The sequence below is a fragment of the Papio anubis genome, chromosome 14 (assembly GCF_008728515.1).
Source record: "Papio anubis isolate 15944 chromosome 14, Panubis1.0, whole genome shotgun sequence".
Taxonomy (NCBI): Eukaryota; Metazoa; Chordata; class Mammalia; order Primates; family Cercopithecidae; genus Papio; species Papio anubis.
The window spans coordinates 73,568,562-73,709,424 of record NC_044989.1 but is presented as its reverse complement, the minus strand read 5'-3'; the positions used below and the strand labels follow the sequence as shown (position 1 = coordinate 73,709,424).

The 140,863-nt window shown below is 47.5% G+C and overlaps 6 protein-coding genes across 9 annotated transcripts; 3 read left to right on the top strand and 3 right to left on the bottom strand.

Annotated features, from left to right (window-relative positions):
- Nucleotides 1-44,280: 44,280 nt before the first annotated feature.
- On the top strand, nt 44,281-50,137 carry EGR4 (early growth response 4). Of its 2 annotated transcripts, none has more exons than XM_003908817.5 (2): nt 44,281-44,884; nt 45,285-50,137. In XM_003908817.5, the coding sequence occupies exons 1-2, from the start codon at nt 44,440-44,442 to the stop codon at nt 46,607-46,609; spliced, it is 1,770 nt and encodes a 589-aa protein (XP_003908866.1). In that variant the 5' UTR covers nt 44,281-44,439; the 3' UTR covers nt 46,610-50,137. The 2 variants fall into 2 exon arrangements, with proteins under 2 accessions (XP_003908866.1, XP_009182692.3); XM_009184428.3 differs by having other exon boundaries at nt 44,505-44,884; nt 45,288-50,137.
- Nucleotides 50,138-53,650: 3,513 nt separating this feature from the next.
- Nucleotides 53,651-84,096, top strand: FBXO41 (F-box protein 41). Its single transcript, XM_031655271.1, has 14 exons — nt 53,651-53,839; nt 56,832-57,006; nt 68,818-69,860; nt 72,242-72,467; nt 72,956-73,029; nt 73,281-73,639; nt 74,401-74,642; nt 74,866-74,981; nt 75,097-75,249; nt 75,589-75,684; nt 78,040-78,158; nt 78,351-78,509; nt 79,503-79,618; nt 79,732-84,096. The coding sequence occupies exons 3-14, from the start codon at nt 68,956-68,958 to the stop codon at nt 79,792-79,794; spliced, it is 2,628 nt and encodes an 875-aa protein (XP_031511131.1). The 5' UTR covers nt 53,651-53,839; nt 56,832-57,006; nt 68,818-68,955; the 3' UTR covers nt 79,795-84,096.
- A 1,668-nt stretch (nt 84,097-85,764) lies between these two features.
- CCT7 (chaperonin containing TCP1 subunit 7) lies at nt 85,765-104,103 on the bottom strand. Of its 2 annotated transcripts, none has more exons than XM_003908812.3 (12): nt 103,960-104,103; nt 98,229-98,382; nt 97,488-97,594; nt 95,457-95,582; nt 94,577-94,629; nt 93,913-94,084; nt 90,764-90,928; nt 89,517-89,705; nt 88,789-88,886; nt 88,310-88,442; nt 87,334-87,540; nt 85,765-86,135 (listed from the first exon to the last, which is right to left on the bottom strand). In XM_003908812.3, the coding sequence occupies exons 1-12, from the start codon at nt 103,963-103,965 to the stop codon at nt 85,914-85,916; spliced, it is 1,632 nt and encodes a 543-aa protein (XP_003908861.1). In that variant the 5' UTR covers nt 103,966-104,103; the 3' UTR covers nt 85,765-85,913. The 2 variants fall into 2 exon arrangements, with proteins under 2 accessions (XP_003908861.1, XP_009182691.1); XM_009184427.4 differs by lacking the exon at nt 103,960-104,103 and adding an exon at nt 98,626-98,782.
- Nucleotides 104,104-105,058: 955 nt separating this feature from the next.
- Nucleotides 105,059-110,007, top strand: PRADC1 (protease associated domain containing 1). Its single transcript, XM_003908816.5, has 5 exons — nt 105,059-105,239; nt 107,814-107,914; nt 108,447-108,556; nt 109,051-109,218; nt 109,442-110,007. Exons 1-5 carry the CDS (start codon nt 105,074-105,076, stop codon nt 109,560-109,562), a joined length of 666 nt encoding a protein of 221 aa, XP_003908865.3. The 5' UTR covers nt 105,059-105,073; the 3' UTR covers nt 109,563-110,007.
- A 774-nt stretch (nt 110,008-110,781) lies between these two features.
- SMYD5 (SMYD family member 5) lies at nt 110,782-124,638 on the bottom strand. Of its 2 annotated transcripts, none has more exons than XM_003908811.4 (13): nt 124,504-124,638; nt 119,298-119,406; nt 118,085-118,224; nt 117,515-117,636; nt 117,058-117,127; nt 116,360-116,464; nt 115,459-115,521; nt 115,161-115,231; nt 114,733-114,839; nt 114,262-114,318; nt 113,311-113,405; nt 112,311-112,381; nt 110,782-112,215 (listed from the first exon to the last, which is right to left on the bottom strand). In XM_003908811.4, exons 1-13 carry the CDS (start codon nt 124,597-124,599, stop codon nt 112,065-112,067), a joined length of 1,257 nt encoding a protein of 418 aa, XP_003908860.1. In that variant the 5' UTR covers nt 124,600-124,638; the 3' UTR covers nt 110,782-112,064. The 2 variants fall into 2 exon arrangements, with proteins under 2 accessions (XP_003908860.1, XP_009182690.1); XM_009184426.3 differs by having other exon boundaries at nt 113,311-113,440; nt 124,504-124,637.
- Nucleotides 124,639-126,348: 1,710 nt separating this feature from the next.
- Nucleotides 126,349-136,931, bottom strand: NOTO (notochord homeobox). Its single transcript, XM_003908810.4, has 3 exons — nt 136,147-136,931; nt 130,276-130,490; nt 126,349-128,107 (listed from the first exon to the last, which is right to left on the bottom strand). Exons 1-3 carry the CDS (start codon nt 136,526-136,528, stop codon nt 127,949-127,951), a joined length of 756 nt encoding a protein of 251 aa, XP_003908859.1. The 5' UTR covers nt 136,529-136,931; the 3' UTR covers nt 126,349-127,948.
- Between the last annotated feature and the right edge of the window lie 3,932 nt (nt 136,932-140,863).

Below are 140,863 nucleotides of genomic sequence, written 5' to 3'. Positions count from 1 at the left end.
GATTTTTAGTAGAGATGGGGTTTCACCGTGTTAGCCAGGATGGTCTCGATCTCCTGACCTCGTGATCCGCCCACCTCAGCCTCCCAAAGTGCTGGGATTACAGGCGTGAGCCACCGCACCCGGCCCCCTTTTGGTTTTACTGATTATCTTCATCTTGTTCCAGACACTTTGGTGACCGAGGCAAACTCTCTCTGGGATGGGTGCTTCAAAGAAATGGATCTGTACTTTTCTTTGGGGAAAGGTTTATGGGGATTCTGTGGGTCTTCCCAGCTAACCTTTGTGAGAGAAAGGAATCTGGATGCAAGCCTTACCGTCAGGCAGTTGCTTTTCTCCTATCACACCATGCAACTTCCTACTTCCCACACATCAGCCCTGTAGTGTGCTGGCACTGAAAATGTTCAGAACCATTATCATGGTTGTATAGGCACCTCTCATTGGGTCCTTAGGACAATTCAGGAGAAAGTGCCTGGAGGAAAATTAGAGCTCTAATTATGGCTTGGCCTGCTGGGATAATGTTTGCAAGCATACTTTTCCATGAATAAATCAGAGGCACGCCATGGAAAGCAGATATTTCTGTTCTTGCCTCTTTGAAAGTAGCCTTTCTGTCAGTAAATTATCTGTCCCAAGAGATCCTCTTTGAGTTCAGTAAAACTGTATCATGAGGAATTGTGTTTTTTTTTTTAATTTGAAATTTACTCGGCTTAGGTTAGGAGAACATAAAAATGAGGTTATGTTACTAATTGTAATCATGCTAATGAAATTTGCATTGCTTCAGCAAGCATAGGTACAGCAGATACAGCCACTGGAAACACAAAATTTTTCTCCCCAAAATCTGCTCTGCCTTCCACTGAACAGCCACTCCCCTTCTTTTAAGTTGTGAGACCTCTACACTCTGGATTCACTTGCACCATTACTTCTTTGAAAACGATGACTTATTTTTATAAAAATTAATTCATGTTCCTTATTTTAAAATCCAAGTGATATATAAAAACAACAAATCACCTCAAATTGCATATATTTGGTGGACATTATTCTAGATACATTTCTCTGCATATGTGCAATTTTTAAATAACAGTTTTATTGAGATATAACTCATAGGCCATACAATTCACTCTTTCAAAATGTACAATTCAGTCATTTTCAGTGTTTTTACAGAACTATGCAATTTTCACTACTGTCGTTTAGATTATTTTCATCACCCCAAAAAGAAACCTGACACCCATTATCAGTCATTCTCCATTCTCCCCTGTCTGCAGGCCCTTGTAACCACAATCTACTGTCTCTATGGATTTGCCTATTCTAGTCATTTCACATAAATGGAATAATCCAATATGTGATCTTTCATGACTGACTTCTTTCACATAGCATAATGTTTTCAAGATTCACCCTTGTTATATCATGTATCAATACTTAATTCCTTTGTATTGCCAAGCAATATTCCAATGTATGGATATTCCACATTTTGCTTAGTTGATGAACATTTGGGCCATGTCCACTTTTTGGTTATCATGAATAGTGCTGCTGTGAATATTCATGTACTTGTTTTTGTGTGGACATACGTTTTCATGTTTCTTGGGTAGATATCTACAAGTGCCATTGGCGGGTCAAATGGAATTCTATGTTTAACTTTTTATTTAATTGTGGTAAAATATACATAACATAAAATTAGCCACTCTAACCAATTTTAAGTGTACAGTTCAGTGGCATCAAGTACATTCACACTGTTGTGCAAACATCACCAGCATCCATCTCCAGAACTTTTTTCTACTTGCAAAACTGAAACTCTGTACTCATTAAATAGTAACTTCCTATTTTATCTGCCCCACCAACCCCAGGCAACCACCATTCTACTTTCTGTCTCTGTTAATTTAACTATGTTTAACTTTTTAAGATACTTCCAAACTGTCTCCCAAAGTGGCTGTATCATTTTGCAATCCCACCAGCAATGTATGAGGGTTTTCCTTTTTCCACATCTTCACCAATGCTTTTCATTGTCTGTCTTTTTAATTTTAGCTCTTCTAGTGGGTGTGAAGTGGTGTCTAATTGTGGCTCTCATTTGCATTTCTCTGGTGGCTAATGATATTGAGCATATTTTTTTAAGATAGGGTCTCACTATGTTGCCCAGGCTGATCGCAAACTCCTGGCTCAAGCAATCTTCCCACCATGGCCTTCCAAAGTGTGGGGATTACAGGTGTGAGCCATAGTGTCCAGCTGATATTGAACATCTTTGTATGTGCTTATTGGCCATTGGTACATCTTCTTTAGTGAAATGTCCATTCAAATCTTTTATTTAAATACAAGTAAATTGGGTTATTTGTATTTTCATTATTAAGTGGTAATCATTATTTATATATTCTAAGTACAATTCTCAGATATATGATTTGTAAATTTTTTTTTTTCCATTCTGTGGGTTGTCTTTTTACTTTCTTGGTGGTGTCCTTTGAAGCACACAAGTTTTTAACTTTTATGAAGTTCAATTTGTCTGCTTTTCTTTGGTTGGTTGTAGTTTTGGTGTCACATCTAATAAACCATTTCCTTAAAAGAGATTATGTATTATGACCAAGAAGGATTTGTCCCAGGAAAACAAGGTTGGCTTAACATCCAAAAATCAACATTATACAGTATATCATGAGAATAAAGGGCAAAACCCCATGATCATCTCAATAGATGCAGAAAAAGCATTTGATAAAATCCAATGTAATTTCATGATAGAAACACTCAACAAACTATGAATAGAAGGACACTTCTTTAACCTCATAAAGGATATCTATGAAAAATCCATGGCTAATGGTCAAAGACGGGATGCTTTCCCTGTAAGATTTGGAACAAGACAAGGATGTCCACTCTTATCACTTATCTTCAACATTGTACTGGAGGTTCTGTCAGGTAATTAGGTAATTACAAACAGTAGTTAGGTATACAATGAAAGAAGAGGCATCCAAATTGGACAGGAAGAAGTAAGGTTATGTATTCACACGTGACATAATTTTGTATACAGAAAATACTAGGTAATCCACTAAAAAAAAAATCACTAAAACTAGTAAGTTCAGCAAAGTTATAGAACACAACATCAATACATACAAATCAATTGCATTTCTGTACATTTGCAATGAATAATAAAAAAGATTTTAAGAAAACAATTTCATTTATAATAACTTCAAAAAGAGTAAGATCCTTAGGAATAGATTTAACAAAAGAAGTACAAACTTATACTCTGAAAACATTGTTGAAAGAAATTGAAGATCTAAATAAATAGAAAGACATCCATGTTCATGGATGGGAAGACTTAATATGATTAAGATGGGAATATTCCCCGAATTTATCTATCTATTCAATGAAATCCCTATCAAAATCTCAGCTGGCTTCCTTATAGGAATTGACAAACTTACTAAAATTTATATGAAAATTTAATGTAGCTCTTACATTTAGGCCTATAATCCATTTCAAGTTGATTTCTGTATCTATTGTGAAGCAGGGGTCCAATATCATTCTTTGCATGTAGACATACAGTTTTCCCAGCACCATTTCCTGGAAAGACCATTCTTTCTCCCATTGAATTATCTTGGTAGCCTTGTTGAAAGCAAGTGGCTATAAATATATAAGATTTCATTTCCAGACTCTCAATTCAATTCCACTAATCTATAAATGTTAATTGGCTAACTTTTTTTTTTTTTTTAAGACAAAGTCTTTCTCTGTTGCCCAGGCTGGAGTGCAAGCATGCTCACTGTAACCTCAAACTCCAGGGCTCAAGCAATCCTTCTGCCTCAGCCTTCCAAGTAGCTGGGACTATAGGTGTGTGCCACCACACCCGGCTAATTTTTAAAATTTTTTTTAGAGACTGTGCCTTGCTGTGTTGCCCAGGCTAGTCTCAAACTCCTGGCCTTAAGTGTTCCCCCTGCTGTGATCCCAGCACAAATTGGCTAACATTTAATGTAATTTTTTTTTCAAGTTTTTTTTTTTTTTTTTAGACAGGGTCTCACTTTGTCACCCAGGCTGGAGTGCAATGACGCAATCATGGCTCACTGCAGCCTTGACTTCCTGGGATCAAGTGATCCTCCCACCTCAGCCCCCTGGAGTAGCTGGGGTCCTCTTGCCTCAGTACCCCAGAGTAGCTGGGACTACAGGTATGCACCACCATGCCCAGCTAATTTTTGTACTTTTTGTAGAGACAGGGTTTTGCTACGTTGCCTATGCTGGTCTAGAACTCCTAAGCTCAAGCGATCCACCAGCCTTAGCCTCCCAGAGTGCTGGGATTACAGGTGTGAGTCACTGTACCAGGCCTAATGTAATTATTGATATGGTTTGATTTCGCTTATTATTTTATTATTTGTTCTATGTTGTTCCTTCTGCTTTTTGTCCTTCTGTTTCCCTTTTACTGCCTTTTGCCTTCATCCCTGAAGAATATTTTTGCTGAATATCAAATTCTGGGTTGCCAAGCATAGTGATTCATGCCTGTAATCCAGCATTTTGGGAAGCCAAGGCAAAACTTGAGGCCAAAAGTTTGAGACCAGCCTGAGCAACATAGCAAGACCTTGTCTCTACAAAAAGTAAAAATAAAAATTAGCTGGACATGGTGGCATGTGCCTATAGTCCCAGCTACTCAGGAGGCTGGGGCTAGAGGATTGCTTGAGCCAGGGAGGTCAAGGCTGCAATGAGCTATAATCATGCCACTGCATTCCAGCCTGGGCAACAAAGTAAGAAACCCTGTCTCAAAAAAAAAAAAAAAAATCTGGGTTGATGATTCCATTAAGTTCATGCCTCCATAATTTCTAGTGAAAAACCTGTAAACATTCAAATCATTGTTCCTCTGTGTGTAAAGTGTTGCTTTTCCAGTCGGTTTCAAATATTTTCTTTAGTTTTTATTTTTGAATACTTTTATTATGAAGTGTCTAAGTGTGGTTTTCTCTAAGTTTATCTTGTCTAGGGTTTGCTAGGCTTCTTGAATTTGTAAATTTGTGTCTTTCATCAAACTTGGGACATTTTTGGCCATTATTTCTTCAAATGTCTTTTACTGCAACAATCTCTTTTTCTTCTCCTTTTGGGACTCCAACTACACATATATCTTTTTATATTTTTTCACAGATCCCCAAGGCTCTGTTTATTTTATTTTATTTTATTTTATTTTATTTTATTTTATTTTATTTTATTTTGAGACAGAGTCTCGCACTGTCACCCAGGTTGGAGTGTGCCTGCTAACCAGCTCATCAAAGCCTGTTCCTGTTCATCGCCATTCTCCTGCCTCAGCTCCTGCAGGCTGACCATGTTTTTGTATTTTAGAGACAGGGTTTCACTGTGTTAACCAGGAGGTTCACCCCTGACTTGGTGATCCGCCTGCCTCGGCCTCCCAAAGTGCTGGGATTACAGGCATGAGCCACCGCGCCTGGCCTATTTTTTAAACTATGTTTTGATTGGTTCTTCTAATTAGATAATTCCATTAATCTATCTTCAACTTCACTTATTCTTTCCTCTGTCTTGTCTCTCCTACTATTGAGCCCATCCAGTGGTTTTATTGTTTGTTTCAGAGATTGTATTTTTCAGCTCTGAAATTTTTATTTGATTCTTTTTATAGTTTCTATTTCTTTGCTAACAATACCTCTCTTTTCATTCATTTCAAGTTTGTTTTTCCTTGCCTCATGGAGCATAGTTATAAAAGCTGTTTTAAAATTTCTATCTGATAATTCCACCATCTAGGTTATCTTCAGGTTGGCATTTGTTGATTATGTTTTCCCTAGAAAATTATTCATATCTCCTATTTTCTCTTTATGTTGAGTTATTTTGTATTGTATCTTGAAAATTATGAATTTTGTATTGGATAGACTGGATCATGTTATTCTCTGGAGAATGTTTATGTTTTTGTTTTAGCAGGCAATCAACATTATTAAGCTTAGAATATAATTTCTATCTTGCCTTCTGTGGTAGTTCAGTTTAGTTCTCTAAACTAAACTGCTTCATGCTGCTTCTATGCTCCTTCATGTCTATCTTGTTCATTTACACTTACAGGTTATTCTGAAAGTTGTACAGGTGGTTCAAATCCTGCCTGAGTCCTCTAAGCCTTTGTCACCTTTGTTTTCGTGTATCCTGCACATATGCTCTTCAGCAGTTAGACACTCTGATATTTAATCACATAGTTCAAATATTTGTATTTGTCCAACCATCCATAGCTCAGGGCTTATGCTGAGACTGGTATGGGCTCCTATGCCAAATTAGTGGATCCCCTTCTATGGTTCTCTCATCTGTCCCCTACTCTTAGGCTGCAGGAGCTCATTTTCCTGGTTTACTTAGCCATAAACAATAGGTTTCTGTTTGAACTTTAGCCACAGATGTCTTTGCACTGCTCTACAACCACAGCTCAGCCTTGAGGCAAGGCCACAAGAGAAGAGGAGAAACAAAAGGAAGTTCACCTCCACATTGGTTGTTTGTTCAATTTTTGACTCCCCTCCATGATCTACCTGCCCCTCTGCCAACTTTTCAGAGTCCTTTGGTAGTGGTTTTTTTTGTATTTTGTCTTGCAATTTTAGTTTTAATTGGCAAGAGAGATGGGCTGTAGAGGTTTACACCACCATGCTGGAACTCAAGTTCTGTTATAATGTTTTAAACATTGAATACTGATCTAAAACTCATGTTTATTCAGTTTGTATTCTAACATGACCACTTATTGGCTATGAGCCCATGGGCAGATTATTTGATTTATCTGAATCTTAGTTTCTCCATCTGTTAAGTGGGATTATACTGCGTGCTCTAGAAACTGTTCTGAAAATTAATTGGAATAACACGTGTATAGCACCTGGCTTGTGGTAGTTGCTCTGTATATGTGAGATATGTTTCCCTATCCTAGGATAGCAAATAGATTTCAATACTCAAGTCAAATCTGTTTTTAAAAGAGTCCTTAGGAACAATTTTATTTGCTATTGATGAATAATTTCAAGGTCTTTAATAGGGGCCATTTTAGTCATTGGGCACAACAAAAGTAAGTACAATACATAAAAGTACAATTTAAGATTGGTGTTAAGCCTTTATGAAATTTTAAAATCTGAACATTTTTGTTTCTTATTGTTCATAGGGCTATGTATATTTGGGCAATATTTCCTTGATTGCAATGTAATATGAGGAGCCAAATCAATTATATCAATTGATCATGTAGTTAAAATGAGATACAAATCATAGGCAATAAATACTTTTGCAAAAATGGCTATACCAAAAAAATTACCAAAAGATGAAATACAACATTATAATATTGTTTAAACTGTAATTATCAGACTAAAATTGCTAAATGAGCAGCTAATTAAACATCAGTGCACTCAGAGAGAAATGAGTACAAGTAGTTGAAAACACAGTACAACTGGTATGTAACATCCTGGACCTCAAATGCAAAGTTAATCATTTCCATCAGTTCCTGGCCATTATCATGCTTGTTCTGGGCAAGGCACTTCTTGAGTTTATTTATTTTTTTAACCCTATTCCCCAAAGCCTGTTTTCCCACCCATACCACCACCCTGCCTGTGTACACACAGGCAATAATTCTAATGAGTTTTAACTGTATCCTTTAATTTATATATATCTCACAAAACACAACCACACCTATTCACTTATGTATTGGCTACAACTGCTTTTGTGCTACAACTGCATAGTTCAGTAGTTAAGGCAGACACTCACAAAACCAAAAATATTTACTATCTGGTCCTTTACAAAAAAATACCCTGTATAATATTGATTCTGTAGAATTAATTGAGGTTTCCTTTGTTACCTAGTATATAGTAAATGTTTGTAAATATTACATGTTAACTAAAAAAAAGCATGTATTCTCTATTTAGTGTAGAATTCAATATATATTTAGCACCTAGGTATTTTTTATTTTCTGAGACAGGGTCTTGCTCTGTCACCCATGCTGAAGTACAGTGGCTCATTGCAGCCTCAATCTCCCACCTCAGCCTTCTAAAGTGCTGGATTTCAGGTGTGAGCCACTGTACCCAGCCTGGATATTATTAATAATATTATTCAGATTTTATATATCTCTGCTTATTTTTTATTTGCTGATCTATCAATTTGTAGTTAAAATCTCTATCATTGATAATTGATTCCCCTCTGAGTACAGTCAGTTGTGATTTAATATATCTTGAGGCTATGTTTTTATTGTATATATGTTCTTAATGACTATATGTTCTTGTTCTGTGGTTCCTTTTCTTAGTATATAACAATGCTTTTGTCTCTTATTATGATTTTTGTTAAGGATCTATTTCATCAGATAGAAAGATGGTATCCAACTTTCTTTTTGTCCATATCTTTTTCTACTCTTTTTTTTTTTTTTTTTTTTTTGAGATGGAGTTTTGCTCTTGTTACCCAGGCTGGAGTGCAATGGCATGATCTCGGCTCACCGCAACCTCTGCCTCCTGGGTTCAAGTGATTCTCCTGCCTCAGCCTCCCGAGTAGCTGGGATTACAGGCATGCACCACCACGCCCGGCTAATTTTGTACTTTTAGTAGAGATGGGGTTTCTCCATGTTGGTCAGGCTGGTTTTGGACTTCTGACCTCAGATGATCCACCCACCTTGGCCTCCCAAAGAGCTGGGATTACAGGTGTGAGCCACTGCACCCGGCCTCTTTTTCTATTCTTTTCTTAGAGAAAGAGTCTCACTCTGTCACCCAGGCTGGAGTGCAGTGGCTCACTGCAGCCTCAACTCCCACCTTAGCCTCCCAAAGTGCTGAGATTACAGGCATGAGCCACTGCACCTGGCCTAATTTTCAACCTATCATTTTACTTTGCTTTCAGTACATTTCATGTAGATGACATATTGTTGGATCTTGTGTTTGGGTTTTTTTCCATCTTATTCAATGGTGTCTAGATTTTCGTTGATCACTTTTACTCATTTATATTTATTAACATTTCTGGGACTTGTTTTATATTATGTATGTATTGTACTTTATCTTTTTTCCTTTTCTGTTTTCCACTGGATAGACAAAATTGAATGCTTTTGCTTTTCGTTAGGTGATTGCCCTTAAGTCCTATATTTATGTTCATTTACTACTATGAATTTATTTAATTTATCAACATATTACTCTTCAAGCAAAACAATAATTTTAACATATTTTTATGTCTACCATGACCATGAGCATTTTGATATTGTGCAGAAAATCAATTCCAGATTGTTATAGGTATACTTTCTCTCTTTTTTATTTTTGGTTATTAAATTTTTAAACAATAGGGGCCAGGTGCGGTGGCTCACGCCTGTAATCCCAGCACTTTGGGAGGCCGAGACGAGGTCAGGAAATCGAGACCATCCTGGCTAATGCAGTGAAACCCCGTCTCTACTAAAAATACAAGAAAATAGCCAGGCGTGGTGGCGGGTGCCTGTAGTCCTAGCTACTTGGGAGGCTGAGGCGGGAGAATGGCATGAACCCAGGAGGCGGAGTTTGCAGTGAGCTGAGATTGCGCCATTGCATTCCAGCCTGGGCAACAGAGCAACACTCCATCTCAAAGAAAAAAAAAGAAAAGAAAAGTTTTTAAACAATAATAACATTTGCTAAGTCACATAAATGCCCTCACATTTCCTAATATCTTGCAGCATCCTCTTGGTTTATCTTCCTATTTGAATATTTCCCCTAGAGCATTTCCAAAGTGTTTTTTTTTTTTAATGTAGTAACTTTCCAAGGCCTTTGTGCCTGAGGATATGTTTATTAAAGTCTTACATTTAGGCTATACCTTTTACATAAAAAATTTCTGGACTTGAAATTATTTTTCTTTCATGTTCTAAAATTATCACTCAATTGACTTCTTGGATCCACTTTTTCCGTGGGAAAAGCAACGTCAATATGGTTCTTGTGCCTTTTGTAGGTAATCTGCTCTGGAGGTTCCTTGTCTTTGATGTTTTCTAGATTTTAGAATTCTCTCTTTGTCTTTGTTGTTCTTAACTTTCACCATAAAATGTCTAAATGTGATTTTGTTCTTACCTATCCAGCTTGACATATAATGAGACTTTTCAATTCTGGGAACTTTATCATCATTATCTCTTCAAACATTACTTTCCCATAATTTTATTCTTCTCTTATCTGGGGACTCCTGCTATCTCAATGTGAACATTTCAACTTCTGTTATTCACATCTCTTAGCTTGTATTTTATGTTACATTTTCTGTTACCTTCTAGGGGAATTTCTTAATCTCATCTTCTGATTGTTCTTTGGGTAAATACATCCTGCTATCTCATCTATTATTTCAACAATTATGGTTCTTATACCTAATACTTTCATTTCATTCTTTTTTTTTACTTTTTTCTTTATTTATATTATTAAAAAACTTTTATTTTTCTCAGCCTTTCTCTCCTCATCTATTCTCCGTCTTCCTTTGAGAATATGAACTTTATTGTCATTAAAAATAATGACTTCACTGCAACTTAAAAAGTTCTGTTAAGACAGTGAAGAAAGAATAACATAATCCTTAAGCAAAATAGGTATGATCTTTTATTCCAAGTCAAGCTGTCATTCAAGTACACAGACAACAGATAAACAACTTTGAACCTAAAATAATTCTGAGAATTCCAATGATTTGAATGGAGGAATCCATTAGAGGATAAACTTAGGCCTACCAAGAAGTGACTGGAAAAATTGCAACTAAAGAACTGGCAGAGAGCACTAAATTTATATTACTGGAGACTAAAACAAAACTCATTGTATTAGTTTATTTTCATGCTGCTGATAAAGACATATCCAAAACTGGGAACAAAAAGAGGTTTAATTGGACTTACAATTCCACATGGCTGGGTAGGCCTCAGAATCATGGTGGGAGGCCAAAAGCACTTCTTACATGGTGGTGGCAAGAGAAAATGAGGAAGAGGCAAAAGTGGAAACCCCTGCTAAACCCATCAGATCTCGTGAGACTTATTCACTATCACGAGAATAGCATGGGGGAAAGACTAGCCCCCATGATTCAGTTACTTCCCCCTGAGCCCCTCCCATAAAATGTGGGAAATCTGGGAGATACAATTCAAGTTGAGATTTAAGTGGGGACACAGCCAAACCATATCACTCATGCAGTGACTATGATGTAAGAACAGATTATGGATGACCTAAAACTGATATAACTGCCAAAAATTCAGATGGAAAGAGAGAACAAAAGTAACATAAAGTACAAACATATTGTGGTATAAATGTGTTTCTTCATCTTTAATAGTTTGGGCTACAAAGCTGTCAAATCAAATGGGAGAAGGAAGTATATTTAACAATATGAAGTTAAATTCTAAGCAAATAAGACTATCAATTAATATTAGGTGGTGGGTAAGGGAGAGTAGAGAAAAGGAGAAGGGAGTAGAAATATTCCAATGTCACCATTGCTCATAGTTGGAAATTAATAGCCTCTCTCTAAAGAAATAGAGGATTGAGATAGTTACATAAAATTACAAAGCTAAAAGCCAAAATAAAAAATGGAAATCTTCTATCATCTCACCCTAGTTAGAATGGCTATTGTCAAAAAGACAGAAAACACATAAACAAAAACAAATTTAGGAAAGAGGCAGAGAAAAGGGACTCATACACTATTGGTGGGAATGTAAATCAGTTCAACCATTATGGAAAACACTATGAAGGTTCCCCAAAAAATTAAAAATAGAACTATCATGTGATCCAGCAATACCACTACTAGGTATATATCCAAAGGAAATGAAGTCAGTATGTTGAAGAGGTATCTGCACTCCCATGTTTATTGCAGCAACATTCATAATAGCCACAGTATGGAATCAACCTAAGTGTCTATCAACTGATGAATGTATAAAGAAAATGTGGTACATATAATCAGTGGAATATTACTGAGCCATAAAAAGGAATGAAATCTTGTCATTCACAGCAATATGAATGAGCCTGGAGGACATTATGTTAAGTGAAATAAATCAGGCACAGAAAGATAAATGCCATATGTTCTCACTCATATGTGAAAGCTAAAAAAGTTGTTCTCATAGAAGCAGAGAGTAGAATAGTGGGTACTAGAACCTGGGAAGAACTGGGGGAATGGACAAAAGGAAAGCTTGGGTAATGGATACAAAATTACAGCTACATAGGAGAAATACTTCTAGTGTTCTATAGCAGTGTGGGGTAACTACATTAAATAAACACTTACTGTATTTTTTTCCAATAGCTAGAAGAGAAAATTTTGAATGTTATCAACACAAAGAAATGATGAAAGTTGGAGGTGATGGGTGTTAATACTAATTACTCTGATTTGATCATTACACATTGTATACATGTATTAAAATATCACACTGTACCCCATAAATATGTATAATTATTATGTGTTGATTTAAAAATAGAAATCTTCCAAATTATTGGAATAAACACATACTCAAAACAAAGCAAACAACCAGGGAAATTTGATTAAAATAGGTGTTTATATTAATGACAATATCTTGCTAAGAATATTGTATTATAGCTTTGTAAAACATCACTACCAGGGAAAACTGAGTTCATAGGATCTCTGTATTATTTCTTACAAGTGCATGTGAATCTACAATTATCTCAATAAAAATTGCAATGAAAAAGAGACAACAGGCTGGGCATGGTGACTCATGCCTGTAATTCCAGCATTTTGGGAGGCCGAGGCAGGTAGGTGAATCACCTGAGGCCAGGAGTTCAAGACCAACCTGGCCAACATGGTGAAACCCCATCTCTATTAAAAATATAAAAATTAGGCCGGGCGCGGTGGCTCACGCCTGTAATCCCAGCACTTTGGGAGGCCGAGACGGGCGGATCACGAGGTCAGGAGATCGAGACCATCCTGGCTAACACGGTGAAACCCCGTCTCTACTAAAAAATACAAAAAACTAGCTGGGCGAGGTGGCGGGCGCCTATAGTCCCAGCTACTCGGGAGGCTGAGGCAGGAGAATGGCGTGAACCCGGGAGGCGGAGCTTGCAGTGAGCTGAGATCCGGCCACTGCACTCCAGCCTGGGTGACAGAGGGAGACTCCGTTTAAAAAAAAAAAAAAATATATATATATATAAATTAGCCAGGTGTGGTGGCGCGTACCTGTAATCCCAGTTACTCGGGAGGCTGAGGCAAGAGAATCACTTGAAATCAGAAATCAGGAGGTGGAGGTTGTAGTGAGCCAAGATTGCGCCACTGCACTTCAGCCTGGGCGACAGAGTGAGATTTTGGGAAGCCAAGGTAGGAGGATCACTTGAGGCTAGGAGTCTGAGACCAGCCTGGGAAACATAGCAACACTCTGTCTCTACTAAAACTTAAAAATTAGGCTGGCATGGTGGCACAGATCTGTAGTCCCACCCATAGGAGACTGAGGTGGCAGGATTCTTGAGTCCAGGAGTTTGAGACTGCAGTGAGCTATGATTGTGACACTGCACCCCAGTCTGGGCCATAAAGTGAGACCCTGTCTCTGAAAAAGAAAAAAAAAAAAAAAAGACAGACAGAGAGAGAGAGAGAGAATAAAACAATATATTACTGAAACAGAGCCAAACAAGTAATATTAATTAATGTAAATGAGCAAGATTTTTATTAAGTAAAAATCTGTTTGTATTAAGGCAAAAAAATCTTCAGATTGGCTCACAAAGCAAACAAAGCAAAATCCAACTATATGCTGTATTCTAGAGACACACCTAAAACAAATGATCATTCTAATACTTCCTCCTATGTTCTGTCTTTTTGTACATGTTATTTTATTTTCCATTGTCAAGGTTTATAACATATACATTTCATTTTGTAACCTTGTTTCGTCAGTATTTATTGCTAGCTCTATGTTTAAATTGGCACTGCAAATAACCCTTACAAATATCATTTCTAGTTCTTATTTTGATTCTCTTCTTGATTCTCTATTATTAGCATATTTTTTCAAGAAAAGTTTATATAACAATAGCAACAACAACAATAGCAGTACAAAACATTTTAACATTGGTTCAGCTCTTGCTATGTGCCGAGAACTCTGCCCAGGCACTTCAAGTCATCTCATTTAGCTCTCAAAATAATCCTATTTTGTCTTGAACTGTTATTATTTCTATTTTATAGTTCCTTGTTCCTTAAATACAGTAATTTTGCTTTCTTCTAGCTTCTACATCTAAAATGTATATCCCTTTCCCACCCTAGAACTAAATTCTTTTTTCTAATCTACAGAGGAGACAAGACCACCATTAAATTCTACCCTCAAGAATATATGAAGTATGCTAAGATTTCATAATTAAAAAAAGAATGTACAAGGTTATTATACTAAGAACAATGACTTTATTTGAAGTTAGCAAACAAAAGATGCCACCACCCTTAGAGTGAAGTGAAGGGTTAAAAATGATAGTAACATTTTGTTCTGCCACACTTGGAACTCCCACAAAATGAGCCATAAAACTTTGACTTCAGAAACCCTTATTTACTGAACAGTGAAAAGAGAAATTGGGGAGGAATGTTAGGGCTGGGAGCAAGGTGTTTTCTTACATAATAAGTAGGATGTAAGTGTAGCCACAGGAAGAATTATACCATGACTTTAAAGTACTCAAGGCCATGTGAGAAATGAACAAAAAGGATTAATTTATCTGAAATTATAATTCTGAAAAAATTCTGAATAAATATTGTTTTTAAAATTATTGGTTGTTGGAATCATCCCCAAATCCTGGAGGTTATATATTTCCCCAATTGTGGTAGTGACAGAGAAAAAAAAAGACAAAATTCATTTGTGTGGATTACCATATTCATAATCAATTGCATATTCCTGTACTGCTTCTAGAGTATTTGAAGAATGAATAATTACTTTCCCCTTTTTCCTTCCTTTAAAATACAAGTTATGGTAAATTTCTTCCTCTTACTTGTTCTCACTTTTCACTATTGTAAGTGGGTTTGTAGGTGGTAGTTAAATTTATAATTGATTCCATAGGTTGAAGAAAATGAAATTATGATAGACTAGATGAGAAATGGGCATCGCCTGGAAATTGCAATCTCCAAGATCAACTGATGGATCTGAAAATGAAAATAGTAAAGCGTGGTGGTTAAGACCAATGAATTCGGGAGATACATGGCTTCAAATTCTATCTGCCACGTTACCTGTGTGCCCTTGTGAGGCTCAAATGAGGTGATGCGCATAAAGTACTTAGAACAATATCTGGTATGCAATGTGTGCTCAAGAAAAATATATTAGTGGTCCCATGTTTTCATTTCAAAGTGCTGAACATGCCTTTGTATTGACTCCCAGGGAGCTGTTCATGTTATCCCATAAATAGAGCAAGTTTTTGCAGCAGACATTTAAGTGTGTTATGATTCTGCCTCCAATATCCAAGAGTGTCCTTGAAACATTAATTTTCTTAATGACAAGGCACAAGGTGAAGCAACTTGCCTTTCATCTTGGATGGAATATCCCAACATTCCCCAGATCTCTGCGTATTCCATCCATCCAAGAACTTCTCTCAAGTGGAAAACTTCTGCATTTTCACAGGATAGATACCTTTGCTCCCTTTACACAGGTTTTAACAGAGCACCCAATGTACTTATGGCTTTTATTTCTCCAGAACCCTTAGTATGATGCCATCATTCTTGCAAAGAAGCATGCTGTCCTTTAAGATGAAGATGGGGTCAGGGATGCTACAGAGTTCCAGAGCCCCGTTTGGTCCTAGGGTCTCCCAGGCTCTGCTCCTGACTCATCACTCACCTGACTCATCAGCCTCTGGCTTAGTTTTTCTGTTTGTGAAATTGAGCAAGATTCGTATGTGGAAGGGGGACAAGAAAAAGGATGGCAAAAGACCCGAGATGCATGGAAACTCACAACCAAATAGGCTATCTGGTGGTGGGTGGCAGAGGGATAAATGCCTTGGCTGTCAGCTGCAGCACAAATAGGGTCCGTGGTGTACTTAAAAACGGGCATTCTCAGCAGATTGAGTCTGTTTTCATTCTGTTTTTAAAAGTGGCAGTGAGGGTGGGGGTGGTAAGGAACAACCAAATAGATGAAAAAGGAAAAAGAAACCATTTTATTCCCTTTTTTATGCAGCTTCTGGAACCCACTCAAGTGGCAAGACATCCTATTTCAAGGAAGAGAAATGCTATTTATTAGCCTCTATGTCAACATCCCAGACATTTCATGTAATGACAGGAGAGGCTGATCAACATTTACGGAGAAACATTTAAGAACTTTCGTAAATTTGTGTTTCCTATGCAGAGCACTGACAATCCAGAGATGTAATGACGATAATGAAATCTGGGTTTAGGAATTCCTTTGAAACCATTCCAGGCTTGTCAGAGCCTTTGAAAAGCATATGGCTGAAGGCAGCAACGATAATAAAAACCCAAGGAGGCACAGCTCAATCACTCTGCTGCTTTTTCTCCCCCTCGCTGCCTTTGCTATCCGTCCATTATATGCTCTCCGGGCACTGGCAGGACGTCTGTAAATGCCAACGTGAGGCATTTCTGGTGCATTATTCTAGAAGGCAACATTATTGTTTTTTTCTCCTTTAAAAAAGATTTTGGCAAGATACCTGAGACTCTGCAATGGGCCGCCAAATCTCAGTAGGATTCCAGATGGTTGAGATTCCGGCTCCTGATGCCCTGATGTCTCCCCTCCCTCCTCTCTTAGATATTTTCATTTGTGTTCTCCTCAGAGATAAATATTTTTATGTCAACGAGCCTCAATAGTGGTCACTATTTAACACTTCCAGATTAACGTGGAGGTGAACAAGCTTGCTCATATATCCTTGTGAACTTCAGCCTTCATGTCACCCCTTTCCACACTCCTCTCGCCCCTTTCAGCCTCCTCCTCCCCTCCCTCCCCTGCTGAGGTGTCCTGTGCAGACCTGACCTACTAATGCTCCCTCTTTCTTTGCCCCATTTAATGCGCTGCTCCCTAATAGGTCCTCAAGCATTCACAGAGCGAGATGTGAGCTTCTCTGTGATCCCCCTGACCTCTGCCACCTGGGTAACTGCCCTTCTCTGGATTCCTGTGGCACTCAATGTTGTCCTCGACCGTAGGAATATCACGCAGTGGTTATACACAGAGACTTTAGGCAGAACTCTTGCCGCAACTCCCAACCCTGCCTCTTGCTAGCTGTGTGACCTTGAGCAAGCTATTTAGCCTCTCTAAACTTAAGTGCCCTCATCTGAAAACTGGGAATACTAAAGTTACCATATAGGATTATTGTGAGGATTGAACAAGATGAAGCCTGTAGTGTGCTGGGTGTAATACCTGTACCTAGTAAGGGTTCCCTGAACACTTAGCTATTGTCACTGTTATCAGAGCACTTCATTTCAACTGTTAGGTGGCTGTCTGCTGTTCTGGATGGTACGTCTATGTTGTCTCTGATTCTCAATTTCTAGCATAGCAGGTATCAATATATCCTCACAGAGTATTTGCATGTTTACGTGGGGAGGTTGGGAGGACTGTGCCCAAAATAAAGGGGTCACTTTAAAAAGAGAAAGTTCTGTTATGTGTAAGGCAGGGACCTTTCTCCCACTTTCCTTGTATGCCCATCTTTGCCTCTTGGGGAATGAACACCACATTACCAGTCCTCTCTGAGCTTGGAGGAGATGCTCAAAGCCAAGACTGTGTTTCCTGAGCAGTGTTTTACTGGTGGGCAGAGCGATTATATTTTATGAGAGGTGAGAGTTTAGGCTTCACTCCCTTTCACTCTCTGCCTCCATGCAGTGAGCAGAGCAGGCATGGCCATCCTTCTAGTCAACCTCCACTGTCCTAGCTTCTCTGCTTGGATCTGTGGGAGGAAGGGGAGTGGGTAGGCTCTGTAGACTCAACTAGCCTCTCAGAAGAAAGGGCATAGGAAGAATTTTCTAGGCTTTCACACCTAAGTCTTGTGCTCCAACTCAGAGAAACCCTGCTTCTGGCAGGGAGCATCTACTTGTACACTATTAATAAAGTGATGCTGTGTTTCCCACTTTCATGTAGAGCTGAGGGAACCCTGAAGTGGAGAAGGAACAAGTGCTGCAATTCAGATACCAATATTCCACCCCAATTGAAATACAGGATGTGGCTGGGCACCAATGGCTCACGCTTGTAATCCCAGCACTTCGGGAGGCCAAGGCGGGAGGATCACTTGAGCCTAAGAGCTCAAGACCAGCCTGGCCAACATGGTGAAACCCCGTCTCTACAAAAAATTCAAAAATTAGCCAGGCGTGGTGGCGCATGCCTGTGGTCCCAGCTACTCGGGTGGCTGAGGTGGAAGAATCGCTTGATCCCGGGAGGCGGAGGTTGCAGTGAGCCAAGATCGCACCACTGCACTCCAGCCTCGGCAACAGAACGAGACTCTATCTCAAAAGACAAAAAGAATAGAAAATAAATAGAGACTATGAGGGATAGACTGTGCCTCGGCCATGCCAGGGACTATGGAAAGGATGGCAACTCTGCAGACACTCTCGAGACATTCCGAGAGGGTGTGTGAGATGGGCCACAGCAGAGGAATCTTTCTTCTTACTCTCTCCCCTTCTTTTCAGATTAAATCATTTGTGATGACCACATATGGCTTCCAGAGTTTAAAAAAATCAGGCTTCGGCCGGGCGCGGTGGCTCACGCCTGTAATCCCAGCACTTTGGGAGGCCGAGACGGGCGGATCACGAGGTCAGGAGATCGAGACCAGCCTGGCTAACATGGTGAAACCCCGTCTCTACTAAAAAATACAAAAAACTAGCTGGGCGAGGTGGTGGGTGCCCGTAGTCCCAGCTACTCTGGAGGCTGAGGCAGGAGAATGGCGTGAAGCCGGGAGGCGGAGCTTGCAGTGAGCTGAGATCTGGCCACTGCACTCCAGCCTGGGCGACAGAGCGAGACTCTGTTTCAAAACAAAAACAAAAACAAAAACAAAAACAAAAAACAGGCTTCTCTGATTGAAGGAAACAGGCATTAAGCCTGGCTTGGTGGCAGTGAAGAAAAGTCAGGTCAGGGCAACCACCTCTTCCTCCCTTCTCCTTTGAGCCTGAATTCAAGTATCCTTTGTTTCCCATTCTGTTCCCCACACTGAGCCACACAATCTTTTTCCAATACCCCCTCAATGTTATGAGTAAATATCCTTTGGCTGGAATTAAGGTGACCTAGATTCTTGCCCAGCTCTGCCCCTAAGTCAGCAGCCTTGGGACCTTGGGTTCTTCTCTAAGAGCCAATTTCCCATCTGGCAAATGGCTATAAATGGCTCTTAAAAGACTGTCAGCCGGGCACAGTGGCTCATGCTTGTGATTCCAGCACTTTGAAAGGACGAGGTGGGCGGATCACTTGAGGTCAGGAGTTCGAGACCAGCCTGGTCAACATGGTGAAACCCTCTCTCTACTAAAAAAAAAAATACAAAAATTAGCTCGGTGTGGTGGCATGTGCCTGTAGTCCCAGCTACTCAGGAGGCTGAAGCATGAGAAGCATTTGGACCTGGGAGGCAGAGGTTGCAGTGAGCCAAGATCGTGCCTTTGCACTGCAGCCTAGGCGACAGAGTGAGACTCTTTCAAAACAAAACAAAAAGAGAGAGAGAGAGAGACTGTCAAGTTCTGGCCAGATAATACACATAAAAGCTCTCTCCAAAGTACACAGTGCTGTAAACAATGTCCCAAAGGTTTGAAAAAGTCTTGAAACACTCAGCATCCCATAGTCCAACCCCAAAGAGTCAAGAGGAGAACAGAGCTAAGGAGTCAAAGACAATAAACACATTCTAATCTCAAGCAATAAGACTCGAATCTAGAAAGGGGACCAGGAAAAGCAGATTTAGCAACCAACTACCTCATGCTGTGACCCCTAGTAAGTCATAAACCTACAATTCCACAATTCAGAGTAAGAAGAAATCTTAGTTTATACATCTCCTGCCCCCTCACTGAACCTTGAAATGCAGAACTCAAGGCTGAGGAGGTCTAGTAATCTCTCCTGGTCCTCAGTCCAGTGCTGTCAACACTACACACACCTCTCTAGAAAATAAGCCTTCAATTCTCAGCTTCTGTGATGTGATAAAACTGTGACTTGGAGAAACTAAGTGAATGTCCCAGGGTTAGAGATCTTAGTGGCTGCGGACCCAGAGGAGAAGCCTGATCTCCTCCCGCCTGGTCCAGAGTTAATGTTCCTGGTTGTCACTGCAACAATGGGAAAATCCAAATTTCAGTCCCCACATACCCAGCTGAGCGCATGCCCATAAGGTGTTCAGGCTTGACAGGGGCTCTTTTGCTAAAAACCATGACTTCTGAATGAGAGAACAGACTCAGCAGTTTGCCAAGGAGGTCATGGAGTTCAAGCTATGAACTTTCGGGGACACTAACAGCAAGTTTGGGGCTATATGAACAGAGCAGGTGGTTTGTTTGTTTGTTTGTTTGTTTTTTGAGATGGAATCTTGCTCTGTCACCAGACTGGAGTACAGTGGCACGACCTCCCCTCACTGCAACCTCCGACTCCCTGGTTCAAGCGATTCTTCTGCCTCAGCCTCCCAAGTAGCTGGGATTATAGGCACACACCACCAGGCCCAGCTAATTTTTTTGCTATTTTTAGTAGAGACAGGGTTTCACCATGTTGTTCAGGGGTCTCAATCTCCTGACCTCGTGATCCACCCACCTCAGCCTCCCAAAGTGCTGGGATTACACGTGTGAGCCAACACGCCCGACCCAGCCCTCTACATATCCAGGCCTACACCCTACATTTCCACATCCTTCTTAATTAGAAGACAACAAAGTAAGAAGAGGATTGCTGAGCTCCAGTGGCCATTTAGCATGGCACAGGCTTAGAAGCCATGGGTATTTCTCTTTCTAATCTTTGGGACGTTGCAGATTCTATTCAACAGCTGTCTACTGAGTGCTGATATTGTATCAACAGTTGGAGGCTCAGGAAAAAAGGAATCTGTGGAACAGCCCTCAGATAGGACATCAGACAGACTGGTTGGGGAAGTGAGACTCAAACCATGAGAGGATGAACTAACAATCCAAGACAGTGTGAGTTTGTAGGCTAAAATTGTGAAGCAGACCATATGTTCTATGGAAACTAAAGGAGAAAGGGAAGCAATGAAGGCTGGAATGGTCCTGGGAAGCTATAGCAGACAGACAGGAAGTAGAGAGATGAAGATTATATCTTTAAAGTTGAAAATTAACAAACAATTCAGCTCCCCTAAGTAATCAAAGCTGCAGTAGGAGACAGCCTCAAAGGAGGAGACAGATCAGCCTCAAACTCCTGGGCTCAAACGATCCTCCCTCCCCAGCCTCCCAAGTACCTAGAACCACAGGCATGAGCCACCTCACTCGGCTAATTTTTTTTTTTTTTAATTTTGTTGAGATGGGATCTCTCTATGTTGCCCAGGAGGAAACAGATCACTATCACTGCTTACTAAGAACTAGGTTGTACGGCCTGGCAGACAGATGTTCTCATGCCCATATTACAGCAAGGCATGTAGAGAGGTTGGCAGCTTCCCAAAGACTCATTACAACGAAAAGGGCAGAGCCACGACCGAAGCTCACGTAGTGCGACTGACTCCCACTTCACGTCTATTTCGCTCTCTCTCTGCATGAGGTGCAACTCTCCAGCCTTCTGGGAGAATATCCGCTGTATCGGGCACAGAACATCTGGGACATGCACCATATATCTGGGATGCCCAGGGCCAGGGTTCGGCTTGAAGGGCATGGGCTCTAGAGCAAGGACAATACTGAGAGTCTTGCCTACTGCATACACAGACTAATCAAGTAGGTAAAATGCAATCTGAAAACACATACGCATGAAATAGAATAGCATTTTGAGCTACTTAGATACGAAGTGACCATCCCAGGAAACACAATGCATATATTCACTCAAAGCAAGGTAAATAATCATATAAATCATATAATGCTCATATGGCAGACACTGTTGGTTGGATAACCCAGCAACCAATCCCAGTCTGTTCCTGTTTTGTCTTTTACACTGTAGAGGTGAGAAGCCTAGTACTCACTTTCCCAGCCTTCGTTGCAGACAAAAGTGACTAAATAACTTAATTCCAACCAAAGAGACATAAGGAAAGTCTACGGGGAGGGGATGGGTGGAGGTGAGAAAGCTGCTGCTTTCCTGATAATAGGGTTAAGTGTGAAAGAAGGTTGTGCTGGGACCACCCTTTCCTCTCTTCATCCTGCCTTGATTGAGGATGTAATGTCTGGAATTGTGGCAGCTATTTTTGAAATAACAAGTATGAGAGAAACCGGGCACGGTGGCTCATCCCGTAACCCGAGCACTTTGGGAGGCTGAGCTGGGCAGATCGCTTGAACCCAGGAGTTCAAGACCAGCCTGGGCAACATAGAGAGATCCCATCTTAACAAAATTAAAAAAAAAAAATTAGCCGAGTGAGGTGGCTCATGCCTGTGGTCCTAGGTACTTGGGAGGCTGGGGAGGGAGGATTGTTTGAGCCCAGGAGTTTGAGGCTGTAGTGAGCTGTGATCATGTCACTGCTCTCCAGCCTGGGTGACAGAGTAAGACCCTGTCTCAAAAAAGAAAAAACGACCCCAGCAGACACTCAGAAGGAACTGACTGGAAGAGAGAGATGGAGACTGCGAGACCGTTTCCTTGGCTTTGGCCTCACCAGAGTGCCGGATTATTCCAGTTGTCCAGAAACCATTAAAGTCCATAAAGTTTTGAACTTACAATCAGCCAGAAGATATTCTAGCATAAGGTTAACTTGGGGACTATGCACTTGCCATTTCTTTGAGGAGAATCCATCTACATATAGCCCTTTAATTTCTTTTTTAAAAAATGTTATTTTATTTCAGATTCACTTCCCTTTCAGCCCGTCCTTAGCCCAGGTTTCCTAGCAGAAAGCACAGGAGGGAAAGCTTCTGTGCTGGTGCTTTTCTGAGAGGGACAAGCCCCAGGGCAGCAAGAGGGAGGGAAGTGAGATGTGAGGGAGGCAAGGAGGGGAAGCAAACCCAAGCTGGTATACAACCAAGTTGGCCACAGCTTCACAAGCAAGCATTGCTGTTACTCAGCCACACAAGATATCTGCCAGGTAGGACTCAACTGCTTCAGAACAATCCCTTGGGGGAAAGAGAATAAAAAGATGGGATCTAGAAATCTGTGTTTTAACAAGGCCTTTGGGTGATTCTATTCACATTCAAGTTTGAAAACAAGGCCAGGCCCAGTGGCTCAAGCCTTTAATCCCAGTACTTTGGAAGGCCGAAGCAGGAGGATCGCTTGAGCCTGGAGGATGTTGAGGCTGCAGTGAGCTATGATTGTGCCACTACACTCCCACCTGGGTGGCAGAGTGAGACACTATCTCAGAAAGAAAAGAAAAAAAAGAAAAGAGAAGAGAAAGAAAAGAAGAAGGAAGGAAGGAAGGAGAGAGAAAGAGAGAAAGAAGGAAGGAAGGAAGGAAGGAAGGAAGGAAGGAAGGAAGGAAGGAAGGAAGGGAGGAAGGGAGGAAGGGAGGAAGGGAGAAGGGAGGAAGGAGGAAGGGAGAAGGGAGGAAGGAGGGAAGGGAGAAGGAGGAAGGGGAGGAAGGGAGGAAGGGAGGAAGGAAGGAAGGAGCACTGCTTTATGGAGACAGTCACTCATCTATGGACAAAACATCCATAAGCTACAGTCACATTAAGAGCTAAACACTATGTAGACAGCTGAAAACCTGTCACCTGGATCACAGAATTAAAAGCCAACTGCAGAAAAATTCCTTCTTTTTCAACCACAACTAGAGTACAAACCTCCAAACCACACACCTGGCCCCACCAAAAAATTTTCCATATGAATATTTTTTCCTCTTCATCCCACTCTTAGGTTTTTACTTCTTAGTGTTTCTGGCCAATGTACCAAATGTTGAAGTTTCTGAAACTGCAAACTCCCAACTTCTAAGTTGAAGCCCACTCAAGGGGCAAGGCCCCTCCCCATATAAATCTAATGTCATGAGGGAGAACACTGAAGGGCACATGTCCCTGCTGCTGGCAGCTGTCTCCCAAGAAGAAAAGAAGTCAGAGCTGAGACAGGCACACCGAGCTCACCCTCCCTAACTTTACTGAACAGAGAAGAAACTTCATTTTCCTTCTAGAAAGGATAGGAATTTCAGTAATGGGTATCCCCGCTCATGGAGGAAAAAAGCAGAAATGGAGAAAAAGAATCCTCCCCAAAATGAAGGATGGTGGAGAAGAAAACTAAAAGGAGGCTGGGCACGGTGGCTCACGCCTGTAATCCCAGCACTTTGGGAGGCCAAGGCGGGTGGATCACGAGGTCACAAGATTGAGACCAGCCTGACCAACATGGTGAAACCCCATCTCTACTAAAAATACAAAAATTAGCTGGGTGTGGCAGCAGACACCTGTAATCCCAGCTACTTGGGAGGCTGAGGCAGGAGAACTGCTTGAACCTGGGAAGTGGAGGTTGCAGTGAGCCGAGATCACACCATTGCACTCTAGCCTGGTGACAGAGCAAGACTCCGTCTCAAAAAAAAAAAAAAAGAAAAAGAAAAGAAAACTAAAAGGAGCCTGCATCTTTGGTGGCATCCTATAGCTGCCACACCAGCCCTGAGGCTTCTGCTTCCAGACTTCTTGACACATAAGCATTTGTTATGGGTGGAATCGTACACCCCAGGAAAAGGCAGGTTGAAGTCCTAACTCACAGTGCCTCAGAATGGGACTTTATTTGGGTCTTTCACAGAGGTAATCAAGTTACAAAGAGGTCATGATGTTAAGGAAGCAGGAGCCCAGGAGAGCCACAGTGATATCATTTTAAAATCAACTCCATCTTAAACCTAGCAAGGCACATTCCTTGCCAGTCACAACCCATGATGCTAAGATGTTTACAGCTGAGGAAGCAGCTTGGTAATGCCTGCAAGGACAAACTCCTACAACAACAGAAAGTCCAGATGTCCCAACACCCAAAACAACATACCCTTTCAAGATAATAATAGTTACGTTTTGATGTACTCACACACACAAAAATGTCAAGGATCGTTTCTTGAAATCAATAGGATGATACATTTTGTCATGCTATCTGCTCACCCTCACGTAGTCATGGTTTAGTTTAGTCTTTATGTAGACAAGACCTCTATATAAGAAAAATAACTTAAAGACAGTGCATTCCTCTGCTTGCTTTGTGAGGACACCATAGTCTGTAACACAGTCACTTCTAATAAGCTTGCTTCTTTTACTGTGCTCTGTGACTCATCTTGAATTCCTTCCTGCCCAAGATCCAAGAACCCTCTCTTGGGGTCTGGATCAAGACCACTTTTTCTGGTAACAATTAGAGTGGGTCCCGATCCAACATGACTGTTGTCTTTATAAAAAGGGAAAATTTGGACCCAAGGACAGACGGACACATGCATAGATGGAAGATGTTGTGAAGAGACACAGGGAGAAGACAGCCATCTACAAGCCAAGGATGCCTGAGGCTACTAGAAGCTGCAAGAGAGACCTGAACAGATCCTCACCAAGTACCTGCAGAAGGAGCACAGCCCTGCCGACACCTAGATTTCAAAGGTCCGGCCTCTAGAACTGTGAGACAATAAGTTTCTGTTGTTTGAGCCATCCAGTTTGTGATACTTTGTTATGGCATTCCCAGGAAACTAATACAGCTTGGATCTATATACATATCTGTTCCAGTTATTTATTGCTGTATAACAAATTACACCCGAAATGTAGCAGCTTAAAACAATAAACATTTATTATCTCACACAGGATCTGAGCTCAGTATCTGTGAGCCAGGAATTCAGGAGCAGCTTCAGTGGATATTTCTGCCTCTCATGAAAGTCTCAGGAGGAGTAAAGTCAAGATGTTGCTGAAACATCCAGATAAACCTGGCTGGGGCCAGAGGATCCAGGTCTAAGTTGACTCACTCCTGTGGCTGGTGCTGGATGACAGTGAGAAGCTCCAGTTCCTCTCCACAGGAGCCTCTCCAGAGGGCTGCTTGAGTATGCTCATGACATGGCAGCTGCATTCCCCTAGAATGAGTGACCCAGGCAGAAGCTGGAATACCTTTCATAACCTAGGCTCAGAAGTCACACATCACCATTTCTACAATGTCCTGTCATCACACAGGTTAGTCCAATCACTACGGGAGGGGCATGAACATCAGGAGGTCAGATAATTGGGAGCCATTCAATGATTCTATGTCATTGAAGTGAATAAAATATCATTTTAATGTTCTTGTTCATAATTTACCTCTCTAGACATGGAAACTGGACATTCTTTTTTTGTTTTTGTTTTTGTTTTTGAGACGGCGTCTCATTCTGTCACTCAGGCTGGAGTGTAATGGTACAATCATAGCTCATTGCAGCCTTGACCTCCTAGGCTGAAGCCGTCCTCTGCCCCGGCCTCCAGAGTGGCTGGGAGAGTGCGGGAGGATGGAGGATAGCAAGAGGATAGAAATGTAAATTTGGTCCCTAAATCCCAAATACCAAATGGTGGGGCATCAAGGGCTGGGCAGCAGGATATGGCTAGAAAAGTGAACAAAGCAAGTCAAAGTAAATAAAAAGCAATCCTGTTGCACCCACTGAAAGTGCAGAACTCATCTCTATGAAAGGCAATTCAAGCAGGAAAATCAATATAAGGATTTATAGAAATTTAAAGATTAGCAAAACCAAAAATTAATAAAGGAAACATGAAATTTGATGAGCGTGTCAGTTAAGATTTTCTCGGTTCCAGGTCAGGCGCAGTGGCTCACGACTGTAATCCCAGCACTTTGGGAGGCCGAGGCGGGCGGATCACAAGGTCAGGAGATCGAGACCATCCTGGCTAACACGGTGAAACCCCATCATAGAGCTGGGCGTGGTGGTGGGTGCCTTTACTCCCTGGAGGACATTATGTCAGGTGAAATAAGCCAGGCACAGAAAGACAAATACTGCATAATCTCACTTACATGTGGAATCTAAAACAGTAAAATGTATAGAAGCAGACAGTAGTTGCCAGGGTGGTTGCTGGGGTGAGGAGGAAATAAGAAGATGTTGGTCAAAGTATCCAAAGTTTCAGTTACACAGAATGAATAAGTTCTGGAGACCTAATACACAGCATGGTGACTATAGTTAGTAATATTGTATTAGATTCTTGAAATTTGCTAAGAGGAAATCATAAGGTCTTAAGTGTTCTAACCATAAGAAAAAAAAAAAGAAAATGTTAACTATGTGAGGTGCTGGTATGTTAATTAGTTGATCATGATGATTATTTCAGTGTATATGTATATCAAAACATCAAGTTGTATACCTTAAATATATACAATTTTTATTTGCCAGTTTTATAACAATAAAGATGAAAAAATAAATTATTAGCATATCTCCCCAATTTAGTATTTGTGTTTATGTACAAATTATATATCAGCACTAGTTTTCCAATATTTCAAAACATACATAAATTTTTGAGGGATAAGGTTTTAAAGAATTTTTTTTTTTGAGACGGAGTCTCGCTCTGTCGCCCAGGTTGGAGTGCAGTGGCCGGATCTCAGCTCACTGCAAGCTCCGCCTCCCAGGTTTATGCCATTCTCCTGCCTCAGCCTCCCGAGTAGCTGGGACTACAGGCGCCCGCCACCTTGCCCGGCTAGGTTTTTGTATTTTTTAGTAGAGACGGGGTTTCACCGGGTTAGCCAGGATGGTCTCGATCTGCTGACCTCGTGATCCGCCCATCTCGGCCTCCCAAAGTGCTGGGATTACAGGCTTGAGCCACCGCGCCCGGCCAGGTTTTAAAGAATTATTATATAACAACATCTTAGTAGGAGAAAAGTGATAGAATAAGCTTCATTATTTTTGAAACGTTTAGATATTGACCTGGGAATTCTACAATCGTTAGGCAAATGCTAGCAAATTAATAAGGTTTTCTAGTGTTAATGTTATTTTTGCTTACAAATGTGATTTCTAATTTGTTTAAAAGTTTTGAAAAGCATATTTGTAAATAATCAAAGGAAATGTTCAAGTATTCATTTGGCAGAATTGTAATGTTTAATTAAAATTTGTGTCATGAAATGTATCATATAGAAGAGTACACAAAGATAATCAGTTTAAAAGAAAAAAAGAAAGATTGCTTTCATTTGGTTCAAGCAAAAAATAATTATAAAAAGGTAAAGGGTGTTTAATGGATAGTGAATAACTGTAGGGCCAGGAATAATCTGTACCCTGCTGGCAAGTCACCTGGATAAATGTGCATCGCATCTAATGTATGTCAAGCCCTGGGTGCAGAAAAGATACAAAGATGAATAAGAGCTGATGCCTGCCTGCAAGGAGCTTGGTGTCAAGTAGGGGAGATAGGTGTCTATACAAATAGCTAATTTATACAAAAACACAGAATTTGACCAAAGCTTAACAACAATAACCAAAAAAAGATACTGAGAGCACAGTAACAAGGGGAAGGACAAGTCTACTTGAGAATTTGAGTCAAATTGAGCAAGGTCTGGAGAAAAAGCCAGGAAGAGCCTCACTGGAGAAGGCTGTGAACAAGGGCTTAGAGAAAAGAGACTTGAAGCCTTAAGAAGGGTGGGTGAGAAGTAGTAGGGACAAGGGGCATGAGGAAGAGCAGTGTCTAAATCTGGGTCTTGCTCCTAGACTTTCCAGAAGGCCCAAGAGCCCCTAAGATGAGGTTAATGTGGCCAAAGTGATAGGAAGGTTGGGCACAGATGCTGGGTCAGGTAGGAGCTCTTGAGGGAAATCTGGAGGGCAGCCTCAGCCCTAGACTCACCACCTGGGGAGCTGTCTCTGGAGGACCAGGTCTGCTGTGGGATAGGTGGCTTCCTGCCTGGATAGCCAAGTCAGGGGCTGGATTAGGAGACTGATAGGAAGGCAATCTGGCTGACGTGAGAAAGTAGAAGAAAGAGAGTAAAGTGGTTAGGGGTACAGTACTGGAACCCAACCTCTGAGTGTATGTCCCAGATCTCCACCTTCTATCTTCTTAATCCTGATTCAAAACTTAAACTCTCTGTTCCTCAGATTCCTCATTCATAAAATATGGACAATAAAATCACCTACCTCATAGAGCTGCAGTGAGCAGCAGGAAAGGAGCTGACAAATAGAAACTGCTAGCACAGGGTTAGCACTCATCAGTGTTATCTGGGAGTATTCTCTAGGCATTTGACCAGAGGGTCCTTCCATTTCTCTATCCCCACTAATTTTTTCAAAAATCCATTTCATTGTCATCAAGGGCCAATTCATTCAGCTGGTCAAAATGTGGACTACTGAGGCCAGTGGGTTGAGGCTCAGTCTCCCTATGGACCCATTAATGCTTCTTGGTTCCACATCAAAGATGGAGCCTGCTTCCAGCACAGTCCCCAGCCTGGGGGGCCAGCCATATTTTGAGATGGTCATGGGAGGGCCTATGGGAAAGCAGGGGTGGGCCAAGGACCCCTCCCCCATTGAACAGTGTGGACCCCACCACTCTCATCCTTTAATTTTCTAAAATAAGGAGAGAGGCGAAATAGTTTCAATCACAGGCTTCAATTTCTCTTTTTCTCACTCCTACTTCCCATATCCTCCAGCCCCTCCCACAAAGCTAACACCCCAAAGAAGCGTCTTGGCATTCCTGCTGCTCTGGAGAAAGGCTCAACCTCTGATAACCAAGGGACATAAAGCTCTAAAAGGCAGTAGAACCACCAGGGAGCCCAGGAGCTCCGAGGCAAAGGTGCTGGCAGCAGGCACCCAGCAGCCTATATATGGAGCTGCCAGGAAAGCAACTTGTTTCCAGGGTGAGCCAGCACAGCCTTTCAGGAAACTCGGAACCTAGCAACTCAGAACCTAGCAACGTAATTGAAGCCTGCCACGCTCACCTCTCAGCCCTCCACCTCCAGCCCAGTTCCTGCTCTGCGCGGAGCTGCTTTGGAGAACTTGCTGCTGGCGCCCAACAGCTGGGTAAATTCTGCTTACAGTGGTTCCCAAAGAGGCCTGGAGGACATCTGGGTCTTCCATGGTGGTGGGGGTTTTGGCCTCAACAACAAGGCTCTGGTGGTAGAAATGATAGCAACCCAGTGAAAAGAGATGGACAAAAGAGTCAAAGGAGTCAGTGCAAAAGCACTGTCCAGGAAAGCGAATCAACCCAGATTGTCCCCTTGGGAAATATGGCATGTGCTTGGGGTGACAGCTGATTCTCCTCTTAATCACTGTCATGAAAACAAAATAACCATAAGAGCAAAGGCAGATTAGACAAGGGAAATTAAGGAACCCAAATACTGACAGGATGCATTTTTGAAGATATAGCTGACTCCTGGGTCCTCGTGACAACCTTCCCACACCAATTCTCAGACCACCTTCTACCTGAACCTGCACGGTGGCAAAATGGCCTCCACAAGAAGCAACCCAATGGGGCTCTGTTCTCTCCTTGCCAAGACCAGGATGATAACGCAGTTGTGATGGCCACAGGACTAGGAAAGACCATGGATACAGGCAGCAAAGTCTAAGGAGATTTTCTTAGATGGAAGTCTGAAACTAGCATGGAGAAGAAATGGTTAAGGAGAGAGAGAGAAAGAGAGCGAGCGAGAGAGAGCAGAGATGGGACCTCCAAAGGCAGGATGTAGCAAGGTTACCAGCAGCAGCCCTGTAAGGTAAGTCCGGTTCCACAGGGCCTTTCAAGAAGGATTCCTCATGTCTAGGGCTAGAAATGACTTCTAACTGACTTCTGGTCATTTTTCCTTATTTTAACAAAGATCTATTTAACTTAATAGGCTTTTGTCTCAATGCTATTTGAACATACTTTGTTGACTCAATAAGGGCTGTTTTAACCATTCTTCTTATACTATCCTTACCCCATTTCATTGCTTCTCTTCCTAATTTTCAGGCTTCCAGTTCTACCTTCTTTCTATTATTTTCCCTTACCTTTCCATCCTATGTATTAAACTTTATTCTTTTTAAAACTATTCACTTCTATGTTTTAGCCTTTTTATTTAAGAAAAATTTAACCTTAAAAAATCTTCCTTCACTTATATTTTCTTGTATATTCCTTTAAAATGTTTAGATATTTACAGATTTAATGCTTGTATTAAATTAAATACTTGTATATTCCTTTAAAATATTATCTTGAGGCCAGGCGCGGTGGCTCATGCCTGTAATCCCAGCACTTTGGGAGGCTGAGGCGGGCGGATCACAAGGTCAGGAGATCAAGACCATCCCAGCTAACACGGTGAAACCCCGTCTCTACTAAAAATACAAAAAAATAGCCGGGCGTGGTGGCAGGTGCCTGTAGTCCCAGCTACTCGGGAGGCTGAGGCAGGAGAACGGCATGAACCCGAGGGGCGGAGCTTGCAGTGAGCCGAGACTGCGCCACTGCACTCCAGCCTGGGCGAAAGAGTGAGACTCTGTCTCAAAAAAAATAAATAAATAAAAATAAAATAAAATATTATTTCAATATTTACAGATTTAGTATTTTCTACTGTATTTAGTGTTAGTTCAACCTTTTATGCTTAAATTGTTGAGGGCTTTAAATCCTTGTTATTAACTGTATCAGTCATGATTCAGAGCAGGCATGTGGCAGATACTTCCTAAAAATGGCTGCAATATTTCCATCCCACATGCTCTTCCAGAATTTTGTCACTCCTCCATCAACAGGTGGAGTCTAAGTCCTCTCCCTTGAACCTAGATGAGTCTATATAACTGCTTTGACTACTAGAGTATGGCAGAAGGGATGCTATGGAACTTCTGAAGCTAAGTAATAAAGGTGATCCCTCTCCCTCTCTCTTTTGGTCTTTCTCTCTGTCTCAAAAATCTCTCCCTTGGAACCCAGCAACTCTGTTGTGAGGAAGCCCAGGTCACCTGGAAAAGTCCGTGTGGACAGGAACCCAGGAAACTCAGCTGACAGCCAGCACCAGCTGGCCCACTTGTATGCATGGACCCTCTTGGAAGTAGATCCTTCAGCCTTCAGTAGAACCCCTCCAACTCATTCGATGTGGTACAAAGATGAACCTTCCCTGCCAAGCCCTGCCCAAATTGCAGGTTTGTGGGCAAAATAAATTATTGTTGTTGTTTTAAGCTACTAAATTCTGGATGGTTTGTTAGATAGCAATAAGATAACTGAAACTAGGAAACAGAAACTATAGGTTTTAAAAAGGAAGAGGTTTACTAGAAGATATCAAATACTTACAAATTATTTGAAAGGGCTGGAATGAATCTCAGAACATAAAATTACTAAACTCAAAAATATGCTATAGTACAGGGACCAGGAAGTCCCTGCTGGCCAACACACCCACTTTTCAACACCTAAAAAGCCAGGGAGTGGGCACTGGAGCACTGCTCATGTCCCTTGATATGGCTCGACAGCACAAAAACCACCCAAAGAGACAGGGAAATGACCCTGCCCCGTGCCCACCTTCTAAGTCTCACACAAGGCATATGTTTGGTATTACTTAATTTGCATTCAAATTCTAGCTGTAAAGGAATCTGAGAACTGTAGTTTTCAGCTTTCCAGCCTCTGCAGTACAAGGAGGCCCTCAGAAGCAAGGAGAAATAGAGATTAAGCAAATCAGTCCCAAATATCCACGTCTACCTTCTGCCCAATTTGATTATACCAACTACCATATTTTCTTTTTTTTTTTTTTTTTTTTTTTTGAGACGGAGTCTCGCTCTGTCGCCCAGGATGGAGTGCAGTGGCCGGATCTCAGCTCACTGCAAGCTCCGCCTCCCGGGTTCACGCCATTCTCCTGCCTCAGCCTCCCGAGTAGCTGGGACTACAGGCGCCCGCCACCTCGCCCGGCTAGTTTTTTGTATTTTTTTTAGTAGAGATGGGGTTTCACCGTGTTAGCCAGGATGGTCTCGATCTCCTGACCTCGTGATCCACCCGTCTCGGCCTCCCAAAGTGCTGGGATTACAGGCTTGAGCCACCGCGCCCGGCATCAACTACCATATTTTCAAACTGTTTTTATTTCATTTCCCCTTTTCCATATTTATTACTTGATTTTTCATGATTTTTTTTTATACTGGCTAGCAGAATTAGTGGGTGTAATGATGATAGCACTGAGGAGATCACTCTACAAGCAAGGAAGTTTAAAACCTCTGTCTCCAGATGCACCCATGGCACTCATCTGGTCTCGCCTAATAGATACTCAGTCCTTGAGGTTGGCTCCTCAGTTGTGCCTAGCATACTCTCTTCCCTCAGTCTCACTCTACAAAGGTTACCAGGTTATTAGCGTGAAATGTATCCATCCACCTCATTTTCTACAAATTAACATTTTTATACTCACTATCGAATTTAATAGATTAAAAATATATACTGTTCTGCAATTCATTTTTTTATGTTACAATATATCAAAACAACTTTCTAACAGTATATATGGATCTATCTTATTTCAAACAGCTACAGTTTTTTTAATCACATGAATTACTATAATTATTTAATTAATCCCCTCTTGATGGATACATAGCCATTCTTTTCCAATATGGCTTCTGAGTTTTAGTTCATTCTTGCAAAGACCTTCATCCCAAGATTATAAAAATTACCTGATACATTTTTTGGTTATTTTATAGTTTGAGGTTTATTATTGTATTTTTATATATCTGGAATTTACTTTTGAGTGTTGTGTAAAATATATATTCTACTTTTTCCTCCAGAGGTCTGCCCAGTTCTCTTAATACTATTTATTCAATAATCAAATGTTTGAGTTACTGTGAACAGGTACTTTTATCATATTCTAAATTCCATATCCATGTGGGTTGGTTTCTCAGCTCTGTTCCACCGGTTCATTTGGGTATCCCTTGCACTAGCACTACATTATGTTAATAGGTTTTGATATTTGATAGAGCTTTAGACATCATTTTCAAAATTCTCTTATTTTTTCCTATTCTTCCGAACATGTTTTAGAACTAATTTGTCAAATTGCACCCCGTTCCACAAAAAAAAACACAGATGTTATTGGCCTCTTTACAGAAATTGCATGAAACTTACAGATTGATTTGGGGAACTGACTGTGGCAGCTATGGAGGTGTAGCCACTTGAGTCTCCCTTCAACAAAGGATTTGCCATTCAGCTGCAAGCAGTGCAGCTATCCATGAGCCTACAGCTGTTAGCACCTTTCAGGTTCACCTCAGTTTTCAGGCCAAGACCATGCTCTTTCCAACTAGGCCCCTCACCAATGACTGAGAGCAAAGAGGGCATAGGGACTGGCCTCTTCTTCCCAGTGCAGGATTCTTCTAATGGGTATTTGTTCTGGAACTCGCCACTAGGTTGGCTGAGACCGTCAGATGCTCATTGCAGTATGAGGCTCTTCTATCCAATCTTGCCTTTATCTCTCACATGTGTTACTCCCAAATAAACTCCCTGTAGCCTTCCCTCTCAATGTCTGCTTCACAGAGAACCCATCAACACCGACAATGACATATTCATAATATTGAGTCTTCCCATCCGATAAGACATATCTCCCCACTTAGTCTATTGTTCAATGCCCTTCAGAAAAAATTTCATCATTTTCTTCATATTCATCTTTCACATTCTTAAGTTTATGACTAGTAATTTCTCAATTTTTTAAAGTTTTTTTTTTGCTGAAGTAAATGACATCTTTAAAGTGTGATAAAATATATCAATCACACTTTAAATCGATATATTTTAAAGGTATGTAGTAGGTCATAAGGGTTTATAACTGTTATATCATTGCCTCGTCATTCATTTATAAGTTGTCTTCCTTTTGACCTCCTAAAAACACACATAGAATTAAGCAACAACAATCTACTTCCATCAGTAAGGAAATGCATAAACAAATTGGTATATTTAAACAATGGAAAGTTAGTGACTGAGAAAAAAGGATTGATACATACAAAACATATATTGATACTGATGCATGAAAAAAATGGAGTGGATAAATCTTACAGAGATTATGTTGAGCAAAAGAAGCCAGACACAAAACAGTACATACTGAATTATTCCATGTATATGAAGTTCAAGAGTAGGCAAAACTAATCTATAGTGATATAACTGAGAAATATGGTTACCCGAAAGAGGGGGTATCTACTGACTGGAAAAAGGTACAAGGGAACTTTTTGGAGGATGTAAATGTTCTATATATTGATTTATGTTAAAAAATCATCAAATGGTAGATACACTTAAGATTTGCTCATTTTACTGTATGTAAATTAAAGCTCCACAAATAAAACATAGTGGGTCAGAGGAAGACTCTCCTACTGATTCTCCACCTAAATAAATGACCACTGGCCAGGCACGGTGGCTCATGCCTGCAATTTCAGCACTTTGGGAGGCTGAAACAGGATAATTGCTTGAGCCCAGGAGTTCAAGACCAGCCTGGGCAACATAGTGAGACCCCACCTCTAAAAAAAAAGAAATTTAAATTAGTGGGGTGTGGTGGTGCGTGCCTGTGGTCCCAGCTACTTGGGAGGCTGAGGTGGGAGGATTGCCTAAGCTGGGGAAAGTTGAGTTGAGCCATGATCGTGCCACTGCACTCCAGTCTGGGCAACACAGCATGAGAGCCTGTCTTGAAAAAAAAAAAAAAAAAAAGACGACTAACCCATGGTCAAAACCGAACCCAAGAGTCAACCTTGACTCCTTTCTCTCTCTTCTGCCCCATGGGTAGCTATTCACCCTTGTGTGTGTGTTATAAAAGAGCTCCTAAATGGCTGCTGACTGAAAGCTTCTCCTTTCCTATTGCCACCCACTGTTCAGGTCTGAGGGCCCACTGTCAGGTGACTTGCCACAATGGCCTCCTAACCGATCCACCCTCCAGGTCACCTTCCACGCTGTATTAGAGCGTGGAAGGTGGTCTTAGAACGCTGGTCGTTCTAAGATAAAAATCGCATTGCCTATACAGCTTAAATCTCTTCAATAGCATTGTATTACCCTAGGGATAAAGTCCAAATGCCCACGCATGGAAGCTTGTGATCAGATAGGTGGGGGGGGGGGGGGGGGGGGGGGGGAGGAAGCAAGTCCAAATGCCTAAACCTACTTAAAACGTCTTCCGGGATCCTAAGCTCACCAATTTCTCCAGCCTGACCCTGCTTGCCCTTTCCCTCCTTACGCTCCAGCCGTCATGGGCTTCCGCCAGTTCCCTGAATCCTTTTCTCCTCCCTTGTCTTTTTTCTCTCACTTTCTGACTGTCCCTTTTGCCTAGAACATTCTCCCCACTCAACCTTTCCCTTTTTCTGGCTAACTTTTACTTAACCTTCTAGTCTCCATTCAAATGTCACCTCCTTGGGGAAGCCTTCCCTGAATATCTTGATGAGCTAACGACCTCCTGCTTCATTCTATGATCTCAAACCATCCGGTCCTTCTCCCACTGGCACATGCATCACACCTTTCTGTAATACGTAGTTGAATTGGCTGATGTATTAAGTCCTCAACAAATATTTAGATGAATGAATGATGAATGAATGAGAGCAAGGATTGGAAGAAAACAACTAGTCATGAAATTCATGTCATAGTGACCAATGCCACCCCCATATGCATAGATGCCCAGAAAACACAGGGCATACATTTGGGGTACGAAGAATTACTCACCATTTCTCAACTGGACATATTGTTTCTAACATCACTGTTTTTTTTTTTTTTTTTTTAAGCAAGTGCCTGTGCTTCAACCACCACTTAATTTGTTAATTCTGACTCTTAATCCTGAGACTGTAGGTAGAGAAGATAACATACTCCCATTTCACAGGTGAGAATACACAAGCACAGAAAGTATTTGTAATTTGTTCAAGGTCACAGAACAAGCGAGTGGCAGAACTGGGTCACAATCAGTTCCTCTGACTCCCTGGCTTGAGGTTTTACTCTATTGTCAGATTCTCTATGTCTCCTGCAGGCCATGTATCCTTACCAAATGTAGGGATCACTGGTTTGGCCTTTGTGAGAGCAGGTGCTTAGAAATCCTGTTGAACTTTCTTCCTTCGCTACCTACCCTGTACCAGAAACCCGCTGCACAACATTGATAAAACCAGTTCTGTTCTAGGCCCCCACTTGCTGCTGCCTGGAGAGGTGACCCCCAGGGCATCCCCCCTTCATGCCTTGACTGAATAAAACTCCCTGCTGAAGTCTTCACATGGCACACCACATGAACATGTGGAACCCACTGGTTGCCAAGCCAAATGTGGCTCCAGATTATTCTAGGAAACAAATAAATTGTTTTGCTCTGGATTGAAGGAATTGCTAATTAGGGATTTTTATTTTGAGCAGTGTTCCTTGGAGCTGGCAGACAGATGGAGTAGGCGAATTGCTCCAGGGGCATTGTTAAGCAGAGGGAACTGTTTCTGCCCCTGGTTATGAGAACCTGCCAGAGCTCATTGCTGCCCAGCTCTTGCCCTCAAGGACAAGGGAGGCTTCCTGGCTCACAGTGATTTCCTCTTTTCTGGGACTGGCCCTCAAAGCACAAGCACAAGACCCTAGTGGTGTTGTCAATTGTATATTACCCTGCCTGCTAGCCATATAATTGTCCTAGAGAGAAGAGCAGAGGTCTTTTCTAGGATTCCCTACCTGGAACTGGGAATGAAAATTCATTTATCACAGCACCTGACGTGTAGAACACACAATCTGCCAATGGCCAGGTTTTCAGTTATCAGTGAGGGAAAAAAAAAAAAGGAGCTGGGAGCATTCTGAGAACTCTTAGCCTCTGATACCCAGCTTCTGACACCCAGTGTGTCCCTGATGCCCTTATAGGTTGGTTGTTTGACACTTTTTTGGATTCCCCATTCCCTTGGATATGCTGATAAGTTTCTTCTTTCCTCCCCTCTTCCTTCCTTCCTTTCCTTCCTTCCTTCCTTCCTTTTCTTCCTTCCCTTCCCTTCCTTCCTTCCTTCCCTTCCTTCCCTTCCCTTCCTTCCTTTCCTTCCTACCCTTCCTTCCCTTCCTTCCTTCCTTCCTTCCTTTTCTTTCTTTCTTCCTTTCTCTCTCTCTCTCTCTCTTTCTTTCTTTCATCGTTCTTCAATAAGCTAATTGAGGTTGCATTTCTGTGATTTGCAACCAGAAGCCCAGCCTGATGATGATGGACAGGATTCAAGGACACACAGAGGACCCAGGCTATGGCTCAATGGACCTAGCTGTGGATAAATTGCCTGGGCATTTCGGAGTTATATTGTCCAATCTCAGTACAGTGACCAGTCTACCTCAAAGAGGTTTAAAGAAAACTATGGCAAGATGGGAGAGGAGAGACAGTGAAAAGACAGTGAGATGAGCTCAGATAAGTGAAAACAGGAGGCCAGAGAGAGAAACATGCCAGACAGATAGGTTAAAAAGGCTCGTTTCTGATTCCAGTTCTATTCTAGAGCTATAGGTCTCTCAGTCTGCTCACTAAGCCTCCTTTTTATCTTCTTAACACATGAATTGAAAATTAGTGCTCTGAACACCATTATTTAATCAAATAAAAATATTCAGCAAGATCCAAGTCCATTATTGCCCACAAAGGGAGAACGAGGCTTAGATCCAAACGACTGATGGGAGGCCAATTCCAAATCACAGGGCAGTAGCAGTGTGAAGTCATTGTAACCGTCCGCCTACCTCTGACCCTCCTAGAACCCACCCTAGTCACACCTCTTCTGTGATCATCTACCCCTCAGCTCTGTCCAGTGTTGCCAAAGGAGGACTGTAGAATGCAAGACAAGAGAAAGAATAACCTCCCTCTCTCCTGTAGGAGAACAGTTTAGAAGCCAAGCCACCTTGGAAGAATCCACTTTTCCTAATGGCATGCAGCCACCTTGTTCTCCTCGCCACCTCTCTCCATGATCCAAGATAGAAAGAACAGGCCAGGTGTGCCGGCTCACACCTGTAATCCCAGCACTTTGGGAGTTCATGGTGGGAGAATCACCTGAGCCCAGGAGTTAGAAACCAGCCTGGGCAAGAGAGCAAGACCCCATCTCTACAAAAAAATGAATAAATAAAAATAGAAAGAATTCAAAATAGAAAGAACAAAAGTAAGGAGGGTACAGAAGCCCCCACACCCAGTGTCCCCACCAGTCCTCCCAGTCTATGCCAGAGCAGAGCAGCCTCACTTTCAGTGCCCACTACAGGGATGTAAGGAGCATAAGGAAGGTTTTTCCACTCAAAAAGTCTTTGGATGAGGAGGCCAAGGTGGGCGGATCACTCAGGTCAGGAGTTTAAGACCAGCCTGACCAACATGGAGAAACCCCGTCTCTACTAAAAATACAAAATTAGCAGGGCATGGTGGTGCATACCTGTAATCCCAGCTATTTGGGAGGCTGAGGCAGAAGAATCGCTTGAATCCGGGAGGTGGAGGTTGCAGTGAGCTAAGATCGCGCCATTGCACTCCAGCCTGGGCAACAAAAGTGAAATTGTGTCTCAAAAAAAAAAAAAAAAGTATTTGGGTGAGGTATTAAGCCTATATATCATGGAAAAGGAAATACTAAGGCCCCATGAAAAGATTCTCATCCTTACTGATAATTTTTACAACAAAAATTAAAATATCACTGGGATGCCTCTTTCTGTTTACCAGTTGGTCCTCATATACTGCTAGTTGGCCCAGAGATTAGAACAATCTTTTTAGAGAAATATTTAACAATATATATAATTTTAAGTGTTTGTACCTTTGTCCTAAAAAAAATTCACTTTCTTTAAGGACTATACTACTCTTCCCTGTATCATTCCAATTTTAGTATATGTGCTGCTGAAGTGAGCATGAAATTTCACTTTTTGTAACCTAGCCTATGGCTATAGTATGAGTTCAAATCCCTTGCATCATCACTAACCTGGTAAGCTTGGACAAATTTCTTAGTGTTCCATGCTCAATTTCTCCATCTGTAAAATAGAAATAATAATGACACTAATCAGGTTGTGGTGAGGATTAAATGATAAGTAGATGTAAAGCTCTCAATACCTGTCAGATAGTGCCTATAGTAAATAACACACAATTGTTAGCTAGAATACTGTAATATTATTACCCTATCAATGTACCACATATACATAAAAGGCTATATATAGCCAGATTCTTTATAACAGTCAAAGACAGGAAACAAGGTAAAAAATTATATTCATCTACACAATGAAATACTGTGGTGAAATTGTTACCAACACTATAGATCAACACTATAGATGGGTATCATTATGGAAAAAATAAAAAAAAACAAGGTACAGTGTTAAGTTAGTTACAAGACTATGTATAGTATGAAAATGATGTAAATAAGAATGATGATAATGTGATTGTTGACTAAATGGATGTTGACTAAATGGATGTTGCATGAATATGCATGAAAAAAATCTATAGGAATTGACCTAAAACGTGTTCGTGTGTGTGTGTACAGGATAGTGAAAGATACCCTGTTCTTTGCATTCTAATTTTTAACATTTGTCTTTTTTCAATAAGCCTGTTACTTTCATGGGCACTAAAAATAATAGCCATACTCATAATCATAATAATGACCCAAAACACAAACAAATGATGGGCCATGAGCAGGGAAGAGAAAAGAGACAGAGAAGGACCCTGACAGTCGGCCTCTTGCCTCAGGGGCAGATGATCACACTACTTCTGCCCTACTGGCTGTGGAAGCCCGGGGGCACTGCTGAGGTCTTGGAAATGGAGTTGGGCACTGCAGACGCTGCGACTGGATGCAGCCTTCATTTCTGCTGTGGCTTCATTGGCCATGTTTTTTGTTAATCTGATGGCTGACCCTGCCTCTGTCCCTGCTTTTAAATAAATCCTTTAGGAAGAGAAAAAAAGAGGGAGTGGAGGGAGGGGGTAGGAGAGAAGAAGAGAGGAGAGGTAAGGAAGAGAGAAGAAAGGAGAAGCAGAGAGGAAAGAGGAGTGAGAGATGCAGTGCCCCTGCATCTCCATGGCCCCAGGAAGTGGGACATGCAACTGTTCCTCAGCTCTCATTGTCAGGAGTCGCCATGGAGACCGAGTGCTGGCCTCTTCATGATTAATACTCCCAGGCAGCTGTCTTCTTGGAGTTTTTTAAAATATATACACTATTATTTGAACACAATGATATTTAGAGCAGAAAGATCAAGGTAGGGTGTGGAGGAGGGAGCAGTAGCATAACCAGAACTATGACAGGGGCTGAGCCCTCCCCAGAAGAGAGAGCAGGGAGGCTGCCTCTACCCTCCCTCTGCCCCTCCCCACCTCCTTCCCTGGATTCAAAGCTTCCAGTCTCATGCACTGCGGCACCAGCATCTGAAGGGCCAACCCAGCACCTGGCACTGGGCTGTGCTCAATGAATATTTGATGAATGAATTTCTTCATTCATTAATTCATTCAGCAAATGTTTGTTCAGTGCTTGCCTAGAAGGTGAATTCTCCTTTGCACCTTTTCCCATGGAAATAGAAAATTCGCTCTCACTTTCCCCAAGAGCACACATACAAACACACACACAGAGACACACACACACACACACACATACCCCAGCAACTTACACAGCAGCTCCAAAGAACCTTATATGTGCTACTCCTCAGTACTAGTTGTGACCCACTGTTTTCCTATCCATGGCCATCACTCCAGGGAGTTCTTGCAGGAATGGGCACCAGCCAGCTTGAGTTTGCACATCACATCCTATTTGAAAGCTACAGGGAGATCCTCCATCTAAAGCCATCTAACAGTGAATCCTTTTGTAAAATTAATCATCTTCTCCTAAATTGTCTTGTAGAGTAAGATAGCCTGGACCTGACTCTCAGCCCTGCCACTGAATAGAAGTGTGGTGTCGATCAAGTCATTTGATGTTTTTGAGTCTGCTTCCTCATCTGTGAAATTGGTCTCCAATTCCTTACTCCATAGAACTTTTGTGAAGATTGAATGATAAAATATTTGTAAGGTGCTCAATGTATGTGATTTCCCTTTTTTCCCTTGTGTACATTTGTGGTTTTATATTTGAAGTGTGATTAAAATGGAGCTCATAAATCTAAGCTCCTCTCTCTTCCTTCCCTTCCCAAAGACCTTTTGGGCCCAGAATCTCTTTGTAAGCTGTTAAAATGTAGGGAGAAGAAGGGACGAGCTGGGAAGAACTACAAAATGCTCAGCCCCCTTTATATTCCCTCCCAGTCCTCAAGGAGCCAAATGCAGATGCAAATTGCCCTCCAGAGGCAGCCATCCTCTGTGCCTGTGAGTGTGTGTATGTGTGTCCACTGGAGGTGAGTAGCATAGACATGGGGGTGTGAGCCATCCCACACCCAGAGCACAAGCTGTCTCTTCCCTATCTCCTTTCCTAATCACTCCTACCCACCCCCGAGCCCTGCCCCCAGGTCTGGCCTCTAACACAAGAAACGTAGGGTGACTTGGACCCTTGTCCTAACACAGACCTAGTCCAACAGCCCTTGGCAGAGAGCAGCAATGGCTTGGCAACTCACCAAGAGAGTAGGGGAATTATCTGTGACTAAGAAGGAGGAGGAATGCTGTGGCAGAGGGAAGAACAGCAGAAGGGATGGGCAACCTGGGGCCGACCAATCTGGCCCGACGGGGTGACCTGGGGAGACCTGGACACCAGCCCAGCCAAACTCCTCCCCTCCTCCTCCCTCTGAGGCAGTAGGATGCCAGAGTGGATTTGAGACATGTGTGCCCTACGTGTCTGGTGTGGGCTCACCTGGCCTTGGCAATGCATTTGGATTAGAATCAAACCCTGGATCTGAAATAGAGTATAAGGAAAATCATGCTTGGTGTGTCCAATCTTTACAGACATCTGCTGGGTTTCTGTATTTGCTACATGCTCATGTATGTGTTACTAACACAGAACCATAGGTGTAGTCATTTAGTAAGGCACACTGCAAGTGCATGACCCTGTGAGAACCTTTGTATGATTTGTGGACTCGAGGAGAAGATGCATACAAGTGTGTCAGCATATGTTTTGCAGGTGATTGTGTGAAAGGACCTATTCTGTGAAAACACTTATAGGGTCATTGTGGGATGAGGAGTGGGTACCTAGTGCTGGAGATGGGGCTCAGGGTCCCAGCAGACATAAAACCAAAGTCTACCTTCTGGTCTGTGATAGGCACTTAAGAAATGAATACTGAATGAATGAACATTGAGAAACTGAATGAATGGATGTTTGGATAATGGACATAGGGTGAAAGGACTGAGAATGTGGCGGGGTTTGGGCATTCTTGGGCTCTCTCTCCTTGAAAAGGAGGGCACGGGGTGGAAGAGAGGCTGGGAACTATACAGACCATAATGCTGAGTCCACCACCCCCAAAGGGCTTTGTTTCTATTTCAAAGAAAGTAGAGAAGGAAGGGGGAGCCTTAGACCTGCCTGCCTTACCCTGCAGCACAGAGTCTCAGGAATTGATGCTCTTCATAAAGAACATGCTATTCCATGTATTTATTTAATCCTTCCCCCCATGTATTTATTTGGTTTCAGAAAGGAGTTAAGTGAGTTATAATACAAAATAAAATAAACATTGTAAAAAGAATGAAAGAATGAGACAGAGGGAAAACCACAGCAGAAGAGAAATGAGACTAGAAGAGTAGGCAAGCTTCTTTGCTGGAGTTGGCTCTGATGCTTCTGCAGCCAAGATTCACAGCCTCCTTAAGGCTAGGATTTTTGTTCTCAAAAGAAGCCCAACTATTTCAAGTACTGATTCCAGGGAGATATTTCCCGTGGATTCCCTATGTGTTGCTGGGAACAACATCCTTAGAGTGAAAGTCATTTGTATGAAGGCAGAAAAAATGGTCTGCAGAAGCATCTCATACCCTGTGGGTGAGGGAGGAGTGAGCAGGAATTGGCCCTACTTTTCTGGAAGATAATTTGCCAGTTGTCTATCAAAATTTTATATATACTTTGGCATATAATTACACCCGTTAGAATTTATCTCACAGACACATTCACATTTCTATAGTCAAAGATGTTGACTTCAACAACATTGGTATAAGTAAAAGGTTGGAAACTGCCTACATGCTCACAGATAGGAGACAAATCGACTAACTCAAAGTCCTCCCTTACAATGGAGTACTATACAGCCTTGAAAAAGAATGACAAGATCTTTATGTTAGGACATGGCACAATCTCTTAAGTTATTTCAAGTGAAAAAAATAATAGTATTGCAGAACAATGTGTATGCTTGGATATACATAAAATTATTCTGAAAGAATACACAAGAAACTTAAATGTGGCTACCCCAGGAGTTAGTAATAAACGTGGGTGGAAAAAAGAGGGACTTTTACTTTTCAATTTAGAATACACCCTGTTGTGCTAGTTGACTTTCCTCCTACTATTGACAAGAATTACAGTCCTTTTTAATTGAAATAAGTTATTTTTCCTAGCACAAATTTAAAAAAAATTAAAATGGAAAAACACAGGCGTGAGCAAAATAAATGAATGGCAATAATCTCCATGCTTTACTGAGTGCGCCTGGACGTTGAAGTGCTCTCAGTTTCTCTCCATAGGAAATGCACAGGTGAGAAACTGACGTTAAAGGGGATTCAATGTCAAGCTGGTAAGTGGCACAGGGCAGATTCAAACCCAACACTGTGGAACCCCAAGTCCAAGGTCCTCCCCTGCTGCCCCTCGGTCTCTGCCTCTAGGCGGGAAGCACATCTACTGAACTGTCGGCGGGGTGAGGCGCAGCGCCCCAGACCGGCACATCCGCGGCCCCGGCGCACACAGGCTCCATGCTTGGGGAGCGCGCGCGCACGCAGCGGCGCTAGCCTGGCGGCGGCGGCGACAACAACAACGTCACAGCTCGAGCTTTCCTTTTCGGGAGTCCCCGGCACACATCCTGTGTCCATGTTTGGGCATTTACGTCACGGCGGCAGGGCCGGGGCCTCCCAAAATGGCAGTGGCCCGGGGAGTCGGAAGCCCGGAGCCAGCGCCGCCGCAGCTATATAAGTGGGGGGGCTGTGGGTTGGGGGAGCCCGGCTGCGCTTTGGAGAGGCGAGGAGCCGCCGCCCGAGGCCGGTGCGGGCGAGTGAGGGCGCCGCGGCTCCCCGACTCCTTTCACAGAGGTGAGTGCCCGAAGCCAGGAGCCCGGGCGCCTAGGTCTGCGCGCTGTGGGGAACCCCTACCGCCAGCCTCCCCGCCACCCGCGCGCCCCCAAGCCCAGCGGGAGAGGCCCCGGGCGCCCCACAGCCGGCGCCGCGCCATGCTCCACCTTAGCGAGTTTTCCGAACCCGACGCGCTCCTGGTCAAGTCCACTGAAGGCTGTTGCGCCGAACCCAGCGCTGAATTGCCCCGGCTGCCCGCCAGGGACGCTCCCGCGGCCACCGGCTACCCTGGAGGTAAGGAGAGCGAGCAGGGGTGCTCAGACGACTACAGCGCAGCGCGGGGGCGCACCACACCTGAGAACCGGGAGGGACTGGGACACTGGAGCTGTGAGAATAGGGGCGATGGGAAGCTTAGGAGTCCTGGGGTGCGCACCCCCATTCCCACCCACAATGGGCCGCCAGCGCCTCCGCAGGAACCTGTGCGGTTATCGGAGCGCCCTTTTGCCTGTGCACGTGTGTTTTGCGTGTGCATGTTTCTATGTGCTCCTTGGGACATAGGCGGGCCCCTGCTGAATCAGAACGTGCAAAAGGCACTTTGTGTATATCTGTGGGCACCAAGAGTTTCGTGGGTAGGGGCTGTGGACTCAGGTGCACCCTTTGATGTGCCCAGAGCTGATTCCTGCTCCCTCCTCAGCAGGCGACTTCTTGAGCTGGGCTTTGAACAGCTGCAGCGCAAGTGGGGACTTAGCCGACTCCTGCTTCCTGGAGGGGCCTGCGCCCACACCCCCTCCCGGCCTCAGCTACAGCGGTAGCTTCTTCATTCAGGCAGTGCCTGAACACCCGCACGACCCGGAGGCACTCTTCAACCTCATGTCGGGCATCTTAGGCCTGGCACCGTTCCCCGGTCCAGAGGCAGCAGCGTCCAGATCCCCGCTGGATGCCTCTTTTCCCGCGGGGCCCGATGCCTTGCTGCCGGGTCCGCCGGACCTTTACTCCCCAGATCTGGGCGCTGTCCCCTTCCCAGAGGCGTTCTGGGAGGCCTCGCCTTGCGCGGGCGCCCCCTCGCAGTGCCTGTATGAGCCTCAGCTCTCCCCGCCCGACGTCAAGCCCGGCCTCCGGGCGCCTCCCGCCTCGCCAGCGCTGGACGCTGCCTCTGCCTTTAAGGGTCCCTACGCGCCCTGGGAGCTGCTTTCTGTGGGGGCCCCGGGGAACTGTGGGTCACAGGGAGGCTACCAGACCGCCCCCGAGGCTCGTTTTCCCGCAATAGGGACCAAGATTGAGGACTTGCTGTCCATCAGCTGCCCTGCGGAACTGCCGGCCGTCCCAGCCAACAGACTCTACCCTAGCGGGGCCTACGACGCTTTCCCGCTGGCCCCGGGTGACTTAGGGGAGGGGGCTGAGGGCCTCCCTGGGCTCCTCACCCCTCCTAGTGGGGAGGGAGGGAGTAGCGGCGACGGCGGAGAGTTTCTAGTCAGTACGCAGCCTCAGCTTTCCCCGCTGGGCCTTCGCAGCGCCGCCGCGGCTGACTTCCCCAAACCTCTGGTGGCGGACATCCCTGGAAGCAGCGGCGTGGCTGCACCACCCGTGCCGCCACCGCCGCCCACCCCTTTCCCCCCGGCCAAGGTGCGACGCAAGGGGCGCCGTGGCGGCAAATGCAGCACACGCTGCTTCTGCCCGCGGCCGCACGCCAAGGCCTTCGCTTGCCCGGTGGAGAGTTGTGTGCGGAGCTTTGCGCGCTCCGACGAGCTCAATCGCCACCTGCGCATCCACACGGGCCACAAACCCTTCCAGTGCCGCATCTGCCTCCGCAACTTCAGCCGCAGCGACCACCTCACCACGCACGTGCGCACCCACACCGGCGAGAAGCCCTTTGCTTGCGACGTGTGCGGCCGCCGCTTCGCGCGCAGTGATGAGAAGAAACGGCACAGCAAGGTGCACCTCAAGCAGAAGGCGCGCGCCGAGGAGCGGCTCAAGGGCCTCGGCTTTTACTCGCTGGGCCTCTCCTTTGCCTCCCTCTGAGCAAGAGATGGGTTTATGGGTTGGAGCGCCGCCATTCGGCGCACACGAGATCCGGGCCGTTCCCCTCCCCGCTCTTCTTCCAACTCCTCCTCGCACGCCCGAGGGCCGGCCTCCGGTCCCGCTTCCAGTTTCCTTGAAGCGCCCGCCGCACACGCCCTATTCAGCACCAGTTCCGCGGACAGTTCCCGCGGTCCAGGCGCTGTCCCTTGTCAGCCGCGCTTTGGGGGAAGTCTTCTGAGACCACCCAGTGAATAGGCACTACCCTGGGATTCAAGACAGTCTTTTGTAACTGGCGCACGCCCCACGCCTTCCTCTATAACCCCCAGAGACAGGCTGGGGCAGCGCCAAGCCGGTCTCGCGCGGGACTTTGTACAGCAGTGTCTTATCCAGCAGCCATTGGATGTAACGTTTTGCTTTGGGGTTTTTTTCTTTTGTTGTTAATTTTTGTAAAGCAGACGCTACTCTCAAGCAGTTGACAAAACTGTTTATTTTTGCAATTAAAATTATTGTGCTAAAAGCTTACCGAATCTGCCATGTAAGCTCCTGACCCTTCCCCTCAGCTTCTCCCCCAAGACCATAAGTGCCAGAAGATAAAGGACATCCCCACGCTCATGGGGTACAGGCCCTGAACATATTACACACCCACTGCCAGGTACACCTGCCAGGAACTGCGGCACAGAGTAGGCATTCAATAAATGTGTGCTGGGTTAATGAACGAATTTAATCACAGCTCACCTAAGGGCTGGAGGTGTTTCTGGAACTTCAAAGTGGTTAAAAGGTGTAGGTGTTCAACATTTTATATATATATATTATTCTCCTTAATCCTCACAATCCCAAATAAAGCAGGCATACACCTCACTTCAAAGATGTGGAAGCAATGTAGATAGCTTGCTGGAACAATGTAGTTAACCCAGGCTAGGAACAGACAGGTCAAACACATCTATCTAACTTCAAAGCCAACCCTCATTTTCCAACCCCAGAATGGAGGTACCTAAGCTTAACAGCACTGATTGGAAACGCTTCCTACCAGAAGGTGAGAAACAGGTTTGGCAGCTAGAGGGAGCTCCAGGCAGTAGCGACAGCAGCAAAAGGCTGCAGTATTTTGGTGCTGTTTGAGAAAGCCCAGAGTGTTCACTGTCACAGAGGCTCCAGACAGTATCTATGCATCTGTTCAAGAGTCACATGGTGTCAGGGCCCAAAGGGTATCAGCATTTAGCTAGAGCACACCTGAATATAGCAAGGAGCAGGCACTTGCCAGAGACTCAGGGTCACCTTAGTTGCTCTTCCCACAAAAAGGATCTTCTCCAGGAGGCATCAGCCTACTTACCATTCAGCCATGCACCTGCCACAGCCACTTTTCTCCAGCTGTCCTTCCAAGTGAACCCTTTATGGCTTTGGAATCAGAGGAAGGCTAGGAGGGTGATGAGGAAAGCATGACTTTGTAATGGTGAAGGTGGCCCTTTTTACTCTTTGAACTCCCTACCCAAAGCTTTTCCACTTTTTCTGGCCATCTTGGGCAGACCTTGGAGCATAAAAAGGCTGCTGTGCTCTCCATCTCTCTGGTCCAATGACCCCTCTCTGATAAGGAAGAAAGAAGGCCTGTGTCTGGGGACTTCATTCTTTTCTCTTCTGAGCTGAGCTGTTCTTGAATTAAGAGAGCTTACAGCCCTATGATGCCAGATCAAACCAGCTTCTGATCCTCTTGCTTCTTTCTTCACCCCTTCACTCTCAGATATGCTCACCCTCCACCGCACAGTCCAACTGACCAGAAACAAAATGATCAACTCAGAGAATCCCATCCGTTTCTCTCCCCAGGTGTTAAGTGCTTTCATGTGGCCAAGTATCTTGTATCTAAGAAACTAATTTGTGATAAAGGATTTAATATTACCTCTTCTAGGAGAATTAACATTTTAGAAGAGTAGCCTGCAGAGGGCAATGTTTAACCCTATGAAGAGGCTCAAATGGAGAACTGTCAGGCACTGTGATAAGTAAGTGGTATATTCATGGAGACGCAAGATAATGATGACCCTCATTGTCTTACTATTTAAGTCACCACACCTTTCACTTATTAGGCATGGGCCACCTGACTTCACTTTTCATGAAGAGTAGGGCAAGAAAAGCATAATGGCCCATATTTCAAGCAACTGCTCCCAAACCACACAACCTGAACAAAGGAGGAAATGCAGACAGTGGGTGGCTGGCCTCTGATCACCCCTATCTTGTCCTCTCCAGCAGCATTCCAGCAAGTGCTATCAGCTCTATTATTCCCCTTGTCCTCACACTCACCTAGGCTTAACATCACTGATGAGAAAATTGAACCCCAAAGAAGTGACTTAGTAGTAGTCCTGGTATCAGAGCCCAGTGTGGCTCTATAATTCCTAGCTGAGAAGTTCCTGCTATGTCCCAAGGGACACTGCTCCCATTTATTGGAGCGTCCCCTAGGGATTGTGAGGGACGAGAATGTTAGGCTAGAGATGGAAAGAGTTAAAACCAAACAATCTGAAAATCAATCCAAACCCAGGACCCAACCAGAATTGGAGACCAAAGAGCTCATTTTCCTTATTTGCTCCTCTTTTTCAACTGGTCCTCAAAACATGTTTTCCTGGAGCAGTTCTTAGCTCTCTTCTTTCCTATTTCAACACTTTCCTTAGAGAGTACATTCATTGCCAAGCCTTCAGCTATTATTCCTACGTAAATGGCTTCTAAGTCAGGCAGCCCCATGGTTCTAATGAATACCCCAATATGGATGTCCCACCACCATTCCAAATACAGTCTGTCTAAAATCAAATCACCCTTCCACATTTCTGGTAATAGCAATGTTATTTGATTCGCTGAACTCATCTAAGCAACTACAGCTCTGTGGGATTCACTTTTGCTTCTTCCCTCCCCACACATCCAGGCTGTCACTTAGACTTGTTGAATCTTACTGTAATTCTTCAGGGTACTCTCATTCATGGCACATTGTTTCCTGTTACGTATTATAATCTTTAGCTTGTGAGCTCAACTTCAGTGGGGATTTACTTGGGCAGCAATACTCTGTGGCCTTGGGTGATGGTATGTTTCTCCTGAGCAGTTTCCTGTTTGCTTCTACCAGGCACTCCAAGAGTATCACCTGATGGAGATCAATCTTTTGTTAATTTCTTGGCTTGAAGTTCTTGTAACATGCAGATGTTTTGAGTTCAAACTCCAGCTCAAGTAGTTATAAATTCTCAGAGGCAGTTCTCCCTTCTCTAACCAGGACCCAGGTCAGGACAAACAAGCAATATGCCTCCCTTCCCATACCTTCTGGGGTTAGTCACGGCATATCTGATGCTTATATTTCTTGGTCTCAGTCCCCTTATTTTGGTCCATGTAGACTTTTTCCCCTTTCTTGCAAGCTCAGCTAAACATTTCAGGAAATGTCTGTCAATTTTATGAAGCAGTCCACATATTTTGTAGCAAGAGAGTATTTGGGCTATCTAGTCAACAATGTTGTTGAAAACTGAAGCCAGATGATATGAATTCTTCTATTAAAATATTTCCCACATTTATCCTCTCTGTGCTGATTGCCAGCACCTTAGTCCATGCCACTCCCTCCATATACACACATACCTTGGCTATGTCAATTTCATATAATCACATAACAACGTTGCAGTTGGAAGGAGTTTGTGAGAATATCCTGTCCAGGCCAGGAATGGTGGCTTATGCCTGTAATCCCAGTACTTTGGAAGGCCAAGGTGGGTGGATGGCTTGAGTCCAGGAGTTCAAGACCAGCCTGGGCAACATGGCAAAACCCTGTCTCTATTTTTTAAAATATTTTCTTAAAAAGAACATCGTGTCCAAACCCACGCTCTATAGAAGAGAAAACTGAAGCCCAAGATATTTGGGGATTTTCTGAAGGGCACACAGATAATAAGAGAATGAAATGGGCCTTGAACCTGGACCTTCCAGTTCCAAGACGAGTGCGTATCTAAATATTCACTCACTCCACAGATACTGAGTGCTACTACATGCTGGGCCAGTGGTTCCCAACTATTTTACTTTCTGGTGCACCTGAGAAATTCAACACACACATAAGTAATAGAGGAACAGAGAAGTCCTGATTCTCACACTGGAAAGGTGGGAAAAAGTAATACAAATCTTGATGAGGTGGGATATGGGGGAGAGTTTGAGAAAGCAACCCAGAATGTTTGCTATTTTCTCTCTCTTCACCCCAACTCCTGTACCCTATTTGAGAGAAGGCTACATTATGCCAAACTGCTTCCTGTGGTCCCTCTGCCTCCCTTATCCCTCTTTTCATTCCACATTGCCCAGCACTAATGATGAAAATTTCCTAATATGCCATTCACAACAAACAAGTGTTTATCCCAAACTGACCAAGGTTTCCACTCTCCTATAAAAAAAATACCTATTTTTCACCCTTGCTGTCAAAGCCCTCTTTATGTGATCCAAATTCACCTTCCAACCTCCTCTGTCATCTCTCCCTTTGTGCTTTGCTCTGCCACCTCTCTTCCCCCACCAGTTATCCAAATGCTCCCACTCTTGAGCACCTTCAAGGGCAGAAACCTTATTTGATCCACATTTGTGGTCCCCATATCACCAAGCCTAATATGAAAGTGCTTAATTATTATGTCAATTAGTCGAACAACAACAACAACAAAAAAAAAAAACCCAAAAGGAGAAGAAGGGAAACAGAAAGAGGAGGAAGAGAAGGAAGGTGGTTGGAGAGCATGAAGCTGGCAAAGAGAGAGGGAGGAGAAAGGATCAGGAGGGAGAGATGGGAAAAAGCAGGACTGAGGACCGAGTCTGCAGCGAGGGGCTCTGATGGGCACCATAGGTCTCATGAGTGGGTCTACACCTCTGGCTAGTCTGGGTCTTTCCAGCTCTTCCTGAGCCCACAATTCTCTGCCTCAGCTCTGGGACCCCAGAGGTGTCTCCGTCACTGAGCTCTCTCTCTCTTTTGGTTTCTCTGGTTCACATGGAGTGGGATTCAGTTTAACATTTTTAGAACTGTGGTTCCCATAACAACCAAGCAGGAACTGTTATCTGTGAAATGTAGCATGGGCACACATGCGCACAAATACACATGCATACATTCATAGACATATGCACACACATATGCACACGTGCAAATACACACGCATGAACTCATACCCACACATACACACATGCACACATGCATGTGCTCACAGATACACACATGCACCTGTGTACAACTGCATACACACACACATCCACACATACTCATGCACACATGCACAAAAGCACACACATACATAGCCGTGCATGTCCCAAATTGTTTTGACACATTCACAGGATTCACAGAGTGAGGAGAAACATCACAACAACAAAGGTTAAACCAAGAAAATATACGGACATTTTTGGCCATCTGCAAGAGCAGATGGATTTGGGGAATCTGCATTTTAACAGGTGAAGGTCCAGTGGACTTTATTATAGAGAGAAGGCAGGAGAGCACTGTGGTTGAGCATAGACTTTGGAGTTTGATGACTTGAGTTCAAATCCTGACTATGCCATTTTTTGAGCTCTGAACTTTAGCGGCTTCATCTGCAAAGTGGGGATAATAATATTAGGAAGAGTAAATGATATGCATAAAAATTATTAGCATGATGCTTGGCACCTGGTTAATAGGAGCTGTTACCGTTTAGGTATTAGGAAAAGTGATTTCTCATTTGCCCAATCTTGGAAGACTTCCTTGAGGAAGAAAGAAATTCAAGAGCTATAGAGAGGAAGAGAAGATCAAGAGAGGGGGAATTCGACCTGATTGGCCACTGTACAGCCTCTGTCCTTATTAAATTTGCCATTCCCCCAAAGCCACTGACAAGTTTACAAATTATCCTTCCTGATACTGAATGTCCCAATGCCTCTGCCTTCACAGGAATGGGATGGGGATCAAAGAGAGTTCCCATGAGCCCCAGAGTTACTGGAATCCTGGGACTAAGTTGGGTTTCTGCTCTCCTGCAACCAGACTGCCCCTCAAGGCAATGTGCACAGCCCTGCCCAAGCACCACCCTCAGGCTGAAATAATACTTTCCCCTTTTCTCATCCAAGCCTCAGCTCTGCTCTGGCCTTAGTAGCCTCCAAACCTGTTTCTCAGCCCCACTACAGCCCTATGGACTTCCTCCAAGCGCACGACAGCCAGATTGTTCCTGCCTCACCAGCTGGGTAGGCCTTAGGCCAAAGGTGGGGCCCTCTGGGTGCTCCAGTCCCAAGAAGCCTGGCTGCTCTCCTAGCCAAGTGGTGGGAGTGGGTAGGAGGGAATCAGGGACCTGGAGGCCTTTTCCTCCTCCTCTAGGTCCGGGATGGGATTTGTGATGGGTACACGTGTTCCCAGGCGGCTCTTTAAGAGCAGAATTGGGTCCCCGGATGGGGTCCGGCCCCAGCTCCGCTGGTTCCTTAGGAATGCCCAGAGGGCATCATCCCAGGCGGTCTCCGCGGAGACCAAGCGTCTGACCCGAGGTCGCCGAGTGCACGACCCAGGCGCGCTGCCCATGAGGCCGCTTAGGGATCGTGGCGCAAGTCTCAGGAGTAGCGCCCGCGCCCGCCCCCTTCCGGATTCACAGAACAGCCCACCCCCGGATTTGCCCCCGCGTGGAAGCAGGCCCAAGCCAGAGTGGTAGGGTTAGGGTGGAGAGGCCCTGATTCAAGGTGGGCAACAGAAGCCACAGCTGGAGGTGCCCAGGGCGGGGAGTGCACTGGGCGGTGCCGGGAGCCGGGAAGACTGGGATCCGGGAGAAGCGCGGCGCGAGCTGTCCCTGCACCCCCAGGGCAGCGCCGAAGACCCCTCCCCCATCGAAACCACCTTGAGCGGAAAACGTGGGGTCCAGGCGCAGCCGCTTCTGGCCGCATCTGCCGCTCCCCAGCTCGCTGGAGAGCCCGCCCCGGAGGAGGGGCTGGCTCCGCCCCACCTCCGTGCTGCCTCCCTCCCCCTTCCCCTGCTTTCCTCGGGCCGCGCGCCCCCTCCTCCCCCTCCTCCCCCTCCTCCTCCTCCTCCTCCATCCTTCCTCCCGCCGGGTTCGTGCGCCCCTCCCGCTGCGACTGGCTGGGAGGCTCGGCCGCCCCCGCCCCGACAGGGAGGCGGGGGCGCTAGCCGCGGCCGCCACCCGAGGCTGCGGAGGGGAACGAGATCCGAGGCCCCGAGGCGGCCCTGCGTCTGGACCGGGCGCGCGGGGGCTCTTCTGCGCCCCCCCAGCCCTGGGCCGCTGGGCCTGGCCTCGCCGCGGGGTGGAGGAGGTAAGGGCGAGTTGCGGGCACGCTGCGGGACTGCTCCTGGAGAGGGAAGGAGGGAGGACCCCAGCCACTGTGCCTTCTTCCCCTTCCTTCTCCCCTACAGCCCTCCGGAGGCCCGCGAGGCCGCCCAACCGGGAGGGATTCTGGGCAGGCCAGACCAGAGGAAGGGAAGGGGTTAATTTAAGAAATTAAAATCAGAACGTTTTGAGATCAGGCTTCCCCTCCCCCCTCTCGCCTGTCGCTCCCTGAGCCAGGTTTTGGGGCGGGGGCGGGCTCCAGAACCCCACTGGGACTCTGGACCTTGGAGAACAGGGGCCAGAGGGAGGGAGGAGGGGAAGCGCCCTGAAACCCCAGCCCTCCCTGCCGGCTTCTGAGGGGCTGGGGGAGGGGCCTGGTGTTGAGGCCTGGCTGGGCACCTGTGCGGGTGTCAGTGCGTGCTGGTGTGCACGTGTGATAGTCTGGAGGTGTGCATGTGTGTGCACGCATGTTTCTGACTCTTTACATCCAGTGCCTGTACTGGTGACAGTGCTCACAGTGTCTCTGAATGTGTGCGCCCCTCTGCATTGCTTTGCATGTGAGTGTGTGTGACACGGGGCCTGTGTGCACTGCCCACAGTCTGCCGGCGAGTACTGTGTGGGCCTGCTCTCTCCTTAGGTCTCTCTGCAGCGAGGGACCCAGATGGTTTTCTGGGTGTGGGATCCAGGTTCTGGAGCCTGTGTGTGACCTTGGGAGGTGTGTGCCTGTTTGCAGGAGCAGGAGAGTAAGGGAGGGCTTAGAACAGAAAAAGCAGTGCCAGGGCTGCCAGAAGGCAGAGGACTGGATGCATTGACCCCTGAGGGTCTTTGCCAGGCTGGAGTGACTACTCTGGGAGGTATACATGTTGGGGCCACAGCCACAGGTGTGGAGAGTCAGAGCCCCAGCCTTCTTGGGGGATTCAGAGGGATTATAGAGGCAGTGGGCATTCCTTTACTCCCCACCCACAGGGGCCTAATAGGGGTATAACAGGGACAACTCCAGCTGCCTCCTCCATCCTTAGGATACCTCCACCTGCTGGCAGATGCCTCCTAAAAGTACCCAGCTTAGAGCTTCATTTCTTTGGCTTGTAAATCCATCTGTTAACATCCAAATCTTCCTTCCCCATTTCTGTAATTTCCACCTTCTCAGCCCCTTTTCTGCATGTGGATTTTACATGGGAAGAGAGGGAAAGAACTGTTGGGCCCTGAAGGCCAAGTGGGACGGAGAGAAGATGCCATGAATGTGATGGGGAGTTGGGGGCAGAGAGGCAGGGCCACCAGAAAACAAACTCTATTACCTTCTCAATTTTGCCTGATCTGAATTTCACAGAGAAAGAGACAGACACAGAGAGGGAGTTTGGTGATATCCACCCAGTTGTTTCTAGATTTAGGAATGCCTATATGGCTTCATTTTTGTTTTTGTTTTGGAATATTTGTTTGTTTTAGACAGGCTCTTGCTCTGTCACCAACGCTGGAGTGCAGTGGAGTGATCATAGCTCACTGCAGCCTTGACCTCCCGGGCCCAACCGATCCTCCCACCTCAGTCTCCCAAGTAGCTGGGACCACAGGCATATGCCACCACACCTGCCTACTTTTTTTTTTCTTTTGGTAGAGACAGGGTCTCCCTATGTTGCCCAGTCTGGTCTCAAACTCCTGGGCTCAAGTCCTCCTGCCTCAGCCTCCTGAAGTGGTGGGATTATGGCCACTGTGCCCAGCTTTGTTTTGGAATATTTGTAATGGGAAGGGAGTGATGGTTGTTGAAAAGTAATTACCATCCTGCCTTTGAATTCCCTAGATCTCTTTACCTCTCTGGTGACCTATCACACCCTTTATCCATTCATTTAACAAATATGAGGCCAGGCGCAGTGGCTCACACCTGTAATCCCAGCACTTTGGGATGCCAAGGCGGGCTGATCACCTGAGGTCAGGAGTTCGAGACCAGCCTGACCAACATGGAGAAACTCCATCTCTACTAAAAATACAAAAACTAGCTGGTGCGGTTGTGCATGCCTGTAATCCCAGCTACTCAGGAGACTGAGGCAGGAGAATTGCTTGAACTTGGGAGGCAGAGGTTGGGGTGAGCCGAGATGCCATTGCACTCCAGCCTGGACAACAAGAGTGAAACTCTGTCTCAAAAACATAAAAAAAATTATTGCATGTTACCATGGGCCAACCTGTATATATTACAGTGTTAGCATGATGTTCCCAATCAGAAGGAGCACAATGTGGAGACCAAGGGCATGAGCTTTGGTCGTCACTTAGTACTGGGTTCATATCCTACTTTATCATGGTTTTAGTTATTCATTAGGTTGTAACAGACCACCCCAGAATTTCTGGATTTAAAACAACAGTGATTTATTATTCCTTCATGGCCTGTGGGTCAGCTGTGACTGTGACTGTGGCTGTGGGCCCTGCTGTTCTCACATGGACTCTCACACAGCTGCATTATGTTGAGAAACTGATAGGAGAGGGACAACAAAATAGCCTCTCATTCTCTAGGGTCTCAATACATGTGGCATCTAATCATTTGCTAGTCTAGCCCAAGTTTCTTATGTGTCAACTGGATCCCAAGAGGGAGCATTCCAAGAGGACAAGTCCTAAGTTACAACTGCTGATCAAGCCTCTGCCTGCGTCAGGCTTGCAAATGTCCAGTTGGCCAAAGCAAGTCACATGGCCAATCCCTGAGTCAGTGTGGGAGGAGAGCACATAAGGACAGGAATACTGGGAGGCATGTCTCACTGGGGACCACCAAAGCAACAGTCCATTACAGGCTTTCCTTGGGCAAGTGATTTGGACTCTCTGAGCCTCAGTTTCCTCATCCTAGTATGGAAGCAGTACCACCTAATTGGCAGCATTTTTGTGAGGACCGAGTGAAAAACATGATGTCTGACCAGAATCATTAGTAGATAAGTATTCACTGTTTTGATTGTTAAACTGCGGCACCCTAATGGCACAACTCTTATTCATTTATGTGTACCCAGTGCCTAGCATGGGCCTCGTGCTGGACATCATTTGCTGGGTGGATAAAATGGACTGACGCAGACAAGCCCTAAGCCTTAGAACTCAGCTAGAGCAAAGCTGCAGCAATGAGAAGACAGCAAGCTCTTACCTCCCAGTAGGTGACCAGCAGAACCAGGAAGCCACCTGTTATTCAAGGTGATTCTTGGATTTACTTAATTGTAACCAGTTCATCCAGTTCCATGATGACGAGTGGTGGAAATTGCTTTGGTTACATGAAATCAATTTCTCCATTATTCAGTGTGATTCCTCTAACAACATACTGATATCTACTGTGTGTGAGGATGAATCCGTTGTATTGTCTCTGCTTCCAGTGTATGTGTTAGGAGGTATCTGATGTGCAAACATGTCCATGATTATCAGTATGTGATGCCTGCTACCACACCCTTGAAGAGGTACAGTAAGGAGTGATTCATGCAGTGATGTGATTTGAGCTGTAGAGGGAGAGGTCAAGGAAGGCTTGAAGGAAAAGGTGGCATTTGAGCTGGGCCTGCAGAATTCAGGCCCAGGAGTCCCAGGAAGAGGGACCAGTATGAACCTAGACTTGGGGATGTGACAGCGCATGGCATTTCCCCATGGAGCAAAATCTTGTAGGGCACCCTAAGAACGCATATGGGAGAGAAGCAAAGACAAAAGCTAGAGCTGGCGGAGCTCAGGGATGGTTAGATTCCAGCCAATCTTGAGGGTGGGCAAGGCCAGGTGGATGTCACCTCTCAGAAGATGGCCAGCCTTCTGAAATGTTTTTAGAATAAAAGTGATGTGACTGGATCAATATATGCAGAAAACTTTGGAAGCTGTGAGAATTCAAAGCTGGGAGATTTATAGACTCCATTTAGACACTATCAGTGGTCCATATAGAAGGGGATATAGGTCTGAACTGGGGAAGTGGCTTTAGGAAAAGTAGACAGAATCAAATATTTAGAAGTTAGTGTTGACAAAAATCAGTGATTGATGAGATCTGAGGGGGACTGAAAATTCAGAGATGGCTTTGGGGCGGCGGGGGATGGGGCGCTATCCAGGGTGCTGAATAGATAACCAGGGCATTGGTTGAGGTGGGAGCCATGAGAAAGAATGTTTGGAGGTGGGCGTTGGGGTATTGTGAGTTCAGTATTAGTCACATTAAGCTTTGAGCCGTCAATATTGAAACACCACTCTTTTCATTCTCTCCCTGTCTACTGGCTGCTTCTAAGAAGCATTTTTTTTTTTTTTTTTTTAAAGAATTGCTATACATTTCAGGTCTAAGGCATTGAATCATTCGTGCCTCGGGCCTGCGGAAGTGAAGATATAGAGTAGAATTAGGTTAGCCTTAAGAAGCATTTAAATATGTTCAGGTCACTCCCATCTTAGAAACTGCTTCTGGATTCTCCCATGCTGCCTCCTCCTCTTCACAGTTGAGCTTCTTGTATTCACTCATTGTCTCCTCACGTACTTACCTCACTCACTCCTCAGCCCACATCAACCAGGCCCATCAAAGCAGCCCTCTTGAAAGTGCCGAGTGGGCCCTTCCCTCTTCTGCTCTTACTTGAGTTGTCAACATTATTTCTACTGTTGCTCACTCCTCTCCTGAACGTCCTCTCCTCCCTAAGATTCCTTGCCAGAACTCCCATTTCTGCTGCTGGTTCTTAGGAACCTCTTGGTTCTTCTGCCTCTCTGAGGGTCCGTCTTTTCCCCCAGCTCCCTTCTTTCTGAACCCTCTCCCTGGACTTGCTCATTGATTAAATACTTTCCTTTTTACCCTTAAGTTGCCAAAACTGTATTTTTTGGCTCCGTGATGCAATCCATGTACTGAATATCTCTACTTCCATGGCCCACTGGAACCTCAAACTCATGGAATCCACAGCCAAAATTATCTCCCTTCAAAACTTGCCATCCTCCACTTTTCCTCCTTGCTGAGTCACATCCTCAGATCCCCAGTTGTTTAAGACCCAAACCTGAGCCTCATTCTTGATTCCTCCCTTTCTTACCTGCCACAGTCATTCTGTCACCAGGCCTTCTTGACTCTCCTTCCTTAATTGCTCCCATATCCATCCTTCTGCCCATTTGCACTCCTGCTACCTTGGTTAATAGTTTCCACTTCCAGTGTTCCAACAACCTTCTTCCTGACCTTAGCTCTCTGTATTTTATTCTCTAAACTAAATCTGATCAAGCCCTTGCCATTTGTTCATTCCACAAACACTACCCCATGAGCACCTGCCCCATGCCAGGCACTGTTAGAAGTGTTGGGGAAATAGCAGTGATTGAGATACACAATGTCTCTATCCTTGAGGAGCTTACATTTAAGTTCCCTGAAGGAGGAATACTCTTTCTCACTTCCTTGCCCTTATACATGCTGTTTCATGTGCTCTGAATGTCTTTCTTCTCCTACCCCAACCTCATAATTGCTCTTCTTCACCTGGCAATTATATTTTCCTCTTCAAGAGTCAGCTTAGATGCTACCGCCTCTGGGGGTTGCCCAGTCCTCCAATTCTTCAAGTTAGGTTAAGTGTAGATCCCGTGCCTGCCTCTTGCATAATGTTTATTTCATAATTGTATCTTCTAACACCTCAGTCGGCCCCGGAAGACAACAAACTGTGTGTAGGCCAGGACTGGATCTTGTTTGTCTTTGCCCTCAACAAACCTAGCACAGCACCTGGTATAGCTCATGGCACAGGGTAGGTACTCAGTAAATACACATAGAATAAATTTGTGTTTGAATAGAGCTTAGGAGAGAACTCTTGGCTAGAAATGCAGATTTGGGAGATGATTAGTTAGGACGCTTGATTGCAAGGGACAGAAATTCAACCTGAACTACTTTAAGCAAATTTACCAATTCCTATAACTGGAAAGAAGGGAAATGAATGAGTCTTGGACACCCAGGTCCTCACAGATGTGGTGAGGACTCTCCAGCTCTTGGCTCAGCTTTCCTCTGAGTATTCCCCACCATGCATGGGTTTTCTCCATGTGATGGGTGGAGGTTGCACAAGGCCATAGACAGCTTCACCATCCTAGCATGGGATCCCAGAGGGACAAGAGGACTATTTGATCTTTCATATAAACTCCCAGTAGAGGACTCTGTTGGCTCAGCTTGAGGAATATGCTCAACCCTGGGTCAATCACTGTGGCCAAGAAGATAGAAATACTGTGATTGGCCAGGCCTGGGTCATGTGCCCACCTACTAGGATTGACACCCCGGCCAGAACCACATAAAGTACAGAGGGGCAGCTCACTAAAGAAAGGATGAGATGTTGCTATTACCAGAAGGTGAAGAAGACTTGCGGAGCAGATGAAAATCATAATGCCCACTGCAGGGACTATCAGTGACCACATGATGGTGGAAGCCATAGAAATGCAAGATGATCTGTGTTGCTGGCAAAGTCAACGTGTGAGAATGTGACAGGAAGCACGAGCTAGAGAAGACACACATCTTAAGATGGTTGGTCTTGTTTGAAGAGATAAGACTCACATACCTGTAAGCCTTAAAAAAAAAAAAAAGAAAAAAAAAAAGTACCTCTGATTAGTTCAGCCTGTAGAATCCTTCTGTCCAAAGAAAACCTTGCCGGGGACTTGAAGGAAAGTAGGCTTGAGATAGGCATTTCAGATACGAGGAGCATCACAGGTCTGGAGGCATGGTCAGGCCAAAAAAGGAAGCAAGTCTTAGGACTGCAGAGGTTGCTGATTTGGGGAGACTAGAATGCAAAGGAAAATCTCCAACTGTTCTGTCCTGGTGCTCATCGTACAGACTTGTGATAAAATTTGAACACTTCTGTTTTCCTTTTTCCTCTGTCCTGCCTCCCCCTGACTTTATTGCCCTCTCGCCTGTATTCAAGCAAAGCTTCAGGTGCATGCTTAGGAGGTGCATAAATCTAGACAAAAATTTTCCTAAGATTTGTAGTCATTTCTCAGCTCCAGCAGATGGAGGGCAACTGTGAGGAGGGCTGGTCTGGGGTGAAGAGGCACCTGTACCCCAGAAGTCCCTCTCCTCCTCCACCTTACACATCCATCCACAGGCTGACACCCCCAGACTTTCGCCTTCCCCTACTCTCTGGCAGCCTGGCTAGCAGGATGCTGTGAGGCAAAAAGGGGCACTTCAAAAGTATATGGTGAGAGAGAGCAGGGTGGGGAGAAGGCTGGCTACTTCTGGGGCCCGGAAAGATGCCCCCCACAGGAAGGACCAGCACCTAGTTAGGATGAACAGATACACACAGATGCCCTGACACCAGGCTCACCATACTTTATAGAATATCCTTGTTCTTGAACAGTTCTGTATGTATGTGAACTCTAGAATATCTCTGGTCACTTTGCCAACTTTTTCAGTTTTGTCTATAGTTATTAGTCTATTCAAGTTTTCTATTGCTTCTTGAGTCAATTTTGATAATATATAAAAGATCTGTTCACCCGATTTTTCAAAGATTTTAGCACCTTGGTAATTTACAAAAATCTCTAAAGAAGCACTTTCCCCATAAAGAGAATGCATTCTCTCTCTCTCTCTATTTCTCTCTCTCTATTTCTCCCTCTCTCTTAATGATTTGCTGAGACCTAATTATTTTGCTGGTCTTTTCAAAGAACCATCTTTTGATTTTGATTTCTCATTTTGTTTTATACCCAGTTGATGAAAGAGCGAACACCATTACACACCTGTTTGACGGAGTTCGCTTGTCTGGCTGAGGTAGGGCTGATCTCAGTTTCACTGTAGCCCTCCCGGTTTACGATTCTTCCTGTTCTTAGCCCTCCCGAGTAGCTGGGACTACAGGCGCTCGCCACTCCGCCTCGGGCTAGTTTTGTATTTTTAGTAGAGACGGGGTTTCACCATGTTAGCCAGGATGGTTTTTTTCTTCTTTTGAGAGGGAGTTTTGCTGTTGTTGCCCAGGCTGGTGTGCAATGACGCAATGGCTTACTGCAGCCTCCACCTCCTGGGTTCAAGCGATCATCCTGCCTCAGCATCCTGAGTAGCTGGGATTACAGTCACCTGCCGCGACGCCTGTCTAATTTTTGTATTTTTAGTAGAGACGGGGTTTCACCCTGTTGGCCAGGCTGGTCTCAAACTCCTGACCTCAGGTGATCCACCCGCCTTGGCCTCCCAAAGGGCTGAGATTACAGACGTGAGCCACTGCACCCAGCCTACTACATATCATTTTTTTAAAAAAAGAAAGTTAAGTCTTGGCCAGGTGTGGTGGCTCACGCCTGTAATCCTAGCACTTTGGGAGGCTGAGGCAGGTGGATCAGGAGTTCGAGACCAGCCTGGTCAACATGGTAAAACCCCCTCTCTACTAAAAACACAAAAATTAGCTGGGCCTGGTGGCACACACCTGTAATCCCAGCTACTCGAGAGGCTGAGGCAGGAGAATTCACTTGAACCCAGGGGGCAGAGGTTGTAGTGAGCTGAGATCACGCCACTTCACTCTAACCTGGGAGACAGAGTGAAACTCTGTCCAAAAAGAAAAAAAGGAAGTTAAGTCTTGTCTCATATATACTAAGGTATTTATGGATGAAATAATATGATATTTAGGATTTGCTCAAAATTATCCAATAGTGGGGGCAGGGCAAGTGTGAAGCAGGGAAGTAGTGTGCAGATGAAAAATAATTGGCCATGAGTTGAGAATTCTTGAAGCTGGATGATGGGTACCTAGGAGTTCATCATAATACTCTATTTTTGAACATGTATGAAAATGTCTATAATGGAAAGTTGGTTTTTAAAAATTCCTGTCACACCATGCACGCCAAAAATTTCTAGCTGGGTTATAAAATGCAAATGGACCAGGTGTGGTGGCTCACACTTGTAATCCCAGCACTTTGACAGGTCGAAGTGGGCAGATCACCTGAGGTCAAGAGTTCAAGACCAGCCTGGCCAACATGGTGAAATGCTGTCTCTACTGAAAATACAAAAATTAGCCGGGTATGGTGGTGGGTGCTTGTAATCCCAGCTACGCGGGAGGCTCAGGCACACGAATCACTTGAACCCAGGAGGTGGAGGTTGCAGTGAGCCAAGATCACCACACCACTGCACTCCAACCTGGGCAACAGAGCAAAACTCTGTCTGAAAAAAAAAGAAAAGCAATCCAAATGTAGGCCAGATGCAGTGGTTCAGGCCTATAATCCCAGCAGTTTGGGAGGTTGAGGTGAGTGGATCATTTGAGCCTAGCACTTTCTCACCAGCCTGGACAACAAAGTGAGACGCTGTCTCTCTTTTTTTTTTTTTTTTTTATTATTATTATTATACTTTAAGTTCTAGGGTACATGTGCACAACATGCAGGCTTGTTACATATGTATACATGTGACATGTTGGTGTGCTGCACCCATTAACTTGTCATTTACATTAGGTATATCTCCTAATGCTATCCCTCCCCACTCCCAACCCTGTCTCTTAAAAAAAAAAAAAAAAAAAAATCCAAAAGGAAATCATACAGCCTAAAGTATTTATATACTCCCAAATCATTGTTAGTTTATGGTATTATGGTTATTTGTTTAAAGTCCTTAATTCTAAAAAATATTCTGGAATTTTAAAAAAGGAAATCACAAGTATCGAAATAAAACATATGTAACTGTTTATAATCTTTGGGTAGGGAGAGATTTCCTAAGCATAAAAACAAAATCCAATTTTACTGCGGCATAATTCAAAACTTTAGTATATCAATAAAGACCATAAACAAAAGTAAAAGCCAATCAACACACTTGAGAAAAATATTTGCAGTATATAAATGACAAAGGATCAATAATATTAAAAGCTTTTGTAAATCGATAAGAAAATATGAATGTTAAGTATGAAAATGAGTGAAGTAGTGCACAGGCAAGTTACCAAAGAGATAGAAATGGCCGGTATATGTGTGAAAAAATGTCCAGCCATCACAGTTAAGGACATGGAAGTGAAACAGCCAGGCCACTTTTCAGTTTCAAATTGGTAAGAGCACAGAGGCCAGATCGTGAAGCTGGAGAGTTTGGCTGCAGTTGGTAGTGGATGGGGGTCCCCTTGAAGGAGTCTGAGCAGAGGAATCCGATGCATTTACAGATGGAATAGAGCTGCAGGACTGAAGGCTGAGCCAGCAGTCTAGATGTGATGAGGTTGTGGCCTAGAAGAGTACAAAGCATGAGAAAAGAACAGTTGGGTTGAAAGCACTTGGAAGGAAAAACCAGTAGGTCTTGATGATTAGCAGAGAGAAAAATCAAGATGGTCAGTGGCATGGCTGGGAGGACAGCGACACCAAAGGAAACAGGGGTGCTGGTAGTAAGTGAGGAGAAGTCTGGGATTTGCTTTTGAAACTGTGGGCCATTGTATTAGTCTGGAGTCTCATTACTAGAGACTGGCAACTGACGCAAATGATTAAAGCTACAAAAACATTTGCAGCCCTTCTCAATGGTCAAGTCGTGGGTTAGAGCTTCAGGCACATCTGGATGTGGATGTTCAAATATCATCAGGGGTCCTTTACTTCTTTTGTCTCAAAGAGAGGACAAAAATGGCCACAAGATGCTCCAGGCTCACATCCTACCAACTGAGCACAGCTCTTGAAGTGCCTGTATCGGCCCAGATTGAGAAATGAGTCCATTACTGACCAGACCACTGTGATTCTAATGGAACAGACTGAGGTCATGTGTGTTCCCTGGGAGCCAATGGATGTGGTCAGCCCTACCCAAATCTATTCAAAGTGCAGGGAATGGTTCTCAAAGGAAAAATTGGGGATCAATTCACAATAAAGAGGGATCAGAGCCAGGCAGTAAAAACAATAAAAGTGGCCGGGCGCAGTGGCTCAAGCCTGTAATCCCAGCACTTTGGGAGGCCGAGACGGGCGGATCACGAGGTCAGGAGATCGAGACCATCCTGGCTGACACGGTGAAACCCCGTCTCTACTAAAAAATACAAAAAATTAGCCGGGCGAGGTGGCGGCGCCTGTAGTCCCAGCTACTCGGGAGGCTGAGGCAGGAGAATGGCGTGAACCCGGGAGGCGGAGCTTGCAGTGAGCTGAGATCCGGTCACTGCACTCCAGCCTGGGCGGCAGAGCCAGACTCCGTCTCAAAAAAAAAAAAAAAAAAAAAACAATAAAAGTGCACTGTATTTCACTTCTTAGATGTCCAAGATGAACATAGACCCCCTTTACTGTGTAATTTCAAAAAATATTTTCATGTTTATCATAATGCAACTATCCCTCATCAAACTTAAAGCATAGTTATCCCACTTCTGGGAGGAGACATTCCAAGTTTTCACCCAGTTACCATATCTATCCCCAATTCAACATCTTGGCAATGGCAAGGGGCTGTTTGGTTAGGTACTAAGCTCATGGTCTTTCCATTTGAGGCCCAACTACAATGATGGAGAGAAAATTGTATAGCTGAAAGGAGGAAAAACCCTCCTAGTTGAAGAGGGGAGTGAGGAAAAAACCTGGTCTGTGGTCCACATGCTTGACTGAATGGTGAGGAAGAGGTTCCCTGGTGCACCAACCTCACTGCTCTGATTTTGCTGTCTCTGTGAGAGGAGCACTGAGGGATGCAGGTTTGGGGAGGTTCAGGGCAACCATAGGGGCTGAGCAATCCTTTGGTTTGTGGAGGCTTTCTGGCAATACAATTCCCTTAATCTCCGGGAGGCTTTTCAGTCAGTTTGCATTTGGTTATCCCCAGAGCTATTAACCAAAGCTAGAGACCTCTATGAAAGTTATGATTCTTAGCCGGGCGCAGTGGCTCACGCCTGTAATCCCAGCACTTTGGGAGGCTGAGGCGGGCAGATCAGGAGGTCAGGAGATCAAGGCCATCCTGGCTAACACAATGAAACCCCATCTTTACTAAAAATACAAAAAAATTAGCTGGGCATGGTTTTGGGCGCCTGTAGTCCCAGCTACTCAGTAGGCTGAGGCAGGAGAATGGCATGAACCCGGGAGGTGGAGGTTGCAGTGAGCCGAGATCATGCCACTGCACTCCAGCCTGGGTGACAGAGTGAGACTCCATCTCAAAAAAAAAAAAAAAAAAAAAAAAGAAAGTTAAAGAAAGTTATGATTCTTGAATGAAGTCCCTGGTGGTGGTATAGAAGGAGGGTAAGGGTTATCTCTTAGCAACAGGCCCCAGTGTTCTGCCCATCCCAGGAGCCCTTGGTTCTGCAGCCTCTAGCTGGGCCTCTACCACAGGGCAATGCAAACTCCTAGTCTGGGGTGGGAGGCAGAAGGTTATCTGCCTCTTCTCACTCAAGCTTCATCCCAATGGAAGGCTGTTTATAATGGAAGCTTCTGTCCAGCTGGAGGGGGCACAGCAGGAGAGGTTCAGCAGGGCCCGAGGAGTTGAGTACCTGTCAGGCCCCAGGCTTGTCTCCCTCTTAGTTCTCAGCCTCTTTGTCTTCGCTTGAGCTGCCTTTAGCTTGAAGCAAAGAACTAGCTCTTAATTATCTGACTCTCAGCCATGTTGAATTACTGGCCGCAAGCAGAAAGGGCCTCTCTGGGCAAGCCCAAATTTTCTTCCTTTCTGCTTTCAGATGGGCTCCTTTCAGCCAGAGTGTGTCTCTTGCTTGTTGGACCTTACTGAGGCCATTGGAAAGACACTCCCAACATCCTGACATTTTTCTCCAAATCCCCTAATGTTCCAGCCATGGTAGGTACATGGCCTGAGCTCCAGGGATGGTGGGAGACAGTTTCATCATCTGCTTTGCTGCTGCTCTGTTCACCAACCTGTGAGTGGGGAATGGGGGAAGTAGTGCCAGCTTATGCCCCCCTGCTTAGTTCAGCTAACTTCTTTTGTGGGTCTATGAAAACTTTCCATCTCTGATTCTAATTTCTTGGTTAGGATGTTTTCTGGGTGCAAGTAACACAGAACCAGCTGTAACTAGCTTAAGCAAAAAAGGGAAATAGGGGCTGGGTGCAGTAGCTCACACCTGTAATCCAAACACTTTCAAAGGCTGAGGCAGGTGGATCACTTGAGGCCAGGAGTTCGAGACTAGCCTGGCCACCATGGTGAAATCCTGTCTCTACTAAAAATACAACAGTTAGCTGGGCGTGGTGGCACATGCCTGTAGTCCCAGCTACTTGGGACTCCTGAGGCAGGAGAATCGCTTGAACTTCAGAGGGGGAGGTTGTAGTGAGCTGAGACTGCACGACTGCATTCTAGCCCGGGTGAAAGAGTGAGACTCCATCTCATAAAAAAGGGGGTGGCGGTGCAAAATTGATTAGTTTGTGTAACTGAACAGGCCAGGCTCTCAAACAATGTCTGTGAGGAATGTCTTTCTCCATCTAAGTTTTGCTTCTTTGGGTTGGCTTCATTCCCAGGTGTCTCCTCCCAAAAGGAGAAAGGATGGCCCCAGCAGCACCGGCCTTCTCCATCAGCTTAGAAACCTGATCCCAAAGACAATGCTTTCCCTCAGTCATTCTAGAACAGTCCTGGGGCTCACTGGCTCAACTTTGGTGCTCCATGTTTACCCCAGGACTGGGGATTTGCCAGGTCTATGTCACATCCCCAAGACCATGTGGACTGAGAAAGTGGGGAAGGATGGTTCCCTATGGTCAAAGCAGGGTGCTGTTACCAGGAGGAGGACTGGATGCTGGGCTGGCAAAGGGAACAGACATCCACCCATACATCCTGTGGAAATGCCAGAAGGCAACAGAACTCTGCGGCAGGTCAGGATGGAGAAGTAGAGCTTACAGGTGTGAGTAAACCTGTGGGAGGGAAGCCGACTGCCTTCCTGGGGGGAGGATAGAGATGGAGGGCTCCAGAGGCAGACCTCAGGGAATGAGGACGTTTAGGAAGGCAGCAAGAACAGGAAGTTGCAGAACCCATGGGAAAATCCAGACCGGAAAGCTCATGGCAGCCTGTGAAGATGGAGGGGTCAACAGTATCAGCCATGGGACCAAGTCGGGTTGATGACAACTGGCTTAACTGATCAGCAGGTGGTCTGTGACCTTGATCACAGGGCAGTGGAAGGCTGATTGCAGACAGTTAGAAAGAGGATGGCAGTGAGGAATGGGATGGAGACCCCACGAGGTAGGAGAAGGGTGACAGGAAGCCAGATCTGGAGGGGCAGCAGGAGTTGACGGTGAAGAGGGTTGGAATGCCAGAATTGGTGGGGGGATGGAGGGACCTTGTGCCAAAAGGGGTGTGGGGAGGATGGATAATAAAGCCCTTTGGGTAAAGGTGGGGCAGGGACACTTACTGGAAGCCTACCTCACCTTTTCTAGGTCTGAGAAAAAGACCTAAGGGCTTGGAGTGATAGGGATATGAGGATGTGGTGCAGAAGTCGGGACAAAACAAACAGTGACACAAGTGATGTCATTAGGTAGAGTGATGTTTTGGTTACTGAAACATGGTACCAATAGTTCCAGCCTGTGTGGGGGTGCAGTCTGCAAAAACTGAAAATAAGCATCTTCTTTCCAAGGATTTTTACACTCATCTTAAGTATACAGCTTGATGATTATTTAAATATGTACACAACTGTATAACCACCACCCAGAGCAGATATAGAACATTCTCCGCATCACATAAAGCTGCCTCCTGCCCCTTCCCAGTCCATGTAGCCCCCAGCTGGGGACCTCTATGCTGACTTCATCGATGATCAATTGTGTCTGTTCTTGAACTCCATCTCTCTGGCATTCTACAGCATGCACTCTTTGGTCTGGCTTCTTTCATGCAACATAATATTGGATGGACTCATCCACGTCACTGTGTGTACCAATAGTTTCTTTTCTTATTGCTGGGTAGATTCCATCATTAACATGCTACAGTTTAACCATTCTACCATTGATGGGCACTTGGGTCGTTTCCAGGTTGGAACCATTATAAATAAAAGTAATTACGAGCCAGCCCCTTTAAAAACAGATTATCTCATTCTCTCGCTCTCTCTCTCTTGCACATATACAGGCCCTCGCACAGGTGCCAGAGCAGGCCAGCCTCCTCTGGGAGGTCGCCCCTTGCCCCTCGATGCTGTTTCCTCATGGCTGGGGGGATGAGGACTGGGAGCCGGGGTGGGCGCAGTGATACCCTCTTCCTAAGACTCATCGCGTCTCTTCCAGCCTCCTCGCCCCGGGCCGCGGGCGCCCTGAGCCTTCCTGACCCCGCAGGGGGCCTGGCCCGCGGTCCCCCATGAGCGCGCCCGGCTGACCGGCGGGGCGGCCGCGGTGGAGCCCGCGTGCCGCGGGGGCGGCGGGGCCATGGCCTCGCTGGACCTGCCGTACCGCTGCCCCCGCTGCGGGGAGCACAAGCGCTTCCGGAGCCTGTCGTCGCTGCGCGCGCACCTGGAGTACAGCCACACCTACGAGACGCTCTACATCCTCTCCAAGACCAACAGCATTTGCGACGGCGCCGCCGCTGCAGCGGCCGCCGCGGCGGCCGCCTCGGGCTTCCCGCTGGCGCCCGAGCCCGCCGCCCTGCTGGCCGTGCCCGGCGCCCGGCGCGAGGTCTTCGAGAGCACGTCCTTCCAGGGCAAGGAGCAGGCGGCCGGGCCGTCGCCCGCGGCGCCGCACCTGCTGCACCACCACCACCACCACGCGCCCCTCGCACACTTCCCCGGCGACCTGGTGCCCGCCAGCCTGCCCTGCGAGGAGTTGGCCGAGCCGGGCCTCGTGCCCGCCGCTGCCGCTCGCTATGCGCTGCGCGAGATCGAGATCCCGCTGGGGGAGCTGTTCGCCCGCAAGTCCGTGGCGTCCTCGGCGTGCTCGACGCCGCCGCCTGGGCCTGGCCCCGGCCCTTGCCCCGGGCCTGCCTCCGCTTCGCCCGCGTCCCCCTCACCTGCCGATGTGGCCTACGAAGAGGGCCTGGCGCGCCTCAAGATCCGCGCGCTGGAGAAGCTGGAGGTGGACCGGCGGCTGGAGCGCCTGAGCGAGGAGGTGGAGCAGAAGATCGCGGGCCAGGTGGGCCGGCTGCAGGCCGAGCTGGAGCGCAAGGCTGCGGAGCTGGAGACTGCGCGGCAGGAGAGTGCTAGGCTTGGGCGCGAGAAGGAGGAGCTGGAGGAGCGCGCGTCTGAGCTTTCCCGCCAGGTGGACGTGAGCGTGGAGCTTCTGGCCTCACTCAAGCAGGACCTGGTGCACAAGGAACAGGAGCTGAGCCGCAAGCAGCAGTGAGTAGACCCTCGGGGTCCTGTGGGTGGTTGTGCCTGTGCGGGTCACTGTGCCGCCGCCACCACCACCGTGGGCGTGCCTGAGTGTGTCTGTATGTGGCCATGGCTTTGTAATAGAGGATCTGTAGCCAGTAGCATGCATGTGGGGCCAAGAGTGTCATGATGATGTGTGTTTGGTACTGTGAGGACATGGCAGTGTGACCCTGTGCCTCTTTGTGAAGGCTGCCTTTCTTCTTCTCTGTCCTAGACAAGCCAACTCCTGCATTTTGGCACCAGATCCTCTTCTCTTTTGTCTACCCAAAGACATAGCTCAACTCTCCCCTCTCCCATCATCAGATTTTCTGTTTCTGCATATTTCTTTTCTTTTTTTTTTTTTTTTTTTTTTGTGACAGAGTCTTGCTCTGTTGCCCAGGCTGGAGTGCAGTGGCGTGATCTCGCCTCACTGCAGCCTCCGCCTCCTGGGTTCACGCCATTCTGCCTCAGCCTCCCGAGTAGCTGGGACTACAAGCGCCCGCCACCACCCCCGGCTAATTTTTTGTATATACATATATATATATATATATATATTTTAGTAGAGACGGGGTTTCACCATTTTAGTCAGGATGGTCTCCCACCTCCTGACCTCGTGATCAGCCCTCCTCGGCCTCCCAAAGTGCTGGGATTACAGGCGTGAGCCACCGCGCCCAGCCTGTTTCTGCATATTTCTAAAAGCATACAGAATGTTATTTCTCTCATCTACCACAACCCTCTTCCCTTTAAGCTACTGCTCCTTTTCTCTCCTTACAGAAAACTCCTTGTATTTGTTTATACTTCTTGTCTCCAATTTCTTTCCTCACTTTCTCTCTTGAACCCAGGCTGATCGGGTTTCCATCTCTACCAGGGTCCCCATGTCACCAGTGACCTTTCTGTTGCTAAGGCCTAGCCATGGTCTTACTTGGCCCATTGGTGGCATTTGACATAGCTGATCCCTGACATGCCTTTTTCCCTTGGCTTCCAGGACACTCTTGGGATTTCCTTCTATCTGTCTCAGTCTTCTTCATTTCTCTGGTCTTTAAATGTAGGATTATGAACTACAGATGACCCCTGACTTACGATGGTTTGACACAATTTTTAGATTTTCCGATGCTACAAAAGCATCACGCAGTCCGTAGAAACTGTACTGTGTGAAAATGGAAAACAGTATGTACAACCATACTGTTTCTTTAGTACAGTATTCAATAAATTACATGAGATCAACACTTTTTTTTATAAAATAGACTTTGTGTTCAGTGATTTTGTCCAACTGTAGGCTAATAGAAGTGCTCTGAGCACATTTAAGGCAAGCCAGGCTAAGCACTGGTGTTCAGTAGGGTAAGTGCATTACATGCATTTTTGACTGATGATATTTTCAACTTACAATGGGCTGACGGGGATGTATCCCCATTGTAAGCCAAGGAGCATTTGTATATAGATGTTATTTATGTGTCCCCATTGTGATGTAAACTCCATAAAGGCAGGAGTTGTTCACTGCTATTTCCCCAATACCTAGAACAATGCCTGGCACCTAGAGGGTGCTCAATAAATGTTGAATGGATGCACAAACAACCGGGAATGCATCTGGGAGTAAGTACACACGTGATTCTAAGTGTGCCATGTGTTCATGCAGCTCCTAGAAGTTGGTGCAAACTATCAGTATGCTTCCGCATTTGAGTGTATTCCTCTGTGGGGTGATGTGACTTAGCGTGTATTTTTGAAGGTTCTTGAAAGTATGTTTGACTGTGTCGGTGGTACTGTGCCTCCATGGTTCTTTGCGTGTCTCACACGTGAGCACATGCCCGAGCTGGAAAATGATGTGAGTACACACACATGAATGTGTGGGGCTGTGCCTGGGGCTGTGTAATGGGCCTCTGTGTGGGGATATGTGACATGGCTGGTGGCTCTAAGTATGTGCCTAGGAGTGTTCTGTGTTGGGATGCTGGGTATTGAAGGCCATGCACATGTGACTGAACATGTCTGTGTTTCTGTATGAGAGAGATGTGTCTGGTTATGGCATATGAATGTACATGGGGTACGTGTGTGGGGATGTGTGTGTGCCTCGAGTGGTTGTGTGGGACTGAGTATGCCTGAGTATTTCCGTGGAGAGCGGGGTGTGTAGTATTTCTGTGGAGAGCAGGGTCTGGGGCCGGGTAGGTGGGGTGTGAGTGTGTGGCTCGGAGTGCATGCATGCATTTCTGTATGTATCATCGTGCGGGGCTAGGCCTGTTCTGCAGGAACCCATGTGACCATTAGCAGACACCGCAGGCAGCTGTGCCGGTGTCTCCCCGCACTGGCCAGGCTCTCCTCCAGAGGGTGGGTGGGCAGGCAGGCTGAGGCTCTGGGGTAAGAGACTGCTCTGGGCCCAGGGAGGTGGTGCAGATTGACCAGTTCCTGAAGGAGACAGCGGCGCGGGAGGCCAGTGCCAAGCTGCGGCTGCAGCAGTTCATTGAGGAACTCCTTGAGCGGGCTGACCGTGCCGAGCGACAGCTGCAGGTCATCAGCAGCAGCTGTGGCAGCACGCCCAGTGCCAGCCTGGGCCGTGGAGGTGGGGGCGGTGGTGCTGGCCCCAATGCCCGGGGCCCAGGCAGAATGGTGAGTGCCCACCTGCTTTCTCTCCTCTACCTGCACACCTGGTCCCCCACAACCTCACCTTTCACGTGGCTGGATATCTCCCTATGATGCCCCATTCGCCCCTTCTTTGGCTTTTCCCCCACGAGCAGATGCCAGGAACGGGGAGACCCTCTGATTGGGCAGGAGTGCCAGTGCCAGCCCCCGAGGCTATAGTGAGATATGATTCAGTGACCCCAGCCCTCAGGGGCTATCTCTGCCCATCCCTGCAAATGAGAGTCCAGGAACCACAAGCTGGGGTCCGGGGTGTTGGGTGGGTGTGGGGAGGGGCTGGTGAACCTGCCTCTCTGGGCTGTCTGTCTGTCCATTTGTCCATCTTTCCCAACTGTTTTCCCTTCTCTCTCCTCTCCCCCATTTCCTCTCCATCTTTTTCCCTGTTTCCCCTGCTATTCCTGCTCATCCTCTTGCCTCCTCTGCCCCTCTCCTTTACCTCCTGCTCTGGGGGCCCACAGCGAGAACACCACGCGGGCCCGGCCGTGCCTAGCACATATGCAGTGTCACGGCATGGCTCCTCTCCCAGCACAGGGTAAGCCTTGGGCCCAGCCCACCCCATGCAGCCCACCCTCGCCCTGGAAAGATCCGCTGACCTGTCTGGGGCTTGTGTCATCCTCCTGCCCCTAACCCCCCGGGTCACGTGTGTCTGCCTTTCCACACCCAGAGGGGGCTTTTGGAAAGCAGTGTGGGTGGGCTGCCCTCAGCCGACGGTAGGGGCAGGGTGGGGAGTTTGGGCAGGCCTGGTGCCTCTCACCCCTTACTGTGTGATCCACCCTGCCCCAGGGCCTCCAGCCGTGTGCCAGCCGCATCCCAGAGCTCAGGCTGCTATGACAGTGACAGTCTGGAGCTGCCCAGGCCGGAGGAGGGGGCCCCTGAGGACAGTGGCCCTGGGGGCTTGGGCACACGGGCCCAGGCTACCAACGGGGGCTCAGAGCGGTCCCAGCCCCCTCGCAGCTCAGGCCTGCGGCGCCAGGCCATCCAGAACTGGCAGCGCAGACCCCGCCGACACAGCACTGAGGGGGAAGAGGGTGATGTCTCTGACGTTGGCTCCCGAACCACTGAGTCAGAGGCTGAGGGCCCGTTGGATGCGCCCCGCCCCGGGCCTGCTATGGCTGGGCCATTGAGCAGCTGCCGGCTCTCAGGTAGGTCCTGGAAGGGTTGGCAGGGGGACACAGGTCTGAGGCAGTGAATCTCCTGGGCTCCTACACCCCCCTTCCCTTTCCCCAGACTTGCCCACCCCTCCTACATAGCACCCTTCAAGCCTAGGGCAGGAACTCTTGTGACAGGGCAGGGCTGCAACGGCAAAAGTATGCTCAGATTGTCTGATGCACAAGGATGCCACATCCGGGGGACGGGGGGGTCCATTCACGTGGTGGGCTCATCAACATTTATAGGACAGCAGTTGATTGTTGCCTCCCAACTCTGAAGCCCCTGGTGCAGTGGGGGAGAGGCCTCCCACCATATTCACAGAAGGCCCCACACATATGTGGGTGGGTTGGGAGGTGAGAGGGCTAGGCTAGGGTCAGGCTTGTAGCTGCACCGCATGTTCTGGGTAGCCCCATGCCCACCTTCTGTTTCCAGAGGCCCAGTTTATACTGCAGCACCCCCCAACCCCTTTCCCTCTCCAAATCTGATATGTTGCCTCATGTAGGGGGTGAGTTTGAATGATATATAACCTTAAAAAGAAAGTTTACACAAGGGATGCCTTTTTGTAATTTGTAAAACTGGAGATGGGGTACCGCAAAGGACAGGGATGCAGAGGCCCCTTTTCCTTCCTCCCTAGGCCCTGGTACCACAGCATGCCCATTGCTCTGCAGCTCCTACCCTGCCCCAGCTCCCCACACACATCCCCACACCAGCCTTGACCCTCCACGCTCACTTTTGAAACCCTTGTATTCTGCAGCCCGCCCTGAGGGAGGCAGTGGACGGGGTCGGCGAGCAGAGAGGGGCAGCCCCTCACGCTCCAATGAGGTCATCAGCCCAGAGATCCTGAAGATGCGAGCCGCCCTCTTCTGCATCTTCACCTACCTGGACACACGCACACTGCTGCACGCCGCTGAGGTCTGCCGGGACTGGCGCTTCGTGGCCCGCCACCCTGCAGTCTGGACAAGGGTGCTGCTTGAGAATGCCCGTGTCTGCTCCAAGGTGCCTGCCCCTGCCTGCCTTCTGTGCCCTGCTGTGAACCCACCTTTCCCCGTGGGTAGAATCTGGCCCCTGAAGGTCTGGTCCTTGCAACCCTTAAAACACTGTAGCGCCAACCTGGCTTCCCTGAAATGCTCTCATGCAGCCTCCTATCCGGGGCTGGCCCACCTCCAGCCAACCAAGTGCAGACCCCTTCATCTCCAAATACTCTTCCCTTCCCCCACAGTTCCTGGCAATGCTGGCTCAGTGGTGCACCCAGGCCCACTCTCTGACGCTGCAGAACTTGAAGCCCCGGCAGCGGGGAAAGAAGGAGAGCAAGGAGGAGTATGCCCGTAGCACCCGGTGAGGCCTGCAGTGGGTGGGTGCTGGGTGCTGTTGGGCCACAGACCTGGAATTAAGTAAGGATGTTTCCCAGAGGAGGAGGTGGCCAGCTCTCTGACCTCTTGGTCATCTCCAGGGGCTGCTTGGAAGCTGGGCTGGAGTCCCTGCTGAAGGCAGCTGGGGGGAACCTGCTGATCCTGCGCATCTCCCACTGTCCAAACATCCTCACCGACCGCTCGCTCTGGCTGGCCAGTTGCTACTGCCGTGCCCTGCAGGCTGTCACCTACAGGTGGGTCAACCGACTAGAAGCATAGCCTGTTCCCTCTAGGCCCAGGGTCCCACGGGATCCCTAGGTGCTGCATAGCTTCCCCCAGGGTTCTCAAGCAAAGGGATCCAAGAGCTCTATGGCTGAAGGGAAGGAAGCTTTGGCAAGAGCAGAGGCCACCAAGAGTGGGCAACTCCAGCTTTGTCCTATATCTTTTCATTTTCTCTCTCTCTTTTTTTTAATAGAAACGGGGGCTCACCGTATTGCCCAAGCTGGTCTAGAACTCCTGGGCTCAGGTGATTCCCAACCCCAGCCTTGACCTCCCAAAGTCTTGGGATTACCAGCAGCTTTGTCTTTTCACAGGAGTGCCACAGACCCTGTGGGCCATGAGGTCATTTGGGCCCTGGGCGCAGGCTGCAGAGAGATCGTCTCCCTTCAAGTGGCACCACTTCACCCCTGGTGAGCCCTGGCAGGTTTGGGGGATGGGAGGGGAACACAGTTGGGCCTGGTCTGGGGCTGAGGACTGAGCGGATCTGAGCCCATTCCACAAACTATCAGGACAGATTAACACACATTAATCTGTCCATTGAGGCATTAGGAGCAGGGCTTTAAAATCAGACCTGGTTGATTACAGTGACTTACACCTGTAATCCCAGTACTTTGAGAGGCCAGTTTGGGCAGATCACCTGAGGTCTGGAGTTCGAGACCAGCCTGACCAACATGGAGAAACCCTGTCTCTACTAAAAATACAAAATTAGGCGAGCGTGGTGGTGCATGCCTGTAATCCCAGCTACTCAAAAGGCTGAGGCAGGAGACTCACTTGAACCTGGGAGGCGGAGGTTGCGGTGAGCCGAGATTGTGCCATTGCACTCCAGCCTGGGCAACAAGAGCGAAACTCTGTCTCAAAATAAATAAATAAATAAATAAATAAGTAAATGAAATCAGACCTGGGGTCATGTCCTGGCTTACTGGCAGTGCCACCTTGGGAATCCCAATCGTGTCTTAGTTTCTCAAACTGCAAAGTAAAGGTGGTACTAGGAACTATGGACCTTATTAGGGCTGTTGCTGGCCCAAATGAGATCAGGTACACAAAGCCTGCAGGGTCTACAGTAATTGTTCAGTAAACACCAGCTAAAAACCACCAGCTTTGTTTGACATATGAAAGGTGGTTCAGGGAGGTCAGTGTATGAAAGAGCTGGTCGTTGGAGAATCCAGGTTATGAAATCATTTCTCACTCTGCTTGGAGTTCCTCTAACACACCAGGCTCTTTTGCTCCTCTCCACGCGACAGCTCCTCCCAGCCATCCAGTGTGCCTTCTGTAACACCCTGGGTAGAGCGTGTCACTGGTCCCCTGCCTCAATCCCCACTGCATTTTGCCCTGATCCCTCTGTCATCTACTTTGCAATAATTTCTTTTTTTTTTTTTTTTTTCTTTTGTGAGACGGAGTCTCCCTCTGTCACCCAGGCTGGAGTGCAGTGGCCAGATCTCGGCTCACTGCAAGCTCCGCCTCCCGGGTTTACGCCATTCTCCTGCCTCAGCCTCCCGAGTAGCTGGGACTACAGGCATGGGCCACCACGCCCGGCTAATTTTTTTATTTGTAGTAAAGACGGGCTTTCACCATGTCGGCCAGGCTGATCTCGAACTCCTGGCCCCAGGTGATCTGCCCGCCTCGGCCTCCCAAAGTGCTGGGATTACAGACATGAGCCACCACACCCAGCCCTACTTTGCAATAATTTCTTGATATTTCGATCTCCTACACTAGGCGGGTGGTTCTCAAGGCAGAATCTAGGAATGTCCATTTCTGTATCCCTGGTATCAAGTACATAATAGATGCCAGCCAGAGAGATGTCTGTTGCCTGGGCAAATGATGAGGGATGAAGTGTTCAGGGAAATGGCGTTTGGTGTGAATGGAAAGGAAAGTTGGGGCAATCAGGAAGGGCCTTGCTAAGGAATTTAGGTTTTTTGCATTTTATCTAGAAAGTATTGGAAGCTATTTGGGGGGATTTTAGATTTTAAGAAAGGGATTAAGATCAGACTGGTAATATTCTATGCCCCTCACCACTTTCCTGCCACCAAAGAGACTGTCCACTCTTTGAGGGCAGGGACCATGTCTATGTTGTCAGCACTGCACCCCAGGGCCTAGCTCAGTTATTGTTGACTTGATAACCACTTGCTGAATGGCGGAGTGAGTGGCTGTAGGAATGAAGGGCTCCTTGTCTACAGTGTGGAGGATGAGATGGCAGGGAGACTAGTGTTAACCCAGAGAATGCCAATGGTGGTCTGAACTGTGGGTTCAAGAGCAGTTAAGGCCGGGCACAGTGGCTTACACCTGTAATCCCAGCACTTTGGGAGGCCGAGGCGGTGGATCAGTTGAGGCCAGGAATTTGAGACCAGCCTGGCCAACATGGTGAAACCCCGTCTCTACTAAAAGTACAAGAAAATGAGCCAGGCATGGTAGCGCATGCCTGTAGTCCCAGCTACTTGGGAGGCTGAGGCAGGAGAATCGCTTGAACTCAGGAGGCAGAGGTTGCAGTGAGCTGAAATTGCACCACTGCACTCCTGCCTGGGTGGTAGAATGAGTCCCTGTCTCAAAAAAAAAAAAAAGAAAAAAGAGTGCTTGGGAATCAGAATCTGCAGGACTTGGTGGATGAGATGAGGGCAGAGGAGTCAGGGATGATCCCGGTTTTCTGACTTGACCAGCTGGGTTGTTGGAGGAACGCTTGCCTGAATCAGGGAGGGGTCCCACAGGAGGAGCATGCTGGGGCGTCAGGCATCCAAAGACCTCCCTGACGGCTCCCCCTTCCCGTTCTCCAGCCAGCAGCCCACGCGCTTCAGTAACCGCTGCCTGCAGATGATTGGTCGCTGTTGGCCCCACCTGCGGGCCCTGGGGGTCGGGGGTGCCGGCTGTGGGGTGCAGGGCCTGGCATCACTTGGTGAGTCTTTCCTTGGACTGGGGTGGCGGGTAGTAAGAAGCAGGCATGGGTGCAGTGCTGCCCAGTGAAATCCCACAGGGGCCTGGGGCTGCAGCCTGGGTGGTGGCAGGTGGAAGAGTGGTGGCCAGGGTGCTGGCTGCAGGGGTGACCTGGGGGGTTTGTCAGCAGGATCCCCCTTCTTCCTCTTCCTAGCGAGAAACTGCATGCGGCTGCAGGTCCTGGAGCTTGACCATGTGTCAGAGATCACCCAGGAGGTGGCGGCAGAGGTCTGCCGGGAAGGCCTGAAGGGATTGGAGATGCTGGTGCTCACAGCGACTCCCGTCACCCCTAAGGCCCTGCTGCACTTCAACAGTGAGCAATGGGGAATGCGGGGCAGGGTATGACTATCACCTGCCACGGGGCTCTGTCAGCAGGTAGCCTAACTATCACTGGGACAGATGGATCAGGGCCTCCAGCCAAGGGCAAAGGCAGGGGGACAGGTTAAGAGCACTGGTTCTGGAGCTTGACTGACCTAGGTCCCAGGTCTGGCTCTGCTACTTATTAGCTGAGTGATGTTGGGCAAGTTACTATACCTCTCTGACTCCTGTATTCCCATCTTCTAAGTTGACTTTCTAGGATGGGTGAGAGGATTAAATGGGATATGTGAAAGTTCCCCCCACCCCCCACCCCAGGACAGTTCTCAGGGTGAAGACTCCTCTCTCCCTGGACTCCAGATCATACCTCCTTGGCTTCCACACCTTTCTCAAACCACCCACTCCACTCTCAGTCACTACTCCACCTGCACTGAGGACCCTCTTTCCAAGACCTTCTTCCCCCTTCAGCCACATGGCACGCCCTGGACTTTATCACCAGAACTAACTGCTCAGCCTCCAGAATCATGACCTCTAGGCCCTTCTCAGCCATCTGATCTTCCTCCACCTCCCCCGACTTCACGCCATATCCAGTTCCTTAAGCCGTCTGTTCCCAAGTGTTTGTCCCACCTCCCCCTCCTTTGTGCTTGAGCCTGGATCCGCGAGCCTCACCTCAGCCACTCTGTTCCTTGTCATTCATCCCCAAATGCCCAGACCATGGTATAGCTGCCCCCTGTGTCAGGGAAGTTCCTAGAGGCCTTGGACAACTGGCGGCTGCCCACTCACCCTCCCAGAGGCCACTGCAGCCTCTCCTGTCCCTCAGCCCCACCTACCTCTCCCCGCATCTTGTCGCAAGCCCCCAGGTGGCATGGGTCCTGTGTCGTGTTCCCGGTGGCTGGCACCTGATTGTCTGATTTCATTAATTAGTGAGAGGAGAGGAGGCAGCTCCACAGCCCAGGCCAAACACGCCCCTGCCTTGCCCACCTTTTCTCAGGCATCTGCCGGAACCTCAAGTCGATTGTGGTCCAGATTGGGATTGCGGATTATTTCAAAGAGCCCAGCAGCCCTGAGGCCCAAAAGCTGTTTGAGGACATGGTGACAAAACTCCAGGTGAGGGGTCGGCTCTGAGGCTGTCCAAGACCCCAAGTGGCATCCCTAAACTGGGGCTGGTGACCTGGGTGAGTGTGGCAGGAGGGAGAACTAACCCAGGGTTCGGTCCGCAGGCCCTGCGACGGAGGCCCGGCTTCTCTAAGATTCTGCACATCAAGGTGGAAGGCGGCTGCTAACCCGGGTAGGGGGCGGCAGGGCCCCTGCCAGCCCCATATCAGGGCACTCTCTTTGGACCTCAGAGGGACCCTGGTTTGGACTAGACCTTTGGAGGCCAAGTGTTATCCTTGGCTTCTGGAGGGGGACTGACAAATCTCCTGTCCTCCTCCTGGAGCAGCGGAGCAACAAGCCTGACCCAGGGCACTGCTTCCCTAGTACAGGGGCTTGGACAGAAGCTGCCCTCCGACCCCAACCCTACCCCGGCTGGAGCAGCCTCTGGCACAGCCATTGAGGAGCTGTCACCACCAGCGCCTGGTGTCATCATCACCTGGAGGATCTGCAATAACCACCCAGTGGCTCCTCAGCTGTTCTGGCCGGCCTCTCCTTCCTGAGGCCCAGCCTCCTGGTCAGGAGCCTCTGGGGCCCCAGGTCAGCGGGGGCTCCACAGGGCAGCTCAGACTTGGCAAGGAGGACTCTTCTCCCCAACCCTGCCCCAGCCTTCTGGGGGTACCCTTCAGACAGTCTGCCTAGGCTCTGGATCCACATTTTCTGGGGATACCACAGGCAGACCTAGGAACCTGGGCACGTGGTCAGCCAAAAGCTGGGGGCAGCAGTACAGTGGGGTAGTGGGGGTGGGTTTGGAAAGGAAACAGTCACCCAGAACTTCTCTCCAGGATGAGACCACCCTTCCACGGTGGGGGATTGCCAGGGGGAGGAAACTTATTTATTGCTGTAAGACAAGACCCCTCCTCCCAACCCCACACCCCACCGCATACCAGAGCTAAATTCAAAGCTGAAAGGCGCACCTTTTTATACCTACATTCATTCCTGAGGGACCCTCCAGAGGGTCAAGGTCCCAGCCCCAGGCAGCCCTGTCACAGTGAGAAGTACTTCCTGTCCTCAAAGAATTTCCTTCTAATCCAGGTGCTTGGGCAGGAACCTGATGGCCTTCGGGTCACCAAGGCTGTCTGGGAGGGAGGCACGGGGCCGCCCTCTGTGCTGAGGCCGTGGAGGAAGCCAGGAGGAGGGTGGCTTGCTTTGCTTCCTTGTCTAATTAGCTTGCTTGAAGGTGTAGCCTTGGCAGGGAGCCAGACCCATGGGGCCAAGGAAGAGGAAGAGCATCCTCAACAGACTCACTCCCCCTTCCTCGGTCTCCACGGGCCCCATGGGCTGAGGGCTGCATTGAGGTCTTCTGCCTAGGGGAAGTGCTGGACCTGGGCTGGAGCCACTTGGCTTAGAAGCCACAGGATTCCAGTGGGGCTTTTCACTGGCCTTTGCAGTCCCCAAAGGATCAGGTCTCAGAACCAAGGCTCCAAAGGCTTGAAGTCTCCCCAGTTCCTCCTCTCAGAACTCCCATAGTGGCTCAGAGGCCGGGGGTCCTACCAACTTTCATTTGGAAAGTTCTTTCAAACATCTAAACTAGATCTATCTTAGGGTTTCTTTCTCTCCTAGATAGGATCAGCTCCCAGCCCTAGCCATTAGGCTGCTGGTCCTGGCTGGGGATGGGGTCCCCTCGTTGCCCAGTCCTTCCCAGGAACCCAACTCCCTAACGCAACCTGGCTTGGACATGAAGACCCAGCCCTCGGTTACCTTGTAAAGAGTCCTCCAGAGCTGGGACCCCACAGACGCAGCAGCACACCCAGCTCCCATGGCATCACTCCCTAGCTCTGCCCCAGATCTTGCTATCATTGTTGACTTTTCCTCCTGTGGCTTGTTCTGTCCCTGCCCTTTGAAAATCTAAAATACCAAGGGTGTCATGCTGGCAACTCCCTGCCCAGTCCTGCACGAAGCCTTGGCTGTGTGTGGCACCCCCTGCCCCTACCCCAGAGCAGCTGGCTCCATTGGCTTCTCCCTGCACCAGCCCTGTCCTCAGGGGTCAGGAAAAAGCAGCACAGCTTTCTTTCCTCTCCTCCAGAGGCCTGGAAGGGAGGTGGAGGCCCACTAAGGGCCTGGATACCTTGGATTTGTTGGTCCTGCCTTGCCAACTGCACCCTGCAGCTCCTGCTCCCTGTGACCCCAGAACCAGAGGTGCTGCCTTCCCTGTCTCCTGGACAAAGCACAAAGGGATGCCCTGCTTGGCTTCAGCCTGCCCAACTGAGGGATTTTCTCTGTCCCAGGGACCTTCCATCCCTGAATACAAGGCTCTGGGCAACTTCTCTCCGGGTGGTACACACTAGATGCCTGGCATTAGCCCTGGGAAAGGAGGTTGGGGCATATGGGCAGCGAGCTAGGGGGGAGAAAGGTGGTGCTGAAAGGCCAGAACGCTAGTTGCCGTTTCACTCATTCATTCATTCGTGCAACAGTACCGAGCACCACCAGCACTGGAGGCAGAGGGGTGAACAAGATACCCTTCTGCCTGGGGGACATCCACTTCCCACAGGTTTGGCTATTTCCAGGAAAGCCCCTCAGTCCTCCACCTTGTTCTGGCTGTGTGTGAAGGATATGTGTGAGCAGGCCCAATCCTTTGCAGCAGGAATGAGAGGTCAGAGTATCCCACTGCACATGCACCCCCGGGCTGACAGACTTGTGCCCCCCAGCCTTCATGCATGCCTGAGCACTGGCAGCTTTGCAGCCCCTGCCCCACCAGCCCCTTGACGCTCTTCTTTTGTTCTTTCCTTGGGGATGAGCCCTGCTGCTGAGTAGGGAGCTTTTGCTTGCTGGGAGGCTCTATGCATTGATTTCTTTGGCAACCATACAGCTAGGGCTGAGGATGGGAACAAGGACAGAGGGCCTGGCTATCCCCAGAAGCATTTCATCCATCTTTACCCACCCAAAGGGATCCCTCCACATCTCATACCCAGTAAGATGCAAGAAAGGAATATCTGAGAGCAAGCAGCCCTGCTCCAGGGGACCCAGGTATGTGTAGAGGCCCAGTGGGGGTGGCCACTTGGTGTTTCTACCACCCCCTGCCATCCAGTCTGGCTCCAGTGCCTACCTGGGAGGTTGGTGTACTTGGCTTAAGTACTTTATGCTTTATTTAGGCTGCTTCCCCACAGCACCAACAGGAAATGAAGATGCACTTACATGCAACCCTGCGGGAATAAAGAGGGTGGGCTGCCCAGCACCACGGCCTTTCCCCAGCCAGGAGAGATCACCTAAGGATCAAGGCAGCTCCTGTTTTCTTGGTCCTGTGACACTCGAGTCTGAGCCAGCCCCTCAGGAATTGTCTCAAAAGGGGGGGGAAAAAAAAAAAAAAAAAAGGGCCTCCTTCCCAAGGCCTCCTACTCCAAGGTTTGGCTCCATCCCTTGCCTTTGGGTCCTGCCTATTACCCTGGTCCTGGTCTCTAATCTTTGGGGCCACAGGTGGGAAGTCACCTGGGCCCCAATCCCTCTAAGGCGCTAAGTTGAAGGAGGCCTTCCCAGAGTGACTATTGGTGCCAAAGTCCCAGTTCCTGTTGGACTTGGGGTAAAAACAGGAGAGATAGTGAGTGGGTATATGGCCCAAGTGCCCACAGAAGTTAACTCGAACCCATGGGACATGTCCTAGCCTGTCAGTCCCTGATGAGTGTAACTTCCTTCCCCTGGGGGCCTGGTCCTTCTCTCTACCCCAGTGGCCATGCTTTCTTACCCAGCCTTGTGCCCGGCCTGCATTTCTGTATATATTGGTGTGTATTGTGTGTATGTATATATTCCTGGACAAGTGTGTTCATCTGCAGCCCTTGCCTGAGGATAAGGTTTAGGATTGGGTAAAGATCAGAATACCAGGGCCAGCTAAGGCAACGACTCCCTCCCCAACCCCTTGGGACCTCAGCCAGTCCCAAGGCTGCCCTGACAATCAGGCAGGCTCCCCACCATGAGACTAAGCCTCCTCTGCCACTGCCAGCATGGGCCAAGGGAGGCTTGGCCTTGGGCTTGCCAGCCTCAGCTCTGCCCTGGCAAGGGTCTTGTATCCAGGGCAGAGGCCTGAGGTGACCCAGGCTTGCCTTGTGGCTGATGCCAGCAGGCTTGGTTCTAGTGGGCACCACTGGTGGGTGACCTCCATAACTGGCCCTTAGGCCCTGCCTTCCTGCACAGCTAGGCTATAATGGGCCCGAGCGTGAGAGGGTAGCTTCCCCAGCCCCAAGCATAGGCAGAGGGGTGGAAAGCAATTTTTGGTTTTATTTTTGTTTCTGAAGTGGTGCCTGTACCTCCAGCCCCCAGGGGGCCTTTCCTGGCCACACTTCTCTGCCCCACCCAGGCATCGCCATCCCAGCACTTTGCTCCATGTCACCCATAAGATGCCCTTTGCTGAATGTACCTGAGTGTATGTATTTAAAAGGACTCACATGGGCATCAGAGAATTTATGGCTCTGTATCAAATAAAAAAGATGGTGAAACTGGTATATCTGCCCCAGAGAAGTAAATGGTATTGTGGCCACACTTGGTCATCTGTGTTATCATGGTCTTTCTGCAGCTCAAGTGTACAAAGGCAGGTAACCCAGTGGAATGAAGTATTAGCGAGACTTGCCAGCGGGCACAGTTGCTCACACCTGTAATCCTAGCACTTTGGGAGACTGAGGTGGGAGAATTGCTTGAGCCCAGGAATTCGAGACTACTCTGGGCAACATAGTAAAACCCAATTGAAAAATTAGCTGGGCATGTGCCTGCAGTGCTAGCTACTTGGGAGGCTGAGGTGGGAGGATATCGAGCCAGGGAGGTGGAGGTTACAGTGAGCTGAGATCACGCCACTGTACACTTCAGCTTAGGTAACTGAGTGAGGCCCTGTCCCAGACACAACAAAAACTTGCCTCAGGACTGCAGAAAAGCCACCTAGGGTTACTGTCCTGCCACCGCTCAACCCTGCTTTCAGTGTGTGCATCCAGAGGAAATGCCTTGAGATACATCATTTCTGACTCTCAGCTGGGAGACTACCTTCAAGGGCAAATTCAGCACCAGTACAACAGGGCAGCAGGCACTGCCCATCCCCTCCCTGGATTGGCTGCCTCCTCAGAAGGCTCTGGCCAATCAGGTTTTGACTGTGGGAGATCAGGTTGCCATCATGGTCTGGCCTTGACTTCCTCATCCAAAATGCCCTTGTGCCACTGACTTGATTCCTAGGGTCTCGAAATATTTAAAATCAGAAAAAAGAGTAAGTGTTTTAGGCTTAAATTGTGTCCCTAACATCAAGTAAAATGAACATTTAAGTCTCACTACTCTTTGAGACAGCTACTCTTACCCTGTCATACAGGTAGAATAGCAGAGGCTCAGAAAAATTAGTCTACCCAAAGACCATCAAGTTAGGAGGAATGCCAGATTCCAAAGCCTGGACCTGCCCACCACCCTCTGTGCCTTTGAGTCCATCTAACCAGGAGTGACTGGGTTCAGAGAATTTTTTTTTAAAAATCCCTTTCCAGTTTTAGCTAGCAAGTCTCAATGGCTGACAATGACATCATATTTACCTCCAGCTTTAACAACGACCAACTACAGAAGGGTGCAGGCCAGCTATCAGGACCAGTGTAAATGAGGAGGATGTTAGACACTGCTGAATTTCCAGCTCATCTGTGCCAGCCATTCCAAACTCCCATTGGTCACAAGAAAGCAAAACGACCAAGATCACTGGGGGCTAAACTGAAAAGACCAGGGGGGTGCTTTCAGTCATCTCCTTAGACGACTTCCAAGGTATCACTAGAGTTTAGAGAGCATGAGACCCTCCCTAAAACACCCTTCTCACAGTCTTGAGTAAAAGGGAACAAAAGACTAAACCAAAAGAATATGGAGATAGAAGGGGCAGACAAGGTAATATAACCCATTCACTCAAACCAGAGAAACCCCGAGAGCAGTGCCTGGCTAGGCCAGGGCTAATACGATGATGCTAGAAGAAAGCAACTGCATGTTGTCCAGCCACTTCTGGAACGAAGAATGCAACCATAGTGAAACTTCCAGACAGGGGCCACTCTAGTGGAGCTGACCCCAGAATGCTCTTGTCTCCCTGTTGGACGAGTGCACGTAAAGCTAAAATTCAGAGCTACAGCCAGACATTTATGAGTACTGTGCCAAAATAATTTACAAAGTTATCCGAAGTCTTACATTTTATTTAAATAGCCTCCAGTGAGAAGAGAGTGGGCCAATTACTACCCCTTCCTTGTAAAATGAAGTAACCAAGCCAAGGAGAGTAGGTGCACCCAGCAGCCAGCCAGTCATGTGACAGGTGGGGTGCCTCTCAGTGCGGGCGGCCACGACCACGGCCCCGGCCTGCTGCTGGGGGAGCATCCACAGTTGAGCGGGGGTTCTTGATGGTTTCATCTACAGACACGATCAGGCACGCAGCCTCAGAGGCTGCTGTCAACGCATTGATCCGCACCATAGCTGGCTCCCACACGAAGGCCTCAAAGTTGTCAGCAATGTCCTCGTTGTTGATGTCCACCCCATACCATGTGCCCCCCTGAAAGAGTAGGAAAAGGAAGGAGGTAATATGAAACTGCTTTCAACTTTCCTCTTGTAAACTGGTACTCCAAAAGACACTGCTAGGAACCCACAGACTCTCTCAACTTGGTGGCATTTTGCTGAAAAATACTGCATCTTCCTATGGCAGCATGTCAGGAACCTGGAAACATCCCTACTCGCGCCAACTCCTCCCTTTAACCCTGGACATACCACACAAGACCTCTGGGATCTTCTCCCAGGCAAGCTGTTGTGTTTCGGGGTAGCCCCATCCTCAGGTCACCTGAGGACTATATATCTATCAAACAATGAGTTCCCAAGATAAACAAGAACGACAAAAATACTATTCACTCTCTCATCTCATTGCTTCAAATAGCCCAATTTTACAGATGAGGCAAGTGAGACACAGAGATAAAGTCACTTTAAGCAAAAGTCCTAATACAAGCCAGAAGCAGGGTCATTCACTGGGTGCTGAGCACTTAACAAACCTACATCTATTTAACAAACGGAGAAATTAAACTCTCAGAGAGGTTGAAGTAACTAACCGAGGGTCACACTTGGAGGGCTCTGGAGGGCTTCACCACACTGATAAGCCCACTCCATGTAGTCAGCGTGTGCCTCCAGGAAGGTGGATGCAAGGTTCCTCCTGTGGTACCATGAGGAGCATCATACTTTTTTTTTTTTTTTTTTTTTTGAGACAGAGTCTCGCACTATCACCCGGGCTGGAGTGCAATGGCACGATCTATGCTCACTGCAACCTCTGCCTGCTGGGTTCAAACGATTCTCCTGCCTCAGCCTCCCAAGTAGCTGGGATTACAGGTGCCCACCACCACACCTGGCTAATTTTTGTATTTTTAGTAGAGACAGGGTTTCACTATGTTGGCCAGGCTGGTCTCGAACTTCTGACCTCATGATCCACCCACCTCAGCCTCCCAAAGTGCTGGGATTACAGGCGTGAGCCACCGCGCCCAGCCACAATCATATTCTTGGTAGAAGCAATGAAGAAACCCTGGATCTCCAGTGCTAGCACCATGGCTTTCCTTCTGCCCTCAGAGGAGGCAAGTGGTCAGGTAGACAGGCTGGGTGGAGTTGCAGCCTATCTCCTGGGCTAAGCGTGAACAGCTTGAGTAAGCACAGCTCACATTCAGAACCCAGCCCACCTGCCCAAACCCGGAACCCTGGGGAGAAAAAGGACCCACCTGGGCATGCCGAGCCCGCAGTTTGTTGAGAATGTTTGTGGCATCAAAGCCAGCATTGTCACACAGCTGGCGTGGGATAATCTCCAAGGCCTTGGCATACGCCCCAATCAACAGCTGCTGTTTTCCTGGAATAGTCCTTGAGTAATCCCGCAGGTACTTGGAGAGCTCCATCTCAATGGCCCCGCCACCAGCCACCACTGAATCATTCTGCAGAGATCAGACCTCTCAATGGAAGAAGGCCCCTGGTCCAAACTTCCATGCGGGGCCACTCAGTAGGTCCCTTCAGCCCAGAGAGTGGTTCTTCATTCCTTCCTCCATCCCAAGCCCCAAAAGCCCAGACATAGCCCCTATCTAGAACATCCCAACTTCAACCTGAACCTTATGGTTTCTATTTTCAAGGTCACCTGCAGCTCAAGGACACTGGCACAATTACTGGAATACCTGACTACATTAGCTCCACAGTTTGCTAACAAAATCAAGTGTTTCTTCTGCTTGCTTTGTTGCCCAGGCTGGAGTGCTGTGGTGTGATCATAGCTCATTGTAGCCACCAACTCCTGGGCTCAAGGGATCTTTCCACCTTAGCCTCCCAAGTAGCGGGGACTGACTACAGGCACATACCACCATTCCTGGCTAATTTTTTTATCTGTAGAGACAGGGTCTCGCTATGTTGCCCAGGCTGGTGCCAAACTCTTGGCCTCAAGCAACCCTCCCACCTCGGCCTTCCAAAGTGTTGGGATTACAGGTGTGAGCTACCACACCTGGCTAAAAGAACAAGTCTTAGCTTTCAAGGCAGGATGACCTATTTTTGAGAAACGGAGGCTCAGTTTCTCTACCATTTGTGGGGCAAATCAGGGCTCACCACACCACCCAGGAAAGGGCAGGTTATATAGAGAAGGAATCACCACACAAATCCAAGGTCTGATCAGCTAGGGAGATGAGAGTAGGCTGTGCAGGCAGGAGGCCATCAGCCCCGTACCTTGATGGCCCTCCTGACGATCATGATGGCATCATGCAGGGACCGCTCTGTCTCCTCCATAAACTGCTCGGCACCGCCACGGAGGATGAAGGTACATGTCTTGGCCTTGGGGCAGCCAGTAAAAAAATTGTACCTATGCCCAGGATTAAATAGTACACACATGAACTCTTGTCTGCCACCGTCCTACTGTATTGCCCTCACTGCCAGCCCTCCCAACACTCAGCAGCTGCTCTTACATTCTTCACTCAGGTTACCCAATCCCAACCTTACAGACGCTTTCTTGGAAAGGTCTACAACTGTACCACCAGGTCATAGAAGATTGTGGAGTCAAGGCTTTAGATCTTCCTGTAATGCTGTACATTATCTGAGCTCTTTATGGCTCAAAGGTGAGACTCTGTAAAACCTGTATACCACAGCCGAAAGATGGCAGAAGACCAGATCCAGGCGGGTTGTGAGCTCGGCCTGGGCCCACGGCTCACCTCTCGCCTCCAATCTGGGTCTCTTCAAACACCTGGCATCGACCCAGCACATCTGCTGACAGAGCATTCACACTGGTCTGGATTGAGCCTCCACACGCCTAGGGAGCAAGGAAGGCAAGATCTAGCAGTGAAGGTTCCCGAGGCCAGGTAGCTTCCTGCCACCTCGTCTCAAGGCCAATTCCCATGCCTCTGCATTACCCGCCCTTTCCCTTGACTTCCAGGCGACCCTTCCCCACCTCTGAAAGAGCAAAAAACCAAAACAGAACTAAAACACATCAAGGGCAAACAGGAGAAGTTAAAAAGGAGATAAGGACCCATTCGATTCAGCTTATACTCCCTCCCCTAAACTAGGGTGGCACTGGGTCCAGCACCTGAACTCAGGAGTACTTTAAACCTAAAAGTATTGTTTGTGGGATGCTCATGAAAGGGAAGAAATCTGGCTAGAAGAATCCATATTTGAGTTTGTCCAGCTAATCATAGCATTACTGCTAGGTTCTCTCACAAACCAGATTTCTGGACTTGTTTTGGTTAGACTGTAGTAGTTTGTGCCACTGGGCACACACACATGGAAATGGAGTGCTTCCTGGAAAAAAAGAGAGTTTAAAAAAAAAAAAAACAGGGCTCAATTCACATGCCAACCTGACAGTACACTATCTGTTATACCAGGGGTCAATGAAAACCCTTCAGGGCCACAAAGGCCAAGAAGCAGCCTGTGAAAATCTGGTTACCATCATTGTCCTCTTCAGATCCTCCTCAGGTACTCGGCCAGCACAGAACATGTCCCTGTCAGCAAAGTACTGGGTGGCCACATCCCCAATGGGGAGTTTGGACAAGACAACTTTGGCTCCAGAATGATGGATCTTCTCTAACTTGTCATAGAGAATGTTCCACTCAGCATCAACAATTGCCTGATAATCCTGGAGAGACCCAGAAAAGGATGAGAATGATTTGGGGTGAAGGTTGACATATATGGTAAGGTAAAATACACCCACCCGCCCCCACCAAATAAAACATGCTGATTTATCTGGGAATTAACAGAGATAAACAGAAGAGCCACTCCTCAGTCCAAGCAAACAAGGACCCCATAAGATGACTTACGAATCACCTGAAACTCCCCAACACAAAAACAGAAAGTAACCCCAAGGCTGAGAACCAGAGGTAGTGCTGTCAAGATGTGAGAAATAATTGAACCTGGCTGAGGTCTAGCCTCTTCTGAGGTGCTGGATTCATGGAGTTCCCAATAAGACCCCTTTGGCTGGGCACAGTGGCTCATGCCTGTAACCACAGCACTTTGGGAGGCCGAGGCGGGTGGATCACCTGAGGTCAGGAGTTCAAGACCAGCCTGGCCTACATGGTGAAACCCTGTCTCTACTAAAAATACAAAAAAAATTAGCTGGGCGTGGTGGCACATACCTGTAATCCCAGCTACTCAGGAGGCTGAGGCAGGGGAATTGCTTGAACCCAGCAGGCAGAGGTTGCAGGGAGCTGAGATTGCACCACTGCACTCCAGCCTGGGCGACAGAGTGAGACTCCATCTTGAAGGAAAAAAAAAGACCCCTTCCCCAAGAACTGCTCAAAGATGGGTGACACGGCTACCTCCAGAGGTAGCCTGGGTAACATCAACAATGAGAGCACACCTGTCTCTGCAGCACTAGGTCTAGTCTAGAAGTGGAGGAACTCACACCTGCACCAACAATAGGAACCAAAATACCGGGCAGGCTATGTAGCTATAGAGGCCCTGCCAACCCCTTCCCCAGGACCAGAGCATATTTCAACAGGTCTGCCCTATCCAAATTTCCTCAGGTCAAGGTCACTCAGGGAGAATAGAGTATGGAAAGAAGGGGGCCTAGTACTTAGATATCAATATTCAGGGGGGCAGGAAGAGAAAGGGGCCCACAACAGCCATGAAGACCCAGGGCTCTGGCTCAGAAAGCTGTCCATTTCCATGCCCCCACCAACTGGTGAACCCACCTACCTCAACTGTGTGGACTCTTATCTCAGCATTGTCCTTCTCAGCTTTCAACTCGAGCTCGACATTCAAAAGGGCGATCTTAGGATTGTGGTACTTTTTGGGTTGCATTTCAAACCCAGCGTAAGAGAAAGTCTTCTTGAATGCAACACCAGCTACCAGCTGAGAATCCTGTTTTAAAAAAACAAACAATTTAACAGTTTGGTACTAGTATGAAATAAAATCAAGCTACTTTTTTGCTGGTTAGTGCTTATCCATTCCTGTGAACCTGAGCTAATGATGTCTTTATTTCACTGTTGTAACACAGCCTTTCTGTTATCATAAAATCGGAGACAAATCTTTTTTTTTTTTAAAACACCACAACATATTATTTCAGTTATCCCTTTAGCATTAAGGAAAATCATCTGGTTAGCAGAGGCAAAGCATGGTAAAGGCCTACTGGGCTGTCCTCTAAGACTGACTTCTGCAGCACTGGCCAATGGAGAATGCTCTACAAACTTCCATAAAGCATGCCAGAAGAGAAGCCAGGTGTTTACAAAGAAGGCAAAAGTCGTGCAATGCTACCCGCTTCTATGCCCCAACTCCCAAATCTCAAGTCTCCTCCTGCACACCTCCATGTACCCGTAACTTGCACTGCACCCTCCACCCCCATACCCCCAATAGCATGGATACTACAGCCTTGACGCTTCCTCCCTCCAGAAGATGAAGCCAAAAGGTCATAAGAATCAGAAATCCCCCGTGTAATTTCTAAGCTATCACTGCAGCTCCTCAGACCTCAATCCCTCAAGTTAGGATCTTCTACCACTTGTTCCACAATAGAGCTTCTCTGTGGGTTGGATTTAACAGCAGGGCATAATAGAAAGCACACTGCACTCAGGGCTGACTCAGCACTACCATGAGACTTAGGTTCCAATGTCAGATCCTTTCCTTACTAAATGACCGAGTCACTTCCCACACCATAAAAAAGGGTATTCAGTTCAATAACCTTTAGGTTCTCTGCCAGTGCTCATCTACAATTCTAATCTATAATCCTGTAACCCATGGGTGAAAAGTATCTGTCCCCAATTCCTGCATCATTCAAATCCACAGCTTCCTAAAGGGAGTGATGCCTGAGCTGAATGATGGATAAGCAGAAATTAGTTAAACAGAAAAAAGGAAAAAACGAGCGCTCTTAAGAGGTGGGAGGCAGTGCTGTGGAATCAGGGAATGAAAAGCCATTTGAAGTTGCTAGAATTTAAAGAACCAGCCAGTAAGGGAGAGAGAGGAGAAGCAAGCAGGGGCCAGTTTAGAAGGGTCTTACAGGCTCTGTTAATGCCTGGCTTTGTATAGGGAGTGCAGATGTCAGAAGGCTTTACGCAGAGGAATAAAGTAGGAGACTTCACCTTGCAAACAGTAAATAAGTACAATGGATTTAGGGGATCCAAAACTGGAAGAGGGGTGGCAATGGTCCCAGGAAAGAGTAAAAGAGACAGACTCAAGAAATAATTAGGAAATCACGAGGAAAATGGAACAATGGTAATTGACAGGTTGGAGTCAGAAGGGTTTTCAAGGATGATCCCAGATTCCTAGTTTGAATAAACGGTGGTGACACCAACTATGACAGGAAATACAGAAAATGCTATCACAGGACTGGAGGACAAGATAAAGCGTTTAATAGCAGTTAGATACAAGAGCATGAGACTCAGAGGAGAGGTGAGGACTAAAGATATGGATCAGGAAATTCTCAGTTAACCCTGGTAACAAGTAAATAATCACTACCACTATTTATTGAATTCTGGGTCAGGTTTGTATGTATTTAACGAATGTAGGACAGTCTGGGAAAAACACAAGTGTGGCTTAGAGTCCCTGGCTTTCTTGCCAGGTAAGATTATTAGTCCTAATTTCTAGTTTAGTGGATGCCAATCTAATCTCAAGCATTTATGGAAGTAGGAAGGCCCAAGAGAAGATGAAAAATTGCTACTAAAGCAGTGAGTAAAGACCAAGTCAGCAAGCCATGATGAAGACAGGGAAATGGCTCAGATGACCTCCAGGTTCCTCACGGTTTTATTATATACAGAGAATCTCAGCCCACTGGTCTGACATGTGCCACAATAGGAGGGGAAATGGCAAAGTGGGAATGCAATTTGGGAGGGTAAAATTTAAAGAGAAGGGCCAGGCTATCTTTCAAGCTGGTCCTCCTCTACCCAAATCGCTTCAGTTGAGGTCACTGACGACGAGAAATAAGTACAGGAGGCCAGAGACTGCAAAGGCCAAAAGTAGCGTGGAGATACCAAGGACGTTTCCAGACAGACACTGCTGTGTTAAAAAGGAGGAGTTCTGCTGTCCAAGACAGTAGCCACTAGCTACGTGTTGCCATTTAAATTGAAATAAAATTAAGATTCAGTTCCTCAGTTACATTAGTTGCATTTCAGGTGCTCAGTAGCCAAGTGTGGATAAGGCTATCATATTGGACAGTGCAGATATGTAACAGTCCCACCACCCTACAGAAAGCTCTACTGGAGGGTGCTGAGTTAAGAGCTACACATGTTAATATGGATCAGTTTCTAGAGTATGCTGTTAAATGGACAAAAGCAAGCTACAGAACACTATATAAGCAATCTTTTGTCTTTAAAAAACAGTATTTACATACAAGCTCATATATGCACAAAGTAATTCTGCAAGGATACACACAAACTAATAGTGGCGGTATATGGGGCAAGGGTAGCGCATGAAACACTTTAGGCCCCTTCACAGTTTGAAATATGTATCACCTATTCAAGATAAATGAATGAAAGAAGGGCGAGCTTAACAGTATCACTTAGGAGTAAACCAGTGAACTGAAAAATCCCTCTCAGATGCATTAACTGGGAGGTCACTGATAATTTATTTGAGCTAGTTCTACTACCCCCCAACTACCCACTGACACAGAGAACCTGAGATTCTGAAAATCATCCAGTCCAATTTTTCTATTCTGCTGACAAATAATATCCACAGAGGTTACCAAGTTTATCTAGTCACAGCCTCTAATGGCAGTACGGGAAGTACAATATAAGTCTGACTTCCTGCCTAACATGCATTCTCTTTACTCCTGTAATGAGTACCCTTCTGCCATATGAAGCTATCTGAAGAGTCAATATGAAAGCAAGAGCTGTCTAGGAAGGTCACAGCAGGCTTACCTCGAGGGCTCCACCCTGTACCTTCTTGATTCCAATCATTTTAAGCTGCAGCAAATCATCGAGCATCATCACTGCATCCACCACCATCTTAGCAAAGAAAGCTTTCTGCTGGGAGATCAGCTTGGAGCTCAGAGCGGTCATGGCACACTTTTCCAGCAGCTTCCTCTGCTCCCTGGCACACAAGGGTAGAATCTGCATCAGGTCTTGAAAACCAAATCCCTCTTATCTGATTCTATTACCATGTGGAGGTAGTTCCCTTCCAGTCTCTAAACTCAGCCCTCTCCAACTTCACCTTCTGTATCTTTAGGGCAGATTATCAGTGACAGATGGTGACTGCAGTCAAAGATCTCATATGTGGCAGCTTTTAAACTACAGTCGACAGCTTCTTTTGTGCTCTGTGGCCTGGGACACAGCCAAGGGTCCGGCATGAGCCAAACAGCCCCAGGCACATAGAAGAACTGCAGCATGCTTCTGCATCCAATTTGGCCACAGGAAGTCAGTCAAGGTTCTGACAAGGGCCTGACGGGGTGACTCGCACCTGTAATCCCAGCACTTTGGGAGGCGGAGCTGGGAGATTACTTGAGCCCAATAGTTCCAGACCAGCCTGGGCAATATAGCAAGGCTACGTCTCTTTTTAAAAAAAAAAGGCCCACTACAGACTTACACTTTATCTGCCTTCTTCACAGTCACAGCAATCTCTTTGATCTTGTTAACCGCCTGCCAAGAACAGAAGTTGAATGAGTTTCTCATGCTAAAGATCAACTGCTGAAATGGACCCCAATCTCTCAATAGTCCCGAGTCTGTTTACTCCCAAATCCTAAGCATTTATACTTTACAGCTGAAACAACACTTCTAGGTATTGTAACTGCTCAGAAAAATGTAACTCTATAGTTCAGAAAATTCCAAAAGTCAGAAATGCAGAGTGGGTATACAGTTCTGAAGAATCAGGGTGCTTCCAAGATTTTGTTCTGGGTCTGCAGGTAACACACTACAACAAATGAGTGGAAACAGCTGTGACAGGAGATTAAGCCAAACCTCCTGGTTTACTAAAAACACCTATGACAACTTCTACCACTTTATATATTAGTTATATATAAAACATGCTACAAATATATAAACTATTTATCTTTTCCAAAGTACTCCTCATATATTATTTCATTTTAATGTCACTACTCAAATTAGAGATAGCAAAGAGAGAAAGTAAGGCCTAGAAAGATTAAATGACTTGTCCCAGATCACAAATGAAGGTTAGAGGGCAAATAGTTAGGTCTCAATATACACCATGAGGTACTTGATAAAAACTAGTCCTTACTAAAAGACTATGTCTACATCATAGTCTACCAGGCTGACTCTAACCTGATTAAGTAATACACCTCATCAAATGGCTACAGAATAGTAGAACTGAGATTACTAGGGAGATGTCAGAAAATGCCCAAAGTACCCTGTTCCCCAGTCCCTCCACACTCCTGGAAAGAAATTCCCCTTCCTAAGAGAAATGTGAAGGTGCCCAGACCCAAGGCAAGGTTAATCAGTACTGCCCATACCAGCTGGGTGGCTGTGCGGAAAGCTCGAATGATGATCTGGGGGTGTAAACCTTCCTCCACGTAGGGTTTCACTTGCTTCAGAAACTCTGCAGCCAGCAAGGTCACTGAAGTGGTGCCATCACCCACCTGGAAGATGACAGGAAATACACGTTTTCTGATGTTCAGGGAATAAAGCCCTGAAACTCCATTTTTAGGCACACTACCCATTTAAACTGAGTATTCTTTAAATGGATGTCAAGCTTTTTTCTGGAAGCACAGGTTTTTGCAATAAGTAGAAAGAAGGTAATGGTAGTTAGATATCCATCATGTCAAATAGTCCTGGGCTACAAAATTAATTCCCCAGACAGCCCCATTCTCTAAAGAGGGCTGATGTGGACAATCAGATGTTCTCAGGGTATAAAATTACACACATGAATTAAGTGAGAGCTTATGTTACGTACAAGGCATTGTGATAAGACAGTCATTGTCATGCGTATTATAATACAGTACTTACAAAAATCATGGTACCAAGAAGCATGAGACAAACATTGTTTAAGAACCAAAAGGTGGTTGGGCACAGTGGCTCACACCTGTAATCCCAGCACTTTGGGAGGCCGAGGCAGGTGGATCACCTGAGGTCAGGAATTCAAGACCAGCCTGGCCAACATGGTGAAACCCCGTCTCTACTAAAAATACAAAAATTACCTGGGCGTGGTGGTGGGCGCCTGTAATCTCAGCTACTCGGGAGGCTGAGGCAGGACAATTGCTTGAATCCAGGAGGCAGAAGCTGCCGTGAGCCGAGATCACACCACTGCAATCCAGCCTGGGCAACAAGAATGAAACCCCCTCTCAAAAGAAAAAAAACACAACAAAACTGGGAATAAGCAGATTACTAGTCTGCTAATCTTTTTTAGATGGTACTTTTCTGTGATGGGATCTAAACCCTACTTAATGAGGGTGAAAAAAAGAGCTTTCAAGAAAATTGGATAAACTTAAAACCAGAAGAGATTAATTTCGGTAGCAATGGGGTCGTGCTGTATTGCCCAGGCTGATCTCAAACTCCTGATTGAAGCAATCCTCCCACCGTGGCCTCCTAAAGTGATGAGATACAAGCATGAGCCACCATGCTCAGCCCAGAAATTTATTTTTAACTTCATGTATCTTCACTGTGTAAGGTAAGAAATTCTCATGGGGCAAAAAAAAAAAAAAAGGTTACTACAGAGAAGGTTTAAGTGGCCAGATTTCTGGACCAAAAGGCATTATTCCCTCATTGAAGACAAAAACAAATCAAATCCAGACTCTTCTCACTTTAATTTTAAATATGCTATACCTATTTTATAGGCTAGTGGGTCCTAATAAATCTTTTAATATAACTTTAGGACATATCTGTAGTATACTTATTTTACAGTACTCTAAAATACAAAACCTATCTGTCAACACATTTATTAATACTCCAGGGTTAGAATTTATTTTTAAAAGACAGAATGGCTAATGCCATGAATTATACACTTAAAAATGGTTACAAGAATAAACTTTATGTCTATTTTATCATCAGTTCAAAAAAATAAGCCTGGTGTCCTGGGAAATGCCAGTAGTTCCAACGCCTAAGGAAGCTGAAGTGAGAGGAGGCTTCAGCCCAGGAGTTGAAGGCCAACCCAGGCAACATAGTAAGACCCCATCTCCTTAAAAAAAAAAAAAAAAAGGGCAGATTGGAATCCTTAGTTTACAGCCCCATTTTATAAGCGATGAGAGGTGGAATTATTTAACCTAGCAACTCAAACAAATGACAGCACACAACCTGTTAAGGTCTCAGGCAGTAGACTGATATCTAAAGACTGTTGTCATTCACCAATGTATTAACGGATATGAAAAGCTACATGTAATGAAATAGTATGAATTTTAAAAGGCTAATAATTCTAAATACTTTTATAAACATGTATTACTTGTACAATTATAATTATATAAAATCTTAAAAAAATTTAATAGAGGAGAACTAAGGAGCAAGCAAGCATGTGTTTCAACCTCCATTTAAACACACAACTATTTTCCTACCTCAGCATCTTGGGATTTGGCAATGTCTACCAAAGTCTTTGCTGCAGGATGGACAACATCAAGAAGTTTCAGAATTGTGGCCCCATCATTAGAAATTGTTGCTTTGCCTTAAAAGAAACAAACAAAAATTTAAAGCCCCTTTCTTAAATGCTGTCTTCAAGTTGGACCTAGAGACCAGGTACACTTTACTGGGATGGGGCAGAAGGGATCACGACAGGGCTGAAGGGAAAGGATACCTATCCGATCTTTCTATACAGAATTCGCTCTGTACACAAAGGGTCTAAAATCACAAGCTTTTGAAGACCACAGACTCCCAATTTTCCTTGAAGTGTAATTAATACATATCAACTGGCTACAAAGAAGATTTTTTAAATAGAAGTAACCACTCAGATATTCTTACCACAGTTGATACCCTCACACATCAATATACCAAGATATAAACAGGAATTTTCTTGTCTTGATAACAATGGAAGTGACCACAGGAAACTCCAGATGGTTCTATTTCATGTTTCTAGGCCATGTCTCCCTATGAGGCAACAGGCTTTTGAGCCTAGGTTCTCTCATATATTCCCACATGGGCTCAGCAGTCAGGACAATATAAGAATTGCAGCTGCTTCAGAGTGAGTCATCTTTCAACGATCTTAAAAACAGTGGGATTTCTGAGACCAACGTATGCTAGTCCCAAACACCCCCCAGGAGCCTCCTCTCTGCACATAGGCCTGAGGAACTCTGTAGACTTACCTCTGCCATCCACAATAAGCTTGTCCATGCCACGGGGACCCAGGGTGGTTCTTACAGCTTCAGCAATCACCTGGCAGGCACTGATGTTACTCACAAGCTGGGGGATGCCTTGGGAGCTATCAGTCCCCTCTTTCAATAGGATAACTGGTGTGGGCTAGAAAAGAAAGAAAAATTAACTGCTTTTAATAATCATCTATCATAATGAGACTGGCAGGGAAAAGGGGAAAATGCTCCCATCTCTCCCTTAACAGAATTATCTAGAGGTCTTCTTAAACCACATTTCCCCCAACTGTCTACCACATCCATTCCCCAACCAGCCTCTACCTCCAGAGACACTATTAAATTTAGCCTACCCTGCAGGTATACTAGACAGGAAAATGGTTTGAGAAGCACTGACCTCGTCTAAAAAGAACAAATCATGAGTTCTCCAGTGCCCAGCTGAATGACCATGGCCTTTTCAACTTCTGACCTTACTCCCTGTGCGGAGGAATTAGGTCACAACACAGGAGGAAGAGGCAGACCCTGCTAAATGTTCATCCCGCAGCAAAACATCCACTTGTCTGTGTTACAGCTCAATCTTAGGGAAGCAGATGGGGCACTGATGCAAAATGCAAGATGCCAAGAGCTTGAGGTGTTGTCCTGGAGATGCCTAGGCAGTCAGCTTTATATAACAGTGATATTCAGCTGCAGTGTAGGAAAACAGGCAGAGAAACAAATAGTACCTTTGCCCTGTTTTGAAAAATGATGGCAAATCTAATTCATATAGCAATGTTTCCACCTCTCATGCTGGCTCAATAAAGTTTCTGTGTGACTAATTTCCAATCAGATACCCCAAAGAAGTTTCTCTCTTTCTATATTGCATTGGTCTCCACAACATTCCCTATCCCTGTAAGGGCTTCATTTGCAGACCTGCTTTAGAAACTCTGAGAAACAGGGATACTTGCTTGTTTTAAAGGGCCTGCTCAGATATATCTGCTCCAGTGACCACCTTTATTAGCACAGAGGGTAATTTCTCAGCTTAGCAAACCAGAGTACTTTCCCTCTGCATTCAAATGTGAGCCTTCAGAGATGAGCCCACAAACTAGATCCAGTCTTCTCAAGTGTTTCTGGCTAATTTTGTGTGTGACACAGAATGCAGTAGGATAAATACTATTTCAAAACTTTTACTGTGTTTAAATTTGTTACTAGGCTATGATTAAAAATGTACTTCTTGGCCAAGCATGGTGGCTCACGCCTGTAAACCTAGCATTCTGGGAGGCCAAGGCGGGTGGATCATGAGGTCAGGAGATCGAGACCATCCTGGCTAACACGGTGAAACCCCGCCTCTACTAAAAATACAAAAAATTAGCCAGGCGTGGTGGTGGGCACCTGTAGTCCCAGCTACTCGGGAGGCTGAGGCAGAAGAATGGTGTGAACCTGGGAGGCAGAGCTTGCAGAGGGCCGCACTGCCCCCCCCCCCCGCGGGCGAGGGAGAGACCCCCTCCCAAAAAAAAAAAAAAAAAAAAAACAGAGTATTTCTTACTGTGGCATGCAATAAAAAGTTTGAAAGCCATCGCCTAGTCCTTACAGGCACATGAGATGTCTGAGCAAGGAAGGCACAGGAAAGCACAGGGTTTTCCCAGCCTAACAACGAGGAGTGAGGAATTCCTGCCAAAGACAGAGTCTAGCCACCCATGAGGCTGATTCCTTATTAACTGGTCAATTTCTTAAAAAGCTCAACTCTTTTGGCCAGCACAGCTGGAGGGTAGTAAGCAAGAGGAAGACTGGAATAAAGCTGAAGAGGCAGGCAGGAACCAGATCACATACCCACTTGTAGACATACTATGGTGAGGACTTCAGATTTCATTCCTAAAAAGGAAAGCCCTGGGAAGCTTTCAGCAGAGGAAAGGCACACTGTGATTTACATACAAACAAAAACCACTGTAGAAAAAAGAGGATCACTTGAGCTCATGGAGTTCAAGATCAGCCTGGGGAACTGGGCAAGACCCTGTCTCTACAAAAAGAAAACGAAAGATACCCAATAAACTCCACGGAATAAGAGAGTGGGAGTAATTTAATATATTATTCTTTTTTTTTTTTTTTTTTTAATATTTCTAAGAGACAGGGTCTTGCTCCACCATCCACGCTGGAGTGCAGTGGTGAGATCATAGCTTACTATAAGATCAAGCCTCCTGAGCTGGGCCTCAACGCATGTGGTACCACACCTGGCTAATTTTTTAAATTTGTATTTAAAAAACGTCACCCAAGCTGGTCTCCAACTCCTGGCCTCAAACAACCCTCCCGCCTCAGCCTTCTAACGCACTAGGATTACAGGCATGAGGCACCATGCCAGGCCCTCATTAATTTTTTTTTAAATGTTTGTCAAATAATCAAACATTACTCATTTTATTTTTTATTTTAAAAAGAATGCTTGTCATGTAAACCCCTACATTTGGGGTCAGGCATCAACTGAAGGGAAAATTCCTTCCTTTTGCTGGAGTGTCCCAGGTCTGGTGGCAAGAAATGGCTTCTCTATACTGCCAGCATTCTTCCTGGCCCAGTCCGTGGCACCTTCTGTAAGGGAAAGATGTGTGTCCTGAAAGGCCCCACCATCTGCCAGTCTTGCTGAATCATTCCTTATGGCAGCCCCAAGTCTTCTCTGGTCCACCCCTGCCACAGGTGGAGTATTACACTTTAAATCAAAAACTAACATGAGTCTCAATCACTTTTCTACCACCTTCAACAGGTTCTTTCACCTCCTTAACAGCTTAACTTATCCAATGCTTGTGTACACTTTTTCTCACCTCAACCTGCTAAGTGTACCCCCATCTAAAATAGTCACTGCCATCTTCTACCAAAACCACTTTCTTACTACCAGTTCACCAATTCCTCAGGGCTCCAATTCTTCCAAGAAGTTTTCTCTACAGTAATAACAGGGGCATCTGAACAGGGGATCCCGTAACTTTCTCTTCACTTGCACTTGCTCACAACTTTTGTATTACTATCTATCTTAAGTATAAGCTTTCCAAAAACAAGGACCAGAATAACCTTAATTTGAAGAGTGCCAAGATTTGGTCACGCATGAAGCAATATTCAGCAGCTTTTGGGGCTGAAAATCCAACTGCTACTTGTAAGTGTTTAACAGTACTGGCTCTTGACTTTTGGGGAGAAAAGCACTGTCAGTATAGTAACACTAAATTTACTTAGAGTTCTTAAGTACAATGCAAGCAGAGCTTGGAAGCAGCTAACCACAGATTCTCTATGCTTTGTAGGCCCAGAAGAAATGGCAGGCTGGGTAGAGAGCGTCTATGGGGAGGAAAAGGTGGCAGAGCTGGGTTGAGTCAAACCAAGCCAAGCATGATATAGGTTCTCTTCTAACAGTTTCCCAGCAGCAGGCACTGTATGGAAAGTCCAGCTTCCATCCCTTAGTTACTTTCAACCTCGCTCCTTTTTTTTATTTATTACTCTAATAAATAAGAAACAAGGTCGGGTGTGGTGGCTCATGCCTGTAATCCCAGCACTTTGGGAGGCCAAGGTGGGTGAGTCACAAGGTCAGGTGTTTGACACCACCTTAGTCAACATGGTGAAACCCAGTCTCTCCTAAAAACACAAAAATTAGCCAGGCGTGGTGGCATACGCCTGTAATCCCAGCTACTTGGGAGGCTGAGGCAGGAGAATTGCTTGAACCTGGGAGTGGAGGTTGCAGTGAGCCAAGATCACGCCACTGCACTCCAGCCTGGGCAACAGCAAGACTCCATCTCAGGGGGGGGGAAAAAAAAAAAGAAAGAAACAAACAAAAGCAGACTCCAGTAATCCTGTCACAGGTATCATGGAAGGTTTTGGAATTTCAGCTTACTGATCTTCCTCTTCATCCTACTTTAAAACTTTCACTAAGCATCATTAAGCTTAATGGTTTACAAAACAAGAACAAGTGTGTATATGCCAAGGCACACAGCACTCAACACCACAAAGGCAAGGACATACATTTTATACTAGCTGTACCAACATCACAGGACTGAGGTTTCAGGGGACCTTTTCACTTCTCTTTCGATTATAGAAGGATTCTAGAATACCAGGGGCCAATTTGAAGACAGGAAGACTCTTGGAGATAGAAGTTTTACGTTCCAAAAATGGGAAGGAGATATTAAGAGCCAATACAGCAGGGAAATAGTCAATCTGACAGAATAGGGGTCAGTTCAGGGAAAACCCAAGTGTGGTGACCGAGATAGAGCCCACTGGTGAAGTTTTATCACGGCAGAGAATGGCGGTTCTGATCCCCAGCTGTGTGAATGTGAACTAAAGCTCTTATGGAAGACTTGGCAGCGGGGTGGACTGATTACAGAGATGAAAGGAACCAAACAACCACCTCGCCAAGTAAGAGCTAACATTGCTGAGTGCTTACTATCTGCTAGGCACACTGACAAACTGAGAACCAGAAATTAAATAACACGCTCAAAGTCACACAGCTAGTAAGTGCCAGAGCTAAGTTACAAACCTAGGCATTCAGTGTAGCTCCAGAGGCCTTACTCTAAACTGCTATACTATGCTGCCTCTGCACAGAACATGAAGACTTCAAGAATGAGCAATGCTGGAGACATAAAGGGAAGAGAAGTACAGTTAAATGCGAATTTCCTTCTACGTTGGGTACAAGCGGGATTCACAGGGCATCTGGTAGAACACCTAAAAGGAGTCTGCCTCCCTAACAGGACAGGGAAAAGCTGCAGGAAGCAGGAAAAGAACAGAAGATTGAGTCGGACAGACCAAAATGAATAAGTGAACTGCAAAGTGCACAGAAAGCAGTATCTCAGTCAGGGTCAAACACCACCTCGGAAGCTGGCCCTACTCAACAACAACCCAGGAGATACTATCCATCGAGGCTTGGGACCCACGGGAAGCATCTGAAGCTACGAGAGGGAGAAAAGAGGTGTGGGGAGTAGGGCTACAAGGAGCACTTTAGGTGGCTCCAGGACTCACAGCAACTCCCTCGCCCCACATTTTAAGAAAACGAGACCCAGAGTTAGGTAGCCAACTAGAAAAGTCTTTCTAATGTCACCGGAGTCCGAGCCTGGGTCTTCCCACCTCCGATACGGTGTCTCCATCTGCCTTTCCCGTTCTCCTGGCTGAGAGGCTGCACCCCCCGGCAACCACCAGGGCTTGGTACATTCAGTAGGCACTAGAGACACATTTATTTAATGACTGAGCGAGTGAGTGAATGAATTAAAAGTACTAGGGAAGGCGTCTGCTTCTCTGCACACTGCGGTGAGGGTCAGCGAGTGACCACAGTGAGTCCCTGGGCGGGCATAATATGAGGTCCCCAATGTGCCTCTGCCGGTTCTAGGAAGCACACGTCTTTATAGACTGCAAATCTCAGGGCAGCCCGGGCTTCCAAGTCTAGCGCCGACCGCGTAACCACCGCCAACCTGCACTGTTTCACGCAAGCCCCGGTCATGCGGGGCTCAAAAAGAGGTCCTCGACGTGGGTTTGCGGGCCCGAAGCACCCTGGGACTTGTAGTCCCCAACCGGCCCGCCCAGAGACTCCCCTAAAGCCCCACGCAGCCCTCGCCAACGGCTCCAGCGCTGTGCTCAGGCCGAGCCAGACCGCGACTGCCCGGGGTGGCCCATAAGCTGGGGATCTGGGCGAGAACAGAGGCGTCAACTAAAAAAGGGTCCTACAGAGCAAGCCCCGGCCGAGTGGGGCCGGCCACCGGCCAGATAGCAGCTGATGGCGACGGATGCGCGAGACGCCACTCACCATCATTTTGGAAGCTGATTCAGCAGCCCGCCACTCTCCCCTCTTCTCCGAGACCCGGCCGCCCAGCAACCCACAATGCTTCGCGCAATAGAAATACCCAGAAGATTGGGCCGGGAGAGGAAAAGAACGGGCCACTTCCGCTACTCTATGGTTCGTTACCACCGAGTCGGTGCGGCTAGAAGGACCTGAGGCTGGGCTTCCGGGGCTCGCTAGTGAGGGGTGGTCATTAAAGAGGGAATCACCGCATTTCGGTCGTGCTACTTTGAGCATGGAGGGTCTTTGCTCGGTCCGCATCACCTACTAACTTAATTCCACCTTCCTCCATCCTCGGGCGCCAGACCAAGGAATGCAATAAAGGCAAAAGTGTGGGACGCAAAGTGTGGGATAGGCTGGTGCCAAAGCACTTTACGTGAGCGATCTCATTTAATCCTCATAACCCTATTGCGTTGGTCCTATTATTAAGGCCATTTTACTGATGAGAGAACGGAGGCTGACAGGTTACGGTGTCCAGTGTCATAGTTACACAGTGTCAACGGGGCGAGCGTGGGAAGCTGGCCCCAAAGCCCGTTTTCTGGCTTTGCACTGGCCAGAGGCTCCTCCTGGATGGCGTGCGCCAGGCCGCGTCCCCAGCGCCTATCCACGGTGAGCGCGCAAGCGTTGGTGGCACTGGGCGGAGAACCCCCTGGCGCAGACGAGTGCCTTCCCGTGAAGGCGTGGGGAGGAGGGAAGCGCAGCTGGGAGAAGGCTAATCGTAGTCAAGCGAGGCGGCCTTAGAGTGGACAGGACCGAGACCGCAAGGACTAACGGCCATGACTATCGGCAGCTGAAGCAAGTCCGGTACCGGCACACCTCCAGTGCTTGTCCTTCGCGGCCCGCCCACCGCCCCGAGGACCAGGAGAGTGGAGTCCAAACTGAGAAATGCTGGGGCGGGGCTGAGGCGAGGGCTGGCTGTAGCTGTTAAGAGTTTAAGCCAATCAGCCCCCGGCTCCACTTCTCTCTACCAATAGAAAGTAGGCTAAGGCGCAGAGGCGGAAAGTGTGGCTACATGAGCAGGCGTCGGAGCCAATCAGCCGTGAGCCTCGTTCCCGTCGTCCAGCCCGCGGCGAGAGCGGGTATGTGGGCGGGAGGCCGGGGCAGCTGTCAGGCTAAAGTCGGGAGAGCGACGCGCGGCGGGGCGGCGGTAGGAAACGCGGCGCCGGGCCGGGCCCTGGAGATGGTCCCCGGCGCCGCGGGCTGGTGTTGTCTCGTGCTCTGGCTCCCCGCGTGCGTCGCGGCCCACGGTGAGCGGCAACGGGTGGGACTGCGTTGCAGGGCGGGGCTGGCCGTCCAGCTTGCGCCGCGTCTCGGGTTGGGGGCCACAGGTCACCTTGGGGACCCCGCGAGTTCAGAGCAGGACAGGTCTGGGAGCGGGCGGCCGGAATAAGTGGGTGGTGGTTCAGGGACATAAGGTGGGCGCAGCCTGAGGCTGAAGCTCTGAGTCCTCAGCTTCCCACGACAAAGCAGATATCCCCACTCGCCCCTCCCCGCCCACTAGCGCCGACCCAGGTGACTTAGGGTGCGACCGGGAGGGACAGCTAAGGAAAGATACTACAGGCTGGAGATATGTATGTGAGCACTCACATGTACAGAAGCACACATTCCTACACGTGGGCACACACACGCACAAACCGTTTACACCTACACAAGCACATAAATGTATACATCTATGCACACACATGAGCACATACGTATACCCACAACTTACACAAATAAGCACACGCAAAGGCAAGCAAGGGTTGGGGAGGGACTGTTTGACGCTAGTCCAGGAAGGCTTTCTGGGGGTGTATTTGTATCTGACGGGGAGTCCCCACTCCCAGGACTGTATAGCCCAGTGCCAAGCCATGGGAGCTCTAACTGATGGCTTTGATTTGGGCAGTAAACAAAGACAGCTAAAGCCTTAATCAATCCCAGCCTTGGTACACAGTAGTGACTTAGTAGTTTGTTGATAGATCAATGGACTTGTGACAGCAGTTTTTTTTTTTTTTTTTTCTTGAGACGGAGTCTTGCTTTGTTGCCCAGGCTGGAGTGCAGTGGCACCATCTCGGCTCACTGCAAGCTTCGCCTCCCGGGTTCACGCCATTCTCCTGCCTCAGCCTCCCGGGTAGCTGGGACTACAGGCGCCCACCAGCACGCCCGGTTAATTTTTTTGTATTTTTAGTAGAGACGGGGTTTCACCGTGTTAGCCAGGATGGTCTCGATCTCCTGACCTCGTGATCCGCCCGCCTCGGCCTCCCAAAGTGCTGGGATTACAGGCGTGAGCCACCACGCCCGGCCATGACAGCAGTTTTCATCCTTCAACATTCCGCAGTCTCTCTGGGTTAAGGAAACCAGGGACTCAAGTCCAGGTACAACATTAAACTTTGGTGCTGGGGAGAAGATCCCATGCCCCAGAAAAATCTAGTTGTCTGGAAATTCTCTTCCTCGGTGCTATGGAGCTGGATATAGTTGTTGTTCATTCATTCAGCAAAATTTATAGGGCTACCCCTATATTTACTTATGAAGTTATGAAGTGGAAGAGACAGATATTTAAAAATTATGAATCCAGGGCGGGTGCGATGGCTCTCACCTGTAATCCCAGGACTTTGGTAAGCCAAGGTGGGAGGATCACAAGCCCGGACAACAAGGCGAGACCCTATTCCTATTTAAAAAATGAAAAAAAAAAAAATCAGCCTGGGCAACATGGCGAAACCTTGTCTCTACTAAAAAATACAAAAAAAAAAAAAAAAAAAAAAAATTAGCCAGGCATGGTGGCGCATGCCTGTAGTCCCAGCTATTTGGGAGGCTGAGGCATGAGAATCGCTTGAGCCTGCGAGGTGGAGGTTGCTGTGAGGCGAGATCGTGCCACTGCACTCCAGCCTGGGTGATAAAGTGAGACCCTGTCTCAAAAAAAGAAAAAGAAAAATTATGAAAGCTGTATAATTACAAATTATGTTGAAAGTCCCCATTTATTGAAGAGTACATTTGAATGGGTATGGGAGGGCAATCATGAGGCAGAACCTTTCTCTGAGGAAGTGACATTTAAGGTATGACCTGAAGGATGACTAGGAAAGAGTCAAGTAAAGGGGTGGAAGTAGGGTGGGGTGGGAGTAGGGGGCTTTGCAGGCTCAGGGAACAGCTTGCAGAAAGACCCAGAGAAGTGAAGAAACTGAAAGGTCTGTGTAGCTTGAACACAGGATGGAGAAGATGAGGTTGGAAGAGTGGTCAGGGGCCACAGCAAACAGGGTCTTGTAGGCCACAGTTTAAAAAGAGTTTAAATTTTAAATGCAAAGGGCAGTTATTGAAAGGTATTGAAACCCTGCTCATAATTGCTCATAATTGCTCATAATTGCTAAGATGTTTTCGACTTCTGGTGGTTGTTTGGGGAGCAAGAATGGAGGCAGGGAGGCCAGGTAAGAAGCTGAGCTGTCAGGACAAGAAATGATAGTGACTAGACTAAGAGGGTGGCAGTGGGACCAGAAAGTCAACTTTTAAATTTTAGTGAGAATTGCTTTGTATGCAGGTCACTACATCTCTACCCTGAAACTCCCAGGTCTTCAGAGCAAAAATATTAACCCTGGAGCTCTCAGTTTTCCTGGCTTACTGTGTAAGCAGCAGCAGCTGATATAAACCTCTGGGGTTACTAACTGCATCAACTCTATCCTCCCCAGGACAGAGACCATCTAGCCCCCAACCCCGCCACTAGAGGACCCCATTGGCTGAAGCCAGGCCCCTGCGTCCAGACTATAGCCAGCCCAGCTGAAGACACGGGGTCTGGGATCTGAACCTAAACCAGTTTGTTCCTGGGAGGTTTCTTACCTGTACTCTTTATCCTTCAGGCTTCCGTATCCATGATTATTTGTACTTTCAAGTGCTGAGTCCTGGGGACATTCGATACATCTTCACAGCCACACCTGCCAAGGACTTTGGTGGTATCTTTGTAAGTTAAGGGAGACACCTGATCTCTGATCCTCAACCTCCCTCCTCCCCTCACTGAGCTGCAGTGACCCTCTCATCCCACCTGAGTGTGGGACAGGGAACGGAGCAGAATCAGCTCTGCCTTCCATGAGCTGCAGCACAGAAAGGAAGCTCTTCCAGCTACTCCCGAGTATAATATAGATCTAGGCACCATGGAGGGACAAGTTGTGTTTTTAGGGGACATGAAGTGAAAAGCCAAGAGCACCAGCTTCCTCTGCCAGCTCCACCTCTGAACTATGTGACTTAAGGCAAGTCACTTCCTCTCTCTGGATCTACAACCAACTCCCCTGCCTATCTCATGGAAGGGTAGGGTGGTGTAGGACAACCAGATAGGCCTTTGCGATAATTAAGTAAAAATGTTTAAGTGTCTGGCGATACAGAAACCACTCCATGTTTCCTTCACACTGTACAAGGTGCCAATAAGATGGGATTGTCAGCCCAGTCCTAAAGCTGGTATGTCTCATTATACTCTCACCTCTCTAAATGTTTTTCAGCACACAAGGTATGAGCAGATTCACCTTGTCCCCGCTGAACCTCCAGAGGCCTGTGGGGAACTCAGCAACGGTTTCTTCATCCAGGACCAGATTGCTCTGGTGGAGAGGGGGTAAGGAGTGGGCAGGCAGGACATGAGGGTTGAGCAGGCATAGGGCAGATTCTGAGATTACTGGTGGTAGTGCTTTGAAAGAGCTGTTTTTGAAAATTTCATCTTTTTAAGGGTCTTTGAAAAATGTCTACCCTGGGCCAACATGGAGAAACCCTGTCTGTACAAAAAATACAAAACTCAGCTGGGCATGGTGTTGCACACCTGTGGTCCCAGCTACTCAGGAGGCTGAGGTGAGAGGATTGCTTGAGGCCACGTTAAGGCTGCAGTGAGCCGAGATCATGTCACTGCACTCCAGCCTGGGCAACAGAGCAAAACCTTGTCTCAAAAAAAAAAAAAAAAAAAAAGTTCTAAAATTATCCATGCTTTTAGCTATTTACTTATGAGCCTTTATAACAAATTCTTCAGAGTCTGCCTTCTATACTCCCAGGGTGATGGTCTGGTGAAGGGGGAGCTAGGACCTGTCTTTCCTTTGGTCTCATCACCACCTCTTCCAGGGGCTGCTCCTTCCTCTCCAAGACTCGGGTGGTCCAGGAGCACGGCGGGCGGGCAGTGATCATCTCTGACAACGCAGTTGACAATGACAGCTTCTACGTGGAGATGATCCAGGACAGTACCCAGCGCACAGCTGACATCCCCGCCCTCTTCCTGCTCGGCCGAGATGGGTGAGGGCTCCTTGCCTCTGTTTATCAGCATGAGGCTGGGCGCCATGACTTGGGGAGGTCAGGGGTAATCACCAGTCCCTTCTTGCAGGCCTCAACTTGGGGTACTTCAGTTAGAGGGTAAAAAAAGTTCTTGGGCTTTGAAACTCCCAGATTGATGGGGACAGTGGGGCATGATGGGGTACCAAGAAAGTGACCATCACCACTTCTCTTCATGCCCTCCCAGCTACATGATCCGCCGCTCTCTGGAACAGCATGGGCTGCCATGGGCCATCATTTCCATCCCAGTCAATGTCACCAGCATCCCAACCTTTGAGCTGCTGCAACCACCCTGGACCTTCTGGTAGAAGAGTTTGTCCCACATTCCAGCCATAAATGACTCTGAGCTGGGAAGGGGAAACCCAGGAATTTTGCTATTTGGAATTTGGGGAGAGCATCTGGGGACAAGTGGAGCCAGGTAGAGGAAAAGAGTTTGGGCATTGCTAGGCTGAAAGGGAAGCCACACCACTGGCCTTACCTTCCCCAGGGCCCCAAAGGGTGTCTCATGCTGCAAGGGGCAAAAGACAGGCCCCAGGGCTTCTGGCTAAAACCTGAAACAAAAGGAGCTGAAGGGAGGCAGCCTGAGAGCCATCTGTGACCTGTCACACTCACCTGGCTCCAGCCTCCCCTACCCAGGGTCTCTGCACAGTGACCTTCACAGCAGTTGTTGGAGTGGTTTAAAGAGCTAGTGTTTGGCGACTCAATAAACCCTCACTGACTTTTTAGCAATAAAGCTTCTCATCAGGGTTGCAACTGTGTCCTAGAATAAGAGCACACAGGGGTGGGCAGGACCTTCAGACTCACTCATCTCATCCTATACTGTCGTTCTGAGGAAAGGAAACGCCCACAGAGGACAGAAACTGGCCCAGGTCATTTGGGACCAGTGCTCAGACTGCTAGTCTTAGATCCCAGCACAGCTTCCTGTTGAGAGCCAAGGACGCTCTGGGAAACCAGAGTTCATCCCCTCAGGAGAAGACTCATGTTAGAGCATAGGGATCCAAACTGGACCTCAGGGCCAGGCATGGTGGCCCATGCCTGTAATCCCAGCACTTCGGGAGGCCAAGGCGGGAGGATCACTTGAGCCCAAGAATTCAAGACCAGCCTCGGCAACAACATAGCAAGACGCCATATGTACAGAAAAATTAAAAATTAGCTGGGTGTGGTAGCGTGACCCTATAGTCCCAGCTACTCAGGAGGCGGAGGTGGGAAGATCACTTGGGTCCAGGAGTTCAAGGCTGTAATGAGCTATGATTGCATTTCTGCACACCAGCCTGGGTGACAAGGTGAGACCCTATCTCAAAATTAAAAAGCCACCCAAACTGGACCTCAAGACCCTTGCTCTTGGGCATTAGAACATTTGCATAGCAGAGTGTAAATAAGAGCAGAGGTGAGCCCAAGCTGTTGAGCCTGGAGCCCCCATCTCCTACCATTACCTGGTCTAATCAGTACCCCTTTGCACCCACCTGTGACTGCTGCACGCCTGGGGCAGCCTGCCCAGTCACTAGCCACAAAGCATTCCTGCAGAGGCCTATCACCACTTACATTTTATTGAGAACAGTGAGGGGCAGAGGGGGAGTGCTGACTGTTGTGAAGGAGTAAGAACCCAGTGGGTAAGGGGCCAGACAGGTTCCACCTGGCTCCATGGTGCAGAAAAGGGCCTGTGGGGTGGGCACCTGTCCTCTCTGGGATCCCTCAGCAGGGGAATGTGGCAGGCTCCTCCAGGAAAGGGAGGCATTGGGAATGATGGGTTGTAATTCCCATAACATCCAACCCAAGAGTGAGAGGCGTGGTGCTAATCTGGGGATAGGAGGGGACAAGACAGGGCTACTCTCCAAGTATCTAGCCCAGCTCCTCAAGGTTTCTGGAAGACTTCAATGTTCCTCTGTGGAGACCCTAAAGATGAGATTGAGGCCAGGAGAGCCCCTCACTGACCCATTTTAACTGGCCCCAGGAATACCAGAGCATCCTAATCTAAGGAGCAGAGGCCTGTCAAGCCCCAGGTCTCAGCCATGCTGCTGAGTGCTCATTGGGAAGCAGGTGTGAGAAAGGGTGATGACCCCCGACGTGTCCCTCCTGAGGAAGGCAGAGGCCTTTTCCATACTCCATAGGGCCAGCCACTATGCCAGGTCCTGAGAGGCAAGGCACGAGTTACAAAGATTCTGGAGTCTGGAGAAGGGGTTAATCTCCACTTCCCCAGATGTCCAAATGGGGGTGTGAGTAATGCTGGGGGTGTCCAGCATTCCCAGGAGACAGCCTCAGGGAAGGAGCTCAGGAGGCCCAGATCCTCCTGCCCGCCTCTCCTCGCTGTGCCAGTGGTCAAGCAGTTGCCTTACCAGCCACAGCTGTGGTGGGGGGAGGTAAGGGCGCCTCACCACCTCCCGTCTCTGCTTCAATGAACTCAGTCTCAGATTTACCCCCTCAAAAGAAATCAATAGCAAGTTGAAAGGGGAGAAGCCTCCGGTGAATGGGTGAGTATGGGCCGTGGGGCCAAGGAGAAGAAACGCTGTTAGGCCCTGGCCCTGATTCCAGCCCCTCAAACCCTAGAGTGGAAGAACCTCAAGGGGAGGCCAGTTGTGAAAAGCTCAGTGCCAGTGCAGAGTCTGAGCCAACTCAGCAGCAGTGTCCAGGGCATGAGGTCTGGTGGGGGTTGGGGCCAGGGATCCAGGCTCTGTCCTACCCTCTGGCAGAGAAGGCTCGAATGGGGAAAGCAGGCAATGGGAGTGGGAAGTTCCCTCCGAGCCATTTCTCTGGGGGAAGAACCCCCTTTTCTGGCAGGGTCTAGGGCAGGGCCCTTTCTGGGCAGGGCAACATCACACATCAGTCATCTCATCCCCCAGCTCTGCATCTTCTGGCTCTCCTTCCTCCTCCTCCTCTTCCTCCTCTTCCTCTTCTGAGGTCACATTGGGTTCATCAGCCTCTGCCAGGCATTTGGGACAGGAACAGACAAACAGATAGTTCTCCCTGCAGCGGTGAGGGATGATGAGGGGGAAAAGTCAGGGAGCTACGGGACAGAGGACCCCAGAGCCCAGCCGCCCAACCATGTCCCCAGCTGGCACCTGAGGATCTTGTGGCGGCTGTGGCGGCTGCGCTCCCGCTGACAGCAGTCCAAGTAGCTGATACAAATTTCCTGTAGGGTAGAGAGGTGCAGTCTGATGGTCTGTGCTCTCTTAAATGGCATAAGGGTCTCTCCAACACCTACCCTATCTCCAACCACTGCCCCATCTCTAGGAGCCAGGCTTGCGCTGCCCTTCAGTGAAGGGGCGGGCTGCCCTCATCCAGTTCCCAGTGCCTTCAGTAGGCAGGCCATTATAAGCCTCCAACAGCCTATGCCTGAGACAGAGGAGACTGGTTAGCCTCAAGCCGTGGTGAAAGCCAGTCAATGGCCAAGGTCTACAGCTGGGATCACAGGTCTTGGTATCGATGCTACTTGCCCTGAAGAAGATTCAACGAGGCACTGTGCCTGCACTAACAGACAAGACCGTAAACCCACAAAGAGCTATCTCCTGCTTTCTTAGAAACTACATATCGAGACGGGCGGATCACAAGGTCAGGAGATCGAGACCATCCTGGCGAACACGGTGAAACCCCGTCTCTACTAAAAAATACAAAAAACTAGCCGGGCGAGGTGGCGGGCGCCTGTAGTCCCAGCTACTCGGGAGGCTGAGGCAGGAGAATGGCATAAACCCGGGAGGCGGAGCTTGCAGTGAGCTGAGATCTGGCCACTGCACTCCAGCCTGGGCGACAGAGCTAGACTCCGTCTCAAAAAAAAAAAAGAAACTACATATCTGCATTTGACCAAAAGATAGCTGGGGACAAGAATCTGAGCACATATGTGTCCCTCAAACACTGTCCTGAGGCTTTCTGGAGTCATATTTTGAAAAAGTGAGGTAGGGTTAGAACAGAACCATGAGCTGAAAGACTCAGACCCTAAGGTATGTGGGGATTCCACTCAACAGCCTGAACTTCAAGTGCTCTAGCCACTGCTGCTCCTGATCCCTGCAGAGAACTTCCAAGGCCCACTACCCACCCATCCCCATGGTTCCTGGCCCCTCTCACCTCTCCTGGCTTAATATCCTCCAGAGCAGTGACATGCAAAAGGAAGTTGTTTTCTGGAAAGGAGGTCTCTGCATTGGGCACACAACTGTGGTTGCCTGGATCGCAAGAGGCAGGTAATGAGGATTACTGCCTAAAAAAAATAATAACCTCAATTCTGCAGAGTACTGGGTCCTTTCTTGCTCTTTCATCCCTGCCAAGGCTGAGCACGTTTTGGAACCCAAGTTTCCAGACTCTGCTTCCAGTGTTCTTTCCTAAACACCATATAGCACAACACAAATGAACTCCACAGCACTCCCACTCCAACCCGCTGTGACTGGCCAACTTCATTCTCAGTCGTGTTCCCACTGTCTCACAAAGGGAGGGACAGGGCTCTGAAGGAATGCCCACGCAAGACCACTTAGTTCTGCCTGCTATTGGACATCTAGTAACAGCTGACACAGGCCCTCTGAGAATCCAGTTTGGGAGAGTAGAGTGGCCCAGGAGCCTGGGAGGAGGAGTTTGTAGTCAGGAAACCAGGGGGTGGGAGGCTGAAGTCTGGAAAAGGCAGCTGTCTGAGCTGAATCTGCCCCTCCTCATCAGGTACTGATGAGACTCGCCCTCTAGCCTGGGCTCCCAGTACTCCCAAATCTCACAGGGCAGTGATGGTGCAAAGCCCATGCATCCCTTTGCAAGAATCAGAGCTCTATGCCTGCCTTAGTACAGGGCCTGGCCTACTGTAAGGTTTTATATATAATAAGCAGGTATTATAGCACAAACAGTTGGGTGAACAAATGAAAAAAATGATAGAACAAAAAGGCCCAGGGGAATTCCTGTGGGAGCTCAGACCTAATGGGGCTCCCAGACTCAACCCTACCAGCCTAGAAAGGGCCAACTGAGAAAGATAAACTGTGGCTGCGAGGCCACCTGACAAAGGCGCGCCTAGGACCATCCCTCCTCAACGCCATGACTCACAGCAGCTCTGAAGCACAAAGAGGCCAGATCCTTCACAGTTAAGAAACTCTCCAGTTGCTGTAAGACAGTAATATACAGACATTATTCTACCCATTTTTATAGGTAGGAAAAGGAAACGAGGCTTACAAGGACAGGCACTGTCGCCACCGTCCTGCCACCCCACCACACTAAGGCATCAGTCCCTACCATATTACCTAAACTCGCCTCTCTCAGACAGAAGCCTTGCTTTTCTGTCTATAAGACACCCTATTTATCCAGCAGCCCCTCTCCTCCCAGCATCAAGCCTCTGGATAAATCTTGGGGCTGTTTCTCACCTGTGTACCCTGTGGATAGAGCTGAAGCTCCCCATAGGCACAAAGGGATTACCTTCCCCCAGCATTAATACAGAGCATCCTGGGCAAAGATTTTGTGTCCACCATCTGACTAGGGGGTCACCATGGTTGGGTGAGGCAAAGGCCCTATCTCACCAACCTGCCTCGATGTCCTTGTACAGCTGGTCAATGAAGATGTCAAGTTGCTCACGGTCCTGAGGCTTCAACTCCAGAGCGTCACAGGCATGGACCCACTGGCTTAGGGAGCTGGGGGTCCCAGGCAGCCCATGGTTGGGGAGGTGGAAGCCCAGGTCACAGGGCTCTCCACCTCCAGGTAAGTTAAGCCCAAGAAGAAGGGTCTCTCACCCTACCCCATTTCATTCTCCAGGATGGGGGCCCATCTTCCCCAACAGAGGCTCCCCAAAACAGATTCCAATGCCTGATTCTGACTCTTGCCACTGTGTCCAGTTCAGTGATCTGCCCAGAGTCCTACCCTACCCCATCCCAGTCTTGAAAGGAACTGTGGCTACCTTCCTCAATCAGTTTCCCACCCCGAGAGTAAGTTCAATAGCTCTGGAACATTCTAACCTGGTCCCGATTCCTTGGCCATTGGTCCCAACAAGAGCAAAGAGAGACCGGAATCCATCTGGAGTGAACCACTGTGGGGGCAAAAAAGAGATAAAGAGACAAGCGCTCATGTTAACAGCCACTTGCTTTTCTTCCAATTGGACTCTGTTCGGGAAGCCTTCTGTGAGTCAGGCTCATCCCAACTCCAGAAGACCAAGTCGGCTTTGGCTCAGCTGTCTCAGTAGGAGATGCTGACCTTGTTGCTCCTGGAAAGCTGGAGTAACAAGGAGGCCACTGGTCCCACCCTCTCCTCACTCACCTGACTGACTGCTTCCTCATAGAGGGCCTCTGTGAACAGTCTCCGCAGAAGTTCCAGTTGGCCCTGGTTTAGGGGAAGCAGAGAGAGATTTGTATCCCTGGGGATTTCCCATTAGCACCCAGGCAGGGCCCAGGCGACTAGGGAGGGAAGGAAAAAGGGCCAGCTCTGTAGACTGAGCTTTCTGTAGGGGCAAAGGAAGGCCACAAAGTCCACCTCCAAAGAGCTTTGGCAGTCTGCCGGCCTGTTCCAACCCGGGGTGGCAAACCCAAATTTCTCTCCATTTTCCAGCACTTGTACCAGCAAGGCTGAGACAGCCTGAAATGTCTATCCACACCACCACCGTCAAATCTCCCTTGACTTGGCCTCCAGACCAGCTGGGCTCTCCCACTCCCTTCCTGTAAGTTCAGTGCAACAGGGCCCACCCCAGATGCAAACCTTTTACACACCTGCCTCCACCCTCAGGCAGCTCCTGCAGGGAAGTCTGCTGTCCTCAGTGAGGACCCATACTCTTTGATTGGGAATGGTCACTCAAGACATGGGCAGTTTCAAGCTGCTCTCTGATTCTGTGGCCCCACAACCCTCTAGTCTCCATTCTACCTGATTTGCCCACTGCTATCCTATGACAAGTCCTGCCTTCTAACACCAGTTAGGGAGCACTTTCAGGGCAGGGCATCCAACACGCCCTTCCTCTGTTGTCACCCCACTTCCCAACTGTGGGTCCACATGAGGTCATGAAGTAAACAGTGGCAGGAACGTAAGTCCTCTGAATCTATTTCTGGACCCAAGTGCTAACTCCTTCCTGTAGCTGAGAAGTGATCAAATGTGGTGCTTCCCACAGATGGCCAGAGACATCCTAGGGTATTTGGGGAGGGAATGAGACAGGCCACGGGAGAAGAATAACCTTGAATTTGTCTCCCAGAAGTTTATGGACAATTTCCTCCTCTTCGTTGGCTGTTTTGTTACAGAACTGGGAGAAGAGCCTGATCCAACGGTCCTTGTCCTTCGCCTGCAGTGAACAAATATACTTAAGGGTCACAGACACCCACCTTCTTACTGGCACTCCCGCCCACTTAGGAAATACCACCACACAGGAGCTTATAGGGGCCCTTCCTCTGCCTGAGGCTTCCTCCCAATGGTGCCCACCCCAAACCATCTCCCCAGCTGGAGCCCAGATAGCCAATTCAACAACACTTGGAAAACACGAGAAAGAGGCTGAGGAACAACATTAATAGAAGGGCGGTTAGAGCGGCTTCTCTCGCTTCATGTAAGACGCAATCCTGAAAAAGTGGTGCTTATAAATCAAATGCATGAATTGCTACTGCACAAGGCATCTTCTGTATCAGAAACTATAGGCATACTATCACACTGGTCTTTAAGTTTAAAAAAAAAAAAAAGACTACAGGCAAAATGAGCCCTCCACTCCCTATGCCTGATTTATGTTTAGCGCATTCCTAAGGTTTTATATAGCAAGGAGCTCTCCTTTGGGAAGGCCAGGAAGAACTCTATATCCAAGCTAGGGCTTTGAGGTGAGGAAAAGACCAAGACCAAGGGTTGAATGGGGCCAAAGTCAGCTTCCCCGAGAGGGTTGGGTGGGCTCACCTGCTTCACTGTGGCCACCATCCTGGCCATCAACATGATGCTTGCAGTCTCAGGTGGGTAGTGAACGCTCCTGGGGAAAGAGAAAAAAGATTGGCCTAGAAATTCTCTCCCTAGTAGCTGAGCTCAGGGAAGCCGAGTCTGACTGGTACAGAGAAAACTTCCTACCAATTCCGTCAATTACCAAGAGAGAAAGTTCATAGGCAAGGACTTAGGCAAGACTTTGAATCCCAATTGGCTTAATGGGGCTCTTTCTGGGAGAGTGTTAAATGCTAAGGACAGAAGGACTGACAGCCCAGATTAAAAGCAGGGGATAGGGTGATGTGACTTCTGTTTAACCCTAAGAAAGGAGGAGAAATCCAGGGAATTGTAACTTAAGAAAGATGGCAACACCTGATAACCCCAGGCAGGCAACCTGAGAGGAAAGGATAAAGGAAAGAAGAGAGGAAAAGTGACCTACCTCCATGCCTCCTGAAGCTTATTGAGAGGATGCAAGGGGTCATCCTGGGAAGGGCCTGGGCACAGGACCTGGTGGTATTGCTCAGTGGCTGCCAGCCGACATTCTGCACTGCAGTACATCACCTGTTAGGTGGGATAGAAGTCAGTACCCTAGGATCTGGCCCTAGTATCACCTCCTCTAACTGCATTCCTTCCACAAATAGCCCCTGAGCTGTAGCTTAGATGTATTATGAGAAGAGAAAACATAGGGTGCTCTGGGGACATGTGAAAGGCACACCTAGGCTTACAAAAACCACAGAAAGGGAAGAGAACTTTTCAGGTAGAGGGGAGAGCACTTGCCAGGTCCCCAGGAAGAAAGCGAACTCCCACCAAGCCCATTTTCCAGACAATGTAACTGTGCCAGGGAGGATGAAACTGGAACAATAACCAAGCCTTTTCAACATCTTATCCTACATTATAGGTTTCAAGGGCCATGACCAGGTCTGTCATTGCTCCTGTGTCCCCACTGAGGACTCCAGCTAAGGCCTCCCTCACCCACCCCCTTCCAGGTATACTCCCCAAGAATACTCACTTGGCAATGAGGACAGTTCTGGTGGAGGTCCTTGCGCACAGTGCACAGCTCTGGGTGAGGCAGAACCTGGCCTGGTTTCCCGGTCAGCCTCTGGGCATTCTCCTCTGCCTTCTCCAGTGCCCGAAGGCAGTGGTCACAGGCTGAGGGTGAGAGCCAGACACGACAATGTCTTGAGAACAGAGGCCATATCTATCCCTTTCACAGCCCTACAGAGCACCTGCTATGTGTCAGGCACCATTCTGGTGTTTCATAAAAGTTTGGGAAGTGAGTAAATGAATAATTACATGCATGCATGAATGAATGAATGAATTTCACATGCAGCCAAAGGTAGATGATCCCCTCCTCCCTCTCAAGGACCTCCTGGCCCTTATTGTCTAACTTTCCTTGCTTCTTAATCAGACTCACTCTGTGGGGCTCCCCTACCACCCCAACACTGGGCTTTTCCCATACTCTGGGGCCAACTGACCCTCCTTTCATTGCGTGTCTCCAGCTTAAGAAATGTGTGGGCCGGGCACGGTGGCTCATGCCTGTAATTCCAGCACTTTGGGAGGCCAAGGCAAGTGGAGCACCTGAGGTTAGGAGTTCAAGACCAACCTGGCCAACATGGTGAAACCCCGTTTCTACTAAAAATACAAAAATTAGGTGGACATGGTTGTGCGTGCCTGTAATCCCAGCTAGTCAGGATGCTGAGGCAGGAGAATTGCTTGAACCTGGGAGGCAGAGATTGCAGAGAGCCGAGATCGCACAACTGCACTCTAGCCTGGGCAACAAGAGCGAAATTCCGTCCCCCTCCCCACAACTCCAAAAGAAGAAAAGTGTGAAAAAGCATGTGGTCAGCAAAGCCAAGGGCATCCTACTTGTGCTCACCCCTAACTCAGCCTTCTTTGAACAAGGGCCATGTAGCCTCCTCTTGGTGGAGGACTCCACTTTGGCACTGGGCCTTCAGCATGACCATGGAGTCAAACTTGCCTGAGTCCTGCTGTGCTCCCTCAAGGAGCACATCTGAAGAGCTTCCCACCACAGGAATTAGCCTCAAACACCTGAGACTGGACAGAGGCGTGGTTCTCAGGCATAGTCCTTCAATGGAAGACAGCATTTCCTCCCAACACCCAGAGTTCCAGAGACATCAGCCAGTAGGGATGTATGCAGCTCACTTCCATGCACAAAAGCGACTGGGCCCAGCAGCCATAAGGAGTAGGAGAGCTGTACTCACCTCGGTAGCGATAAAGTGCATTCCAGAGAAACTGTGCAGCCACCAGGGGCCGTTCTACGAAGATGGTCTCCCCCTTCCGGATCAGCTGTGTGGCAAACAGGCCCTTTCCCTAAGAGGGCAGAGGGATAGGATGGCTTTAAGAAGGAACAGAAGCCGGGCGCGGTGGCTCACGCCTGTAATCCCAGCACTTTGGGAGGCCGAGGCGGGCGGATCACAAGGTCAGGATCGAGACCACGGTGAAACCCCGCTTCTACTAAAAAATACAAAAGTGGGCCGGGCGGGTGGAAGGGCGCTGTAGTCCCAGCTACCAGGAGGCTGAGGGTGAGAATGGCGAACCCGGAGGGCAGAGCTTGCAGCCGAAAGATTGCCACTGCATCTCCAGCCTGGGCGACAGAGTGAGACTCTGTCTCCAAAAAAAAAAAAAAAAAAAAAAAAAAAAAGAAGGAACAGAAGACATAGCTCCAAGCGCTTCCAGGAGGCTGTCCAGCCTCACTCCCACATGCCTGACTCTTAGGAGAGGCCTCTGCCTCTGTGAGTTCATGGAGACCGGTCAGTACCCTCCATAACTTTCTCCTCTGGAAATGCAGCTCTGACCTATTTTCAGTTGCACTCCTTTCAGCCCATTCAGAGCAGAAGGCCTGGAACAGGGAGGAAGTCACAATGGCAGTCATCTCAGATTACTCAGAGAAATTTTCTGAGTATGGCCAGAGCAGGGCCAAGGCTTATAGCAGGCTGGGGCCTCCAGTACCAGGAGCTGGTAACAGCAGGGCACTCATCTCTCAGTCAGCCACATGCCACTCCAGGATCCTGGCAGTGGTGTTGCTACACAGGCCTGCAGAGAAATCCTACACCATGGGATAGGGAAGCCTTGTTTGGGGGAGAATGTGCCCTCTTCCTTGGTCAGCTGAATACCCACAGCACCTAGCACAGTGCCTGGCATCCAACAAGTCCTTGGGGGTTGCACTGAAAGAAGGGAGCTAATACTAGTACCAGTCCTAACATTAACTTGCTGTGAACTTTTGAGCCAACTGCTTCACTTTATATCTGTTCCCCATTTGAAAAGTGAGCATTATAATAATACCTACAAGGTAGTTTCCAGGGTGCAACGATATAGCACAGATGAATGTACCTTATGAGCTCTAGCTTCTTCCTACTCAATGAGAGGTACAGGGACTGGCAACATGGGCATCACCTAAGACTCTGTTAGAAATGCAGAATCTTAGGCCCCACCCCAGACCTGCTGAATCAGAATCTGCAGCGTAACAAGATGCCCAGGTGATTCACATGCATGTTAGTTTGAGAAGCACTGGTCTAAAACACTACATACATCATGTAAAGGATGAAAGATGAGAAAACAACCCCTGAACTGCCATCTCTCAAATGTGCAAAAGGACTCAGCAGATGGCTTCAGAACCCAGGCAGTTACTGGCCTTACGGGGCATATACTCCCACTACTCAAAGAAGATGTGTGGAGCCCTGCCAACACTGAGCTGCCACAACAAAAGGAGAGGAAAAAAATGCTTGACATCAAAGCAAAATGACATGTCAGTGTTGCCTCCCAGGTAGCTCCCTGACTCCTTAGAAGGCCAGATAGGATTGCTCTCAAACGCAGAGCGAAAAATCTCAACCCTGTGAACAACTCTGGAAGCTCTATCTCACAGTAGAATGGGACAGGTGAAACAAAACCAGAAGGCAAAGCCCTGGGCACACCCTTGCGTGGCTTCCTGGAAGCCCTTCCCCCTATGCCTTGTATCCCGTCCCAATCTAGCAAATTGAAAACTTGGCCTTCCTCTATGGGACAAGACAATATGAACAGGGGACTCACATTATTTCTGACAATCTCAAATTTCAATATTGGACAAATATAGATCTCCCTCTCTTTGTGAAGGACTAAATGCAGAAAATATTTAGTAATCAAAATAAAGAGAAAAGAATCGGAGTTGTTCCTTTATAAAGTCACTCATTCCCAAAACTGATGAGCATACTACAAGGAAAACAGAGCTCTAACTCATATTAAGGTTGGGCCGGGCGCAGGGGCTCACGCTTGTAATCCCAGCACTTTGGGAGGCTGAGGCGGACGGATCACGAGGTCAGGAGTTCAAGACCAGCCTGAACGATATGGTGAAACCCTGTCTCTACTAAAAATACAAAAATTAGCTGGACATGGTGGTGTTCGCCTATAGTCCCAGCTATTTGGGAGGCTGAGGCAGGAGAATCACCTGAACCCAGGAGGCGGAGGTTGCAGTGAGCCAAGATTGCGTTACTGCACTACAGCCTGGGTGACAGAGTAAGACTCCGTCTCAAAAAAAAAAAGAAGGTTGGAGAGCACTGAACCTGAATGAAAAGGGACAAATCATACATCCTTCCAATTTGAAAAAAAAAGTATTAAAAAATATGCTGGGTGCCGGGAGCGCCGGGTGGTTTCGCTCATCCCAGTGACTTTGGGAGGCCGAGACGGGACACGAGGTCAGGAGATCGGTGACCATCCTGGCTAATACGGTGAAACCCCGCCTCTACTAAAAAATACAAAAAAATAGCCGGGCGCAGGTGGCTGGCTCGTAGTCCCAGCTACTCGGGAGGCTGAGGCAGGAGAATGGCGAACCGAGGCGGAGCTGGTGAGCTGAGATCCCGCCACCGCACCTCTGCCTGGGCGACAGAGCAAGACCTCGCCTCAAAAAAAAAAAAAAAAAAAAAAAAAAATCATGCAGGCTGGATGTGGTGGCTCATGCCTGTAAATCTAGCACTTTGGGAAGTGAGGATGAAGGATCGCTTGAGCTCAAGAGTTTGAGACTATTCTGGGCCACATAGCAAGACCCCATCTCTATTTAAAAAAAAAATTGTTCAAAACTCTAAGACTATGTAGTAGATTTTTTTTTTTTTTTTGAGACGGAGTCTCCCTCTGTTGCCCAGGCTGAAGTGCAGTAGCACAACCTCAGCTCACTGCAACCTCTGCCTCCCGGGTTCAAGCAATTCTCATGCCTTGGCCTCAGGTAGCTGGGATTACAGGCATGCACCACTACACCCGGCTAATTTTTGTATTTTCAGTAGAGATGGGGTTTTACCATGTTGATCAGGCTGGTCTCGAACTCCTGACATCAAGTTCAAGTGATCCGCCCGCCTCGGCCTTCCAAAGTGCTGGGATTACAGGTGTGAGCCACCGCACTTGGCCTAATTTTTGTATTTTTAGTAGAGACAGGGTTTCACTATGTTGGCCAGGCTGGTCTTGAACTCCTGACCTCAAGTGATCAGCCCACCTCAGCCTCCAAAAGTGCTGGAATTATAGGAATGAGCCACCATACCCGGGCAGACTATGTAGTAGATTTTAAAATCTTGATTAAAAGAAGAAAGCCCACAATAAGCCATGCTGCTATCTGGCTAGTGCACCAGTATGGTAGTCCAGCTGGCTTCCACTGGACCTGGTGAAGTTTCTGTTCTGATTGGTCATGTCTCTGGCATAATAGTTGATAAATTTTTGAAAAGTCATTCCTATCCACAGAAGCAATAAAAAGTAGTCAAAAACTACTCCCACTTGAGGCCCTGGTCTATAAAGTTTCATGACCCAATTCTCTCAAACCGCTATTTAAACAATGTAATGACAGAAAACACGCAAAGCTTTTTTATTTTACCAAAACACACACACACACACACACACACATATAACCCTCATGTGGTAACTTGAGGAAAATAACACAGAGAAAAAAAATCACAAACCAATCTTATTTGAATAGAGAAGCAAAAAGCCCAGGATAATCCACGCTGTTACCAAGTCCAGGAAGGTATGTTATTTTCTCCAGCTGCAGATCAGATATAGGCAAGGAAAGGGCGATTGGCTGGGGCCTTGACAGATGCCTGGGCCAGGAAATCTGTGCAAGGAGAGTGGCTGAAGTGATGAAGTGAGAGGGAAGAAATGAAGAGAGGAAGGGGCTGAGAGACTGGGGGCTAATGAAGAAAAAGGTGAGGAAAATTACTGCAAACCAACAATGATGGAACTGAGACATCTTCAAACTGTGGCCACCCAGGAACACTAGAGACTATGGAGATGGAGATATGAACAGGTAAGGAGACCAAGGATGTAGGGAAGCTGATTTACCAGGGAAGGAGCAGAGTGCTCCAGATACCTTTGGAGCAGAAGGGGGGCAAGGGAAGGTTGGGCTGGGAAACTAGATCAATACGATAATGCTGAGAGCAGATGACAGACAACTAGAGATCTTACATCTTGGGCAAGAAACGATACACACAGCCACTACACAGGATAAATTATTCAACCTCACTAGTAACCAAAGAAACATAAATGAAAACAAATATCATTTTGCACATATCAACAGGCAAAGTTAACTAGGAAAAAAATAGTGCTGGACAAAACAAAAGGATGTTTACATAGAAAATGAGCTCTAAGATTTTTGACTCCAGGTTTCAAAAATACAACAATAAAGGGTCCATTAATAAGGGGTTGGTTGAGAGGGTTGTGGCCCTCTCACGGAAAAAGCTACTACTTACCTCTTAAAAATTAATATGTAGAAATAGGCTTGATATTGAAAGACTCACTGCTGCATCAAAAAGCAATTTCTAAAAATGTAATTTTAACGTACACATCTTTGCACAAGTATAGAAGTATGAGTGATTTTTATATTTTCTTTCCTTACACACATTTTCTATTTTTTTCCACAATGAACTTTTGGAACACAATAAAAACGACAAAATCATGTCACCTTCCGGCTAAAAATTCTCCCAACGCCCCCACGGCCTTTGGACTCTGGTCCAAATTCCTCAGCACTCCAAGGACCTTCGTGAAGGGTCTTGGCCTGTCTCCTCATCCCCCCACCAAATTTCATACATTAAGTTCGTGAGGACCCACACTCTTTTACACCTCAGTTCTCTCTGCCCAGCACGTCCCCGCCCACCGTTCCAGGGACCCAGCAGCAAAGCCCCCTAGCCCCGCCCCGAGCAGTCACAGCAGGGCGGCAGGCTGGCCGGATTCCGCTGGGAGGAAATGCGCACGGAGACTCCGGAGGCCCGGGTCTATCGCGTGACCGCGCCACGAGCCTGCGCGCGGGGACAGACTGGGAGCCCCCGGGCCGCGAGCAGGGGCCGGGCCGTAGCGTCCGAGCGGCACGGAAGCCTCTAGGCTGCGGGCATGGAGTCCTGCACGGCTGTCTCCGTGGCCGGACTGGGCTGAGGCTCCCGGCAGGACCCGCCCCGACCTCACCTTGGCGCTGCTCACGAAACGGACTTCCACGGAGACCCGGGCGCGGCCCGCCACGCCCACGCAGAAGGAGAACACGTCGCACGTGGAGGCCGCCATCTTGGCGCGCCTCCGCCTTATGACCCTTAACCCCACCTCGACCTGCGAGGCCCCACCCCCTTCTGGCCCCGCCCCCGGCGAGAGTGCCTCGGAGGTTGCGAGGTTTTGCGCTCCACCAAGTCTGAATTTAAGTGCCGTGGTTTGTTGACGGGAGTGTAGTTGGGCCTGCCTTTGTGCTTTTACATCGGTACCTTTTTGTGTCTGTACCTCTGTATCAGAGTCTGTGTACGCGTACATAGTTTTGATGTGTGTGTCTTTGAGTCCTTTTTTTTTTTTTTTTTTGAGACAGTCTCACTCTGTCGCCCAGGCTGGTGTGCAGTGGCGCGATCTCGGCTCACTGCAACCTCTGCCTCCCAGGTTCAAGTGATTCTCCTGCCTCAGTCTCCCGAGGAGCTGGGCGTACAGGTGTGCGCCACTAAGTCCAGTTAATGTTCGTATTTTTAGCGGGTTTTACCATGTTGGCCAGGCTGGTCTCGAACTTCTGACCTCAAGTGATCCGCCCACTTCGACCTCCCAAAGTGTTGGGATTACAGGCGTGAGCCACCTCGCCCGGCCTACGATGCATGTTTCTGTGTATGTTGTCTCTGTCCACACAGTGGCCTGTCTTCACTGAGTAAAGCGCTCTCTGGACCCAGCCCTAGAGTGGGACAGCAGAAGGCCAACTTACTCCTATCCTCCCTAGCTCTCAGCCTGAAGGGAAGGACTAGCTTATACCCTGGAGCTCACTCACCGCACCTGAAGAGTCCAGGACAAGATTTCCTTTCTCGGTAATCCCTCTGGCAGCAGGGGAGACAGTCTTGCCAAAGGTCAGGGTGGACTTGTGCCTCTCTCAGATTCTTCAGTGGCTTAGGGACCTTGCAACCCGGGGGTAGTAGAGGAGTCCATAGTGGACCTCAGGTCTGAGAACCTCTGAAACTGGATACAGAAGTGAGTGTGCATATGCACACACTGTCGTGAAAAGGGGGAGGGGCCTGTTCTCTCATTCAGGACCCCAAAAAGCTGCAAACCACAGACCTATGGCATTTGTCCCCACAGCTAGGCCTGACTATCAAGCCTTGTTTTGTTTCCTTGTCCCCTGATTTTGTGTGTTTTGTTTGAGACAGGGTCTCGCTTTGTCACCCATACTGGCATGGGGCGATCTCGGCTCACTGCAGCCTCCAACTCCCGGGCTCAAGAACAGACTGGGCAACATAGTGAGACCTCGTCTCTCCAAAAAATAGAAAAATTTGCCGGGCATGGTGGTGCGTGGGAGGATCATCTGAACCTGGGGAGGTCGAGACTGCAATGAGCCGTGATCAAGCCACAATTATCTATCAAATAATTATAGATAGATAGATAGTTGACAGGGACAGAGAAAGGTTCTTGAAACTGACCCTGCCTCCCCTCAAGCCTGCAGTCTGGTGTCAAGGAGTGAATAGTCCACGGACTTGGGAAAGATAGATAGTTGGCAGGGCCAGAGAAAAGGTTCTTGAAACCGACCCTGGGTCCCCTCAAGCCTGCAGCCCGGTGTCAGGGAGCGAATAGTCCACGGACTTGGGGGCAGACCTACCCCGAGAGCAGCTGGGGGCCGTGCCCTCACTCACCACCAGGTGGCAGGGCAGGCTTCCTTCCACCCCTCAGCTCAGTCCCCAACAGCCATTCTAGAATCTGAATGGTCTGTGCTACAGAAATCAGCTCTGAAAATCCTGGCAGCAGGTTTCTTTCAGAGAAATCGAGCACATTCTTGAAAAAAAAAAAGGAGCCATGAGTCAGAGTCATGAAAGGGGGAAATGATAACTGTCCTGTGAACACACAGCAGAGTTTATGACAAAATGCCAGCCTTGGCATACACAAATAGTTCTATAAAAAGATGGGGCTTTGCGAGACCAAGGCAGGAGAACCAATTGAAGCCTGGAGTTCAAGACCAGCCTGGGCAACAAAGGGACGTTGTCTCTACAAAAATGTTTAAAAATTAGCCAGGCGTGGTATCACGTGCCTGTAGACCCAGCTGCTCAGGAGGCTAAGGTGGGAGGATCACTTGAGCCCAGGAGGTTGAGGCTGCCGTGAGCTATGATTGCACCACTGCACTCCAGTCTGGGTGACAGAGTGAGACCTTGTCTTGGCTGCTGGGCCTGAGCTGCTGCTGAGAATGGTAACAGTTCAGACAAAACAAGAAAACGTTGGGAAACTTTGTGAAGTGGGCTAAACAGTTTTACCTTCTCCTCTTTGCTCTCAACTCCTGATGGGGAAAGAGTCTTCTATGCCCAGATGCTTATTCAAAGAGGTTCCTTCTCCACAGCCAGGCCAGGAAAATATTAATTGCTGGTACAGGTATCACTCCCCCAGGTGAGAGGAGCTGTGATATTATGAAATATATATTTGGTCTTCATCTCGATTTCCTGGCATAGAACTCCTAAAATCCCTGGAATCTCTGAAGTGATGTTTTTTCATATGCTAATGAGTTGACTGATGACTGCTAGACCTTAAGACTCCATATAAAACAAAAAGGGCAGGGTTGGGCTGGGTGGTGGCTCGCGCATGTAATCCCAGCACTTTGGGAGGCTGAGGTGGGGGGATCACAAGGTCAGGAGTTCAAGACCAGCCTGACCATATGGTAAAACCCCGTCTCTACTAAAAATATAAAAATTAGCCAAGCGTGGTGGTGTGCACCTATAGTCCCAGCTACTTGGGGAGGCTGAGGCAGGAGAATCACTTGAACCCAGGAGGCAGAGGTTGTGGTGAGCCAAGATCGCACCACTGCACTCTGTCTCAAAAAAAAAAAAAAAAAAAAAAATGGAGGGGCTGCCTTGTGGAATGAGCCCTCAATCTGTGGGGTCAGACACTACCTGCAGGTAGATCATGTCAGAATTTACTGAATTAGAGGTTGGAATGTGGGGTACACCCCTATACATTTGGTCACAGAAGTGTTCTGTGTTGATTGTGGGGTGAAAGCAAAAGAAAAACGTTTTGTTTTTTTTTTTTTCCCATTTGGTCTTTTCTACTCAGGGGCTTACAAGCCTTAACAGTAACCACACACTTCGCACTGTGCCTGGCACATTATTGCTTTACAGACATCTTCTCACCCCTGGGTGGTCTAAGTTTATGAATGCACCCATTATACATATAAAGAAAAAAGGCTCGGAAGTTCCATAGGTTGGCCAAGGACATAGTTGAAGGCGAGAATCTGTGCCTCCAATTATTACATTATTCCAGTTTCCAGAAATCAGTATAGAAAAGGGGGTCCCTGCTTGACAGCTCAGATTCCTCTGGTTGAGGAGGCTTTTTGCTGAAGTGTGAGGCAGGGAGCTCCAGTGGGTACCCCCAGGAGGAACTAGCCCAGGCAGCCTGGCTAGGGCCTCTGTCCCAGTCCTCAGCCGTCTACTCCTGACTCGGCATCATCACTCTGGATACTGGCGTTGGAGCTGCTGGAAGGCTCATCCAGGGAGGCAGCCTCGGCAGATGTAACCGCTGTCCTCAGCTTTTGCTGCTTCTGATACTTGACCCTGCGGTTCTGGAACCAGACTCTCACCTATAATTGGAGACAGTGGGCAGAGATCAGAATGTGACCAGCAGGTCCCACTGCTTCCCAATTCCTGGAGTGAACACCCCTCTCTGCCTGGCCAATATTTGCTCTTCCTTCTCAGGGAGGCACCTCCTCCAAAACACCCCTTTCTGTAATTCCAGACACCATTCATTCATCCAAGTATTTACTGAGCTTCCAGGATGTGCTAAGCACCATCCTAGGTGATGCTGATACAGTGGCGAGCAACAGAGGCAAGCTGCCTACCCTCGTGGAGCTCAGGAGCTAGTGAAGAAACACTGGCAAGAAACACGTAAACAAACAAAGAGCTATGTAAACACAAAACGGGGTACAAACAGGGCTTTGGGTAGAGGAGGCCTCCCTGAGGAACCAGCACTAAAGCTGAGGCTCAAAGAGAGAGAGGCCCACCTGATGGGGATAGAGAAGAGCAGGCCCACAAGGCAGGGAACAACCTGTAGGAAGGATCTGAAATGGAACCAAGCTTGGAGTGTTTGAGAACCAGGAAGGAGAAGAGCATGGATGAGAGTGAGAGGAGAAAGTCAAGGGAGGGAAATGGGAGAGGTCAGCGGCTGCCAGATCACCCAGGACCTGGAAGGCCATATAGATAAGGAGTGTCACCCATGAGGCTTTTACGTGGGCCCACATAATCCTATTTACATCCGAAGTGCACTGTGCACCTGGCTGCTGTGTGAAGCATGGATGGCAGCAGAAGCAGGGAGACAGGAGAGAGGCCACTGCAGCAGCCCCGGGAGAGCTGGGGCGGACATTAGGGGTGACGGAGAGAAGTGAAGCAACTCCAGCTGTATTTTAGAGGTAGAGATGACAAGGCTCAATGATGGTTGGAAGCAGGGGAGGAGGAGGAATCTAGGATGATGGGGTTTTTGAGTAACCAGGTGGATGGTGGAGGCATGTATGGGAAAGGAACAGATTTGGGCAAGAAAAAAGTCAGGAATTGAGGTTTAGACTTGGGTTTCAGATACGTGCCCATGAGACATCTAAGTGGAATCACCAAGAAGGTAGTTAGAGATATAAGTCAGACAAGATGGTTGTGCTGAGGATACAAATTTGGGAGTCATTGGCTTATAGATGGCATTTTAAGCCATGGGAATAGATGAGACCAGCTGGGAAGAGATTTCGAGGTCCCCAAGGGAAGGGTAGCTGCCAAGGAGACAGAGCTGGGAAGAAAACCAGACAGCATGGTGTCTGGAGGCTATGAGGAACATGTTTCAATAAGGGATGGGGTGGCTGACTGTCCAGTACTAAGAGCTGCTGAGTGGTGGACTGAGTTGAAGAAAGTAAAGTGTTATATTGTTGGTTCTGGCAACATGGAGTTATTAGAGACCTTGCTGAGAAGTTTTGATGGCGTGGTAGGGAAAAGTCATGTTGGAATGTGTGAAGGAGTGGGAGGTGAGGACACTGACAAAGTGACCATGGCAAGTTCTTGAGAAGTTTGCCTGTGAAAGGAGCAGAGAATTGACGTAATAGCTGGAGAGGAATATAGGGGTGAAAGAAACATTGATTATATTGACTCTCTTCAATATCCACTTAATTTTTTTCTTTTTTCTTTTTTCTTTTTTTTGTTGTTGTTGTTGTTGCTTTTTGAGACGGAGTCTCGCACCGTTGCCCAGGCTGGAGTGCAGTGGCGTGATCTCTGCTCACTGCAACCTCTGCCTCCTGGGCTCAAGCGATTCTCCTGCCTCGGCCTCCTAAGTAGCTGGGATTATAGGCACCCAGCTAATTTTTGTATTTTTAGTAGAGACAGGGTTTCACTATGTTGACTGGGCTGGTCTTGAACTCTTGACCTTGTGATCTGCCCACCTCGGCCTCCCAAAGTGCTGGGATTACAGGTGTGAGCCACCACACCTGGCCACATCTACTTAATTTTACTAGCAGGTCCTTATTTAGCATGGATATCCTTTATTATCAGTTTTTAGACTAATAATCTAAGTTAACATTCCAAGCTGTTCACATAATGTGACTTCAAATGGGACTTTTTTTCATTATATAGAGCGTGCAAAAAGTCAGGGCCTGTCCCCTCAACAGCCTGGCACAGGGAAGAGGGTCCATGTCTTCCTCCCACCCTCCGTTTAGGGCCTTGCCGAGGTAGTGTTTGTCCCCAGGTGCAGCCCAGGCCCAACAGGAGTCCCTACTCCCACCTGGTTCTCTGTAAGTTTGAGCCGAGCTGCCAGCTGGGCTCTCTTCTTCCCCACCAGATTGTGCTGTTTTGCAAACACTTTCTCCAACTCTTCCAGCTGCTCCAAGTTAAACATAGTTCGGACTCTCTTTTGCTGTCTCTCAGTGTCCCTTAGGTCCTCTGTTGGGGCCCAGTCTGGGAAGGCCCAGAGTCCTGAGCAATGAGCCAGCTCCAACCCTAAAGAGCAACCAGCAGCAGGGGAGGTTAGCCAGCAGCAGGGGAGGTTAGCCAGAAGCCCCCAGCACTCCCATCTTGGCAAAATGAGAAGGCACACACAGCTCTACTACCTTGCCTTCCCCTTGGCCAGGTAACAGTGCAAGAAGACAGTGGAAAGAGACTGTGCAGAAATAACAGGAAACAAACAAATGGGAAAGAAGGGACAATGCAGTGAGACTCTGTCTGTCACCACTACTGTCTAGCCAAGTGGCTTCACTTCTGGCCCCTAATAGGAGTTGCCAAACCTCCCTTCTCTTTGCCCTCCTCTCCTTTCCTTGACTGCTTCTGGCAACACCATGGAATGGGCAGAGAAGAGTCCCCCAGGGTTTCACCCTTTTAATTCATTGAACAAATATACTTTTTGAACGTCTGCTGTGTGTCATGCATGGTTTCAGGACAGAACAGAAAATCTCTGTCGTTATGGAGCTTGCGTCTTAGAAGTGAGGTCAGAAGAGATACAAGTCAGAAGAGAGGGTTGAGCTGAGGATACAAATTTGGGAATCATCGCTGAGCACAATGACTCATGCCTGTAATTCCAGCACTTTGGGAGGCTGAAGTGGGCGGATCGCTTGAGATCAGGAGATCGAGACCAGCCTGGCCAACATGGTGAAACCCCGTCTCTACTAAAAATACAAAAATTAGCTGGGCATGGTGGCACATGCCTGTAATCCCAGCTACTCAGGAGGCTGAGGCAGGAGAATTGCTTGAGTCCGGGAAGCAGAGGTTGCAGTGAGCCAAGATAGAGCCCACTCCACTCCAGCCTGGGCGACAGTGCAAGACTCTGTCTCAATTAAAAAAAAAAAATTGGGAGTCATCAGCTTATATAGATGGTATTTTAAGCCATGGGAATGGATGAGACCAAGCTGTGGGCCAGTGGAGATGCATCAACCAGGAGCAGTTCCTAAGTCAAATCTTGATGGGAATGAGGGAGTGAGTCATTGGGTTATCTGGGAGGACAGTATTCCAGGCAGAAGAATGGCAAGCATAATGCTAAGGCCATTCAGCCCCCACTAGCCTTGGGGAGTCAGGGCTGGCAGACAGACTGCCCCAACAAAGGGAGTGTGTCTGGGGCCCTGGCTGCTTAGGACTCCAACTACTGGGCCCACTAGGCTTACTCTGTGCCTGCCAAGGTAGACCAAAAGATCAGGAAAAGCCCATCAGACATACAGCCTGGTGTACCTAGTCAGCCTTGTTTCAGAATCAGAAGTTGACCTTTGAGGAAGAAAGTAGGCTGTATTGTGTATTCCTTAAGAGCTCTAGTTGAGGCCAGGCATGGTGACTCATACCTGTAATCCCAGTACTTTGGGAGGCTGAGGTGGGCGGATAGCCTGAGGTCAGGAGTTCAAGACCAGCCTGGTCAGCTTGGCAAAACCCTGTCTCTACTAAAAATACAAAAATTAGCCACGTGTGGTGGTGGGCACCTGTAATCCCAGCTACTCGGGAGGCTGAGGGAGGAGAATGGCTTGAACCTGGAAGGTGGAGGTTGCAGTGAGCCAAGATTGTGCCACTGTACTTCAGCCTGGGCAATAGAGTCAGACTCTGTCTGGGGAAAAAAAAAAAAAGCCTCTAGTTGGAATCCCAGCTCTACCACCAATTACCAGCCAGAGGACCTTGGGCAAGTCAATGGACTTCTGTGAGCCTTGATTTCCTCATATGTAAAATGATGATAATTAATCCCTACTTCCAGAGATGTCCAGATTTTAACATGGTGCTGTCTGGGCACAGTGGCTCATGCCTGTAATACCAGCACTTTGAGAGGCTGAGATGGGCCCATCACTTGAGCCCAGGAGTTGGAGACCACCCTGGACAACATGGCCAAACCCTATCTCTACAAACATACAAAAATTAGTCGGGTGTGGTAGTGCACAACTGCAGACCAGCTACTTGGGAGACTGAAGCAGGAGGATCACTTGAGCCCGGGAGGCAGAGGTTGTAGTGAGCCAAGCCGAGATCACTCCTTGCCAATAGAGCAAGACCCTGTCTCAACAACAACTACCACAACAACAACAACAAAAACATATGCGCTGTTTGCTTACACAGTGCTTAGCAGTGTGCCAGGCACAGAGCAAGAAGAAAGTCAATAGTTATTATAAAAATTAAAACAGAAGTGGGCCGGGCACGGTGGCTCAAGCCTGTAATCCCAGCACTTTGGGAGGCCGAGACGGGCGGATCACAAGGTCAGGAGATCGAGACCATTCTGGCTAACACGGTGAAACCCTACCCTACTAAAAAAAATACAAAACTAGCCGGCTGCAGGAAGGCACCTGTAGTCCCAGAAGCATTTGGGAGGCTGGAGGCAGGAGACTGGCGTGGAACCCGGGAGGCAGAGCTTGGTGAGCTGAGATCTGGCCACTGCACTCCAGCCTGGGTGACGAGAGAGACCTCACCAAAAAAAAAAAAAATTAAAACAGAAGTGATAATCCAGTGGGGAGGAGAGGGATTATTTCCAGATCTGGGAAAAATTAAGCTGGATCCATATCCAATATCTTGCACTAAAAAAAAAATCCAAACGGAGGAAATCTTCAAATGTAAAAAGGTAAACCCACAAAAATTTAGAAAAAAACGGGGAAGTTATTTTATGACTTCACAGTGAAGAAGTTCTTTCCAAGTATCATATAAGACCTGGCGCCAGGCACAGCCTCCCAAAGTGCTGGGGTTATAGGGGTGAGCCACTGCACCCGGCCAGGGCTAATTTCCTCAATAGAAAAGAGCACCTACAAATAGATTGTTTTAAATAACCAACTATACATATGGACAAAATACAAGAACAGATAGTTCACAGAAAAAGAAATACATCACAAGGTCAGGAGATCAAAACCATCCTGGCTAACATGGTGAAACCTTGTCTCTACTAAAAATACAAAAAATTGGCCAGGTGTGGTGACATGTGCCTGTAGTCCCAGCTACTTGGGAGGCTGAGGCAGGAGAATCACTTGAACGTGGGAGGCGGAGGTTGCAGTGAGCCGAGATTGCGCCACTGCATTCTAGCCTGGGTGACAGAGCGAGACTCCGTCTAAAAAAAAAAAAAAAAAAAAAAAGGCCGGGCGCAGTGGCTTACGTCTGTAATCCCAGCACTTTGGGAGACCAAGGCGGTGGATCATGAGGTCAGGAGATGGAGACTATCCTGGCTAACATGGTGAAAACCCATTTCCACTAAAAATACAAAAAATTAGCCGGGTGTGGTGGCAGGCGCCTGTACTCCCAGTTACTTGGGAGGCTGAGGCAGGAGAATGGCATGAGCCTGGGAGGTGGAGCTTGCAGTGAGCCGAAATCGGGCCACTGCACTCCAGCCTGGGCAACAAAGTGAGGCTCCGTCTCAAAAAAAAAAGAAAAAGAAAAAGAAATACAATAGCCCTTAAACATGAAAATATTCTCCATCTCACTTATTACAGAAATGCAAATTGAACTAACACAGGGATACTGTTTTCCTTCTATCAGGTTGGATAAACTAAGATGGATAACACATCATGTAGGTGAGAGTGAAAGAAAAGGGAGCACTCTCACACACAGTTGGTTTTGAACTCCGGGAATGCAAAGTGGGTGCAAGCTCTGTGGAGGGCAATCTGGCAAAACTACAGCAAGCCCAACAAACCCAACTATACTAGAATAGCCTATGTGCAAGGTTATTCATTGCTGTGCTGTATATAACAGCAGTGACAGAAAACATCAATGGGACCTGATTAAATAAATTATGATATATTCCTTCAATGGGCTACTCTGTGGTTGTAAAAGAAGCTCTTTACGGATTGGAAAAATCTCCAAGATACATGGTCGAGTGACTAGAGTAAGGTACAGAGCAGAGTGTATGGTGAGTTTGGGGAAATGAAGGAAAGAATAGACGTGTGTGCATATCTGTATTCAGGTAATAAATATGCATAAAATATCTCAAGAAGTGGGTGGCTAGGTGACAGGCAAAAGAGGAAAGTCCTCTCCATATATCTTAGTACAAATTTTGACATTTGGACCGTGTGGGTGTGATACCTATGCAAAAACTAACTTGAGGCAGGGTGCAGTGGCTCACGCCTGTAATCCCAGCACTTTGGGAGGCTAAGGCAGGCAGATCATTTGCGGTCAGGAGTCAAAACCAGCCTGCCCAACATGGGGAAACCCCATATCTACTAAAAATACAAAAATTAGCCGGTCGTGGTGGTAGGCGCCTGTAATTCCAGCCACTCTGGAGCTAAGGCAGGAGAATCACTTGAGCCCAGGCGGAGGCTGTAGTGAGCAGAGATAGCACCACTGCACTCCAGCTCGGGAGACACAGCGAGACTCCTTCTCAAAATAAAACAAAACAAAACACACACACAAAAACTTGAAAATGAGACAACTGTAGCATGAAGTAATAAACTGTAATTCAGACCTCAAGTGTGTGAAGAGCTCAGAGAAAGGTGACTTGGAGTGATGGGCACGGCTGCCAGATCCAGTGATGTTGAATTTGGATGGGGCTGGGAGTTCAGGGGTTAATGCACTGCTGAAATGGGTTGAGGAAATGCTGGACTGGGGCGATTGCCCTGGAGTAGGAACCCGGCAAGATGGTGTTACAACTATCTTAGTATGGGTTGACAAGTCTTGGACTAACTTTGCTCCTGTTTTCTTCGTGGGGACATGGGGAAACATGAACCTGGCAACCAAAAATGCAAAAGCACGTGTAGGTGGATGTTTAATGCTAGAGGGCAAAGTTCCCTCTATAATTACTTTTGTTTGTTTGAGACGGAGTCTCACTCTGTCGCCCAGGCTGGAGTGCAGTGGGGCAATCTCGGCTCAATGCAACCTCTGCCTCCTGGGTTCAAGTGATTCTCCTGCCTCAGCCTCCTAAGTAGCTGGGATTACATGCGTGCGCCACCACGCCCTGCTAATTTTTTTGCGTTTTTAGTTGAGACGGGGTTTCACCATGTTGGCCAGGCTGGTCTTGAACTCCTGACTTCAGGTGATCCACCCGCCTTGGTCTCCCAAAGTGCTGAAATTACAGGCGTGAGCCACCGCGCCCAGCCTTACAGTTACTTTCTCATGAGATTTAAGTGCCTGGCCCTTAAGCACCACTTAAGAGCATTGCAGGCACGCAGGCTCAGAGCGGAGAAATGTGGAGCCCAAGTTCACAGACGTGAGCAGTGGAGGCAGTAGCGGTGCGTGAGCCTTGACCAGCTCCTAACAGCTCCTCACTCAACAGCACCGCCCGGAGCGTCGACTTCTCCCCCCACAAACAAAGAGGGCCATCGGTTCGGGTCGAGAGCAGCTTTGGGAAGCGTCTCTGCCACCAAGCGCTACCCTGGGGTGTGCGAGGGAGTCAAGGGACGCGGAGACCGGGAGCAGGGCTGGGTCCCCTTGCAGCCCCAGCGCTTGCCTCCTGCCCACCGCATTCAGGCGCTGCGCCGCCCTCACACACACCCTCTCCCACCTCAGCAGCTTGCTGGGCAAGCCTCGCGCCGGAGGCTTTCTCGGCAGGCTGTCGCGGTCCTCGGCTTCAACTGCAAGGTCAGCGGTGGCAAAGCCCCTTCTCACTCCAGCCGTGTGTGATTCTCAGACTCAGTGCCCTCTCCAGCACCTCCGCCGGAGGTGGCGGCCTAGACTCTCCAGCTCCCTCCCAGTCCCCTACATGCGGGCGCGGGGCGCGCAGTACCTGTGACGCCGAAGCCCCGCAGGCCGCAGACGGGAGCCATGCGCGGCCCTGGCACAGGGTAGAGACCCACGCTCAGGTAGGCGGGCAACCACGATGCCGGGCACGCCCAGGGCAGGCCCGGGGCGGCGCACAGGAAAGGAGCGGTCCAGAAGGCCGGGTGGGCGCAGGCGGAGCCCGACGGCTGGGAGGCCGCCGGCGTGCGGGGGTCGGGCCTCGCCAGGATGGCCTCGACAGAGAAGGGGGACTCGAAGCGTCTGGGAGCGCGGGGCGTGTTCGGGCCGGTGGGGAATCTAGGCGCCGGAGGGCGGCCCGAGCGCGGAGACCGGACCCGAGCGCCCGAGGGAGCGGGCGGCGGGCTGCCTCGCGGCCTGGGGCTGGGCATGACGCGTCCCTTGCCGGGACGGGCGCAAGTAAGGGAGCTCGGGAGGAGTGAGAAGATTCTGCAAAAGGTCGGGAGCAAGACCGGTTGTCTGGGAACCTCCCGGCGTTCGGCGAAGGCTCTTAAATTTGGCGGGGCGGGGCATGGGGCGGCCTCTCCCCTCTGCGGCCCGGGCGGGGCCCCCAAAGCCTGTGAGCGCCCGCCTTGGGCGAGGCAAGGTGGCCACAGCACCAAAAAGTGTGTTCCCTCCCTTCCTCTGCTTTTAAAAATGCCCACCCTGGGGCGGTCAGGGGGAGGACTCTGAGCTCGCTGGTGATCCTGGGCGAAACACCCAGCCACCGGGCTCCGTCTTTGTCCTTCTGTCACTGGAGCAGGGATGCCCGTTTCCCCGGGGCCTCGCAGAGGCGGAGCTGTGATCTGGAGAGCCGTAGGGCAGTGCCTGCGTTCCTGGCCTCAGCTGACCCGCGCCATCCTCGACGCAGAAGCCTCGGCCAGGTTCACTAGGACCGCGCAGACTTTGTTCGTTTTTAAATGTAAATATTTTATTTATAAGCACAGTGATAAGTAAATTTTCCACCTGCCCTCAGCCTTTTAGTTTCCCTGCCTTGAGATGCCGCTGTGGTTACCAATTTCGTTCTTTCTTTAGCATTTTTTTTGGCCAGGTGCAGTGGCTCATGCCTGGCATCCCAGTACTTTGGGAGGCCGAGGCGGGATGGTCGCTTGAGCCCAGGATTTGATTTGATTTGATTTGATTTGATTTAGGGGTAAAAGATATGGCCACTATGTCTCTAGCCCTGGACTTTTAGTATATAATTCTCTGTGTTTCCATACATAATTATCAGTTTTCAGTTGTGTCATTTATTCCTTCTTCAGACTGTAAATTCCTGAGCATAAGCATTAATATTTCCAATTTACATATTAGTAAATACAGCAGGAGAGGTTAACAGAACTGCCTTGATTCAAATCACCTAGGTATGTGGTTTAAATTTGCATTTATTTCCCTGAAGATGTTCTTTGTGAGCGTCTTTTTATATACTTATCAGCCACTTGGATATCCTCTTTTGTGTGAAGTGCCTGTTCAACTGGTTTGCTTATTTTTGTATTGGGTCACTATCTTTTTCTTATTGTAAGAGTTTCATGTATAGATAATTTGGAATCAAGTCCTTTGTTGTAATATATATAGAAGCAGATAACTTCTGTCACTCTGTGGCCTACCTTTTCATTCTTTTAGTAGTGGCTTTTTTTTGTTTTTTTGTTTTTTTGTTTTTTTGAGATGGAGTTGCCCAGGCTAGAGTGCAGTGGCACAATCTTGGCTCACTGCAACCTTTGCCTCCCAGGTTCCAGCGATTTTCTTGCCTCAGTAGCTAGGATTACAGGCATGTGCCACCATGCCTTGCTAATTTTTGTTAAGTATACCAAAAATAAAGCCAAATGATTAACAGACTTTATTTGTATTTATTTAGTTATTTAGAGATGGAGTTTCGCTCTTGTTGCCCGGGGTGGAGTGCAGTGGCGAGATCTCGGCTTACTGCAACCTCTGCCTCCCAAGTCAAACGATTCTTCTGCCTCAGACTGCTAAGTAGCTGGGATTACAGGCGCCTGCCACCATGCCCGCTAATTTTTTGTATTTTTAGTAGAGGTGGGGTTTCACCATGTTGGCCAGGCTGGTCTTGAACTCCTGACCTCAGGTGATCCACCTGCCTCGGCCTCCCAAAGTGCTGGGATTACAGGCATAAGCCACCACACCCAGCCCTATAACAGACTTTAAAAAGACCACTGAGATGCAGTAGTACATGAACTAGGCACTTTATAAAAGGAAATATCTGAATAGCTTAAAACCATATACGGCTGGGTGTGGTGGCCCACGCCTATAATCCCAGCACTTTGGGAGGCCGAGGCAGGCAGATCACTTGAGGTCAGGAATTCAAGACCCGCCTGGCCAACATGGTGAAACCCCATCTCTACTAAAAATACAAAAACTAGCTGGGCATTGTTGTGGGTGCCTGTAATCTCACCTACTTGGAGGCTGAGGCAGGAAAATCGCTTGAACCTGTGGTGAGCCGAGATTGCACCATGGCACTCCAGCCTGGGCAAAAGAGCAAGACTCTGTCTCAAAAAAAAAAAAAGAAAGAAATGTACTGAACTCTATGAATCATCAGGGAAATTCAAATTCAAATCACATCGTGATCCACTATACACGCACCAGAAGATGGAAAATACCAAGGGTTGGCTGGGCGCAGTGGCTCACACCTGTAAATCCTAGCACTTTAGGAGGCCAAGGCAGGTGTGAGGGCGAGGCGGGTGGATCACTTGAGGTCAGGAGTTCGAGACCAGCCTGACCAATATGGTGAAACCCCATCTCTACTAAAAGTCCAAAATTAGCCAGGTGTGGTGGCGCACGTCTGTAATCTTGGAAGCTACTTGGAAGGCTGAGGCAGGAGAATCGCTTGAACCTGGGAGGCGGAGGTTGTAGGGAGCCATCGCACTCCAGCCTGGGCAACAAGAGCAAAACTCTGTCTCAAAAAAAAAAAAAAGAAAAAAAAGAAAAGAAAAGAAAGAAAATACCAAGGGTTGATGATAGTATGAAGCATCTGGAACTCTTATCCCCTGAGTGTGGGCATATAAATTGGTACAAACACTTTCGAAAAATGGATGAGCAGTATTTACTTAAGCTTAACCCTCTGACTCAGCAGTTCCTATTCTAGGTACAGTGTATACCCAACACAAATATGCATATATGGTTAACAAGAGACATGTTTGAGAATGTTCACAGCAGCATTATTTGCAATAGCCCCAAATCAGAAACTACCAGAATGTCTACCAACAGTAGAATAAAGTTGTGCCACTGCACTCCAGCCTGAGTGACAGAGTGAGACTCTGTCTCTAAAAAATAAGGCAAACTTATCTATGCTGCTAGAAGTCAGGAGAATGGTTTAGGGTGATTAATGAGTGGCAGAGGGCATGACAGGAACTTCTGGGGTGGTAGCAGTGTTCTATTTATTTTCTTTTTCTTTTTCTTTTTTTGTTTTTTGAGACGGAATTTCACTATTGTTGTCCAGGCTGGAGTACAGTGGCGTGATCTCAGCTTATTGCAACCTCTGCCTCCCAGGTTCAAATGATTCTCCCGCCTCAGCCTCCCAAGTAGCTGGGATTACAGGCACGTGCCACTATGCCCAGCTAATTTTGTATTTTTAGTAGAGACAGGCTTTCACCATGTTGGTCAGGCTGGCTGATCTTGAACTCGTGACCTCGGGTGATCCACCCGCCTCGGCCTCCCAAAGTGCTGGGATTACAGATGTGAACCACCATGCCTGGCCAGTGTTCTACTTCTTAATCTGGATGCTGGTTACACAGATCTTTTTTTTTTGAGACGGAGTCTCGCTCTGTTGCCCAGGCTGGAGTGCAGTGGCACCATCGCGGCTCACTGCAAAAGCTCCACCTCCCGGGTTCACACCATTCTCCTGCCTCAGCCTCCTGAGTAGCTGGGACTACAGGCGCCCGCCACCACGCCAGGCTAATTTTTTGTATTTTTAAATAGAGACGGGGTTTCACTGTGTTAGCCAGGATGGTCTCGATCTCCTGACCTCGTGATCTGCCTGCCTAGGCCTCCCAAAGTGCTGGGATTACAGACGTGAGCCATTGCATCCAGCGGTTACACAGATCTTTAAACTTTGTGAAAATTCAGTGACCACTTGTTCCTGGTCTGGACCATTAGCAGTCCTTCCTTTATTTAGTCGTAGTTTTGCTATTGATTTTAATCACAGGATATGGAAATATCATGTTGTTCCCATTATCCCCTTGATAGTCAGGATCGGTCACCCAGGGAGTCTGATAATACTCTTCAGTACGTATTGATTCACTGGTAAGAGAAGCCCAAGTAGCCAGGGACAGTCTTAATTGCCAGTTCAGTGAAGCCACTGCTGTGTCTCCTGTGGAAATAATTCACTCTCGGGAACTCTAATATCTCTAGATCAGCAGAGCACAAAGTTACCGAGATAGGAAGCAAAAATTTTGCTAGAGAAACACTATGTGTTACATTGACGAGATCTGTTCTCATTTCTACCCTCTGATCCACAAGACCTGGTTTGGGATTTCTCCCAGTACCATATGTTGGTTGCCAGTTTAGAGCACATCTTGCATCCTGAAGGACATTACCCATGCCCTGCAACATGTTACCATCCAGCTAGTGCATAATGAAGTCTTCAAAAGGTCATCCTACTGTTCTTTCAAGCCAGCTGCTTCAGGGTAATGGTAGGACCAGTGAATTCCATGAGCCTGAGCCTATTGCTGTTCTTCACTTGCTGTGAAATGCTTCTTTTGTCAGAAGCAATGCTATGT

Excerpts from the sequence above, each read along its gene's own strand:
- EGR4 (XM_003908817.5), top strand. The coding sequence starts at position 44,440 with ATGGCAGTGGCCCGGGGAGTCGGAAGCCCGGAGCCAGCGCCGCCGCAG. Across the intron at positions 44,885-45,284 it reads GGCCACCGGCTACCCTGGAG|CAGGCGACTTCTTGAGCTGG; the intron begins GTAAGGAGAGCG and ends CTCCCTCCTCAG.
- FBXO41 (XM_031655271.1), top strand. The coding sequence starts at position 68,956 with ATGGCCTCGCTGGACCTGCCGTACCGCTGCCCCCGCTGCGGGGAGCAC. Across the intron at positions 73,640-74,400 it reads GAGCAGCTGCCGGCTCTCAG|CCCGCCCTGAGGGAGGCAGT; the intron begins GTAGGTCCTGGA and ends TGTATTCTGCAG. Across the intron at positions 75,250-75,588 it reads CTGCAGGCTGTCACCTACAG|GAGTGCCACAGACCCTGTGG; the intron begins GTGGGTCAACCG and ends GTCTTTTCACAG.
- CCT7 (XM_003908812.3), bottom strand. Across the intron at positions 95,583-97,487 it reads CCAAATCCCAAGATGCTGAG|GTGGGTGATGGCACCACTTC; the intron begins GTAGGAAAATAG and ends GTCATCTTCCAG. Across the intron at positions 94,085-94,576 it reads GTGAAGAAGGCAGATAAAGT|GGAGCAGAGGAAGCTGCTGG; the intron begins GTAAGTCTGTAG and ends CTTGTGTGCCAG.
- PRADC1 (XM_003908816.5), top strand. The coding sequence starts at position 105,074 with ATGTGGGCGGGAGGCCGGGGCAGCTGTCAGGCTAAAGTCGGGAGAGCG. Across the intron at positions 105,240-107,813 it reads CGCGTGCGTCGCGGCCCACG|GCTTCCGTATCCATGATTAT; the intron begins GTGAGCGGCAAC and ends TTTATCCTTCAG. Across the intron at positions 108,557-109,050 it reads ATTGCTCTGGTGGAGAGGGG|GGGCTGCTCCTTCCTCTCCA; the intron begins GTAAGGAGTGGG and ends CACCTCTTCCAG.
- SMYD5 (XM_003908811.4), bottom strand. The coding sequence starts at position 124,599 with ATGGCGGCCTCCACGTGCGACGTGTTCTCCTTCTGCGTGGGCGTGGCG. Across the intron at positions 114,840-115,160 it reads GGCCAAGGAATCGGGACCAG|CTCCCTAAGCCAGTGGGTCC; the intron begins GTTAGAATGTTC and ends TGGGACCCCCAG. Across the intron at positions 113,406-114,261 it reads CTTTGTGCTTCAGAGCTGCT|GCAACCACAGTTGTGTGCCC; the intron begins GTGAGTCATGGC and ends CTTGCGATCCAG.
- NOTO (XM_003908810.4), bottom strand. The coding sequence starts at position 136,528 with ATGCCCAGCCCCAGGCCGCGAGGCAGCCCGCCGCCCGCTCCCTCGGGC. Across the intron at positions 130,491-136,146 it reads GCGGGGCTTCGGCGTCACAG|GGTTGGAGCTGGCTCATTGC; the intron begins GTACTGCGCGCC and ends GTTGCTCTTTAG. Across the intron at positions 128,108-130,275 it reads TCAAACTTACAGAGAACCAG|GTGAGAGTCTGGTTCCAGAA; the intron begins GTGGGAGTAGGG and ends CTCCAATTATAG.